This window comes from Bombus terrestris, chromosome 10 (assembly GCF_910591885.1).
Source record: "Bombus terrestris chromosome 10, iyBomTerr1.2, whole genome shotgun sequence".
In the NCBI taxonomy this organism is placed as follows: domain Eukaryota; kingdom Metazoa; phylum Arthropoda; class Insecta; order Hymenoptera; family Apidae; genus Bombus; species Bombus terrestris.
Genome location: NC_063278.1, coordinates 942,094 through 1,086,272, shown reverse-complemented (window position 1 = coordinate 1,086,272; position 144,179 = coordinate 942,094). Strand labels below are relative to the sequence as shown.

The following is a 144,179-nucleotide window of genomic DNA, read 5'->3' as shown; positions in this document are numbered from 1 at the left end:
CGAAAACAAGCGTATTACGTAGCTCCTCTGAAAAGTAACGGGATTGATATCCGTAGAAATCGGTCATTTTGTTCAAAATATATTCCTTCGACATTGATACAACGCTGAAAATTGTTAATCGATAAATAGCGATTGATTTCAGAAAATATACTTTTGCAATTAGCTCGAATAACATCGTCGCGTGTGCTTGTAAAATTGCAATGTCATTGTTAGGGATAGTTTGTGGAATTTTTGAGCGTTGAAAATTTAGAGTAATTACACTCTGTTTTCAACAAACAAAGAGACTTTCGATATTTTAAAATATTTTTAAATATTAAAGGTCTCTTGTGCCGTATACGATGGTTCGTATATCAACAAGTTTCAGAGTTTCTAAGTTTGATTTCCTTCGCAATCACATTTCACATTTCGCCCACGAAAAACTCGCTACTAGCATAAACTTCCTCGACTTTCGAATGCTAATTATTTTAATAGAATTTCACGCAATCCATCATTGGAGTCGATTATCCGGAACGATTTCTCACCGATCCGATAGGTTTCCCGCGGCAAAAGCGTAGAATCGGAGGATCTCGAGAGGTCGCGTCGGAAACGCGATACACCGATAAAACGAAACGTAGCCGATGCTCGTGAGCGAGAAAGGCAGCAGCGCGGACATCGGAATGAAATAAAATAAAATAATCGATCAACCGGACCGTAAAGTTTCGCCGAGACGCAAATGAGTCGTTAAAAGAGTGGCACGCACCCCTGCTGCGACACGGCCTCTCGTCCCGTATGCTGTTGTCCCATTTATGAAAGTTTAACCAAATTAGAATACGTCGTTCCGGGTCGCGTTGCGTTCACGACCGACCTTCGCTCCGATAGAAGTCGTAAATCACGCGAAAACGTAGAAATCTGTCGCGTTCTGCGTCGCGAAATTCCACGACTTTTGAACACATAGTTTTAGATCCTCTGCCCGGCTAGCAACTTTTGAAACATCTGTTTAGGAGTTTGCTTTTCTCTTTTTTGCGTGTCGATTACGAAAAGTGAAATTTGTGAGTGAGAAACGTGGCTCGAAAAGGTGTGACGATTCGAGGAAAAATTGAGCTAGAAAGTATTCGAAAGATTTTATGTAACAGTAGTCGGTTTATTCGTAGCTGGACTCTTGAACGAGCGACATAAATTATTATTAATCGTTTTTCTATATTAAAAATACAAGTTTATTATGCAAAGAAGCTCGACTGCTGCTCTCCTTGGTCTCTGTACCTTTACATTTTGTTCGGTAAATAATAGGACATCGTTAGAAACTTTAAATTACAATTACCGGAAGGAGCAAAATTATTCTTAACAAAAAGATATCGTTTCTTGTACAATCAAATTATTAAAAATACATGAAAAGAAATTTCAAAATATTCAAACTTCCGGTATCGATAGAAGAAACAACGTTAAAGCTCTCTTCGCTGATGGAAGACACATGCGTGAAAATTAATAGGATTCTTTCATTTTATTTTGATATGAAAAGTCCATTCCGTGCACGGTTAGTTTCAAGTTGAACTTAGACACGGTGATGACTATTGAACCGCAGCGCAGGACCAAACGGTTCGACGCGAATCGCGCGCGACCTCTGACCCGGCATCGGCTCAACTCGGCAGTGTCACGCGAAGTCACGTGGCCGACATAAAACGTGACACGCCGTGAAATACCTTCCTAATGGGCGAATGAGATGCGTCCACGCACGCAGCCACTGTCCTGTTCGTCTTGTTCTCGTCTGGTTCGCGTTCGGATTTCATCACCGTTAATAACTTTCCGTGCTATGCATTCTTCGCAGAACTTCTCGTCGATACCACGAAAACATTTGTCGTTCTCTTCTTATGACTGCGACGGTGAATATATTCAAATTCTGTTATAATTATACCGCGAGTATATTTTACGAACGAAACAAATTTTAAGCGATTAAATTTGCGATATAGGAGTACTATTAATTTAAATTTTTTATCTTTCACATTGCGTGTCGCCAATCGGATATATGTATTATCTAGATCCAACAAGTGAATTATCAAACTCTTTGATCTTTAAACTACGTAATCAATTTTTCCAACAATGGAAATTCTAAATAAAAGAAACTTAAAGCTTTTAACTTTTCGACTGCCATTGTAAAGGGAAATAAATTTTTACAATACCTGAACTAAAAGTGAATCTTATTAACAAAGATATAACGTATATAAAAATACAACAAGATTAACGTTGTTACGTTACAAGATGAAATATTTGCAAAACTGTGATCCAGATTGCGATCCAAAGTGTCCAAACAAATACATATCGTTCGAGAGAAAAATTGGAGAAAAAAATTGAATTGTGAAAAGTATTTGGACTTGTTTACACGTTCGCTACTGTAAATGAGCACGCAACGGTGTTTAAGTACAGTAGACAGTCATAGAGTAAATGTTAAGTGAAATTTAAATGACACGCGTTGAAGTCAAGGTATCCGTGAGATCTTCTCGAATAGAACTATTTTTAGCGGACACCAAACCCTTGTTTACCGAATAAGGAAGTGAGAAAATGTTAGGCCGGTGATCATACAGTGTTATGAATTTTTGCAACATTCCAGAGGCCTCGGTTACATGTACGTTGATAATTTAAGCGTTTTTGGTGGTTCGCGTGCACACGAGTCGAACAAACGCACCGCTCTTCTTGCGTCGTTTCACCAACGTGTTTGCCTGGAACGGTACTAATTGCATTTGCACAGTAATGGACGAGGCCGCGTGGCAACCGCGTGCGTTTCTCTTCGACCAAGGGGGAAAAAGTTTCCTAACTGAATGGCAGACATGCGCTTCTTGCATTTCTATTACGCGAACGGTTCACCATGGAACTACCGTTCAGGTGTGTTTACCGTCTCTTATCATCCATGTTTGAAAAGAAAGAAGACAAAAGGAAATATGTACAGCTTAAACGCCCTTACTTCTTTCGCAAAACATCAAATCAATTTACTCAATTTTTCTTCATACATATTCTTCATAGGGGATAATTTAAAAATGAAAATGGTTGAAGTCGTTAAAGACACCTATCTTGTAATTATTCAAACGTCTGATCGATGATTTAAGAACTATACATTCCAAGAATTCAAGTTTCTATATTCTATTTATGAAAATACGTCTTTCGCTTTTCAAGTAGCGTACGAATATATGCGTAGTATATTTACTGCATTATATACTCAGCTGCTAATATGAATAAATAGCTAAAGAAATGAGACTTAAATACGGAAATTTATCTCATCGTTTAAATATGATCGGTACTACACTTTGAAAATTCTTACATGCTTTCTCTACATTCTTACATCCTGAAATTTCTCATAAATGCATAGACATTCATAATCTACACGCTATACTTTATTACTATTAATACGACAGAATCTTACCGGAATAACCATACTCTTACTCCCTTAAACATTAAACTAACCCAACCATCATCTTCCTTTTAACGGCGAACTGAATCATCCCGAAACATCCAGATCCATCGTTCGCCGCTCGAAGAAAGGGTACCGCACTAATTTCACCCGTGACCCGCGTAAACGCACGCAGGTGAAACGTTCATGGAGAGGGGAAGGGTACCCTTCGGAAGATGCCCTCCCGCTAATGGCCGTTGCACGCATGCACGATTCCGCTGCTCGGCAATTACATTATTAATAGAGATATTACTCGCCACGCTAGAGGGCATTACGACACCATGGCGTCGTCGTGAAACGCCAAGAGATTGGGTCCGAACCGAGGGTTACCTCGACGAGAGAAGGGCATTAAGCGTGGAAAAAGACCAGACAAGGAAGAAACAACGCGCTTCCTCGAAGGAGAGAAAAGACATAAAAGAACGGGGGAGGCTGGAGCAGATTGATCGCGCTAATCTGTTTCTGTCTGGCCACACATAACGCGTGGCCGGCCATTTTTACCGCGTTTAATCCGAGCCAGATTATGTCATGATAGGGGATTTATTCGGCGTAGCAGGTGGATGAACATGGACGACCCTCCGTATTTATAGGAAATACCTCTCAATCTGATGTTTTGATCGCTGAAGACCGGTGAATATCGATCCTGAAATTTTCCTGTTTCAACCATGCTCTCGATTTAGCCAACAGGATACATTTTTGGAGAATGTTTTAAGAAAATGTTTGATACAAAATTTTAGCAAGAAATCTTGCATACCAAGAACAATTTTTTCAAACGAACATCACAGAACAAAATGGATCTCTGTTGTAAATTTTGAAACTGCTTCTCTGTAAAATGTAGGAAATGTGACTTGTATTCTCCTCTGTAGTCTTCACACGTTGCGAATATCTTTCAACCCTGAGATATTTTTTGAGATGCAGCAAGGTTAAGTTATCTGCAGTTACTCGTAAAAGATACAAAAAGTCTAGGAAGGCGACGGTGTCCGAACCAAGCGACATTATTTACCGATAGACGGGTAAAGCCTTTCTCCGCTTTGTTTCCGTTATTGCGACGAACGGCGCCCGCCGTAAACATTCGAGACACGACGTGCATTCTCTCCTATGCTTTTGACAGCGCGCGTAGTCGCGAACCATCCTATTAAGACGACTCTCTTCGAACGCTTGCAGCGTATAGTCCACGCATGGAGAATTACAGACAGGAGGTCTCAGCTGCTGTCAAGAATTATTCTGCGTTTAAATCAATCCCTAATTAAGGATTGTATAATCGGATTTTAATAAATCTAATAATAATAATAATCTAAAAGTAATAAACAATATCGGTGATTCACCGAAGAAGCCACGTTCCTTCACCCAGAAGCATCGATGTCTCCGGATGTACCGTTGTCTTCGTGGATCTTCTTTAACTTCCTAGATATAAGTATGTACCACCCCTGCAAAATTAAATCACTCGAAATATCTTCTTTGGTATCTACATATGTTTCACAAAGAATCAAATTTTGCATTTTCCTCTATTTTTCACTCAAAATTCCATCGTTCAATGTTAAGAACCGGAACTGGGAAAAACGACTCGATCGTCAGTACCTTGGTATTGTTTATTTTTCAAGTGTTAAAACACGCGGAAGCTCTTGACAAAATGAATGTAAATTTCATCAAGGTGGAAGCATAGTTGTACCAAAGAGCTACCAAAGAAGTTTCGTCCCGGAAGCATCGATGTCTCCGGATGCACCGTTGTCTCCATGGATCTTTTGTAACTTCCTGAATCTCGATTCTCGACGACACAGGTGGCGATTGTGGGGTGGTCAAGGGTTAGCGGGAGGGACGCATCGCTTGGCGACACACGGTGCGCAGAGATTCTGGAAAGGCAAGGAATGGAAAGGCAAGGAAAGGAATGGAAAGGTAAGGAAAGGTAAGAATAAACTAGGCGCGGTGGGAGTGGGTCGAGGATGGCCTCCATTCTCGTCACTGGCTGCGAAGAGGACGGCGCCGACCAATCGGCAAACGCCGCCTCCGGCCTCACCTCCCCTTGTCCTCCAGCGGTTCCACGGATATCTCTGGAGGAGCGCGTGTGTATACACGGGAACGGGGAGAAACGATCGTTTGAAAAATCGCGGCTCACCTGTGTCCCGCGGGTCGGAGGTCAGCCTCTGGGTGCCCGTTCAAGGCGATACATACCTGACGGTCAGGCCCATACGAGCGCATACTGTTCGCCGGTGTGACCAACGACGGCCAACTACGGCCAAAACGACGATCGAAGACGAGGAAGCCAGCGTATAACTCACCTGCCTTGAGCATCCGCTCGATGGAAACAGGTACACGCCTCGACGAGACCGCGTGTGAATAGTTTGCCTGCTGTCGCCTTGACGAGACACCTTAGGGGAAAAATATACGAGTGACGAGCTTTCGGTCTGTTCCGTCGTGCAGTTTTATGGAGAGGGACGGTTAGCCTGACTGAAAAGCTGCTGGCTTCCTGGACTATACAATAAGATATTTTGCGAGGTTCAAAGAGCAATGATATACATTTTTATTATTATTTTTCCATACTTTTAACGTCGGTTGAATTACCCAACTTTGAAATCTTTTGTCACGTTCGAGGAAGTTCGTTTAAGGACTAAAAACGAAGAATCGTTGTTCTAGCCTAATCATCGAAATATTTTGGGAGGATTTCTTAATACGTTTCTAATTTTTAAATAGCGATATATCTTGAAATGTTAAAGCAAAGACTCAACCAACTCGATCTCAAAGTTAAAACACAGTTGCCTAGGTAAATATACGGTTTATACGTACGTACAGTGATTTACGAAAGTATTCGAATAGTTATCATAACGCACGTGATATGTTCGCAAAAGGATTCTACGAGCGTTCGAATATTTTCGCGAGCAACTAAGTCGAATCGCTACTGGAAACGCGTGATTCGGTTAAATTTGAAGATTTATGGATATAGAGAAATTGAAAGATGAGAAGAATTTGCTTGGTAGATAGAATTATGTATAATGGATATAATGTTTCTTTTAAAATAATTCTATTTCAGTGTAATAATACGTATTTGAAATAATAGTCGTTTTGATATTGAAAGATTGTTTGAATTAAACGTGAAAGCTTAATCGCTGAAACCGGTACGATTATCCAGGGACCAATGAAGTTGGAGACTGGTACCATAAACTGGCAGTACGTGATAGGTTGACAATCATTTAAATGTTATTATAGAAACGTGTAAAAACTTAATATTAACTTGAAAACATATAAAAGACTTAATAAAATATATATTGCGAGTATTTCTACGCTTGGCGATCGTTTAAATGTTACAGAAACTTACGTTTAAATGTTGCAGAAATTATATATTTGAAGCAAAGAATTTTGTAATAGAAGCGTCTAGCTAGAGATTGGACAAAGCTTAAGGAAACTTTCGCCAAGAGATCGATACGGTTGTTAGGCTTAATTTTGTGAAATTCGAGTGGAAGTTTGCATTTCGATTCCCAAGAGATCGGCCGGCAGACGGAGGGCGAACATTCTCGCGGGGTTATGACGAAGCACCCGCAAAATTCCTGGATAAAGCCACGTTTTACTCATTACGTTATCCTGTAACATCATCTATAATATATTTCTACTTGGACTATCATTAGTCGTCCGTCTCGCTCGCACAAATTGCGATGGAACTCTTGAGATGTTGTCGTCGGAGAGAGATGGAAACAGAGGAATCTCTTCGATCGTAATGATATTCCATCGGCAACATTGATGCACCTCGGTGATCTCAGATTAAGGACGCCACGATTATTTCGTAACCTGCCGGATCACGACCGCATAAAACAAGATGCCGGACGTTAACGAGGTTGTCTTTGATCTCTCTCCATTTTAACTTTTCGTTTCTTCGATTGTTCTTTCGTTAGAATCGTAGGAATATTTACTACGCATAGTATTTCTTGAAAAGTGGAAAAATACTCGACTATTTTCTCTTTTCCTGTATTTTGTTGTTTCTTTCGCTTATTTTCAGGATTTCTCCATTTTTTATCTCAATAATAGACAGTCGATTCTTTCGCGTTTTTATTGCTTGAAACTCAGTCAGTAGGATCACTATTACAGAATCTATGTAAACATACACGTGGTCTTGCAGGTATAACAATTGCAACAAGTTGTTGAGTAATTAGTAAGTTAGGAAAGCAACGCGGATTCTAAGAATCTGAAACACGATACCAAGAATCTCTTCCATAGCTCTCCTCTGAACTTCACCTTCGTCCAAATGATACACGTACTTCACACCTCTGGAACACGTTTCCTCGTCGTTCATCGCCTCGATTTCGCGATCGATGCCCGTCGAATACTGTCGATTGCATCCCGACAGGAGGAAAAGCGAAGTTGCCCAGCCGCGAAGCCTGCAATTTGCGAAACGTACGGAAGGGTTGAAGCGCGATAATATCACGTAGTCACGATGATACCTTCGCCGATCTCCGCACACGTATCTTACGTTGACCGCTATACACCTTCGATGCCTCTTTGTCCCTGTTATGCGAAGCTAATTAATTTTCGTTCGATAAATCGAGTCTATCAACGGCCACGAATATTCCAATCGAAGCTAAATTCGCGTTTTAAGAAATTAGGGGAAACTTTCTCCAAAGAAAACGTTTTATCGGGATTATTTTAAGATGTTTCCTCGAACGATCCGAGGAGGAGATCACGATGAAAACGTTGTAACGTAAGAAAAGCGGAAAATGGTAACTTGGAACTGCGCAGCATCGAGTCGATTACAACAGAGTTGGCTACAGTGTCGTGGCTTAAATGTCAGCTCCGCGACGTCTATTACCCCATCCACAATGCGAGCATCGCTAATTTATCTGTCGTTGCCGTGCCGAGTAAGTGTCCCGCAGGTTAGGTGTTGGTTAATCCCTGTGCCACCATTACCCTGTCAGATACGTGACGAAGGAAATGTGATGGCGGCCGCCTCCGATAGATTCTGACTTTCTATCGGGCCGCTAAAAAATCAGCCAGCCGGCTGATGAATCATTTCGCGGTGAATTATTTGCGCGACTTTCGCGAGCTCGCAATTAAGTCCGCCGGTAACAATGAGCCGTGGATAAATAGACAGCTGATCGCTAATTGAATCCTTTCTTTTTCGTCTCATAGAAATTTTCATCGCGGTTCGTTCCTTGGGTTTGAAGCATCGTTGTTCGGTGAGAATCAATTTGTAACGCGTGATGCTTATTAATAACAATAATAATGCCTATTATATGGATGATTTGAAGCTTTAGAAAATTTATTGCATTACGGTTTTCCGTTATTTTTATAACTCAATAGCATTTGTTTCTATAAACGAAAAGATTCTTCTTCCATGCAAATTCATTAAATCGAAACGATAAAATCCCCAGAAGCAAAACCAAAGTGATTGTATTCTTACTTATACTCGTGGCAGTGATCGTTCACTCTAATTACCACTTCATCCTAAGCAATCCTACGGTGCCCATTAAGAGCTCCCCTCGTCTTAGAGAGTCGATAATTAAACGCTAAAACCCAGACCACTCTGACCCACGATTTAACATGGAAGAAGGAGGTTCACGACGTCGCATCGTATCGAAAGGAATGTTAGCAGAGAATCACAGCGAAAATCATGATTATTCAGGCATGATCCCCCTCTGATGCGATCGCTCGGTGACAGAAGCTTCTTGTTTTTCCCTTTTCCTCTTAGAACTGCTGTGATCTCTAGGAAAGGGTCGCGGAAACCCCCGTGGCGATCATTTTCGTTTCTTCTCACTCTTCTCTTTCCTCATCCACGTCCTTTTCTCTGCCCGTCTGTTTCCCTATGCAGATTAATGGAGGGTATAAGACTTTAATTGCCGACATCATCGAGGGAAGCCGGCTGCGAGGAATCATCGTAACGAGCCGGTCGAGTATCGGAATTTCACCCACCATTCGTATCCTCTCGTAACCGTGTACAAGACTGGAGGACAAGGTATAAAACGTTTTTCCCGGCTAATTAATTACCACACACCGGCCATCTTAGAGAAGACTCTTAGAGAAAAGTCGCGTCAAACGTGAACGATCAACGTGACTAAGCGAAACTCTGCTTCTTCAACCAACCATCGAACTATAATACGTTATTGTGTTGCGTCTGATCCAATACTACGTTGAATACTTTTCTCGTGTATGCATATATATATTACGAGTCTGCATTCGCGATACGCGTGAAGTAACATCAAAGAGATTTTATGGTTTAAAACGAGTCGATAATCGAGAACGACAAAATTGCACTGGAGGATTCATCTTTCAGAAAGTCGAGTATAAAAATTTATCGACTGTATGCACGTGTATTTGACCAATCGCGTCCAAATTCTGTTTTTCCTGAAACGATGCTTTCATAAAATTTTTCTTGATAATTTACTTATAATAACTTATAACACGAATAGTCCTCGGTTATTGAAAGTTCTTTCACTAGAATTTCTTTAAACTGAACATTCTAAATAAGTTAACGCGTATTGCCTCTAATACTCTAAATAATATTCAAATATTATCCAATTCTTGTAATAACCGGTAAATAGTTTCAGAACATTTAAGAATGTTCATTCCGTTCTCTTTATCGACCAAGACGCCACGCGTTCTTTTATACCTTCCACAGCACACGTATCAAAGATCGGATCGTAGGATCGCCCTGACACTAGGTCCAAGGTTACACTGGAGATATCCAGACGCGATATCTAAATTGGTCATCGATACAGACCGATCCACCGGGTCACCACAGCTCTTTTCACAGCTCTACCTTTTCATCGCGCTGCTTTTATTAAATTAGCGATGGCTATCGCCTACTCGTCACGGACCAATGAATCGTTCTTTCGACCCGTTATCCCTCCTGAACATCTCGCGTGCGCAACCACGTTTAATTGTTTTTAACGAAAGATCCGAAGCGATCGGTTTAAGATCCTCGAGGTTTCCTCCACCGATCGCCGGCTTCTCTTGTATTTGATCCGCGCGTCGCGTCGTGTCGCGGAATCTGAGAGAGAAGGCTCGATGGCATCTCTGGTATCTCAGACACGCGTGGCATGCCGATAATTACCGATCGTAACCGTGGACACTGTTGTCAACGCGATTGAAGAACCGACACTATATCGTTTTTACAAGAACCGCGTGTTCGCGAAGTTTGTATGATAAAAGGGAAAAATAGTTGTTAGCGAAGAAATATCAGAGATACAAGAACGAACTGAGAACAAAAACTTGGAATCATTTTCTAAGTGGTACTTACATATGTATATAGAAATTCCTAATTCCAATTTCGCGAATTTATGTCATTTATGTCAAGTAACAAGAGTTATCAGCAGGTTCGATACCCTAGGCTAAAGAAACGTATCATGTAGAAAAGATTCTCGGTATTCCTGCGGCTGATACGGGGAATGCGCGCAACTTCCCTTTCTAATTACGACATCATCGTCTCTAAATGCGCTGGTCTTAGAAAAAAAGACCAATTTAACTCGAATCCAAGACTATTATTATACAACGGAATATTAATACAATAGCCAACAGCATGGGATGCATCGATATCTAATTTATTCTGTCCATCCACCCTCGACTAGAACGTTGAGCTTGTTGATTCGAAAAGATCAATCGCGAGTCGAATAAAATTAATAATGATAATAAGTATCAATTATCGTGTAATATAATGAATGTATTCTTAGAAAACAGGTCCATATAACATCGGTATACAATAGAATATTAATACAATAGTCAATAGGAATTTCTTTTCTCATTCGGCATCTACAAATTCAGTGTAAATGGGATAAACTTCGCTGCATCGATTGACGTCCCTGGCAAATTAATAATTAAAATGTAATCAAAATCTCTAAATACGCTACTTTTAGAAAAAAGATCGACATAATTTCGATTCAAAATTATTAATATATAGAATAGCGTACAATAAAATATCCATATAACACAAAATCTCTTTTTTTATTAAATATCCATCGATCGATTTTTCGAACATATCGATCGTGAATGGGACGAACTTCGCAGCCTGCGGGTTAATGCGAAATTACTGCTCTTCGAAAAAGAAAAAAACCGATTTAAGAGTATTTTCGTTCAACTGTATACGATACAATAGCCAACAGCGTGGAATCTTTTGCCTATCCGATAGTCATCCATCGATTTTCAATTTATACTATCCATCCACCCTCGTGGAGAAACGCGCGAGCAAATCGACCGTGAATGGGACAAAATTCACAGCGTCGATTAACGCGTAAATTAATGAATAACCGGTTGCCGTAGACACGAGAATGGCGGGTACGGATATTTCTTTTCAATAGCTGGGAATTCCATGACGTATCTGGCGAAGCACATCCGCCGTCCAAAGGGATAGAAAAAGATGAAGAAGGTGGAGGCTCGATTCTACTTCAAATACGAACCACGCCCATCCACCTCTACCCCTTTTTCTTTCTCTTACACAGGGTACCCGACCTCTGACCTCCAAGGGTAACTCGTGCTGTACGCGCTCACGCGTTCAGGATGCACGCAAGCGGTGGTACCACGCCGTTTCTCGGCGTGCAAAGAAGGAGAAAGAAGAAGATAGAATAAAGGAAGTAGGAAGAGAACGAAGGACAGAGAAGGAGAACGAATGCACAACGAGGAGAACCGTGGAAGAAAAGAGTTATAGGAGAGGAAGAAGAGCGAAGAAGGGATGTAAGAGGAAAACGAAGAGAACGAGAAAGGGACGGAACGATAAAACCGCGGGAACATAGAGTATACAGAAAGGAGAAGAGAGGTAATTGAAGAATAGCGGATTTGAGCGTATATTATAGGCGGACGGGGGAGCCTCGATTTTTTTTGTCATCGTAAATAAGTTACGCGGGAATCCCATAAGCCGTTAATGCGAGTGAACGTCCTCCCGGTGAAACTCATACGCCGTTCCAGGATGAACGTACGATGGCCGTTGTTGATGCGTGCGGAATAGGATGGTGTTGGACGTGGTGTAAATTCATTAGCGTTCATCCTGATCGAATTAATATCCTAGCAACGAGATTTAATATCTTATCGATAGACACAGAATCGCGAAAGCACTTGAATGTTCAAGCGTAGAAACCTTTTATGGGTGTGATACGTCTGTTAGATGAAAGATTTTGAAATTCCACCATTAGCATTAGCATTATGATATCATCATGATCATATTGGTAAAGTTTAAAACAAATTTGATAATGTATATAGAAATTATAAGATATGTAAAAAATTAATATGAATAGCCATCTCAAGTCTGTTAAGCATGGAACATGAATTAACTCGTCGCTCGATTGTCAGTTTGTTGAACACATCAATCATTTCATGTTGCAATTCAAGTCTACGATATCTGTATACGTAAGAATTAAATTCATCCTAACTGAGATTGATTTATCTTACTCAATTTCTAATTTCACGATTAGATAGAAGCTTTCGGACTAGGAAACAGGTCGGTTAACAGGTTAACACAAATGAAATTCTATTATAAATGAAATCTTATCTCCAGACGGGGATAGGACTTTAAGAATCTGATCTTTAAGAGATTTCTCCGCATCCGTACCAAACATAGAAGAGAAGAGATAGACTGAGTGAAAGATCCCGTTTGCTGTATGAGCTGTGACATTATTTAACCTTCTCTGATCGTATTTGACAATAGAAGCTAGCCATGTCAGAGATAATAAGAGACTGAAAAGCATATAAAGCTGCGGGTCGAAGTCCTTTCACATTTCGCAATGATTGAAAACTGGCGTAGGATAGGTCGCGCAAGGCGGCATTATTATGAATTTCCTTCGTGTCCGATAAAGCCAGAAAACCCTATCGATCTTCCTAGCTCGACTGGGACGGCGAGTTTTGTAACGAGATAAATGTCCTGGCTGCCACGATTGGGTGAGGATCGAACGGATCTCCCTACGGGAAATCAGCGTGACCCCACGGGGTCAACCTGTGCGTTCAGAGATGAGACGTCGTAAAAGAAACGTACACGTGCTTACATCGTAACAGGAAATGCGAGAAATTTCGTACCGAAACACTTCTTCCATTTGATAGACATCTTCGATTCCAAGTACTAAAGTTACAGATAGAAATTTCAATAACCCGTCATTGATACTTTCACCCCTCTTATTTTTCGATGAAAAATCTCGATGAGCTCGTTTAAGAACCTTTCGCATTCCTTCAACTGTGCAAAATTAGGAAATCAATGGTTAGATTTAACACGAAGGATTCATTTTCATAGTAGTATCAAAATTGGTACTATTAAACGATACGAAGTTTCATGTACTTGAACCTAATGAATTAGTATGTAAATTCTATAATAAATACAGTGAAGCGCGCAATACGTACCTACGTATCAAAAACGCTTGTACTAGAATAATAATATATCGAAAGTATTAATAACGAAAAAATCCAACAGCGGGACTTTGATCTACGCTAATCAAATCGAGAAAAAGGACCTAAGGGATCACGAAAGAATAAACGCGTCAGTGAAGAGTGACAGAGTTTCGCAGAAAAAGATACGAGGGGAGTAGGAATCTCGGTGTAAGAAGCGTGGCTACGTTTATTACGGGTAAATCGTCGAGACCCTCGGAAGTACAGCCGTTAATCTCGGCACGTCCGACGTGGCCGTCGATGGGGCCGTAGTCCGTGCACCATCTTGTCCCTTTCTTTCTCTCTCTGCCCGTGTCCAACGCCTTCCACTTCGCTGTGGACGCTCTTTCCCTCCTCGCGCGGTTTGCGTGGCGCTCGAGCACGGCGAAAATTAGCTTATTAAAATAACAATTATGGAGTCCCGTCCAACCATTGTAGCTTGTGTCAGGGGTTAAGCGCCAGTCGTTGTAACTTAACGGGGAGGCGCGAGATGCAGATACCGGGACGGATAGGCTGTTCTACTCGATGGTTTCGTTACGAGTGCTCTTCGTGGATATATAGAACGTTTGGTGAATCTCGTTAGATCCTAGGAAATTCGTTCGGCGAGAAAATGACTTTAAAAGATTCGAATTTTAATCAGAAATTTTAGTTTTAAGAAATTTAGTCTTCTTAATCTTGTTTTAGCGTATAATCGTTTAGATTTTTTAATTTAAATATCATACAAATGTTATTCTAGCTATAATAACAATATTGACAGAAACGTATTGGAGGAAACATGGAAATTAATTATTTTCGGAAAGGAAAAGAACAATCTTAGTCTTTGTCGACTAGGAATATCGATTTCATCGGTAGTTAATCATCCGCGAAATGGTACGATCAACAAACGAATCTGTAAAGTATTAATCACTGTTATGTTTATTTGCAATCATCGCAGTAACACGTCGTCGATTAGTTAAATATCTTTGTGAATGTTAAAAGATTTCCTAGGAACAACCACGCATTCTGTGCTTCGAGATAAATAAATGTATTAATAGAACATTAAATATGTACAGATATGTTGAGGAATATTCTGAAGCCGCTAATGAAAATTTTCTGTTGACTATTGTAAGCTAACAGACGCCCACGAGGCATGATGTGTTAACAATTCGTTACAATAGCATTCATTGAACGATATACCGAACGCTAGTGATTACTAATTGAAGAGGATATATCTGAGATAGTTCTTGGCTCGTGAAAGACAGGGTTGAGAAATCGGAGAAGAATTCTATTAGAAGTGGTTAGATGTGAAACGATGAAATATGCAGGCAACACGGTGGTTCTACAAAGGCTCGATCAATCACTGGTTGTCAATCGGAGAAATGAATGTTTGCTCGTACCCTCTGGTAATCATTCGGAGAGACACTGTTTCTCCGGTTATTAATTGTCACATCGAACGAAGAAAGAATCGCTGGGTATTAGGAAAGAGACCTCTTGTAAAGAAGTTATTAAGTTAATCTCCTGGTACAAGCTTTTAGCGATCGCGGTTCATCGAAAGGTCAGAGAACGCTATTTAACTCTGTCAGCGGTAATGTTGAGCCTAGGATATACCCCCTCGAAATGTGTCGACCACGAACCTAACCACGTCGACCACGTTTACTTAATGAGTACAAAAACGTAACTGGGATATCGTTAGACATCGCGTTGCGTTAATGGACTTTCTCGAGAACCGACCTAAGGTATTTAGAACAATAATGTCAAAATCAATTATTAGAATTGATAATTAACCTATTGACCGAGTCTGCTTCGCGTCTACTACGAAAGAAATTTCTCGCGTCTTCGGGAAAATACTGTTTATGATTGGAAAGACGTCTGTGAATGTACATCCCTATTCATAAGTATTAGAGTATCTGTTAGCCCCATGCAAAACGTAAGAGAAGCGATTAATCAGTCGAACTTTGTATTCGTACAAGATTGCGATTTAAAAATTGCCAAAAATTTCATCAACGATGGTGTGAGAAAAATACAATAGATTAGGTAAAATGTAACTGTCTTGCTTCTAATTAATAAGACTCTTAAATATTTGGAATTATTAAATTTTTAAACTTGAAACGAAATAATAATCTCAAGGGTTTTCACACGTCATTAATAATTCTTTAGATTTATCCGATTTTGCATAAATCTTCCAATAGGTACTTAAGTACCTGTGAACGATAATGCAAATGACAAATTTGTAGATGTAATCGTCTCATTCAATAGCAAAAAAAAAACGTACTAGCATTTCTTCCGTGTAGCTGGTTTTCCTTTTAGTTAGGAACAGTAAGGTCTAGGTAAAACCTATAACGCCAACGCAGCGTTCGACATCCCAGAGACATGAATGCCCGCACAGAAACGACACGAACGTTCCCATCTTTAGCACGTCGACCAAGCAAACGTGTTTCCGTGGTTAAAGAGGAATTTTCGCGCGGTGTATTATTCAAAGATGGTTTCGCGAGGAGGCACTCTTTAAAGGAGGTCGAAAGGTGTTAAAGGGCGCTAAGGAGGGCGTGTCACCGTCCATTAAAAAAACTTCGAGAATGCATCGGCTGGTGTTAAGCGGCAACGTAGCCATTCAACGGCGTAACCCTTGCTAATTTTCCAGCATAAAGCTACCGGCGCGAAGGTTTAACATTGGAATAAATAAGTATATCCTGACAGTGGTGACCGTTTACGCGGAGGTGCGAAGTGGGGCTCGAATAACGTACGCCGCGCGACGACGCAAACTAACACGCGACCGACAACGCGCGCATATATAAATGATAATTCATTTTACGCCCGTTAGCGCCTGCATGTATAAGCACCCTGTTCTCATCACGCGAAACCAACCCCTGAATCGCTACCGATCATTCTTCCTGCGTCAGTCAAATAGAAGACGTTGTCGTTAAGAGCGATTCTCGAAGCGATTATATTTTGTCCGTTGATTTAAAAAGGATTTGTTTGAAGAAGTAGTTTTTAGATTGTACACAGAATGAAGTAATTCGTTACTATATATAGCTTCTAATCACCAAACTATATATATATATCAAAAAATGTAGTTTTTAACCCTTAATTATTGAACTGTGAAATATATAGCATCAACCCTTAATTTCTTTAAGAATTGCTTGTCATATAAATTTCGCAGAAAATCTGCATTTTCATTTATATACTTTGAACAAGAACTCTGAAAGAGTTTCTCTCCTCCGTGTTCCTTAAGTCTTATTTTTGACACGAACACACTGTACCTCGGGGTTTGCTGTTCGATTTCATGCACAAGAGCCCGAGAGGGCCCACCGTATAAATTTCATTCATTTTTTCGTACGTCGCGAGCGATTCGGGCTCATTAAGTCGCGCACGCGACCGAGAATAAACGTCCGGGCGGGCGTGAAGCGAATGAATATAAATACGCGAGCGTAATTGGACCATCACATCCGGGCTATTTATCGGTGGACCGGCCTGTAATTTAAAAAGTCCCTTTTTAGCGGCGACTACGCGGTTCACTCGCGTTTGCTCGACTTCCAACCGATCAAAAAACCATCCCTCGAGCAATTTCATTAAACACGACTTTCATCGATACTTAAAAGGGAAAGTAAAACGGAGAATTATGTAAAATATTTTTTATTACATTCGAGAATGGGTATTCGTTATAAAAAAAAAAAAAAAAATGCGAAAATCAAGGATTATCGAAGGTTGCATAACTTTTAACCGATCAAGAATTAAAATAACCATCTCTAAAGAATTTTATTAATTTCTGTGTTCGCTGTTCCGTGATGCTATTATTCTGTGGAAGATTAAACTGGAAAATTATGTATAATAATTTTGCGCTAGGTGAAAATGGTGATAAAGTTAAGGACGCGAATAATAATTGAGGATTTTTTTCCTTAATGCAGTAATTTCTTGTTTTCGTGTTAATCTCGTTAATAAGTGGTATGAAAGAATTTACCTACGTGACATTTTCGAGGCTCTGTAGATCAGGGACGTTTAAACGTCATAAAGAAATTCACAAATAAGAATCGCAAAACGTCGTTGCAGCTCTTACCACGACAGTTTTCTCGTCGATGATGTTCCATAAACAATGTCGCGACGGAGGATGATACACTCTGATTTACTCCGCTGTTGCTTCTGTTATTACGTACATATAAGAGATAACTGTCCGCGAGCACGTGCATATTTCATGCAAAAAATCTATTAAATTGCATCCTGGAGTACCGACTGGTGACATAAAAACTTGCATCGTGAGACATCATTAAGAGAAAGATCAGCTATAAAGATAATAAATATTTCTACCCTTAACGAAATTCATCCGATATTTAACACGTTTTTCACTTTCTTACGATCTTAAATGCATTCTCATTATAATATTACGGGCTACAATATTACGAGAGTAAGAGCTCTCATCGAAAATTATAAATAAACCAAAATATACGCGTAATTTCGAAAATGAAAGCATAAATCGTGTAGTTTCGCGATATAAGCTGTACGACTCTAAAAGATCAAAATTAATTAAGAACGTGCAAAGGATCGAATCTCAATTATCTCTGGATATAAAATAGACGACGGGGAAAACCAAACATTGGACATGTTCTGATATTTTCCCTTTTTTAAAAGATTGAATCTCTGTCTTGGAATTTTCACGAATAACTTGCAACATATAGCAATAAAACGCAACATGTAATCTGAAACACTTCGAGTCGCTCCGAATATGTACTTACATACGTGTGATTGAACAGATACTCAACTTGTACGTTCAAAGACATTCAAAACCTATCAAATCTTTCCGAAGGTCTAAATTTTCAAGATTTATCGTAACTTTAAAAATTGAAAATTCATCGAGAGCGAAGGTTTAAGACCCGCCAAAAATTTTTAAGAATTTTAAGTGTGAAGTCGTGTTCGAAGTATATAATTCGAATTTTTACGATATTGGAAATTTCGAATCACTTTGTAATCGAGTTTCAAATGCCCACGTCTGTGGGACAACATGCATAAACCAACGTACTGCATATTCACCAAGAAAAGCCGTTATTAAACGGATATTAAAATTTCCTGTATCTAAGTCGTTCTTCCCTCGATGTGCGGGTTTAAGCAATGCTCTGGAAAGGAGTGTGAACTCGTGGTACACACGAAGAGAGTCAGAGAGTTGTGTATGGTGGACCGGGCGGCACTCTGCCAGCCACTTCCAGATATGATCGTCGTAAAATAAATTGCCGGCGTGTAAGGGCCGCGTGGGAGTAAATTACGAGAATAAATAAGGCGTAAACGACCACGGAGGGAACTTTGAACCTCTTTAAGCCTAGGAACCCGAGTGTGGGCGCCGAGGACTTTTAGATCCGAACGGACGGGGCATAGGTGTCACGGAGACAGGGCCGTAGCGAACACAACGTCGTTGACAGGTGAACTGGCTTTTCTCTTGCGCCATTGAAAGCTTACACGTGTTCATACATGACGGCGTTCGAAAGAAACTTGATAGATATTGATGAATAGACTAACACCATTTGGAGTATCTTTTGAATAGGCTGTGAATGTTAATTTTATATTTTCACGAGCGTAAGTAAAATTGTTTCAACTTCTGGATAATATAGCGAGTAGTTTATTTTGAATATTCTACAACACATAAACGGCTGCAGACTATTCCTGAATTTCTAGTTATTATTCTCCGTTAATTTTGAAATAGTACAGTAAGATTTACAGATAGGTTAAGGAAAGGTAGTTTTCGGCTATCTTTACTCCCTGATATCGCTCTAGCATTTAAAGACCAAGATTATGCAGTAACATATCTGAACTACTTTAAAAATTGTTTCTTCTTCGATCGTCTAAATGACGTAAAAAAAAATTACATCTTAATTCCGTGCAAAAAGACTGCCAAAAGATCTAGTAACGTACTGATTTCTCCTAGGAAAGGCATAATGAACGCGATGCGCCGTAAAAGTTTATGTAAAATCGTTACAAGTTGCTTATTTAACGGATAATAGTTTTCTCCGTAATTGGGCAAGCTGCTATACCATAGATATAATTAATCGTTCTAGCAACGCGATTCTTGAACTCTTATCATTCGTGTCTAATAACAATATGGAAGAAAAAAAGCACATTGCACTATGTATGTACCACTAAACTCGAACTATGAAAAATAAGAAAAATCGAAAGCAGAAAAGTGTATCTGTGAATAACATAAGAATAAAATTCGTGGAAGGGTCTAAGCCGCTAATCTACGGTCCGCGTCTAATCTACACCCCGTATAAACGATCGAGGCCGCTCCAAAAATTTCCTTTCATTTTGCCGCCACGAGAAAACAACGATCTAAAACTCCAGAGCAATCGTAACCGCTGATATTCTCCCTACTCTCTCGTCGAAACAGTTACTATCCGAACAGGTTTCTAACGATTCCATATTTCCATGTGATACAACAAATCTGGTTCCGAAACGATCTTCCCTCCCCTTTCTTCGATCTGAATCAAAAAAAAAAAGAACTACCGAAATTCCCTCTCTGAGACGAAATTCGATTCGATCGTCAGAAAGCGATCTTTACAATAAGAGAAAAGAGAGAACTGTTTCGAAATGAACGAAAATATCTATCGAACGCGAGTGAATAGGCTGTTGGTCGAGAAAGGGGTTCGTCGGGGTCGAGCAGCCCGGCCCTGTCCCACCGATAAAACCTCGCTGATCCGCCGTTGATACTCGTTGCCCGTAATCTGAAGATCCTTCGCCGGGTACGCGAGAGGGAACGTCTGGAATCGGAATCGTGGCTCCATGAAAGCGGCATGGAGAGTAAGAGAGCGAGAGAGAGAGAGCGAGAGAGAGAAAGAGGGAGCGAGGGAGAGAGAAAGAGGGAAAGAGAAAAGGAGGGCGGCGATAAGAGGACGAAGCGAGAAAGGGAGTAGTAGGGGATCCTCCTTGGAGAGTCGTCCTCCGAGGTGTCGGCAAACAGGGCCGTTCGACGAGTGGTTCGACGCCGGTGGTCCAGCACGGTAATGCCTTAGTTTCCATGCAAACTGGCCGTACGCCTCCATACCTTACGCATAACCGGATATTAACATGGGAAGTGGCCGATGAGACTCTCCCTTGGCTCGTCGTTGTCCTCCTCTCTTGCCAGTCGCCACTTGCTCCTTCTCCCTCTCTCTTCCTCTTGCTTTCTTCGTTTCACCTTCGCGGATCTCTCCACGGATCCTTTCTCTGCTCGTTCTCGAGCGAGTGAGTAGGGTGGAAAGGTGGGAAAAATATATGGGAGATCGTGATCTCGATCGAGCCTATAAAACGTGTCCCCGCCGATCGCAAAACTATCCGCAGGATCGAGCAGCGGCCCTGGCGATCGCAGCAGCCTCAGATCTATTCTAAAGATAACGGCGATTATTCGTTCGATCGCGATTTAATCGATGGTTAGCCCGCGATCACTGCGGCGATCGATTAAGGCAATCGACTGACGCGCGAACGATCCTGCAAAACGGTTCAAAGACGTTCCTAGTTGCGTGAACAGGGCGTTTTTCTCGTAGCGTTCACGAAGTTCATGGCGTTCTCACGTGCCACAAATTCGAGTTACACTCGCGTTCCCTCGACGCGATAATCCGACGAAGGGGAATCTGGATTGCCACGTTGGTAGCCTCGAGTGGTGAACTCTGATATAAAAGCACCTACATCGCGGTGTGTGTAACGAGCGCGTGACTCGCCACGGATGCATCCTCGTTGCCTCGATTTCTTTCGCAAATTGCAGGCATATTGGATCGATACGTCGATCGAATCATCATTGAACTCAATTTGTTGGCAAGTTACGGCCTGCCCATCGGCTCGATCTCGATCCAGATACACGTTAGTGTTGCATCTCCTCGTCTTTACTTTGTTGTTGCATGCATTTCGACGCGTACGTGCAGGGAACACGGCTCGTTCTCAGTCGAGTATCAGGGACAAACGACGATCACGTAACAGCATCGCGTCATGGTTTTCGAGGGAACGCGGTAGTTAGCGTTGATTACACCTCCGAACGATCCTGCCGCCCCGATGATGCACGAGCCCGATGCTCGTCGCGGATGAACGCGAAGGGCGAGAAACTTTGTCGATATACTAAAACGATCCTGCGGTAACGGATAAGTGTATTAGCTTTTTACGCCAGTGAGACTGATTTACGTTGTTGCTCGTGGTAACTGTCTATTCCATTTTTAAAGTAGCAGATGATAGATATATATTTATCATAACATTAATACACGATTTTTAAATTGTTAAAACGTAGGAGATCACAAATGAAGCTTACACGAAAAATAATTATGATATATAGTCCTTAATTTCTTTAAAATAACTATAATATACAACCCTGAAATTGTTTGCAACGCAGAATATCGAGAATCGACATTAATTGGAAAAAAGCAAGATCAAAATACTGCCCAATCCAATATTATCAAAATCCAATTTATATCAGCTTTTCGTTAGATCAGTTTTCTTTTATCTGTAATTTCAGAAAGTATAAATTGATTAGATTCTTGTATCGCATCGTTTGCTATTTCGAAAAAATGACCATCCTCTTACAAACACGTCGAACAATGTAAAGAATATTGTCAGAAATCTTAGAATCATCCTGGAAGAGTAACGACCACGTCTGGATTAACATTCTACTAATAACTTGCTCGCAACCAAGAAATCAGGATAAGCAAAAAATGTCGACTGTAAAACACTTGTTAGTAGAAGGGCATTTCCAACGAGCCATACGAGGGTTAAAGAAGCGAGTAACGATGATTGTCGAAGCTGTGTAGGTTTGCTTAGAGTATCTCGCGGTATTTTGCCCGCGAAATCCCGCGGCGATCGCGTGCATCGCGATGGAGTACATAACGCCGTGCAATAAAAACTTCAAGCGCTCCGGGTAATTAAACGTGCACACAAACCTTTCGGTCACGCCAGTTCTTGCGCTCGGACCTTTATCCACCGATAATTCATCGATAAGTTCACCACTAAACAAAATGTTGTTTACGAGCATGCAAGTGGATCTATTGCGCATCCCATCCCTGCTCGCACCGGTCGTTCCTCGAACGATTTCTAATCCGTAGGTGGAAGGATGCCTAATGAAAACGTTGCCGGAGAAGCTTGTTTTCTAACGATCCGCTCAAACCGGTAGCGATACGCCACTCACGGAATTACCAGGGAGACGACATTTTACACGGCGATAGTCCTACTCTTCTAGAGATCAACCCACGTCATGGAAGGACAGATTCTCATGGACTAGGGCTATTCGCCTTTCTAGAATCAACCATCCGGGATTCCATGATCTGTAACTAATGGCCACAGAAAACAGCTCTAGTTGCTTTACATAAACCCTTATGAAAGTTGTGTTGCTTACTAATTAAACACACGTAATTGAAAGATGAAAAGGGTATTAGTATCTCGAGCGTCGTTTATGCATCTAAATATGTACACTACGGACCAAAAATTTAGACTCACTTTCGTGATTATATCATTTAGTGGAAATTAATATTATAACTGTCAATAGCGATTTCGTTTTTTGCCTAAAAAGTTTTATACAGTACCAGAATTCTAATTCTTTTGTTAATCGAGTATCGGAACTACAAATATCAACATTTCGGCTGTTTCTATAGATGCTTGCCTATCGAGAATAAGTTCGCCAAGATACCAAGATTCTAATTCTATTAATTTAAGAATCGGTGTTACAAATGTGATCAACGACACTTTTTATTCCGACAAATTTTTATCGAGACAAATTTCTTAAGATTTCAAAATTGTAACCTGGCCTTTGCCCAACGCATTGACTACGGATTCCAAACTTTTGGCCGATAGTGTATACACCTCAAGAATTATAAAATCATCTACGTCACGAACAAGTTTTTCCCATTGCAAAAATAAAAATCTGCCGGTCGAATAAATTCTTCGAACCGGAAATAACCGCGAACGAAATTCAAGTTGCAGCGTAATCTCGTGAAAGATTCCCACGTTACCAATTCCGTGACAGCGTCACACGATTATCGTAATGACCGGCTGATCGTCAGGGCGCGCGAGAAACCGATCCATCGATCGATCGACTTGAAGAGCGAGCGAGAGCACAACAAGGCAGACGCATTCCCGATGAACTTCTAAACGGAAAATGCGATTGGTTCGTCCTGGTAATCTCTGATCTATAGACGTATCTATGGCCGTGAGACGGGAGCAGGAGCCGTGCCATAAACATAACCTATACACGGAGAAACGATTGTGACTCGAACACGAGGACACGGCGGTCTCGTGGCTCTTCTCCTGGGTACCGGGAGTTCAACAGGTTCCCTATCACTTTTCCCTATTGCTCGCACGGTGTGCGACAGTTATTAGTCAAGATTAGCCGCGGTGTACGTGGGAGCATCGGCCCTAACGGCGTGCCTGTATTTTGACAGGGCTCATCTCGAAATTAATCGGCACTCGTTCCGTGCCTGCGGGATTACGATTTGTCTGTATTATCCTCGTATAACCAACGGGCGTTGCGAGTATCCCTCTTGTATGAATCCTCGCCGAGGTCCCCTTCTCAACGTCGTTGCGCCTTTCTATCGGCTGCGACCGGGTCGTTTTACTCTTCCGAGAATTAAGATTTCTGCCAGAGAGCCGCCGCGCGTGAAATCCTTCTCCAACGTTTTCACCGTTAGAGCGCACGGTGTATTGAGTGTACACTGCTCGAGCCACATGAAACCACGAGTACACGCATCGGGAACGACCGTCTGCGACTTGGCTTGTATGATTAGGCGCGTTCGTGCTCGAACGCTCGATGGAACGTTCTCCATTATTCCAGCGTCAGAGGACGTTCCTCGTGGAAATTGACGAACGTGCGCCGAGAAGGCTCGGTACTAAGTAAGAGTTCGAGCTGGATGGGTCAAGCTTCGTTCGATGGAACTTGGACAGCTGGTTCGATCGTAGCATGCCCGTTTTTCGTGTTCCGCGCGAGTGAAGACGGTGAAGAGGCTGGTTCTATGTGTCGCGCTTCTTCGAACGCTAATTGCATTCGAAACGCCAGTTTCAGCTATCAACGGGATTTCATTGAAGTCACCTAGTCGAATGGAAGGGTAGTGAAAGGTTTCGGTTAGTCGTTGACGCGACCTGTCAGCGTGAGATCGGGCGTGATTGGAAACAAACGTTTCTCTGCTATCACGAAGGATCTCATACACCGTTATCTTTGTCGTCGTCGAACGATGAGTTTCAAATTGAGACAATATAATTCGTTCTATTCAAACGCTGGTTATACATGATTTTATTAAGTTGTGCCTGTGAGAATGTGGTTTCATGGTCTCGTATAAATGACTGTCAAATGACGCGCACGGGTGAATAGGAAATAGCAGATAGTTACAAAGTATAGCATTGCGTATGCCTTTTATTTTAGTTCCACAGCTGCAGTGTTATCCATATGCTGCATCCTGCCCGAGATGATTGCTTGTTCCAATTGAACACCTGGTATCTGCGTTTTAAGTGGCGCGCGTGCATGACCTCGCGTGTAAACCTTATCCTAAATCTAACGAGTTTACTAAACCTACTCGATAAAATTTATATTACGTATTTCGAATAATTGTCATTTAAACGATGCTATAATTCGTGGTATCTTTCATAATTTTTCTTCGAAATTCCTCTTAAATTATTGGTACTAGAATCTTGGTAATACGTATCGTCCTAGAGTGATTTTACGCACGGCGGATTTTAGCAACCATCATTGTCAAATACTCTTTCATCGAAACACTTTCAATCAAATTTATCATCAATTTTCAAGGAGGATTGCTATATTTATTTCCATTCGCTGCAATAATTACACAGCGGTAACGAAACTTTAATCATAAATATCTTTAAAAATCATTATTTAGTATCTAACCCTATAATGAATTATTTTTACAAAACAAAATGACCAAACACGACCAACGTGTATCGGATCGTTTCTTTCACTTGCAAATATTCATCTCAGATCGATTTACTCTCGCTAGTCCAAGTATGCGGCAAACATTCCTCGACGACTCCAGGAAACCGTTTAGTTGGACGTTCGTCGAAATTCGATAACGACGTGGCGCTGGCTGACAACCGCAGTCGGGTAGCCACGCGTAGAACCTAACAGCCTAGCGCATGCCTTTATCCGTGTATTGATGTATAACGAAAGAGGAGGCGAATAACGCCGCCGGCATCGTGTACAACGTAGGAACCTGATTAACAGCTGGTTTTTCATCGCCACGAGTGTAGACCACCCCCGTGGACGTCGCATACGCGTATCGACGCGCTTATACATCCGGTACGTATCGTCACGTTCGCGCAAGGATTCATAACGTGAGGTAGATTATGGTCGTGTCGCGGCATAGTACTCGCATCGTATCTCATTCGTGTGTCATCGTTGTCGACGTCGCAGTAGCCGGTTGACGGAAAGCCCGCGCGAAAATTAGAGGCCATTTCTGGCGTTGATGTCTAATTTTTACATAAACTTCTCTGTTGTTAAATCGACCAAGATCACGTTTCCTAAATTTGCTAATTTTATTACTCGGCTGTGTAATTTTTGTTCAACTTCTCATGAATGAATAATTTATGCGAAGAAAATAGCATAAATAATTATGAAATTTGAGGTAAATTTAAACTTCAACTTAATCAAGAAGGTTAATTAATGGATTCTTTTAATAAAACCTTCGGTTAGAAAATTGAAGAGTCGTACGAGGAAGGAAGAATATTGATAGAGCGTTACCAGGGAGATTGATTAATGGAACCGTGATTATCGAGCTTCCTTGAGAAAAGTCATGGAAATATATATATGCAATTAATAGATTAAGATAGTAGAAACATAGACCGGCAATTTAGAAATCAGTCGATGTTTCTGTTTAATCCATCAAACTCTACGATCTATCTTCGACTTAACCCGATATGTACATACAATCTTCTCGTGCTCGTTTAAAGTCATCAAACGCATTAATTATCTGTCGTACAACGAAAATAAATTGCTCGTAGGCTCTATCGAGAGCACGCTGTGTCCCTAACATTCGCAAACAATTCCATAATCGTAGATTTTTCCATTTCGCAAGTGTAAATTTCAAAAAACGATCTCTTATTGAATTTCTTTAGCGAAAAATATAACTTACATCGAGCCGCTGTACGATGAAAATAAATAACAACGAATAGTTAACACAATTGAAAAAATGAAACCTGAACAGAGATTTGTTTCATCTGTCAAAGTACCGACATCTTGTACGTTTTATATTATGTGTATTTTATAGACTTTTGCATCATTCAATTTCCCATATACGCATAAAAATTCATAGTCTGACAATCAACTACAACTTCGACATTACAAGAGAATAACGTTGCGAATAAAATATTTATTTGCTCAAGGAAATGATTATTTCTTCTGAAATCTTGACACGCTCAAAACTATCGATCGGTAGTGTACATCGACGATCATTTGTACGCATGATCCAAATGTATTGTAACGTCGAGGCTTTCCTATGAATAATGATAGCCCTCGCGGATCGATCCGTCATCGAGCGTAACGGGAAAATATTAAAACGTCCAAGTGAAAATGACAGATTCAGATCTGACAGCGCTAATTGCGTTCGAAGGGGTCTGTCGGGGTTCTGCGGCGGAACGCGAGCGGAAAGTGAGAGCTCAAACGAGCGAGGCGAGCAGCGATTTGCACGCACGACACGCCTATCGCAAATACGGATTAATGAACTGCATACGCCACGGCGGAGCATTGCGAGTGATCTAAGCCCGATAAAGGCGAGACTATATCTTCTGGGTAACGGCAATCCATAATGCACCAGGTGAGTAACCGCCGTGCCTGAACCTTAATTTATATCGTTCGCTTAGAGTATCCGACGTGCTTTCATCCGCCGATACTTCAGATCCTGCGAGTCGCCGCGTAAATTATTCTCTCGTCTTTGTTGCCACGCAACAATTCCTGCATATCCGAGATAAGGAAAATGAAATGTCGATCGACAATTTTAAAATGCAGTTTCATTGGATGTAGGCTGTTTATACGAGACGCGTGGAGAAATTATTACGGTGGTTGAAGTTCAAAGATAGTTATATGTACATTGTAGTTAAGTAGTGATTGATTTATTTGATTGGAGGTAATCTTGAAATTAATCTTTAGCGAAGGGTGATCAATTTTCTGAATTTAGTGATTGCTGGTTTTAGCAATTGTTAGTTGATACGGAAAATTCGAGACTTTATTTCGATCATATTTATTGCCATGATACGACACATTTAATTTAATCGAATAAAAAATTTCAATTAGACGAATAGAGAGTCTCTGACGAATATTAGAATTGTCTGATCCTATATATAAGAGTGTAACTTACCACCCTTGTATCTCATTTGTTTCCCGGTCTTTTACGCCCCCATCTGAAGCCGCTTCGCTGCCTGAGTCATGTACCGGGTGAAAATTTGTAGCAAGCCTCTTTCTAAAACTATAATCGATCATTTCGAAACGATATTATTTACCATCAGTCTTAGAAAGAACATGTGAGTAATACCGATACACGATACTCTTACCGATTCTACTTAAACGAGGAGATGCATTACGCGTTTTATAATAGACGCTAGGATCTCTAATAGCACTTCGTATTCGTAATGCATTCCTAGATGCAATTTCTTCCTCTGGAACTATAAATTTTCTATTTTGCTTATTTTGCCTTCGAAATTAGGGTTCTTTGAACTCGGTATAATCATTCGATAAATGTTTCTGGTGTATCGCGAATAAATAATTATTTGTGCATAAAAATATTTATAATTTCGATCAGGAAATACGCATTTACTAATCTTGTGAAAATTTATAATAGATAATAATAGCAACGATAATAATTATATACGTTTATATTCTCTTCAGTCAATTTGCTACTTAAAAATTTTCAAAGATTACACTCGCACGGCAGCACCATAAACAATAAAAAATTAAAATTTCCATAGAAATCTACCAAAAAGTTCGTTACAGAAACTCTATCGAATATAGCGAGAAAAGGAATCAATTGGCAGAGATTTATTCACCATTATATGGAGCACCATCGACTAAATCCGTGACGGGTAGTTGGCGGTAAGGAACGATGCCGTAAAACGCGTGACACCAAGAAGCGTGAAGGTATTACACACGGTGACCGGATCGATCTGCGTTCCACCATCTTGCTATCGAAGACCTTGGCGAATTAACGGAGTAACCAGTGGGACACCGGGTAGCGTTCGGACAGAGTAGGGTTACTACAACACGTACCCGTGGCCCGAGACCACCCACAGGTTGAATCGATCAGCAACTGATACCCTTGAAGAGCGAGCAAGAGGCCAGGGAAGAGATAAAGAAGAGGAGTTACAGGTGTACCAGGGCTGCTTATACGGCCGCGGAACGCGCTCAATTCACGATAACAGCCGTTCGCGCCCGCGCTTCTTCGCCTTTCAGGACGAAACAGGGCGCGGAGGCATCTCGACGTCGATTTTATCGCGTCAGGATTGAACTACGGTCTTTGAACGCGAAATCTCGGTGAATTTCGCGTGAACTGTCGGTGAATGTTTCTCATTAGATGATACCGTTGATGTAGATTAAGGGAACAGAGTATAGGGGAGATTATGGGACAGAGAAAGTAGAAATTAAAGGAATTATTTAATCATTTTATTATCATAGGGAAGCATCCAAATGCTGAATGCGTTTCAAATAGGATGTTTGTTGAGTAGAAATTATGTAAAATACAGGTAATAATTGTGATAACATCTACGTGTGTGTTACTTTATAAGGATATAGCAATTTTAGTAAAGAGTTAAGGGATAATTACTTTGATATGGTAACTCTCGAAGAAATTCAAGTTTCATCTGCTTGTCACGAGTCTACTTTACTCTAAAAGTCATTAACTGCGACCAATTATACTTAACAATATCCTAATCTCTGCACTTGCAAAAGATACGAAAAGACCATTCAAAAGACCAAATTGAAGAACCAGTTCCAAGTACGAGGTAAGGAACTTATCGATAAAAATAACCAATCGGCACGCACGTAGAAGCTTACCAAAAAGCGAATCGGCGAAGCAGTATGCGAATGTCCGCGAAAGCCGAACGATATCGTAAATTCCGGCAATTATGCTTAATTAATAAGTATCCAGTTTAGTCGAGCGGTGGTGGACATATACGAAGGGGCAGACGCGCGCCCCAGCACGAATTTAATGCCGACTGTGGGAAATTTAGATGAGAAGCCCGAGTCCCTGAGTCCACGGACCGTAAAGCAAGCGGTTTATTGGTGAAGCGGCGAAACGCGCTATTCGACTGACACTTTCATTACCGTCTTTCTAATTGCCCGCCATTTAGGTAAACGTATACAAGCACCGTAATCCGGGATTCGTCGTTTACACGGCCGCGTCACCGGATTTGGATCCTTCGAATGTCTGGCCTCGAGCAGCCGCGACAACTTGAAGGCAAACGAAACGAGCTTATCCTTACTTCTACCGATCTTTAATCTTCCGTGTGAACACATGGTTTTTACGTTTGATGATAAGAAAATGATACGGGAATAGTCGGGTAGGTTGAGAGTTTGGTAATCTAAAAAGAGAAGATGAAGAGAGAATAAGTGGTTGCGGAAATATTTGGAAGATTAAGACGGTGTTGACGAATTGTCTTTATTTTCTTCGGTTTAGTAGTTGAATTATTTTTTGTCAGAAACCAGATTAATCGATTTTATTGAAGTTAATTGTTTGATTCGCCGGAAGTAATACATTAATCGTGCGTTTTGGTGCTGAAAGTAGGAAAAGGGACTTTTGGAAAAGGGAATTGGTTAGCTTTGTCTTTGAATGGCTCAACTGCCTCGACTCAATTGCTCAATTAGTTCGTAAATCATTACGTTATTTGCCATTTCTTCCTCCTCGGTCGATCTTAAAATTAAAATTCCTAAAATAACCTATTTATAGTAGCTATCTTAACATCGACGCACAGAGAAGAACTGACCTGGAAAGCTTCCAAAAAATTTACCGGAGAGGCCTGCTGAACTCGAGAAGTGAATCAGAGAAAAAACTAGAATTTGGTCACCGAAAAAGGAGGAAAAGAAATAATAAAAGGGACGCAGCTGCGGCGGTCGATCCGTTTAGCACGATTAACACCGTCGTTCCAGGATAGCACCGCCCCACCTGTCCGATCTGCTGGCCGAACGACAAATATCCGTTTCCACGGAATCGGGTTCTGTGTTACCAGCAGTTTTCGTTTCATCTAAAATTCACGAGAGACAGACGCGACTAATGGCCGCTGCCCGTGCCCGTATCCGTGGACGCTTCAGCTCGGTCGTTTCGAAAGTGGAGAACTCCCGGTGAAGACCGTGCGGCTCATTGAAATTCAAATGTCAATCTCGAGTGTACGAGCATATATACTAACGAGACTGGCGAGGAGAAGAGACGGGACGAGGGGAGGAACGTGAATGCGGAGTGCTTTTCGTGTCGTGATGTCGAAAACGGTCGCCGGATCGCGCCCATGTTTGCTCTCGAATTCTGCCGGCCGAAGGATCTCAAGTTCCAAGGCTGCCTTCGGTCTTGTCAATGTTGTTTTATAACCACGCTCTCGGAAACCCGGTATGGTGCTCCTCTTTAAAATTCGAACAGGTTCACTTCCTTGAAATCCTTTACCGCTGACGTCGAACTAGAACGGTGCTTTCAAGCGTTTTAACATTTTGTGAAAATTTATTTCCGCTGACAATATATTTAGAATCATTTTAGTTATTATCGGTGACGAATTTGGTTATCACTAATTATTTCTTGTATTAATCTACTCTTAAATTATATCTCAGTAGAATTTCTTCTATATGATTAATTAAACTATCGTTGATTAAAGCCACTTAATTGCTTGTTACTCGTTAGATTCATATAAATCGAGTACTTTTAATTTATCAATTTGCTTTATGAGAACATGATTATAGTTCTAATCCACGAATAAAGAAATTACAAATAGAATATGGACTTAAAAATGTTCTATGGAAATTACAACATATTCAACGTAAACATTAAATTCACCCCGAAAAGTTAGAAAATTCTCATTCAAGATATACCTGGTTCAAACCGTCGACTTTGATTTGACCATGTTTAAAGAAGCCTCAACCAGCTCGAAGTCACGTAAACGTTGCCGTAGCGTTCGGTATTTCACACAGGCAGGTTGTCCAACGAATACAGATTTATGATACCGCGTTCATTGAAAAAAGGTGGCGTCTTCCTGCTCCTGGAAAGTATCGCGATCGAAGCTGTACTTAAGGGAGAGGATTCACCATGTGAACACATAATGATCGGCAAGCGGCGGAACGGAACGGTGCGGTGTGAGGCGGGCAGAGTCGCGCATAAACGAATAATAAAGCGGCCGGCGTAATATTTCAAGATGGCGCGCTACGTGCTCGGTAGATGGCACAGCTCGATATTATTTAGCGTCCTGGGGTCGCACCCACTTAACCCTATCCGGCGCGCGGAGCGAGCGCGCAAAAAGGGCGCCCACAAAGACAGAGAATAAGTTACCTTAGTCCGCGCGAAAGGACGTGCCATGGCATTCCCGCCGCGAGGACTACGGATCCTTAACGGCTTGGTACTGCGGCACGCGGGAGGGTCCTTATCGTGGATAACCCAACCGCTTTTATTAATGGTCGCGTTCCCTGGACGACACATTTCCATCCGCATTTACCGTTCGATTAATATTTGATCGGGTTCGAGTAGTCTCAAATAGTCTCGGAGGATTTTACATGGAACGATCCATTAGCTTCAATTTGAAGTAGATTGATCGAGACATGGATGTATAATTGCAAGGTTTATGACGCGTAAACCATGGACGAAGCGTTGGAACTTTGGAAGCCGAAGATACCTTCTTCCAACTGTCATATTAATCCGACCCGAATCTTGATCCATTTAATCGGCATAAAATTTCTCTTCACTCGAGATCACCGTCGAGAAAAACCATTTAAAACAGCTGTCCCGCTGCTGTCCGCAGAATAAAATTTTGATGTACGGCGCGCAATTTCTCTCTTTTCGAGCATCGATTAAATTGACAGCTTAAATCGAAGCATCCTGCGATGCCTAATTCAATATACCAACGAATTAATCACAGGGCACTCACTCCCTCTTCTACGTATCCTTTTTCTTCTTTTTATATCCATTCGATTACCAGAAAGTCGACGTCGAAATAGAAAAGCAACGCGATCGAAAAGATGACTCAAGCGGCGTAATTGGATAACGAATTTTCTTCTTCACTCTGCGAACGTTCTTCCCACGGAATTGGATTCCGCTTCGATCCTCCGTTCCTCTTCAGCCACGCCGCGCATAATGAAGCGTCGAGGCACCGAAAAATACGCATTCTCGCCGCGCATCGTTTACCGCAGAATTCCCTTATCGTGGTTAGCCTCTCCTCCATTATAAATGACCACGATTCAGGCTACAAGAATCCACAGATAGCGTAGAGAATCTATTCGAACAATTCCTTCGAGTCTCGCCTGGATTCGAATACGTTCGAACAGGATCGATAAGGGGCGAATCTTTTAATTAATCGACGAGGCCACGACCGAATTGACGACCGTACGATTTCTTCACGGTAATTGACCGTGATACCCTCGAGGAGGAAAAAAAAACGATGATATTTGTCAAGTGTCACGACAACGGCTATCCTAGCGATGATGCGGCTTTTATTAATGATCGTACGTGCGATTTCTCGAAAGCGGGCTCGCGCCTACGCAGCAACTTTCGATCAGGAAAGTTTCGATGACACAGCTCGAACGGATCATCGAAACCTGGGATAATTATCACATTCCGTGATACTCGTTCGTGGTTTAATCTATGATTTTCAGAAAAATTCGAGTCGATCACTGCGTATTACATTTTAGTGAATTATCTATATATAGATAATGTTATGTAATTTTGTGAATACTTTACTCACTTTTGGCTATTTATGACTATGACTATAAGAAACTCTATCTTATTATACTAGATTTGCTGTGTAATAAATATCTCTATTCGAAGAATCCTTGTGTCAGTGATTTTAAAAATCATAAAGTATGCAATAATTCTATAGTTCAGATGACTTCAAGCCATTATTCTCTTCGCTGATTAATAATATTCTCAAAGCAAGTAGTTATTTCTCTCAAAAATCTATCGATACACGTGACTTTTTCCTCTGTTAAAAGTTGTCGTTACAAAATGAATTACGCTCGTTGACACCTGTTTTAAAAACGATATTTATTATGTAACAGTCAAATAATATGTATGCGCCATCTCGAATGCAATTGTAAGACGAAAACTAACAGCGGAATTATTAATAGTTTATTTATACGATAGGTTCTCGTATAAATTGGTGCCGCGTTTGTCTGGATGAAAAGCAACATTTGTTTAGACTAGATTATTTTGACAAAAGACATCCTGAATATTTTATTATTCCGCTGCGCACGAATAAAACCGATAAAACAAGAAGAATCGTGTGACCATCGATTATATGGCCGCCGTTAGTTCCACTGATTTTCATAGCGTGTAAACATGAATAATGGGTTTACAAGGTATTTCGGTGAAACCAGTTCTTTTCATTAATTCTCGCGTATTATCGCGTTTTGACGTATTATTACTACCCGATTCGCTCGTTTTTCGAAACCGAAGGCGAAACGGCTGAATTCTTCTTCCAAAACAAAGCAACGGAGTGAATGTCAAATAAATAAAAGAAAAATGTAAGAACATCGTAAAAAGAGTGTATTAATCTATAATGAATCATAATCAACGATCCCTCAGTTCTAGAGTTCCGTTCGAAGCTAATGGTATGCGTACATAGTTTCATTCTGAATAAATGGAGTACTTGCACAACAGACTACGGATCATTGTTACAAACTCCCGTACTCCGAGGACACGCTTTATCAAAGATATTGACAAGGCTAATGACTGGAAAGCCAGTTAGTACTTAGCCTCTATTCGTTATCCTGTCAAAACTAAATAACATTCTATCCGTTCTTCCTATCCAGTACGTATCAAACTACGTTAACAATTTCAACGATACTTTAAGCCCCAATTAAAATTCATAAATAGTAGAGTGAGAAAGCTTTACGCATAAAGCTTTGCATATTCTGCTCGTCTTCTACTAAACGACGTCGCTGTTCATTTGATCATAAAAATTTATAGTTTTTCGCTACTTACTTCGAACCAAAAACCAGTTGCTTATTTTGAGATAAAACTGTACATGAAATCTTACCAAGTTACAATAAAACGTGTATCGATCTCAATAACTCCACACTCGAACATCTCCAAAACCACAAGTACACGATTACATATATTATCGATATTGCTATCAATGACTAGTCAGAGTAGAGTATCCGTGACAAGCTTACCACCATCTTATTTGGCGCACACCCTTTTGTTATGTCGCGTCGGCGATATTGGGTTCACGTCCACTCGAGTATCCTCTTACGACGATGCGTGTGCAACGCAGCCAATTAGCGAGACCGCAAGAGAGCGACTTCTCCCTTTCTCCGTGTCTTCCGCCTCCCCTACTCTCAGCCATACACTTAGGGTCAAACGCTCGTAAACGTCCAGGCGAACCGCTTCAAGCCTCGACCGAACGGAGTTCGAAAGGAGCCTCCGTTCGTGTCTGTGTCCGTCGCGTCTGTGAAAAACATATTATGAATTTCCCGACGACCAATCGCACGACCAGCGTGCCATGACCCCGGATTGTCAACCTTATGTTCCCCTGCCTTCTTCAGATACCCGCTGTCCTTCTCCGTTCCAAAGCTTTCCACGCGAGATTTTCTATATCGCCCTCTTCGTCGCGCACGCTAACGACCTCACTGGCCAAGCCCACAGGCCACAGGTGTAGTAAACCTCTTTACCTCACGCATTCGCGTGTAATGGCCCCTCTTACACCCGTGCCGCGCATCTGCCGACCTCGCTGCGTGTGCTACCTCGCCAGCCGTGATCCGCTTCTTCCTCATCGCCGTCGTTTGCATCCAGAGTTCGTCCAGATCTTTGGAAACTGTTGTAATTTATCCATGCGAGAGTCTGTGTCTTTGCAAAGCACGTAAGATGGAAATTTTATAATTTGGCAACCGAATGCTACTCGTAAATGCGATTCTTCGACGCATTTTGAAAAACTTTTATTATGATTTACGATGATATTGTACATGATAGAAGAGGTGGAAGGAAATAGCGAAAGTAGCAAATTCTCTGCAATTTTAAAAAGAACGTGAAATGGATAACGTCGAATAAATACATGTATGAAGTACTTCGCAAGAATCTTATAATGTTTTATCATTATCTTAAAGCAAGTCAAAGTACTTACGTGGTATTTACCAAGTAATATGCAAAGTTTAAATGACGAGTATTAAAGGAAGTATCGTCTTGACTGAACAGACAACGTTGCCTGTATCCTATGATACGGTATAAGCGATCTGAAAGGATCTCGAATAAAGAACAATAAGTAAGGGTTGCAGGCATACAGCTGCGAGTTCCTCGACACAATTACAGCTCGCCCATATGCCGCTCAAACTTCACGCATCTTGTCATGTATCGCTGCGGGTCCAATAAGAAAAAACGCAGTCAAGCCGTGAATCGGAATCGAGAATCATATATCTCGAGTGTTTCGACATAAAGCGATAAAAATTGTTCACGACGATTTATCAGAGCTGCTTTGTGTTATTTCCAAGAACACGCTGCCACTGTGACGCAACGTTCTCTTTGATATTCCAACACGGATCATGAAAAATTGCATTTTATTTCTTTAACAGAAGCGCGATAATGACCAGTCGAAGGTGAGGAAGTTGTGAATAATTAGACGACACGTGAAATTGATAATACGCAGCTAAATACAAATTGAAATTGAATGGATAATTTGAATTTTCGATTCTTATGGTATACTTTCGTCTTTTCTACATTCAAACAAGAACTTTGTTATTTATGACGATTCTGTTTGTCGAAATTTACACAACACGTCGAAAAATACGTGTCAATATGAGAGTGAATGAGTGAGAATATATGTCTGAACATTTTGATCGATTTGTAGGATCATTCCGAGAATTTTGTCGAAGCAAACGAACGCTATTTACAATTTCCTATAAATTAAGCCAGTGTCTAAATATTTTAGAGTGGTAGGATACGTAACGCAAGATTTTATCATGACTATAAATGTGAAAGAGAGAAAGGGACAAAATGGTTGATAAACGATCGATATGGTACGAGTGTGTAGAGCAAGAGAGATTTCTGTTTTCGAGAATAATTTTATCGAGATCTACCCAGCGCGATTTTTTCTTTTTTCTAATTTCGACTCTAATAACAAACGAATACTCGTCCGAGGATTTCGAGACACGGGAGTATACGCGCGACTCGAGATGCGTCGTAAATCTTCCCGGGATAATTTACGTGGGCGCGATGTACGGCGTCACAGGTGTCGTATGGCCTCGTAGGATCTGCATCCAGCGCGCAAATTAACGTAATATAGAAGGAATATCGTGAACGAGACGCGTTTGAGCCGGGTATAACAAATGAAAAACAGATTTCATAAAGGAGAGAGTAGAATTTCTATTCCCTGTAAATTATTTCACGATGGAAATCAAAATAGGCTTAATCTATCGTCAGCGTCAATTACCTCTTGCATCTTTTTTAAATTACATCAGTAAAATCGAATAAAGATTGCGACTATTTTTAACTATACTAACAAAGAGAGCGCTGCATTTCGAGTATTTAGTTGAAGTTTTTTACAAATTTTATTCGAAATGAAAATAAATTTATTTAAATATTACTTTATTATTTTTACCTTCTAAATAACATAGGAAGAATAACTTCATTTTAAGATTAAATCAGATAATTTTTTATCGTGGTTAACTCTGTCAAATAAAATAAAAAATGATTTCATTTAATGGATAAATAGTGAAATAATTCATTGATAAAAATCATTTACTTATTCAAGTAAATTAATTTATAGTTATTTGAAATTAACATCTAATCGAATGATTTCGCGGACTGTTGTTGCATTTAAAAAATTAATCTATTATGATGTTAGATAATAAATATCTTACGAAATTTTTCCAACAAAACTTTCACTGCGTAAAACTACAATATAAAGAACTAAGAAATTCAACAAGTGCCACCATGCCGCAAAGGTGGTGTAAAACCATAAAATCTTACCAAACAGCAATACCATCTCTTCGACGATTACACAATCCGTTCCGTCTAAAAGCATCTTGCAAAAAAAGAAGAGAAAAAGAAAGAAAGAGGGAACCTCCGCTTGACAAATTTACGTAATCCAAGAATAGTCGAAGCGTTCTCGCGCGTACCCACACGTCATCGTGCGTTGGTAGCGCTTTTTTCGCCGCACACGTGGGGGCCAGAAGCTCCGGGAACCTGAATCGTCGGGCCAGAAACCACTAGAGCTGGTTCGACAGACATCGAGTGGCCTCACCTCTCTCCGTCCCACCTAAGTCAACAACAGAAGATCCCAAGGCATTCGAATGTCCGGGGTTACGCGTACGAGTGCTCGTGAATACACGCAGGTGCACGCAGGTGAACACCGTCGTGGCCTGTCGATTATGTCGGCCCCCGTGAATTCTCGCCGTCGAACAAACCGAGAAAAGCTGTCACATACGGAAACCGTCTCGCTTATGCGCCTGTCGAAGTCTCCCGATCCACTCGTTCAAATCTCCAGCTATTCGTCGAATTGGATGACTTAGTCGAAAGGAAAGTTTACTGGTTCGTGTAACATCGTTTTTCTCTTCGCTAGGATTAATTATTACTGACGTTCGAGTTCAGGGTAAGAAGAAAAGAGATACGTATTAAGTTATTGGGAAGGTTCGTAGGGTTTCTGACAGCTTTATAGTATTAAGTTTTGTGCAAGTCCATTATTCCGTGGATATTTATGCAAATTTACATTTAGTGTATGCAACTAACAAAATAGAACCTAAACAAAGATTTGTTTAATTTATTAAATATTAAAAAAAGTAACAAAGCGTTCAAAATTGTCAAACTTTTGCTGGAACGTTCTACTTCATTGCATTCAGTAAATAGTATTTTAACGCCACAAAATTAAACAGGAACTTGCAGATACTTGGAAGAACTCGTAACTGAATAAAACGAAGGTTTCCTAAATAACAATCATGGAACTAAATATGTAAATGATAAAGCAATGGATGATAAAAATTCGCCGAAAAGTTGTCTTCGAATTTTTTCGACCAACCCAATAATAGTAACGATAACTCTGTCGTCGATAGATCGTGTTTATATACGAGTCTTTAATCGACCAATTAAAGAAGTGCCTACGAGAAAAAAGAGATAAAAATTTATGTTAAACAGAATCACCGAGGCATCCCATTAGAAACATGATACGAGATTTACGCGAATGGAAATCATAGCTGTTCCAGTTCCCCATTGCTTCATAAATTATCGTAGTTTATGATATGTTATACCGTGAAATTTCTTCGATTCCAGACCAACGTAATTAGCGATAAACGATCCGTGCAATGACATCATCTTAAGTCACCTATTCGTCACAGGATTCGCGAAACCGTGTCGAAGAAATCTTCTTAAATCCGTTTTATCTTTCCTTCACTTTTATTTTTTCTCTAGATGTTTTCGTGTCACGGTTAAGTCAAACGTTAGATCGCACAGTCCGCCTTACGATCGATATATACCAAGTGTGTTTATTACCAAGCGTTTTTAATGTGCGTTTATCATCTTCCATCCGCGCGACGTCCTCAAACGAGAGGAATCGCTAGAGAAGCTGTCCTCGCGAGGCGTTTCGCGCGTTAGAACGGAATTATCCGAGAAAACATGTTTCTCGTAGTACATCAGCGCGCGTACAAATTTATTACTAAATAAATAACTCGGTGCGATAAAGTGCGCAGCGACTGGGCGCGCGTACGCTCCAAGCAAATCCGTCCGTGCGCGTTTTCGTGGCGACGCGACGGTACGGAATGCAGGAGACGCGCGAGACGAAAGTAATCGAATACCATCTCGAGTTCGAGGTGTATATAAGTATGCGATTACGAACGGTCGCATAAGGGAAACGAGGAGATATTTAATGAACGACGATCAAGGCGCTACGTATTGGTTATACAATATTCTTTATTTTATTTTGTATTTTTTCGTCGAACACTACCGAGTGTTTGTACGCCTATCGTCTAATCCTCATCACCCATTCTTTTCTTTAACTTCGTGACTTTTTATTTTTCATCGACATCTGCAATTCACATTGTAGTCTCCATAACGAGTTACGATCTTCTAACGTGAAAATTAAAACACAGACCGTTGCGGAATGTCAGAACATTCCAGGAGAAAAGATGTGCACACCGACTTATTCGTGAGACTGACAGACTAACAAGTAATTAAAATCGCGTTAAATAAGGCTCGACATAAATAAAAGAAATCTCGATGCGACTTAACGAAACACTGGCCATTCCCGAGCGTCGAGAGATAGAAACGGAGCTTTCGTGTGTCTCTCGAACACTCTCGCTTACTTCGCGGTTTTGCAAACGCGTTTACACGAAAGAACAAAAATATCGAACGCATCACACGCACAGACATAATATATAATACATACATGTGTCCGTACCTGCGTACGAACTCGTTACACGCGTACGTTAGCGCGGTTATTATTTAACGTTAAACTATCACGTGGTTTTTACTGGCACTCTCTCTCTCACACTCACACACACACACACACACACACACACACACACACACACACACACACACACACACACACATATTCTCCCTCTCGTGCACTCGAACATGTATGAGAGCTAAAAGGCACCGGTTAAGGCACAATCGTCTGTCTCGTTGTAAGGATGTATCGAGCCGATCTTCGGCTACTTCGTCAACGAACACCTGGCGAAGCTGTAGCCGACCAGAGGGACCGTGTATGTCTGTCGGCTAATACCGAGGGCTTGAGCAATTTTACGTCGACCCGATCGCTGATCGTAAAGTCATTCGTGCAATGTAAGGCTGGTGACGTCCGCTCTTCCGTACTTTTCCTACTGTCGATGTCCATCCGTTATTTCACCCTTTCCATCTTATAGTTTCTCATACCAGATATCTTTCCTTTACATCCACGCCGCTATTTTCCCATTATTTCACTCGATTCTCTGATCTTTTACCACTCCTTCAACGCCTTCTCCATCTTCGTTTCGTCTCGTCCCTATTCGACGAAAAGCGTTTTCCTTCCACGTTCTTCGCAAGATCTTTACTCTCCCCAAGATCTCCAACAAACGTCGTAAGTCATCTCCTCATCCCCGCGAAAGGGCAACAATATGAGTCTCTGTGCGCGAAAGAGGCTGGCAGCTCTCCGAGCAACGCCTTCGAGCGACGATTCAACACCAACCAGTCCAGTTCCTATCGAAAGCTGTCCGCGAGCTGGCCGAGCAGGGTCACGTCTTTCTAGTGAGATCGAGGGGCGGCCCCGTGTCCTGTAGCAGCTCGTTGTCCTCGCTGTCCGTCGACCTTTCCTCTTCCGTGCTACCAGTCGCATCCACCTCTTGCCCGTCCATCTTGCCAGCCTTCATACTCAAGTCGATCGGTTCTTCCTGCTCTGGACCCAAAGAACGCAGAAACGCTAGACTCTTATCGTATGCTTCTATTTGACTCCTTTGACAACCTCCGTCCACTTCTCTGCACTCGTCACGGGCACTTCGATTGTCATCGTCCCTTTTAGGCGACGGTGTCGACCTAGGACTCACGCTATCGCTCGAAGAACTCGTTAGGCTAGCTACCATTTGTGGTGTGCCAACCTGGTTCACATAGGGGACTATGAATCGTTGTTGAAACGGGAAAAATGGCGTGTTTAATAGCTGCATGTGTGTAAGAGCTGGATGAAAGAATGGCGGTCCTCTCCACATAGGAAACCTGGACACTTCCGGCCTGAGTAATTCGTGAGGTGCCCTGACCAAGTCCATCGGCCTCAATAGAGGATCCTGGCTGGCTCTTGTTGGAATATCTGGTGCCCTTAATTGAGCAGGAATATCCTGTGGCCTCAGGTCGTCTCTTTTTGGAAACCTGTCCTGATGGTGCTGATGATGGTGGTGATGGTAACTATTCGCGGTGGTGGTCGTCGTCGTAACGATACCCACGACACTAGTGGCACTCGTTGTACCAGGATTCTCGTTATTATTGTTATTGTTCGCCACGTCCAACGAGCCGAACGCCTTCTCGTACGCGGACTTTGGGTCTTTGATGAGCCGCGTTTGAGCCTGGTGCGACTGTTCCTGGAGGAGGCAGTGGATTTTGAACCAGTTGGAGCGGCGTCCGTAGCGGGAGCCCGACTTCGACATACCCACCATCAGACACTTCCTCAACCGGCAAGCTTTACACGCAGTGCGATTCTTCTTGTTGATCACGCACACGCCACCGTTCTTGCATTCGGAGATGCTGCCCAGGTTGTTGTAGGTGCGCCCGAAGAACGACTGTGGAGAAGAGAAACGTTCGACGCGGGCTTGTTAAATGAATGGAGTTAATAATTTCAATTAAAGTCGATGGAAGCCCTTGCAAAAATTGAAGGGAAGGAAAATTATCGATTATATTAAGACACGATACAGACGAGCGTGATCGCGTGCGTTTCAGCAATCTGCTGGTTTATACGAGGAAATAGACGAACTTGCGGTCCAGTGTATTTGTATAAAACCTCTGCTCGAAAATTTTTAAACAGTTATTGTACTAGCTACAAAATTGAAAAAATTAAATACATAATGAAGACGCTAAGAATTTGATGGTTATCTCTACTAACGGAAGTACAGGCTACTACTATATCAATGACTTTGTTAAGGCACGCGCGCAATTTAAAGTTCATAATCAATAGCAAATAGTAAAATTTTAGGTTAAGTTGAAAGTAGAAGATGTCTAAGATTTTCGAACCACTGTACGTATGTGCATACATGATTGTAACACGTCTGACGATTTTATACGTTGTTTGCTGTTCAATAATAACGCACGAGAAAAAATTGCTCGTTTACATCGTGCCTAAGAGTAATTTTCTATCTAAATAAACGTAATAAAATAAAACAATGCTGTTCGTAACTGAAAATATAACTAACGAGATTCGCAGATAGAATTATTTTGATCGATAGGAGAAAAACGCGTGCCCTATTTTTAAGTCGATAAAAGATGGCTCTATTACAACCCAAACAGATCTGCATTCTTTCCAGCAACGACCAATACGTGTAAAGAAATCACCGCAAAGAAATTACACGTTTTATACACAATCGATCAATTTGGTTACGAAAACACGAATTCGAACTTTCCACGAGAAACATGAAACCGGAGACCCGTGGGTCAACACGGTCGGTACAGTGCCCGGTAATTGTAACGTGAGGATGATGCACGCGTCTGCACGCTTAAGGCTACAATTTTATTTGCATTCGAATGTGTGTTCGAAATATGTACATATATATATATATACATATACATATATGTGTATATATATACACACACATTCACACACACACACACACATATACCTTGAGGAAGAAAAGAGATAAAGAAAAAATGGGTAGGAGAAAGACGAAGAGTAGGAGCGAAAGATGCGAGAATATAAACGGCCATTGAAATTTTTCCGTCGGTCTGATGATCTAAAGAGAGCAAAGGGGTTCGTGGATACTGACCTTGCAACCTTCGCACGTGAAGGCCCCGAAGTGAAAACCCGCGGCCGGCTCTCCGCAGACCCTGCAGAGCTGATTCATCTGCAACAAAAAGATGCGACATGTGGTTACGCTTCGGCTAAGAAACCGAAGACGCTTAGAATGCAGCGGTGATCATGCTGCAAGCACGCGCAATATGTGCCAATCATGGAAGCGTTTCTTGCTCGTCTCACGACGATCTCCGCCACGATGTAGACGAAGAAGAGAAAGACGAAGAGAAAGAAACGAACGATGAAGACAAGAAAAAAAGCAAAGAAAAATCAACGATAAAAGAATAGTGATTTCTTGGATGCAGGCAAACGATACCAGATAAGAAAGCATCGACGATATCCATCGACGGTGCTCCTGCTGCTAACGCTATTTATTTCAGTGACGATCGCGGGACACCGTTTAGCGACGTTGGGATTTATCATTTCGATGTTCGACCAGCTCCTAGTCGATAGGACATTCGAGTATCCCGTGACGTTTCCACGTCCAACTGTTTCATCTAAACCTTTGACTACACCGTACACCGATTTAAGATCGAAACGCGTGTACCGAATGCCGTGTATCTTTGAGAAAAGTCTTGGATGATTCGCGCGTGATTTATCGCACGACCGAGAAAAGGATACGTGAATGATGGGATCGATTCGCGGCATGGCGATTCCGTTCGAATCGATCGTAACGTTATTTGATTGGCCGCCAATCACCGAGCAACTTGTTCATAAGAGTTGAGAATCGTTGAAATATGTACAGAGATGGAGAAAGAGATGTGTGCGTGTGTGTATGTGTGTGTGCATGTTCGAAAAGAGACGTAGTCACGATAAAAAGGGGACCTTTTCTTGCCTTCTCCCCGGAGGTTGCAAGAAGAACCGGGGATTCGGTTGCGAGACCATGTTCCTATTAAAACCTAGTTAGCCAGTCATTACGGACTGCATCGTGTAGAACGCAGAGGTTCGGTCGCGACGATCCAACGAGAAAGGATGACCGACACGGGAAAGGTAAAATCGTACGTGGACGGGAGAACGTGCATACGATTCGTAAATAACCATGTTGTTTCGTACAATGCTTCAATGGGAGGGTGTGTCGAATTTGATTTTCATCTTTGTGATTGCGAGTCGAGATGTTCATTGGTGATCGAATTTTTATTGAAAATATTTGAAATATCTGCGTATAGAATTTACTCCCACTTTATAAATCTTTATACGAGATACATCGATCAATTTCATCGAAGGTTTTTTGTTTTAAGTCGATATTACAATGTCGGTGTACGTAATGGATATGTGAAAAGTGCCTTTAATAAAGTCACGAAGAAGATAATATCCGAAGATCGTCTAATGTAAAGAAGCGGTAACAAAAATAAAATCGTACGCGAAAGAGAACGCGCGAAAGAATCGTGCTAGGCTCGATTCCCGTATCGCAACGAAGGGTGTATCGATACCAGTTTGCGATTTCGTAACGAAAATGCAAGCGTCCGTGTAAAGGGAGCGTACGTCGAAATAACATTACATCAACTCGCATGCGTACTTTCAAGAGAATCGAGAATCTCTCGGAACGGCGGGGATCAAAGGTTCACCATAGATGTTTCGAAATATTTTTAGAATTCGATTTTTCTTCGCGTTTTAATCGATACGCTGGTATACGTATCCGTTACACGGTGGTATCTCGCGTGAGATCGAAGCGATTCGGAGGAGAAGCCTCGTTTGACGTTCTACTCGAAAGAATTTGATCCATCTTTTGCTTAGACATTGCGTGTCCGTGATAGTTCGAGCGTGGAATGTAATGTGGTAATCGGTTACGCGTGAAAAGGTGTCTTGACGAGCTGGACGAGATGATCGACAGCGAACAAGGATTAAAAAAAGTAATTAGAGGATTCGATGATGAGAGAAACTGACGTGTTGTTTATGATCCTCGCGTTTTCTTCGTGAAAGAGCAAACCAGGAGTCGGAGAGCTTTAAAGGCTAAGATAATAGCGTCGATCGTCTTTGCATGGAAAATCACAAATGGTTGTCGAAGTGTCATGTGGTAGGTTTGATGGGAAGATACTTGGACTGTAAAAACGATCAGTGTTTGGTTAATGAAGGGAAACACAAATGGCACGATAATGTTATGCCATCTTTTAAGAATTGTTGGATCTGTTTTTCCACCATCTTTCAGCAAACAATTTTTAATGATGTCTTATTAATTTAACGATCTTTGACCAAGCATATAAGGTCACTATCATCATTGATCGTAAGTATCAGACTTACTCTAGCAGTAATACTTTATATCTTTTTTTTATTTATCAACTTAAAATTCTCATTAAATAGAGATCATCTTCGTCATACTTAAGACAATTATATAACAATGCTAATATCATCCATTCAATTATGTTATACATCCATAAAACGATACGATATAATCGTTCTGTTACTCATAATTATATCCTGATACGGGGAATACAACTAGTACAATACTGATATATATCATGCACCCTATGCCATCTTATATACAGCCAATTATAAACCCAAAGAAAGAAACCTCGACGCCATCGATTCCCACCGAATCAACGAAATTCTCCTCTGACGATCTTCCGTCGCGCCAAAGGATGATCGTTCGTACCGTGGCGCGTATCAAAAATGATTTCCCGTTTTACCGAGTCCGCGTATCTGGGTGAGTCGGCGGCTGATGGCTTCTTGTGGGAACGGCCGGCTAAAGCGCATAGCCCGAGCCCAGGTAAAAAAGGTTAAACATCCAACAGATGACGCGGCTGTGTCACCTTGCTTCTAATCCCTGCACTCGCGCGGTACACTCCAACGGAACTAAATAATGTTCTTCGTGTCTCCTCGATGGACTCTGGCGCTGCCACTAGTCCCCCCATCTTCACCATCCTTTCCGTTGTTCATGCCACGGCGCTTAACTATTCAAGTTACTATACGTAGTTTTTTCAAGTACAATTACCCTGTTATGAGACGTCTTGCAGAGCCCCATGGTCCACAGATATGGTATATTCTAGTAACTGGAATATTTAAACCAGGGGATGTTAATGTACAGTATGCTCGCTCTTCTCGTTGTTCTCGATGTTTTCGAACTTTAAAATATAATTACAACTAAGTTACAGAAAGTGTCACTTGAGTTTTACAAGAACCAAAAAACTGGATCCGAATTGCAAGAGAGAGAATTGTAACTCTGAAACTAGGGTTATTTAGACCCATGTTTATTGAAATTTTCTTTGTTCGTCCTAATCAGTATCACGCGTTGCTCGAGTTTGGCACCAACTCCTTAGCATACCCTATATGTGTCTTCCTAAAAAAGTCGTTCATTCTTCATACGTTATACACGATACTTTTTCAATCCTTTTGTTATTATATCAAGAATTAGCGATCAATAGACCAACAACAAATTTGTTTATTCTGTGCAAAATTCAAGATTAAATTACGGTGCTGAATCTTAGGTGATTCAACACGCACTGCTGTTCGTCGAAACACACATCCATGGTTGTAACCATAGGCTAACGCATTCTACCAGATGTCTCTCGACCGCCATGATATTTCGACCTCTCTTGGTTCGACCGCTTAATCGCACACCCGCATCCTGCACGGGGACGTCTCATTAAGTAACGGCGCGAAGGTAATGCCGATGACGAATGACACTCGAGGAAGAAATGAAAGTAGCGTGCTAACCGGGGATATTTTTCCCCGCGTTACACGGCTGATGATTCGCCTTTACGCCGTGGCGCGCACGCACGCTTCACGCCACTTTTTTTCAAAAGGCCCACAGCAGCAAAAGGCGCTGCTGGGAAATGTAGGCCTGTCGGAACAACGGTGCCTTTATTCTCCTCAGCCTTTTTATCCTGGAGTCAAGTACTGCGATTGGGAGGCCATGAAGCGTAATTGCCCGGGATTTTTATTGGGTAATTGTTACTGGAAGGGTTGAAGATGACGTGGATGACGAAGATGACGTAGATGATCTTTGAGACCAGAGAATTGTACGAAAATTAAGATCATTTTACGTTGGAGAATTTTATTGCGAAGTAGGAATGTCGGTGGAATGAGAAAATTGCGAGGGTGTTATTTTAATCGTTGCAACCAAGCTGCATTACTTTCTTATGCAGGCGATTCAAAAAGCGAATACAAATGCGATACAAGATATAAATTTTATCACTTGGACAAAGTTAATTAGATATACCCAGGAAAGTAAACTTCATTTTTCTTTAGTTGTAAGAATGAAAATTATAATCGTCGTCGAATATTTACAACTTTCTGGAGAAATGTAATCCCTCGAGATTTATAAAATACTATCACAAATATTTATATGAGAGACGATTTATGTCCTCTATGCAGGAAAATTGTAAAATAAGAGTATAGCGGAATGAGAAAGTTCTAAGGAAATCGAGATTATTTTATGTAGCAGAATCGTAGAAAAGTTGCAAGGAGAATAAAGACACCGTTGTAAGAAAGTATGGAAGCACCGAGGTTTTGAAATGTTGGATAGGTTTTCCCTTTATAATTGAATGACGTTATGTGACTGTAAATCAAACTATTAGAGATAAAATGGGCATGTCGAACTGTGGAAAGACAGTAATTGTAAAAAAGTGTAAGATGAGTTCCTTTGTGTCTTTAAATAGTTGCGAACATTTTACATCTTCATTCATTGCGAAAAGCTAGTAAAATATAATACTCTACTAAAGGAGTCAGTAATATACTTACTGCCTTTAGCAAAACGTAGTAAACGTAAGAAACTGAAATTGATCGTTTAATAGATATTGCTTGTCTTCATAGTTGAGCTCCGATCATCTTTTGTAACTCCATGTTTGTATCTTATTGAAGATTCGCTATCTCCAATCATTTTCACTCACGCACCACGATCGAGGAATTCGAAATATCTCCTATATTAAATCATTCGTGCAATTACGTAAGCTGGACAATTTTATAAATCGTTCCGATAATAGAAAATAACAATTTTAATTGATACAAATGAACTGCAATCTCCGATACGTTGTCTGTTCCGATCATCGCTTCTATTATAACTGATTCTCATATCGGCTCTACAGAATCATTGTCCTGTTTGCTTCACATCGGCAGAACGAAACAGAAGCAGAGTCAATTCCCCTACCAATTTACAATAAAGGTAGTTTATCATGTATCTTTTGTCATTTAATTTTAATGTCCGATTCCTTCTTGATAATAAATTACGATATATTTAATCTTTAGACTTGGAAGTTACATTTTGTAAAAAATTATATACCTAGTAAATTACGGAAGCATTTAGAAGCAAAACTGTTCTATACCAATACTCTTATCCATTGTATCGTACCCATTTCGTATCATATCCTTTTTGCCGACTAATTTACATACGGAAAACGAGAAGACGCGAGTCGAAGAAAGAAAGATTTGGAAAGGAAAAAGTGAAAAAGATAAAACTCACCACGTCGGTGTTGGCCGCTGCCGTGGCGATCGTCGACGTAGGCGTCCACCACCCCGCGGTGGCGGATGTCGTACTTGTAATGACACCAACACCCGTTGCTACAGGGATGGATCCGCTCCCAGCCAATCCTGCCGAGCTCGACAAATCGCCCACGTCCATTCGATGTTCTTTAATCTCTCGATGCAAACCGTTCACGCCGGTCCCTCGAGCCGTCTGTTCCGTGTTCGATGTCGCGACCCAACATTTTCGTGCGTGTCTTACAAGTGCCGACGCCGTTGAAAATTTCCTGGGCCACCGCGGATTCTCACGATCTCTCCCGGCAAACCCGGGACCACCGGGACCTCTGCCACCTTCCCTCCACTTTCCCGTTTATTATCGTTTGAGAGATTCTTTCAAATTCTTTCTTTCGTTCGAGGTTAATTTTGTAGTGTGATTTGGTGTTTGCGGCTGGTACGTGGAAAGAAACGTGATTTCTTGGGTCGATTCGATAGCCTCTACTGTAATTATAAATATGGAACGTGATATTTCGTGATTTAACTGAACACTTGGCCTACACGCTGCTTAATTATATGTGTTGAATGGATTATGAATACTTTAGATATATGTATCTTCTATTTTTGTAAAACGATAGGTAATATTTGTCGATTCTGATGGTTTTAACTGACACGTTACACCGCTCTGTTTCCTTTCCGTATTTCCTATTAAGTATGAAGCCTGTATCGAGAAGATCGCCAGAAACTGAAACTTTCTGGCAGAAATAATTGGAAGAGCAAAGAGCTTGGCGTAGAAAATGTACAATCGGAAACACGATAATTAACTTCACAACGGTTACTTAATACTCTTGATTCGAAGACTGACGTGCGTAAATTTTTACTGTTATCCAATTAACCAACGATATCATTCCATTTTTTTTTTTCGGATTTAAGCTTCAAAATTATCGAAGAAGAAGAAGAAATATTTCAACTCGCGCCAAAAAGTAGAAACTATATGTATATATGAAAAATAAAACGAAATAAATAAAGGAACAGCGAAGTGAGAATCTCAATAATACTCTGCCTATTCTTAATTCTCACAGTAATCATACAAAGTAAAAGGCAAAGAGAAACTCAATGATACAGAGAATGTTCATTAAATTCCCCAAAAGGCTGAGTAAAGCACTCTTCGTTCCTTTGAAAATGAAAACAGATAAAATTGCACGAAGGAGGCGTGCTTCCGGCGAAGCCGAAACCATTCGCGGTCGCCATTTCTTGCGCGAATCTCGTCGAGATAACATGTCGTGTTTACAGCGGTGTAACGCCATTACCATGTTAACGGAGCCCGCCTCGCAAGAGACGCATAAATACAAGCGCTAATTACGGCGCCGACCACGTATTAATTTCATCCATGCGCGGGAACCGAACCCGTGTACGCCTGGTGAACCGCGGCGCGTGTAAGCGCGCCCGTGCTTCCGATTAACGAGATTTCTTTTTTAATCCGTCCGAACAAAAACCAACGCAGTCTTTGCAAACGTATTTTTGTCAAGAAAATATTCTACAGACAATGGTGATACTTTTTTAACGTCGACAACAAATATTTTTATATTTCATTATAAAACACCGGCAAGGCTATTATTATGACTATTCGTCAAAATCCTATTATCAGATACATAAACTTAAGTAGAAATCAACACGACGTGTGCAAGAATTTACACATGTATGTAATTTCGCGTTTTCGCGCCGAAAGATCGTGATTAGCTAAATGAGCCACACGTGTCTTTTAGGTGTTTGAAATTAATGTGTTATTATCGTCTTTGAATGTCTATGTTTCAATCTTGCTCTCGCATTAACAAACAATAAGATTTTTAATATTTGAATTGAAATATTCCATTGTACCAAAATCCATAGCCGGAAACGGCATGGATTCGACGATTCAACTATAAATAAGATCTTTATTTCCTTGTAGACAACTTGTTCCTATATGTACCAAAAATACATTACATCGCCGAAACATCGTATGATCTAAATTAAATATTCAAGAAACCACTTGAAGATTGATTTCTAGCTATCGACGATTGGATGGACCGGGAAGAAACGTTCCGTTTTCATTTTCTCTCTTTCTCTCTCTCTCTCACACACACACTCACACACACGCACACACACACACACACACACGTCTTTCTATGCACTTTCTAGCCGATTCGGAAAATAGTCTCTGCACGATATCGAACCGATCGAACGAAGTAACGGGTAGACACGACGGGGACCGCGACGCGGCGATGCCGGTACATTTTATCGCGAGACGTCTTCCTTAAATAATGACAAATTAATTAAGGTGGCTGTATCGCGGCGCGGAAGACCGGTTTACATCGAGCGTATCGTCGCCTCTGCTCGACTCCTATAAATCCAACGTTTCTACGGGCCTTAACCGTTCTCGTTTACTGCTGGGAAATATAACGCGATGAAATGAATTTCCACGATCGTGAAACGCGCTTCGCGGAAAGGAAATTGTAATATTATTTCAATTTAACGACGAGACTCCATCGTGCAACGTTCAACGGCTTTGGCAAATGGCTTGTAATCAGCCGATCCCTTCCGCACGATAATTGATCCGATCGTTAAATTGTTGCGTGAAATTGACGATCCTTCACGGACAAAGTTCATTACCAATGGTGCATTCGCTTGTTCGGTCTTTAAAGATCGTTCGAACGCTGGTTTTTCAACGTTGTGTCGATCGATATTAAAACTCGAAGCGTAATTAAAGTTTTGACAACGCGATATCGACTAAAGTGAGAAACTCGTACCAAAAGAAACTGAAATGAAGAACGATAAGTAAGGTAGATATGCGAAAAAGAAAGGAAAGTTTCCTCCATACACTTTGCCAAGTACCGTTCAGTTTGCCAAAATCGATCTATAAAAATGAGATGGAGCAGAAGATAACAGAATGCGAAATTAACTTTAAAGCATTTAATTTCATTTGTACTTGTCACTGTGTCGTCTCAACAGTATTTAGAAACTTTTTGCATCGAACGCGATCTTTTAAAAATATAATATAAAGAATATAAACTATGAAAGACTATAACGGCTTTTCTATAACGAACGAACTGAATTCCTTGGTTAATTAATGTCCGTGTGACTTTAATATGTCGCTGAACAAACGTGAAAATTCGCGTGTAATCCGAGCAAGCGTGTAATTCAAATTAACGAAAGAGGCATCCACTGAGAACTCGTTGTCGCAGAATTGTACGTAGGCATTGAATCATAAAAGGATGGGACAAGAAGCAAGTGAGAAAATAGCGAACACAAGCCACGTTGCACGATTTGCCAACGAATATTTTTCAGAGAACGATTCCCCGCGGGATCGGGCAAGAACAGAGAGGCTCTTGCAACGTTACCACGAGCGCAACAAGTTTGCAGTCCTTGAAATAATCGCTCTTTTACCCGCACAAGCGTTACCACGTGTATGCAAACGTAATACATCGCGTCACTCTTTAGAAGACCGCCTGGCAAGCTGGATTAGCAGCATCGCACAATCCGTGTCCGAGAGGGACTAAAAACGACCAGGTCTCCGTCGACAGCGAAGCTATTCCGATTACTCAAGCTCACCGACACTGAACGTTTGTCGTAAAGAACACGGATTTCAAGTTCTTTTGCAGAAATATAAAGTTGAGATTATTTTGATACCTTCTTAGCGACTATGACGAATGTTAAAGTTTGAATTTTTACATAGTATATCACATATATTCGACTTAAAGAGAAATTAAGGCTCGAAACGTTCCTAAAACATATTCGCGAAATAATATTCCTACTTTTCTAATGATAGATTCTCAAGTTTGGTATATTTTTATGTTTTAAAGAAGCTGGTAGAATTTATAGTAGGATTTATTCGTGATTTTTACAACGACCAGACCCAGTAAAAGTTTTAACAGATCTGTATACTTGAAACAAATTATTAAAATCGTATTACGTATTCTAGTTTAAGTTACGGACATTCAACGTTGATCCTGATGAATATGAATCAATTTTCTCTAAAAAATTATTCGCGATTTTGACGATAATCGATTCGCATCGGATCGTTATCGTTTATTAAAGTCTCGGTATCTCAACGACTACCAAGGAGATATTCTACGAACTTAATTCGAAAGATTTAAGAACCAAAAGTCGATCCCACAAACGAAACGTATCTACATCTTACGAACGAAAAAAGAATGATCTTATCCAAAAACAGCTAAACGATCGACAGACGGATATACCTATATATATAAGTATAATACGCGAAGACCACCTAACCAAGATTGAAAAAGCGTTCACCAAACGTAGAATACGCTTCCAACGCGAGTAGAATACTTTTCGTCTGACACAAACGGCGTGCGTTCGCTACAGATGAACGGCTCGCACAGTTTTTTTCGACTTTCCCAGGCTGTCACGCATCATTAATATCCTAATTGTGCGTCAATTTTTTTCACCCTGGCTGACCATCCTTCGAGACATCGGTGTTCGTAATAATAATGATTGAAAGGTGAAACACTCGCGTCAAAAGTATCGCCCATACACATCTCTGTCTCTTTTTTCTCTCCTCGTCCTTCTCTTTGCTACTCCTCCATCACGTTTCTTATCTTTTTCTATCGCTTCATTTTTTCGTTTCGTCTTCTTCGTTCGTCTTCGTTTTTTCCTTCCTTTTTTTTTCTATCGCAAGCATCACGATCACTGCCAGCCCGTGGCAGCCAATGAGTGACGAGCGGCTGCAACTTTAATGAACCGGTTGTGAGCGGCACGTCACACGGATATCATGGTACCGACTGCAGACAGTTGAAATTGTTATGCCCGGACGTCGTGACAAATTAATCGTCGACGCCGCCAAATCGACCGAGCAAGAGAAACAGAAAAAAAGAGAGAGAGGACCGAATTGATTTTTCGTACTAGCCAGAGGCTAGCTGGCTCGTTAAACTCGCGCGCCACGATTCCTGACCCACAGATCGATATTCGAGTCGATGCAGTAAGGTAGGGTCGTTTAAATCACCGTTAGTCTTTGATATTATAACGAGAGAATGAGAAAATATCGAACACTTTAGGTTCAGCAAGAGGGAATATCAAAGACGAGAAAACGATTCGAACAACTCTATGGTAAAGTTGTTCGAGTCGGCATAAAGAACTGCTACAAAAGTCATCGCAATAATAAAAATCAATATTCGTGGTAAAGCCTGTACCTTTCTTCTCTTCTAATGAATACGATTTAACTATCGAAGTTGCCTTCTTGTCGTTGCAAGCCCTTCGGTTTGATACGATAGAATTATCTTATTGATAAAAGGATACGCAACAAGATTTTATCTAAAATAGACGAAAACGAAGAATCGTGGAATCGCGGATTCTTAAGGAAACAAACCTCGTTGGACGCGTAGAAAACCCGATAGTCCTGAAATTTAACCGATCTCCTCTGTGTTCGGATTCTTCGAATTTGCAAACCGAATTTCCAATACCATGGAACTTGCTCTTGTTCGTAGAATCACTAGGAACAAGAATATACCGAGAACCGCTGCTAAAGGTATGTGAAAAAGAAGAATTTCAAAATTGATCTTTCGAAGAAACAAACTCTGTGGAGCAACGCTTTGTCATCGTACCAACAATTTGATGTAAAGCAATTGTCCGACCGTGGACGCGTATGAACGGTATAAAGAAACACTATGAAATAGATGAAAATGAGGAATTTTAGAATTAATTTCGAAGAAACAAACCGTGCTGAACGTACAAAAGACATCACTACTCTTACAATTCACTGATTCATACAGCTCGGGAGAAACTCTGATGTGTTTTTAAATTTACGCACGTCAAGATTCTATTCGCGCGTCAAGTAGAATCTTCCCTTCGTGGTCAGACGTTTCTGCCGGCGCACAGCGTGTCATAAAGCAATCACAATCACTACGGATCAGCCGATATCGATCTGCTATGTATACTCGACGACGTATTTTTTTCGTTCTAATCGCTGACAAATGCGTCGACAAGCTCTCGTTCACGTTACACGTACCATCGGCTAACGGGACAACGAATGGACGAAGTTTCACTGGTGTAGTATTCTGCTGTCACGAGGCTTTGTTCTTGATCGGTTAACCATCCCTATGGTTGCCACGAAACTTGGTATCCCGGATCGAATACACACTCGCGATCACTAAATAAAATTCTCGTGGGCTTAATAAATCCTCCAAACGATAAATTCTCCGATCTGCCGAGCGAAGTAACGAAGACTAATGGACGAACGAAATTGTAACTCTCGAAGATGGTGGACGAGGCGCTCGTAGCTCGAGCGTTCCCGCGATTAGCCGGTGCCGCGAGGCGCACCTCGAGCGGCGTCTACTCGGAATTCGAAGCGAGACACTCGGAAGCGACGGAGGCAGCCGCCACAACGGAAACGTGGAAAAAGGTCGATCGAAAGGAGGCGATTGAAAAAAAGATAGGAAAAAGATATAGGGGAATAAGATGGAAACGACGGAGAAGAATGAGAAACACACGGAGCTGATGTCGAGAGGTGCACGAAAAGAAGAATGGAAGGAGGGAAGAAGGAGGAAGCGTGGGACAAAACGGGACGAAGAAGAAGAGGACGGACGTCGTGGCTGGACCACCGGCCGGCTCGGGGCGTGCGCTCGTGTAGCACGTGGCCGCGAGACTGAATATCCCCTACCTTGGCCACCTTCGTCAGTCCGTTTGTCCGCCTCGTCCTTATCTTACCTAGTCGACCGAGAAAGACTACCGCGGCCTTCTCTCGTTCTCTCTCCTCCCACCTTACGGCTGCACCTTCTCCTTCTCGATCCTTTTGCTTCTCTTCTTCTTCTTCTTCCTCTTCCTTTGCCTGCTTCCATATATCTTCGCAGTCTCTTCCTCCTCCTCTTTCTCTCCCTTTTTATCCTTCCTTGTGTTCTTTACCCTTTTTCATTTTTTCTTCTACCGCTTATTCAGATTCTGTGCAGTTGTTCCCTTCTCATCTTATAGTCTTTTTCTGCTCTTTGTCGTGTTTTGCGCTGCTCTCCTAATTCTTCCTCTCCTCGTTTTTCCTTCCACGCTTCTTCGCTAATCTTCGCAGTCCGTTTTCATCGTTTGCCGTTAACGTTGCTGCTTCTCCTCCCGGTTCCGATCTCGCGAACTCGTCGATTTCTTCCAACGCAAAATCCATCTCCAACGCGCTACAGAGGAGGCTCGCGTTACATGCGTGCGCGCAGTTTCGCCGATTGGTTTAGTAGTTTTTCGCGCCGATCTGACGGGAGTACGAGGTTTAATTGAAATGTTATTATACAGAGGAAAGGAAATGGAGATTATACGGAGATTTGGAAATTTTCGTGTTTTTGGTTTTAGAGATGTTTAGGTTTTGCCTTAGAGATGAGAAGAAATTAGGGAAATTACGGATCGATCGACAAACTTTTAACCGAAATATTAGAATAAATAGTATTACTAATTGGACACGTTTTAATTGATTCTTAATCTTATACAGAAAACTAGGTGCAAAGGTAAGTGTTCATATATTCCTTCCGAATCACTCATCGTTCACACGAATTCTCTCTTATAGCATTCGTGTAATTATTAATCGAAGCTCGTAAAACAAGAAAAGGAAGTATATAGTATGAAACGTAACTGAAGCTAAAAATTATAAACTTTACAGGCGGTGAGAACGTTTGCTAATCTCGTTTGTATAGGAAAGTCGACGGTCTATAAACCAACCGGACTACCTTTTCCCGGGGCTTCTCTAAGTATCGAGAGATAACCATCTATATTTAATGAGCCGTTCGTTCGACGACGTGATTTCCCCGTGCTTTGAGCACGGAGCACGTGCGGAAAAGCGTGCTCGCCATAAAACGCGCGCCGTTCTGCGTAACTATAACAGCCATTCCCCTCGTAAACGTAATCGAAGAAAGTACCGTCGCGCCACCTTCTACGCGATATTTCGTTGATTGCAATGATTTTTCTGATTCTACGTGTAAATCATAACTTACAAATACGATCACGATTAAATTTTCTCGAAGGAAGGTTAATTTATATAGCATTCTGATCAAGTAGTTTTTTATTTTTAAATTTAGTCTAGTAAAAAGAAATAAAAATCTATTTTCTATTCTTTCTTATTCTTTCGTATACGAGGAAAACATCTTTCTTCCTTTGCTTGTTCCTTTTCCTTTCTAATAAGAATCTACTGTTTGGCTAAAATAATATCGCGTAATAAATACATATCCAACGAGTAATATTCTATATAACGCGGAAACAATTAGCCATATCGTTCGAGGATTGCTTGCATGAAAGTTAGAAAAGGTTCTATGTAACTTTGAATGTGCACAACCCGAAATGGAGAAGGGAGACTTGGACGCTCGTACAAGAAAGATGCGTGGTGATTTTAATGCCAGGTTGGTAATGTTGCGCAACGATACAATAGAATGAAAAAGAATAATACTACGCAATAGGAAAATAACAATCTCAGTCGTGTCTCTAACGTAACAAAAATTTCGATATTAGAAATCAATGCTAATAAGGAATTCCGTATACTTAGGCTGATCTTCCTATGCATTAAATTCTTACATTCTATGAGACGTACAACAATCTCAAACTTTCGATATAACGTTGCAGGTATTCATGGAAATTAATCTTCCTTATAACGTTATACGATTGTAATCTCGATCCAATCCATTCGATACCTCTGTCATGCAATCATTCTACAAACGATAGCGGTCGTTAAGATTTGTTTATCTCGTTTCTTCAGCACGAATAATTGCATCCGTGGAAAAACAGATTGTCTCGCGATCGAATAATAGTAATTAAAGTTCGAGCGATTCGTCGAGTAATCGGCACGTCGCGCGGCGGCGAAGTAAAAATCGTATTGATCTTTCTCTCCTTACGTAATCGCGATAATTATCGTCGTCGAACGCGAACAATCACGTGTAATGCGCAGTTACGTCGAGTCTTCTTTAAAAACGGTGATCCGCCCGATAAAAATCTCGCGTCGTTGGAGAGCTACGCCTTCGTCGAGAATCGATCGAGGAAGATCTGCGAATACGTATATTTCAATTACACGCATCCTTGATATTTCCCTGCCAGCTCATTTGAAACGAGACAAGTGGTATATTATGGTATTACAGTTGAATGGAATAAACGAGGAGAAGGAAACGTCGTTCGAAGTGGGAGGCGCCCGATCAGCAACCAATAGAAAGAGCCGCCACCCACGAAGCTATAAAAATTAATTTATCACATGGATCGCCGCCTACGCCATTGCTCCGTTCGTGGACGCCTAGTTTCGCAGCATCCCCCTAGATAGCGCTACCTGTCGGGACTTCCCCGGTTAGGAACTCCTTTGAATTGTTTTCCCCCGTTCCAGCCGTATTTGTATATATATTGAAAAAATTATCCGAATTCTTGTTCCTTCACTTGTGACAACGTTAATGTATACAAAATAGGTGAAAAAAGTTTATGACGACGATAAAAAAATGAATATTTATGGGGATATGTAGATTTGTAATTGTTTTTTGTCTTAAAAATTGCATCGTAAATGCATATTTGTGACTTTTTTTTTTTTATAGCTTTCTGTCTTTTGGTTCACCGACGATATCGGCTTTTATGCCATAACAATACATATTTGGCTTTCAAATTTGACTGCAATGTTTAAGTAATCGAAACTTCCTTACAGAGGGCACCACGATACGGAGATACTAAACAGCTAATTACCGTATGAGATATCAGGATAGAGGACTAACTTACCAACCGTAGTAACAACATCGAACAAGAATTTCCATATCGTTGCACAGATTACTCGATGCACAGATGAGGTACGAGAATAAACGTAACATTCAACGCTTTTTTGAGCCGCACGTATCGGAGGTCAATTGACCTCCCCCATTTACCATTTCGTCCGACGCCCGACGTTATCGATTTAGTATTAGCGCGGACGACATACAAAATAGATCCATCACCCAATGTACTTTTTTCATCCACGGTTAGAGGGTCTCTAGAACTCCTTTATCATTTTAGTGTCATTTCCAACGTTACCGATTCAGCGTACGATAAGATTACGGCGTTCGTAGTGATTGAAATTAAAACTAAATTTTAACACGAAATTACAAGTAGACTAGACGGCAGATCATAATTGTAAACGAAATATACACACAGTGGCGGTCAAGAGTAACAAACTATAAAAAATTCAGTATTATCGCATTCTGAAAAACTTGTTAAATATATAATTAACGTGGATTTAATTATTTAAACTACAGTATCAGGTAGGCATATTAAAATATAAATTATAAGCAAATTTTAAAATCTTGCGAAAGGAGGTTCGGTAATCTACTTACGCACTTTTAAACTTTTACTTAATAACGAAAGTTGTTTTATTTCGTAACGAAAAAATAGAGACGCCCAGTGATACAGGTCCTTTTATACTCTGGTCTTCGCTATAGGGGAGATGCTAGCTTACGTGGTGACCCCTACTGATATCAGAGGTGACAACAGAAAGACTCACATTCGCATATTTTGGATGTCAAATACGGAGCAGCGATAGATACAAAAGTTCCGAGTAATTATATCGGTAAAACAGCAAGACGTCGGTAGACGAACGTCACAAATGTCACGTTCCTCGTACCTCGTCGATGATATAATCGCTGACGAGTCGTCTGTAATAATTCCTATATTCGCCGCAGGAAATCATAGAGGGCGTAAGAAGCGCTCTGACTTTTTGGCAAGTCGGTATTTCATAACCTAAGACACAAAGCTCCGTTTAATGTCCATTTAACATTTAATCTCGATCTTAGTCAATGATCACACTGGAAATTCATTACCGGTTGCAGTTATCATACTTCGATAACATTGCCAAGTATCTTCGCTGTTAAAACAGTGATTTTGTTGTCCTAAAGTTTAGCAACAATCATCGGTAATTCTAGAGATGTCGCACGGAATTCAAGATCGTAATTTGACCGTGGAAATCAGTCGTTCTCCTTCACCTACTTACCATTAATGTGGAATTAAATTTATTGAATGTGACATGTAAGCGAAATGGATGCTTCTTGGTCTCTGCTAGTATTTGTGATTTTAAGAAAACTTTTTCGGAGAACTTTGATTTCATTGAAGTATACATATATTTTAACTTTTGTGAGTCTTCTATATTTCAAAAGTCTATTACAGTTGTTAAAATTACAATTACAATAATAAAATTACAATTATATAAATATGTATAGATATACACAGTTCTGAATCAAACAATTATTTTACATGTTTGTTTACCCCATTATTGGAGTAAAAATGGCGCAACAATTGACTAAAAAAACAATTAAAAGATAAATAAAGTCGTTGAAATCAAACCTAATTGTATATTTTTGTTCATGTTTGTTCATCATCGTCGTGTGTCCTAGAACTAGGTTGCCACTTGTGTATGTGAATTTTTGGTTGATTATTGTCCCACTTTGTCTCGTGCGTGGAAACGTGTAACTTAATCGTACCGCGATTATTTTCACGATGTGGTTTTACTTCGATGTCTAATTTCGGCATACGCGGAGGATTGTTACCTAAAAAAATAGATCACAATTAAGTTAGTTCTTCGCTAATTTCTTTCTTATTACTAACGAAATATGGCATTTAATAATTAATTAATAACGCAACGATCGAAGCATCGAGTATGTACTCACAAGCTTCGTACGTGTTTGAAATAAAATCTTCGTGCGAGACTATTAATTACATTTCATTGCTACATAATTCGTATGATATTATACTTTTAAATGTAATCATTACGCTGAGAGATGAATATTATCGTAGTTGTACATCGCTAATAGTATTCATGCGATCTGCGGCACGATGGTCAATTAACATCGCTAATATGTAATGTTTTTATATGAGATAACAGGTATTAGAAACGATATTGTTCGTACCATTGTTTTTATTATTGTTAGGGCGAATGTTACTCCACATTGGTCGATTTTGGTTTTGTCCTGGAAAGCGAATGATCGTTCCTTGAGAGGGACGAACAGCGCCTATGCTCGACGTGGCGGAAGAATGCACGAAACCAACAGAAGATGCGGCAGAAGAAGTTGCATGCCCGTTTTGGGTACTGCCCGACGAAGTAGCAGCTGCACTGTCGAAACCAAACACTTGACTGTTGACATTCCCTACATTACCATATATAGGATAATATTGACTGGCAGCTCCAGATACAGCACCAGCGATTCCCGTTAATCCTGCGGAGAACGACACCGACTGACTTTGTAAAACGCTCCTGGTAACAAATATATACATTGTTACAGTAAAATTGTATTATGGATTGTGTTGTGAAATGGATTCCTAGATAATTCGTATTTAACAATGACAATTTTTCTCTATCTATATTCTGTACAATTTAGCTATATTGCATAAGATTTGAAGAAATTATTTATTTTTTTTATTATAAAATTACTTTATTTAGGGTTTCCAATAATGTGCAACGTTGGATTTGTGGATAGTTAATCGATTCATCGTTATGTGTTACAGAACAGTTTGATAGTTATTTAATATTTTAACACGAATCAATTGAAGCGCTGTTTAATGCGAAAGACTATCCCTGATATGCGACTGATCACGAGAACGTACCCACTCGCCTCCGACAATGGATGATCGAAGCTGTTGCTTTCAGAGTAGCTAACGCCTTCAGGGACTAGTTGAAAACCCAAAGAATGTGCATTGTTTCCCGCGTTTACGTTGATATTCGTCGTGATTGGAATAGACAACGATCGTCCGCTTTTTACATCGGATGTCTTGATGAGTTGCTCCGGTATGAGCTCCGGTGGTGTGTTCCATCGTCGTTCGTTTTCCTCTGTGAGAAGGGCACGATCATCTATGGAATGAGACACGTCCCTCCATGACACGTTTAAAGGAAGAAAATCTTCCACAGCTACGTTTTTATCGCAGTTGGCTCCCGTCTTATAAGAAACGTCGCAAGCGGTAAATTGCAACCGAGAACCACGTAATAATTTGAAGCGTTAAGAGCAAAAGCAAGTACATAATTTCAACTGTCTCAAGCTAATGCGAACACAAAACATTTAATGCAACAATTGATTTCATTCCGTTGAAAAAAAAGAAGAATCCTCTCACCTTTAAGCGATTGATATAACTCATTGAAATAATTTAATAAAGGTTGATAAAATAAAAAATTAACACTAAGAATTAAAATTCAGAAAAATATGGCTTAGCTTCTTTTACTCTCGATATTTCATTTTCTAATCAATTTTCAATACAAAAGAAATATATTAGATGTGGTAGTTTTATATTCTATAAGAATACTTTAAATTCAGTACATATTACCAGCCTTCAGTTTCTTTGCAACATTAATCAAACTAATAATCTAAGTTTTTAAATAATCTCGGGATAATAATTATCTGCATAAAACCAGTGAATCGCGCATACACGAATGAAATGTAAATGAAAATGTTTAAAGATAAGAACGCACCACGCGATACATATTTTTAGGCTGAGAAAGTATTTTACCTGCCCACGCTACTAACGACACAAAACACAACGGCACAACGTAAAAGATGCTCCTGGCCATCTCTGAAAACGTTCTGACTTGCGTGCGATTGTTCTCCGCCCTTTTTCAATAAGTATGAGCGACCTTAAAATCCTTGTTGGTATTCATCGTGTGTCCACCCACGTAATACTCTTCGACGAATAGAATAACGCAATGACTCGTACGCGCGTAAAGAAACGGGATTATCGAGAAATAATCGTTAATTTGGAACAATGTAATTTTCGAAATACTACGACTCACGAAATACATACATATTCGCGCGCTTGCTATGAAAATTCTATTTGCTTCTGAGTGTAGAAATTATTATCCTCCGACCAAATATATCTACAATGTTTTGTCGTATATTTGCAACGTTTTAAAAAACCGCGATCTAAAAAGGTAAAACATTATCGAAGAAGTCTATGTACTCGTTGTCTACATAAATATTGTACATATTTTTACTATTAAAATAATCTTACCGAGACTTCAAACGCTTAATAGAAAAAGAAAGTAGAATCCTTTTAACGTGTTCTTTTGCATTTATTCAAATTTGTTTAGAATATAATCGATGTAAAAATTAATCGTAAAAAATTCTTCCGCGTCTTAATTGCAAATTACCGTTTTCGTCGTTTTACATTCGGAATGTTCCATTATTATTGCTTGAAAATTTCATTTACGGATGACGCTCAGATAACTCAGAATTATCATGGATCTTAATATCACTTTTTCTCGTTAGCTTGCTCAATCGTTTGCGCTATGTTTTCATCGGTGACGTTTTCGGATTTCCCGAGCTTCTGATTCTCCTCCACCGGTTGATCGATTTGGGGTTTACCGAATTCGTTCGCTACTGCGTTCGAATTTTCCAGTATTTCGGGTTTTTCGGGTTTTTCAGCCGGTCCTACGATTTTATCGTTCTCGTTCGTGGTTTTTACAATTCCTTTTCATCGTCGATTTTCGACGACGTTAACGTTTCCTTTTCATTCACCTTCGTCTCATCGTACGGTCTCTTCATGGATGTTCGTCGAGGACGTAACCGTGCTCGGACTGTCGTCTTTTATTATCGTCGACTCGCTTTCCGTCTGTTCTTTTGGTATTTTCTACAATGTCTCTTGCTTTCTCGTCCACGATATCACTGTCTATCGGCTTCGCTTTTCGCTGCTCCGCATTTTCGGGACCATTCTGGGTTTGGTCCTTGTTTGGAAGTTGCGTCGAGTAAAATGGAGACGTGTTTATTGTGTTTGGAAAATTAATTATATTACAATGCGATTCAAATATCATTTTCCCATAGGGAGAAACACGATAAATCCATGTTTCTTGACATTTAGTTTTTTATTATTTGATAGCTAAAATTCTGTAGATATGACTTAGCAAATATAGCTTAATTCTTAAAAATAAGTGATAAGTCTAAGATAAAGTTATAAAATAACTATTGCTATAAATAACTACAATGTGATGTATCTAAAGTGTTCAAAAATAGACAGTAAGCAGGAGAATATTGATATGAATACTTAAATCAAATAAAAAACGGTTTTGAGAGTATGAGAGTAATGTGAGATACACACACACGTACAGTCCGTTGAATGTTAAAATTGCTTTCTTATGAAAAGCGTAAGGTATAACTTGTCCCGTTCTTTTCCTATAATTTTTACTTTCGTTCGTGTTCTTTGCCGGAAAATATTTGTTGCGTACTTGCTCGTGGTTAATTGGTTCAGTGATCGAAGGAACTCGTTCTGAAATTTTTCCAGTACGTCGATTCTCTTCTTTGAAACAGTAACACTGTCATCGTCATCTTTAAACCAACGATTTATCGAAATCGAAGGAAACGATGGTAGGTACCACGAGTAATGGAAACGTGGCTATTCGTTTGAATCGTGCTGAAATGCCTCGTGATTGTTCGTAGTAAGAAAGTAAATTCGCTGAAATGCAAATAGAACAATTTGATATTTAAGAAAAATCTAAAATCTCTAATTTCTTAATTGTTTAAGTATTTGAGACATACGAGATACTGAATAGTTCGCCATATTTTGTCACAAACTGGTTTATGATATTACGATAAAATAATTTTTGTGATTGGCCTCTCACATACGTATACCTCATTAAAACTCTCCTCAATTTCAGCCAACACTAACACTAATAGTGCCAATAATGCCTAACTCCAATATCTCTGTAATTATAATTACGTCGAAAGTTTGGTTTGTTGGTCAAACAAGAATCTTTTAAATCAAATTTAAAATACGGTAAATAATATTCCTATGTTTTTATCCTATCTCTCTTTACCTAACTCTAAGATCTTTCAATAATGATGCGCTGATTATTATTCGAATAACGTGTACGTCATGGTATATTCACGAACCATTGAATGGTCGAACATATCATAGAAATCGTAGGAATATACGGTAAATCATAAGATAATCGATAACACGTCTAATAATTAAACGATGAAAACGTATTTCTCGGTTTTAGTCGAGTGTACGAATGATTCACATTGTTCGTTCCGTAGGTGCACATGTTGTTCGTCGTTATCTGTGATTGCGCCGTATGCATTCTTAGAATATTAACAACGTCACAATATTAAATTATTAAATAGCATTTCAGCACTTCTAATAGTATATCGTGCATCGCGATTATTCAAGTCTAATAGAAGGTTCTAAAGTCGTTTAAACCAATATACGACTAATGTGAACTAAAACGTATCGACAATTTTATGTTTGAAGTGCATTTTTAATTTAAAATACACGTATTTTTTTCATGGAATTCCCTGGAAATTGACGCTTTACAATAGAGTCGTATAGTTAACAAGAAAAACAATCAACAACAAGCTGTACATTGTAACAATATCTATTTTAAATCGCTTATTAAATATTGATAAATTTTACCTTTGGCATTTTCATATTGCAACATCATTACCGTCAGCACTAAAGTAACTAATTTTAACGTGATTGTTCGTCGATATGGTAACTGCACTCACAGAAACCAAACTCTTACTGAAGATTTTTGCTTGTCTGTACTTATGCAGTTTTGAACTACTTTAAGCTGAATAACGTAAAATCATTAACCATCTGAGCCAACGAGGATTTCCAGCAGATCTTATCGACAACACAGTAGGCCATTTTCCAGCAGTAAATTATATTAACTTAAGCCACCGTGGCGTCGTGAAAGTTTTCAGATAGTATAACGATAAGCCTCGACGGAAAGAATGCGGTCCCATTTTCCGCTTTTATCTTGCTTCATCCAATTAACATATTTATAAAGACTATATGTATTTCAAAATACGGTAGAGTATGATACAACGAACGATTCAGCGAATATCCTTACGAATAAAATCAGAATGATACAATAGGCAAAGATGTTACAGCGAACAGTAAAATCACGAGTCAAGCATAGCGAAAAAATTAATTAATTCAGGCAAGAATGCAACGTATAAAAACAAAACAAAGTATTTTATATGCCTCATTTTTCACTCAAGTTTTCGTGCTTAAATCAAGTTTCATGCTTACTTCAGTCCTTGGAACAAATTATCCAATTATCACCAAATGCATTTAGCTACATATTTCGATACGTTAGAGAGAACTAATGCTAATAATCAATATGGATCTAAAACGAATATATCACTTAATCTAATCTGGAGTCCCTATTGTAATTAAAAATTATAAGCATATTTATGATACTGTTGAACTGTGTAACGTCGTGGTCGCCGTGGTGCAAAATGCAAAAAATTATACCTTACAAGATCTAAAATTAAAAAGTCAATTATACATTACGAAGGAGATATATTTTACCGAACATTTTAAATCTCTTTTATTATAAAAAAGGAATTGAAAATAAGAATAAGTATATAATATTTGTGCACATTCTGGTATAAAACATCACAGCTTGGATTCATAGATGTACTTAGATATCAATGACTAAAATAATATTTGTATGGGTCATGGTCATGGGCATTGCCAATTCGATGTGAAAGTAATATTTCGCTAGGAAGAAGTTCCATCTTAAACGGAGAGTCTGCAAACGCAAATAAAACATACTAAATGTGTCAACAGCGATACAACGAAAATTCCCAATGACTTTTAGCGATTTTATAAAGATCATAAAATTACGGAGTATTTGAGATTGTAACAGTGGAACGATACGAATGATCAGATTCAAGGCGATACATTCAATCAGAGACAAAAGAACCACCGCGAATGCGTTATCGGTCGCAACGGATCGTAATCATTGTTGTATAAGCGGCGTGAAACAATAAGCAAATACACGGACGTTACGCGTGATTCATCAAGCAGGGACCAGAAGCAGGTTATACGTGTCTCGACTGTCTTGACATTGAACTCCAGAGGCAGATGAGTACCTTGCCGTCGAGCACAATAGACGCCTCTGTAAAAGGGAACGAGCCTGCTGTCCAAAGCGCCTCTAGATTAATGCGCAGAAGGTAATCAACTTTCGCGATTGGGTATTCCCCGGCGGCGTCACTCTGTACTATCGTACAGAGCCAAGAAATTTATCTAGCAATAAAATGTTAAAGAATTTACGTAAACAGCCTATATCCCATTTGATATCACTGTGTAATAAACAATGTGAATTTTATGGAAAATTTAATAAATGTAAGTCTAATGAATGTGAAACGCTCAATTACATAGATGGCGATACCTCGTACATACGTAAGTACGTAATAACGAGTACCTTATCTATTACTGTATCGGTGTATTGCTTGATTGATATATGTATTAATATGTTAATTAATCGTTATATTATTTATTACTGTATTAAATATTATTTATGCCTACAACCACGTGTCTTACTATACATATAAATAATGATTATGCATTTCATTACAGATTCTGTCTAGGACATAACCTTGTGTAGCATTCGAATGTAATTGGAATATTTGATATGTAGATCCATTAGCATAGTCCTACATTAATCTTATTTTGAATGATACATCTTATACATATATACGTACAAGTTTTTAAATAAATATAAGGAAGATATTACTTATTTCTTATTAAAGAATTAAATATGTATAAGTAATCAATGAATAAAACGTAATTATACAGCTATATGTAAATTTATATACATAAACGTGCGATTTAAAATTAGTCGATCTTAAATAAATACTTTCTTTTCTTTCTTATATGTTTTTTTATAAAAATACATCTACTTTCGTTTATTTTACGAAACCTCTTTCTTTCTTATTTGTACGCAGAAATTTACGAAATGTTCGCAAGTTATTATACAGAAATGATATATTTATAATTATCAGGTATTTATTTGTAAAATCCTTTACTTTTGCGCGGCATTTAATTTTCAAGTTATTGTTAAAATTCTTTTATAAAGAAAGAAACTAGGAATTTAAATGCCCGTAGTATGTATATTATATGAAACTTCTACGTTGATATGAAAAATATTTTAAAATTGATATGCAAATATCTTTAATTTGTGAAATCAAGATTCTTTTCGAAAATTTCAATCCATAAAAATATATATTGTAAAATACGAGTTATATACAATTAAAGTTTCAACCGTCATTATATCTTCGTACTGTGAAAAATTATATATAACAAACATTATACATGTATGACACAATTAAATAATGATAAAAAAATTGTAATACTAAATCAAGTTGTTTCCTTTCTTAATTCATAAAATTTTTCATATAAAAAGAGCGAAGATGTTCTTTATCAATACCACGTGTATCACAAACAGATTAATCTCGATTGTCACACTTGCAATTGCATCTGAATAAATACTTATTCATTTTTATTATTGATCGAATGTTGTATGAAATATTTTCTCGAAGTATTTTCACTCTTTCTCGAACAGTTTTAAGATGAGGTCATACTTCCTTCGGAATGTTTTTATCGATTATCAGGTCCAATCGAATATACTATTTTTTACAGTGACTAAGATAATAATTCCTTTTGAATCATAAAATCCTAGTAGCGATTCGTGACACAATCTTCCATAATATTTTTCTTCTTGCAAATGGACCGCATCTCGCTAACAATTGTTTCTACGAAAGTTGTACCGAAGGTATCAATTTGTTACATGCTATCTAATAATCGATAAACCACAAGATTATCGGTTGCATTTAATTGGTATATTTGTTTATTCAGTTTTATGAGCAATGTTCTTCCCTTACGAAAAAATGGTAGATGTAATCTCGGTTATCTTCGATCGATTGTTAGATCGCGTAGAACAGGATGTAAGAGCGATTACGATTCGATGTATCGATTATTATTTATGCACATTGTAAGTCGTAGTTTTTCATTGTTGAAAACGAATCGAAGACTAATTCGTAACTTAAATCACGTTAAATCTTTTAATGTTTTATGTAATTTAAAGCCTTACGAATAAAGATGTGAAAAGTGTAAAAGAACATACAATTTATTGAACAAAGAACAGGAATGAAATACCAAACTAGAGGAAAGCGTTTAATTTAGTTCGGTTTAGATTTTCTCGTATAAAATACGAGAAACTTATATTTTAGGATATCATTTTTTATTTCCTAAGAATCATTTTATCGTTAAATCGTTACGACCATTATTTGTGAATAAAGCAAATGTAGCGTTCACGTCTCGTAATTAATTAATCTTGTTTAAACGTAATTCCAAATGTTCTTAATATAATAAGAAAGTAGCGTAAGTACAAAGGTTATTAATTTTAAATACCGTTGACCAATTCTAACGTACATAAATTTTAATATTAAACAATAGTTGATCAATTGCCACGAAAACTAATTCCAATTGCAAAAGATAGGTTTAACATTATTAGCGAAATAATTTGCTTAAATTAACGTTATATAAATGTATCTTAGAAAAAAATTATTTAAATGTTTCATCAACTATGAAAACAAACCGAATGTCTTAATAAAGTTTCTAATATCTTCGGCATATATAATAGCCTTTTTATTTGTTATTTTCTCCTTCTCATTCAGTTCGTCATTCAGTTTCTATACTTTACTTTAATGAAACGAATTGTCTTCGGTATGAATGAATTATCAATATCCGATTTAATTTGAAAAGATAAAAAATGAACATAGTATGAATGAAACATTATCTCTAGCAAGAAGAAACAAGCTGTCAATTATTCGTAGCAGAATAACATTTGGATAATAACATTTGGATTATACGGTTGAATAATAATATTCGGTTCAAAATTTTCCTCCATTTTACGTGAATACATCGTGGGAATGAAACAACGCATCGACTTCCGTGTGTTATTAATTTTCCACAATTTCAGTCAGTCGTATAATTTTTCGCACGCCGCGCCGCACGGACATGAAACGAGCTCGAAACGAGCCAAGGTAAGGAAGAGATCCGAGCGAATCCTATATAAGATGGCCGAGACGCCGGTTGACTCAGTCATTCCCTCATAAGCTGCGACAACGTCTGGATCGATTAAATTTTCGCGTTCGGTAGTGTTAAAAACATATAAATTTGTTTGTCCAACGTTGTTTTCTTACTTCCGGGTAAAATGGATACGAGGATCTTGACATTGCTATTGTTTGTCAGCGTTGCGGGATCATTCGCGGAGTTACGATCCCCTCTCTTCAGAGTGCGTAGAAGTGAGTAGTCATTGAATAAACATATACACGCACGTATTGTATATATATACAGAGAAATAAATTGTCCTTTACTAACACACGAATGCACAAGACTAGTTGCTATTTAGTGAATGTTGCACTTTGTTTGACGTAAGCCGCTAAGCACACTCGCACACCTAACAATTTTGATAATTAAGAAGCAACTCTGACGAAGCAGACGAAGCGATTTAAATATAATTGTGACACGCTCCAACACTACTTTGTTCTCGCTATTGTTCGTAATTATACTGTTTGATTCGTTTGTCGTACTTTATGGATAAAAAGCATTTATTAGAGACACTGCTAGACCGTATCGAAGTCATCATTTTAGTTGAGCAACGATATTTCTAAGGAAATTGTTCTCTCACGTTAAACATTTTTTCCAGCTGTAGGTTACATAACATTTCACGTGTATTTAAATTGACATCGCAATAAAATACCGGGATTTCAGGAAAATTGCGAAATTCACGGAATATGACGTAATAACGTAAAATATTAACAAACTTTCGGCCACGTCGATTACGGACAAATTTTTCTACACGAATATATACGTGAATATATAGAACCATTCGCGGAGATATCGACGTTATCCGATATCTAGAAACAGGTTTGGGCCGTTATTTACAAGGAGAACGGTCTTCCGTGAAAATACTCCGAATTCTCACACTTGAAACTGTACTTGAAAGAAACTGATGCGTCAGTTTGGTTTTGAATAAAGTATTTCATACGCTATTTCGTTCATTAATAATAGCGAGTATTTTGCTTCAATTATATAATTATTCCTCTATCATATTCTTATCGATCCTTTTACGCCTCTGATATACCTTTTTGAAGAAACTATTTTTCCAAGAAAAGATTAACAAAATTTGAGAATAAAATTATATAAGCGATCTTATTTCTTACATTAAATACGATTTTTTAATCCGAATATCACGACACCAGTATACGCATGTATCAATAAGTTCCTTATGTTACCATATTCCTCGTTAAATTTAGTTAATAGTCGAAGAACCCACCTTCGTAAGAAAGCGATGAATTCATGTGTAGTAACGAAACTCAGAAATATGTCAGCAGAAAAAGAAGCTTTTTTAAAGTAAGTATATTGTCAAAAGCTAAATATCATATAACTTATAAAAAGTAGTGTTGTCACATTGTGAAACTGTAATCTATATTTTGAAAACTCGCGTTATGATATTAAGTATATTTTGAATGGTCGATTACCGCTTAATCTGCAAAAAAATACAAAGAAAGGAGCATTAGTTTATCTATACTGCTTAACCAGCGCGAAATACCGGCGAATGCTCGGACGTACGTGTACCGAGAAATACTGTAAGCGGAAGATTTTCCAACCGCGATAATGTCGATAATCAATATTCTTATGTGTGTACCCGCGTAACGTTAACTATCATTAACACGATGCATTCTCCTTTGCATGTAAACAGCATCATGTGTCATCGCGTTCAGATAATTGGCCGTGACACCCGCGAACCATGACCTGATTTTGTTTCCCACCTTGACCCTTATTGAGATACTTTCGTTTCATTTCCTTTGCTTTTATTTCCTGCTACAGCGACCTTACGATCGACTTACGCGATACGAAATTACGTTGAACTTGCTTGTAATCTTTCGAACGAATACTATTAGGATTGGAAAGTTCCTTCGAGATACGGCTTTGAGAGCCGCGTCATTCAGTTTCTATTTATCTAAAGTCGCTTTCAAAATTATGATGCGTCATAAATATTTTACTAAAAGTAAAATTTCGATAACGTCACTTTGTCGGCGTTTCAAAATCTCAGCTTCTGACTCTCTAACACAGGATTGTTTCCACCGCGAAAAAAGATTGTCATCGATAAAACTGGCTCTGAGTTATTGTAAAGATCGCAAATGCGACGTAATGTTTATGAAGAAACTGGAATTTTAAAAGTTCGTACATTTACTCGAACGAGTATCTCTCCGACTGATTTACGAAAACAGTTGAGATCGTAGGAAAATTCAAGTATAATTCGTACAGGAATTATTTTACAAGTAATTCGTATCGATCGATAGCATTTTTTCATACTCGTCATTTATTTTAGATCTTTTTCATTTCCATTCTACAATTGTCCGTATCCATTGCACGTATGGATTCCTACTTACGCGAAGAAACAGGCATGTGCACGAATGTATTTTACCAAAACACTATCCGTCACATAATCTTTCTGCATGTTTTATGTTCTATGTGATAGTAACGAGGATTATGCGATTTGAACGATTAAGGTCTTTCGAGAGAAAGAAAAAGAACAAAAGATGTGAAAGTTAACACACGTATTTAACGTTTTATGCAATGGAATCTTTCCTTTACATGCATGCAGAAGGTGAAGGAATTTCCTGCGATTAAAAGCGTCTGAAATTTATCGCAAAAGCATGCTGGTGGTAACAGTGAAATGTATGAAATATTGATCGCAAAGACACAGTGACCCGTTTGTGTAAAAACAATTAAAAAAACGAAAAAAATGGTATTTTCTTTCTTTTCATCGACGAAGATGGATTGCACGAAGATAGACCACGCGAGATGGATTTCAACGGACTATCGAGGATGAGACGAGAATCCAGCAGTACTACCAAAAGTACAACTATACCTACGTCTACTTTGAATCCTACCAGTACGACTCTGCCCAACATAAATTCTCAAAGTACTTCCACAAAAAAGCCAGATCCTACAATGCCTAGCCTAGATTTTACAACGTCTGATTCAGATCCTACGACACCTAGTCCAGATTCTACAACGTCTAATTCAGATCCTACATCTTCTAGCGCAGATTCTACAACGCCCGATTCAGATCCTACAACGCCCGATTCAGATCCTACAACGCCCAATTTAGATCCTACAACGCCCAATTCAGATCCTACAACGCCCAATTCAGATCCTACAACGCCCAATTCAGATCCTACAAATTCGACGCCTGATTCAAGTTCAAATACGAGTAAGACTCGCAAACCAAGTCCAACGTCTGCTAAACCGACCACTCGACCGAATCGAAGATCAACGCGCGAACCACAAACCACAACTCCCAGTCCAACTGCCAAATCTACTACGCCTAAGACTAATTCAGAAACTACAACCTCTAGTCCAACTACCAAACCTACGATACCTAACTCAGAAGCTCCAACTTCTAGTCCAAATCCCGAATCCGCGCCTACATCTGAACCGATGACTTCTTCTCCGACTCCTAAAACCACCACACCTATATCGGAGACTCCAACTTCTAGTCCAAATCCCGAATCCACGCCTAAACCTGAAGCAGTGACTTCTTCTCCGACTCCCAAGACTACCACGCCTGAATCAGAGACTCCAACTTCTAGTCCAAATAGCGAATCCACGCCTAAACCTGAAGAAATGACTTCTTCTCAGACTCCCAAGCCTACCACACCTAAATCAGAGACTCCAACTTCTAGTCCAAATAGCGAATCCACGGATCCTAAGCCGAAGCCCATGTCGTCTAGTCCAGCTGGCAAATCTATGACGCTGAAACCAAAACCTGAGACCACAACCGCGCCTACGACGAAACAACCATCCGATTCTGGAAAAGTAACTAATCCAACATCGACAACCGCCACCCCTGTGATAGGTTCACGTTTTAATCCAGATGATGAAATTCAAGTGCCTAATAAAAAGCCTGAATCAAACCAAGCGACAAATCCAGTTCCAAACGAAGGATCAAATACAGGAACTTTCATGTATCCTGGATTCCCAACTTTCCAGTTCCCTCCGTTCTTCGTGCCTTCGTTCACTCCCGACTTTTCGGTACCTTACAATCCTTACAACCCCTACTTTATACCCGAGACTGGTAATAATAATGCATGGACTGCACCTAATGGCGGAACTGGACCTGCGACATCTTTCGCTTCTGCTAGTGCATCGGCTGGAGCTTCTGCTGATAGCACAAATTTAAACGCATCGCCGTTAGGTTATCAAGGAGGATACCCTGACAACCTGAACACGGTCAACACACCTTTGATCGTCGAACCGAACACTGGCAACGTACCGAACATGCTTAACGCAGGGGGATATGGTAGCTATGGAGGAGGTAATAATTAATAAAATGGGCAAAGTCGAACTCAAGATTACCAGCTTGAAGATTATCGGGTGGATGCATGCACTGTGCTAATTTGCGTTTAGAAAAATCTTTAATAACCATGATAAATTCGTAATGTCGAGTGTAGCGAATGATAAAGCTGGATATTTCGAAGGCAATACGTCTAATCGTTGAAACAGGATAATTATAGGATTATAATTTTGCTGTAGTATTATAAAATACTTTCAACGGTTGCTGAAGGTATTTGCATCGCAAAACATTTTGCAATTCTGTGCAATTATACATAGACGATTACAAAGAAACATAGAACGGGATAGTAGCTACGTGTGAGGAAGGCAGTTTAATACGATACATTATTATATTCTTTACAAATTTTTCTATACACTCGATATATTATAACGTATAACGTGTTAACGTACCGCTGCATGAATATTAAAGAGCAATAAATTTGTTTTTTCTGTCTAACTATCTTTCATATATCGTTAATATGTACTTATTACTTTATCGTTTACAGGCGAATCATTCATCGACACTGGATTAGTGTTTCCTGATTTTCAGGAACAAATGGAGGAAAATTTCAGACAATTGCAAGCTCAAATCCAAAGACAACAACAATCGTAAGTTTAATACGGTTGGTGAGGTTTTAATTGAAGATTACGATCACTATTGTTAAAAAATCGTTTCGTGGAAAATTTTTTTGGAATTTCTGAACTTAACGAGCTGTTATCATAATGCCACTGCGTTACTTCCCAATTAAACAAAAATATATAAATATTCAGGACTTTCATTCTACATTTTCAACTTATTTTCACGCGTAGAATAATTTGTAAGCAATGCAATTTTATTATTCTCGATTTTCGTCTTATTTTGAACCATAGAAACTATTTAACCTTACCTGTACAAGGTATTAAAGCTTATGGTGGATAATATCTTATGCTATGACACATAAACTCAAACATACACATGTTTGATCATTACATATCTTTTTAATAAAAGTTTATGTAGTATATATAATTACAATTCATATAATAGCAGTTCACTTATTTTCCTAGTACTTATGATTCTTTATTTGCATAATAGGAATCCACATTCGTATAAGTGTTTTCAATCGACAAAAACTCCGTTAATCTGACGCTAACTAAAATTTTGTCCCAATAAATGAAGTTCGTATTAATGGAAATAACGTTATAGAAGCAACTAATATATAACTTTTGTACATGCTTATAGAATCTTTGAAGCAACTAATCGCATAGCCACTGACGGAGCTAATGGCATCCCTGGAACACATACCGCTGTTTCCGGCATTCATTTGGGACCAGATGGCGGTTATCAAGCTGGTGCAATTAATCCAGTAAGTTTCACGAGTTTACACGTATATTACCTTCTCAATTTACTAGCACTTCTTAAAACGCGTTTAGATCAAACGAGCAAGTATGTAGAGCAGGAATCAGAGCATTCGTTCGAGCTTGCTTAAACTCACTTACGCCAAAAGAGCTTCTTTGCGATGAATACGGGTGAAGAAACACCAAATGAAGGAACAAACGCTATTTTCACTTTAATTTTACTGAAACGAGGGAAGAACGGGCATTCGTTCGCTTGGTCTAAACGTAAATAGGTTTATAGAACCTAGGTTCGCAAATAATAGGATACTTACAGGAAATAAGAGCAGGGAGAGAAAATACAGTACAAAAAAATAAATTAATAAATTAGTACTTTAGTATTTATGAATCTATGAAGTATGAATAACTCTGTGAATTAAACTTTACCTTTTATACTCGTATATGAGATGAAAAAGAACTCGATCGGTATTCTTGCTGTCGAGCCTAATTGGAGCAATCGATTAACTTATCGTTCATTATTACTAGACTGTGGATATTTATGCAGATTCATATTTTATGAACACAACTAAAATGATAGAACTCCAGTAGAGATTTGCCACACTAATAAATATTGCAACGAATAGATACCATTGGGTATTTTATATATTTTTGCATATATGTCTATTGGACAGTCTAATTGTTGTTGTTGCAAAGATTATCATTATTTGGAGGGATTGTTTACTGATGAAAATTTATTGTTAATCTTTCAGGTTGCACCGGGAATAGAATCTAGATTCGCCGATGAACTCCCTCCACCGTCTAGCAATAATTACGGAGTGTTTTCAAGTTCTAGCTCTCACACCTTGGTTGGTCCGGATGGAAAAACAATCTCTCGCAAATCTTCGACAACAGGTGTAAATGATAATGGAAAAATTACCTATCGAACAGTCCAAGAGTAAAATGTACGTCCTTGGATTTACGTTATCATTGGTCTTCAATGGAACGCGTTAATACCGCGATAAAACACAATTGTTTCCTTTTACCCTTTTAAATCAAACATTCTCTGTAACTCAGGATTATAGATAATATTTTTAATCGTTTATTTACCAAATATACATAAATGGTTGGCGTAAAAATACTCATTGTACTCAAGTAAACACCCAGAGTATAAGGCGCATAAAACTATTTGACGTGCAATTGTCCACGAATAGTTAAGTAATTAAATCTGTGGTTAAGTTCATAGATTATCTAGTACGCTCAGATATTCCATTCTAAAGTTCTCAAAAGCTTAATTTCCCTGCTAGACCCCCGACTAGAATATTCTATTATAGATGTATAGAATAGAATAGCGTTCTTTTCACTCGTTTAACGTGGTATAACTTTACTCTCTATGTATAAATTCTATCGTTTACAAGTATTAGGAGTTCTTAATCTCATAGAAAACGTGACAATTGACCAAGATCATTAAGGATCCGATTAACGAGTCAGAATTATATGTGAAAATTTACGGAAGTTATTTACGAGAGTTGTAAGAAAATAATGAATTGATAATTCCATATGTTGACGTAGACCAACTTTTGATTCAAATCTCGCTGGGAAAATTTTAAATCAATTCAATTGAATCAAAGGACATTAAAAGAGTCTGCTGAAAATTTCAATCCGATGGAATTATTCGTAAAAACAAAATTTATAATAATACTAATAAATAAGATTCATAAACGCATGAAACAGAAAAACATAAAATGTAACGGAATATCTAATAGTATAAATGCCAAGATCGATCAATGGTGGAAGGAGAGGAAAATATAGATAACGGAAAAGCTTCGATCTATTGCTTATAACCGAGTAGACCATGGATTTTTATGCAAAATATATAATATTTTTATGAATGCAAGTAATGCGTAAATGCATAAAAATCCATAGTTTACTGATGAAGTTCTAAACGAAGTAATAACCCTAGATTTTCAGCAAGTTCCTAATGATTTGTTTTGCTTATCTTGGTTTCTATAGGTGTTTTAATAGCTACGAATGGGGCAATATCTATATCTAAATGCCTGTAGAAACAGTTGTGAATATTTCTTGTCTCGTTTGAAATCTTTTTGTAAAGCAATCAAGTAAATATAAAGTCGTTATTTATATTTTATTAAACACGATGATATTGTTCACAAGAGGAACATCGTACATTAATAATTTCTTGATTTTTATTCCTTGTTCCATTGAGTTTTGCTAAGAGGCGATTCTATTTTGTCGTCAACAACAGGTTTAAATCGAGGTCTTTGAAAACTCCTTCGGCCTTGGTACCAAGGTTCACCGCCTTGGTAACGACTTTGGATCTAAAACATTTTATTATTTATATATCTCTATATCGATACTTAGAAAATATTATCGTCTGTATCTCGAAATCTTGCAAAATAAAAATTTAACGAAAATGTTTCATCGCGTGAAACTTTGACGATTTGACGTAAAGATTTTATATTAACTCATTAACATCGGGAGACGTGAATCGACGTCTTATGTTTTTCAAAAGTTGCCGACGGCAGACACGAGGCGATGTTTTTTTATTTTTGTCAGCGTTGACGCACTTTCCATTTATATATTTACCTTGCAAAATTGCGCAGGAGATGAGACTACAAACAAAGTGTTAAAAGGCACTCTGACATTATAATATATACATTCGTAGATAGATATTGTTCGTACGTGAATTTTTTATCGATATCACTGAGTCGTGAGTGTTCCGTAACTTAAAGTAAAAGGTTCTGAGAAATACAAGAGCATTTATAAAATCCTTTCCTTAATACATTACATATGCTATGAAAGATTTTATATAAAGTCCATTAAAGTTCCAAGATGCTTATTGCAAACCTACACTTTTTAAAGATTACAAAATTATTTGGACAGTCGACTCTTCGTCGTATTATTAATAGCAAGCCTCGTGTATTTATGAGGATCAGTTCTAGCGCTATATTCAAGGCAAGTATACCCACGATGCATATCAATCTTTCATAACGAGTTTGTTTGCAATAAATTATTGTCGTATTTGTGAAGAGTGTTCAAATACTTTCGCAACTCAATGCACATCTATTTAGACATAAATTACCGTAGTACGCAGTAAATAATACTACAAATGTTACTTATGATTAGTTTCGTTAACTGTTTAAAAATATAAATTATTTTATAAATCTCTATTAAGTTTCACGTGGGAATTAATAACAGATTAGAGCTTTGAATAGCGATATTTAAAAGGCAGACTGGAATTAAAGGTTACTTATTAATTAATATAATTAACGTTACCTGTGGAGTATTGTATAAATATGTCGATGGACGTGAACGATTTAGATGACGAAGACCAAGATCATACGTATTTGCTACACCACGAACTCCATCCACAATTGGAATATCATTCGTCTTTAAATCAGCCTCTAATTTTGTTATTACGGTAAGATGAACGTCAGTTACAATGTTACCTTCGTTATTGAGTCTTGACGAGACTGAGATGTTACAAATCCCATTTTTGCATACGTCTATGCCGGACTTTGTTCCATTTTCATTCACGATAATTTGAATATTATTAATAACAGTTGGCTGCTTCGTTGAATCATCCTGAAAATATTTCATTTCGATCTCCATCTTTTTGTTTAACACATTACAAACAGTTCTTCGAATATAAAAATGTAAAATTACTTACTTGTATAAAATGACTCCTTTTTTTATTCGACATTCTAAATGCATTCTCACTGTTTATCGCGAAGATGAAAGATTTAGGAATCTGTCGAGTCGTTGCTAATTGATCGTTAACTTGGTTTAAATTAAGAGAATCTTTCGAGTAGAAATCGTTCGAATCTCGTTCATTTTCTTGAGAATCAAATACAATCTGTGAAGAAATCTCTATACACGATATATAATTTTCCCATGCAAACGCCGTCAAAAAGACGAAAAGAACGATCTCTCTTATTCGTTTCTCCATTGTTTCTTCGATTGGTACTATTTTTTCGAGCAGAGTTTTCGATGTTGTACGAAGGAATAGCTCCGAGGAAGGGATAAGTATTCAAACAGGATGTATACATACATATAGTAATGACAGTGATTGCTGTACGTGTGCAAGAAAATTACAATGACCTCCGTGGATCCAAGTGGCATAAAAAAAGGGAAGACTTAACCGAAAGCGAAAAGTGTGCTGTCTGAGAAATCGGAGATCTTAATTGCCTCTTAAAACGTTAGGTAACACGAAATCGAAATGAATATTAAGCATTTGGGTTTACGACTAATTAATGCCAACATGATTGTATGCAAATTAAAAGAAGGAACAACGCAATATGTTATTTTTTTAATTAATTGCTTCCTCCACATGTTAGTCTTACTAACACTTCTTTACGTTATATCATCGCTTACGTGTCAATGAGATTCTTTTAATATACAGGATATCCCAGATTTTTCCAGCCGAATTTTGTTAGTATACTTTGATATATATGGAATTTGGAATATATTTGGAATTTGTTGTTATTTCTTAAAGAACCTATATTTAATAATACATTATTGCTAATTTGCGGAAAAAAATTAATGCTATTTCAAATCATTGATATTAATTCCTCCTCTCAAAACTTTTGTTAAATAATTTTGCATAAAAAAATGCATAATAGACATGTACAAACGTAATAAAGATAATTGAATGCAAATTGAAGTTTAAAAATTCTAATTCTAAATTACGATGTAAAATTGAGCATACTACTCAGCATACTTTTCAGCATACTTACTATACCAGTATACTAAGAAAATATATTTCTTTCAAATAGATACTTAGTACAAGGATATCAATAACGATATAAATATTTATTGTCGCAAGTATCGTGAAAATATACACGATCATTGTTTGATTTTCGCAACTTCTTCAAAGAAGATTTTAAAACGAGAGTACGTGTAAAGTCGTATGTTTGAATAGAACCCTCGCGGCGAAACTAAAAAGACACGCGGCGTGCGCGAATGACGTTGTGTTGCTCTTTCGACATGAAGAATAAAGGATGACTACTCTGAAATGCACCCCGTTACAGTACAGTCAGAGTCAGTACACAGGGATTGAAACAATCTCAAATCCCGTCGTTTACATCTAACGTTTGACTAAGCCCGTACGCAAACGAAGGGTCGCTCAAGCTCATTGAAATTCATTAAAACCCTCGTTGCGTCGATCCACTCTTTCAACTTTCTTATAGCTCGAGCAGAATTTAATAATAGCGGACATTACACGATGTTTATTATCGTTCTTGATCCCATAGTTCTACCACTGTTCGTAAATATCCGGACACTTCAATAACAGTATCGAATGTAATAATATTCGTGCAATAACAGTAATTGAATTTGAGCAAACTATAAATTAAATAAAATAATGTAAATTAATGACGAAATCTGCTTATTATAAATTCGAATCATCTGTTAAAAAAAGGTAGAAATAATACATGTATGACGTGTTTGAAAATGATATCCTGTTAGATGCAAGGAGAATAGCATTTATTGTCGCACGTAGATACCCTGATGTTCCTTTCTTCGTTTCTTCGTTGCTATTTAATCAACTCCGGACTCGCTTAAGAGCGAACTATACCGAAAATGACGAGGATATCTAAGAGTCGATTTTTAACTGAATTTACATATCCGGATGGATTACATTTACCTAATTAAACGAAAGAATTGCGAAAGAATGAAAAAAATATGGGAAACCGTCAGAAGACGATAATTAATTACAGCCGCGTGATTTATAAATCCTCGAAAATGTTATTTTTTATCGTGGAAAAGATACCCGATTGTACGCGAAACAGAGCCAGCGAGAGACACCAGAAAATTAGGCACAAGCTCATCTGTCATTTTAAACAAGACGTCACGGTAGGAAGGTACCCCATTAATTTTGTCAACCGACGTTCCCGGCGCTGGGTGCACGAATTACAGGAGTCGTTTAACCAGACGATATCTCACGATTTGATGAACGATTTCCGAGAAAACAAAAACTCTTTCGGCGTCGAGAATTCTCCCTCGGTTCTGTTGCTTCAGCCACGATGAAGAAACGCCAAAAATAACTAGTCGAAGGAATCGGGCGACTTTCATCGAGAAAGGGAGGAGAGCTTTACGGTGTTATCGGTTCTCGCTGAAGAAATAGCGAATAACAGGCGTGTGTATTATATCGCTTTATTATGACTGCAACATCTGCGATTTGTACATAACGTCTTTCGCGCAATCTCTTTTCGCTTACTATGTACACAGTTTTCGCCAAGATAGAACCGTGTTACGGTTCTTTATTTATAGCTAACGCTTACACATATACATATATGTAAATATATACAAAAATACAAAATGGGTATTGGCACACTCGAAACACTCATCATGTGGCAAGCGAAGCGTATCACATCGTTTAAAAATGTCCAACACGTTTTTGCTCGATTACGCGTCTTCCTGAGTAAGGAATTGGCAGTTTACGCTGATGCAAGATTTGGCAGTTCTTTGATACGTTTGATTTGCGTGATGGTACTTCGCCGAATAAGCGATATACTGCCAGGTAAATATTCGATTCAGTCTTAACATGGAAATAAATTATACGTTACATACATCAAATTTCTACGGTGACTTGTTACTGAATGCTATTATAAAGATTACGTGCCTGCGTCTATTTAATACTCTTTTCACAATACATTACACAATAGACTCTACGAAAACGAGTTTTACGATCCAAGTGTTTATAACTTTTGAAACACTCGATTCGATTCCCTTTCTTACAAAATACATATGAACTACGTGCCTATAGCCACGAATATTTGTTTGACTTTTTGAAAATCTTAAAATTATCGTTTAAGTACTACTATTATATACATGTTCTATCAACGATCTTCTTTTTTCAGTCACGTTTGTAAGTTTCAGGAATCTTTCGGACACAAGATCTATATATTTTGCACGAACTGCATTTCGATTTCGATCGTACGACGATTAGACGTATCTGGTCAATTGAGTGTGGAAATCTTGAAGACAGACTATCAGTTGGCTAAACGTCGGTCTTTCGTCCGCGGACATTGCCCAACAATAAGCCATAACTGCGAACAGCTCATCGGGACAATTTATTGGTTGTGCTAATCTATACCCATCTCTGAGGTAAGAAGCCATTTCAAACGCGTCGACTTCCACGTACGGCTGCTGTGCTAACGTCGTAAGTTCCCATAATAAGACTCCGAATGCCCACTGGAACATTAATAAATATATATTAATATTTTATTTTCGTAATGACAAATTTATGTTAAATTTGTAACAAAATTTATATAATTTCTGGCGATAATAGGAAGTTATAGAACAATCGTAGTTATTCAACAACATTTGGGAACCTCATAATCGTAAAAGTTTGAATAATACCCATAAATTGAAACGAAGAACGCGTTAAAACTGCATGCTTTTTGAAACCATCTTAATATCCTCTATAGTAGGGTAATATAAAGTGACTTCGGTTTCGTTGTGGGAACAAAATATTTTCGAAATTTTCGAAATACTCACAACGTCAGAAGCTGTGCTGAACGCTTTATTAAGCAAACTTTCAATGGCAAGCCACTTTATCGGGCGATTCTCGTTGTCGCCGAGGCAATGATAATCCTGCGGGAACAGGTCTCTGGCTAAAGCGTTGTCCGTGATTTGAACCCTCAGATCATCGTCAACCCTAATAAAATACAGCATTGATCGTTAAACATCTTCGAGGTGTACTAACTGCTGATACAAATGCTAAGGTGCAGGACAAAAGGAGCAAATTGAGCTAAACGTGGCTTGGTTTAAATTTGTCGACTGGTTCACGTGGTAATGCAAAAAGGCGCGCAAAAAGGATCTACCAAGAGGAGCATTAAGGCCATCTCCGCGAGGCGAAACAGTAACAGTCGGTAATTAAAGCAGTCTCGAGCCACTGTATTTATTGCTAATTAATGCCGCACGGCCAATTAATATCGCAACGAAACGTAACAACCTTAGCTTTATAACGCTTCAACCGATGCTTCGCTAAAATATTCAGTGCGGTATATAAGTTATAAAAGATCGCTTTTACGCTCGAGCAGAGATTTAAAAAATCCGGTGCAATTAGAATTTCCATGTTACTGAGACATCCGTTAAAAATTGTCAAGTACGCGTGAAATCCAGTTGACCGTCTATTTATGGATGTATGAATAACTATAAATAAAAAGTAAAATGTTTCTGCTAGAAGCAAGGCTTTAAATAATTCTGCATTTTACTTACACACAATTCCTTGCGGCCAAGTCTCTGTGCACCAGTCTCTTTCTATGAAGATACTGGACCCCTTTGGCAGCTTGAAGGGCCATTTCCACGACTTCTTGCGTGGTGAGTGCTCTCGGTGGCCCTTCGCTGCTCAACTTGCACCTCAGCAAGAACCTCTTCATGTTCTTGTAACCAGTGTGCGGATACAAGAGAAAAGGCGCGCTTCTGTCTTCGATGGAGACACCCAAAACAGGGAGCAGCGCTGGATGACTCAAACCGTATAACGCTAAACCCTCCCGTAATAGAAGAGCAACCTTCGAAGCAAAGACAATGAACTCGATCAAAACTCGTATATAAGTATATAAGTATATAAGTATATAAAGTCGTATAATAACGTGATAATAATATGGCGATACTACTCGGAATTAATCGCGAGTGAGTTAAGAGGAAACTCGGTATGCTATAATTTCATTAATAATGTTGGAAGAAGACAAGTTAATTGGCAGACGAAGGAAAAAATACTTACTTGTGATTGTGATGCATGTTCAGCAGCAGTTTTCACTAGGACATCCCTCGGGGAGGACGCACCCTCTTCGTGATAACTGCCTCTATACACGCGACCGAATGTGCCTTCCATTTCGATGCTGAGGAGGCGTACCCTGCATCTGTAACAAGTGCGAAACATGATTACTTCAGGATTCGTGACTGCACCATCAACGAAACCAATAATTATTTCGTACAGAGTCTGGAGTCCTTCTTTACAAAATTATTGGGAGGTTGAAACGATCGGCCGAGTATCGAAACGGAAGCAGCCTGAATAATCGAAACAGGTTAACGTAAGTGCTTCAAATCTTTTTTTACATTCGTGTATGCTTTCGGTCTTCCCATCTATACCTGCCAAAAACTGGATAAATTTGCTCCTGGGATACTTCACTCCCGTAATTTAATTTTTCCCATATACGTATGTATTTATTATTAAACTACGGATATTTATGCAAATTTACGACATTTTCATGGAAATAATGGCACGAGCAGAACTACGATAAAGATTTGTTTTATTTATTTAATGTTATAGACGATATATAGTGGATATATAGTATTTTGGATATTTTATATATTTTTTCGTACATACCCTATGTATTTTTATGTTTTTAAGTTTTTCATAAACGCATAAAAATGAGCAATCCATTCGATATTGATATTTATAACGTTAGAGACTAAGATTTATTAAGATTAATTATCGTATTTGTTAAGTATCGAGCGTGAAAGCGTTGTTCCACTCGTAATACTTTAGCCAAAGAAATATTATCTACCTTTGAACTGTAATTTCTTGAATCCTTTCGTGCAATTCTCGACTAGGTCGATCGTCTAATCTTCTGTAAGTAGAAGTAGATGTTGCAGAAGCAGGTGGAGGTGTCTCAGGTGATAAAAAGGTCTGTGCAGGTCCGACTCCAGTGCCTCTTTCCACACTACACGCAGAACTGAGACCCCTTGATTCTCTTAAATAGCAAACATAATCTCATATGAAATTAAATACGTTTAAAAATTTTGCAATGAGAGAATTTATAAATTTAATCGGTATATATCCCTTTATTATCTTTTTCTTCTTTTTAACCAATATGTCAATTTAACATCAAAAAGCAAATTAAATTGGGAAAATCTCTTTCTTATATGTATACGAGATATGTAAATAGAAAAGCAACAATTAGTAGTTTCTAAAAAATAATAAAAATACTAGTTTGTAAAATATTAAGAATAATTAATGACTAAGTGATTTAAAATCGCTTACTGAAGAGGATCTCGATGCCTCCTAGTCTTCTTGTCACGCACATAATAAGCGATAACGAGAACAAAAATCGCTGCGATGAATGCGCAAGCACAACCGATAGCAGCATAAAACACCTGTCCGCCAGAAGAGGATCCGGAAGCTGCGACAAGAACTTCTTCCGCTCCTATGTTACTTTTATCCTTCAGACAGATTTTCTTTCGTTTAAAGTCCAAACTGGTCGTGTTTCTTCTCGACAGGGAAACATTTATCCGAAGACTCAAGTCGACCTCCGCGTCATAGGGACCACAATGCAATGCCAAAGCCCAAGTCTGCAGTCCACCGACTGGAATTTCACCAGCCTGTGATATATTCAGGGAACTACTCAAGGCTGATGGATTGCTGATGTCTACCGACATTGTATACGGCAACTGAAAAGTTCGAGATTATTAGATATTTATAAATCATATAATAAAATAGTTGTGTATCATTAATATACTTTACACGCTTGTATCGAATACTTTGAAAGTTCATATGATTTTTCATTGGCGACTTTTCATAATGATCAATAATATCCAAAATATACGACAGTATAATAAGTTTCAAATAGTATAATCAGGAAATTTTTCAAACTTTTTCGCGTTGAATAATCTGGAACGAGAAAAGATATATTTTGTCTGGCGAATCGGTAGAATAAACAAAAAAATTGTTCATCCGTGCGACCCAAATTGCAATTTCACGTATCCCAGCGCGACTCGCTAAATGAACACAAATGAACTCGCATTTCCGTGCCAAGTCACGCGTTTACGCGCACCTGTTTCGAGCGAAATGTGCAATTTCCCGGCGGATCCACGAAAAAAAGGAAGGTACTGTAAATGCAAATCACTGGAAATTTCTGATCTACATAGACTGTTTCCGCGTGTAAGGGGAAGAACAAAGAACGAATTGGTAGAGAAGAAATAAAGAAAGAAGTGGAGAAACAGAAAGAAAGTAAAGTGGAAGCAATGTAAAAGGTATTGTTTTTTAAGAATCGATGAAGGCCGGATAGGACAATAAACAAATGGAAGAAAGTCGGAGGACGGAAGGGGTGAGAGTTGCTACTACTTGCTCGTAATCACGCGAACGTTGAACCTTCCTATAATCTGAAACGTACCATTCTCGGAAGACAATTTGCGCCCAGTGGAGGGCAAAGTGAATCTAGAAGACCGCGGGCAAGAGAAGCCCGGGGGATAAGAGAAAGGAAAGAACGAAAGAGAGAGAGGGTGAGAAGGAGGGGGACGAGGAAGAAACGAAGAGGGGAAAAGAGACGCTAGATGAAAGAAAGAGGAGCTCGGTTGAAGCCGAAGAGCTCGTAGCTGATTACCAGCTCGCAATGATGATCGGTTCCCAACTAGCCGCGGAGAAGGCACCTCGTCAACTTGCCTGCTTGTCGCTACCATGCTACACTCCGTACACTACACGCTATACGCTGCACGCTTTGCGCTGTATACGTTATAGGCTACTTCAACTTGCGGTCTTTTATGACCACGAGCGACCAACTACGTGCTGACAGTGAATGCCTCTGTAAACCGGCTAACCATTCGACTTAAACTGTCAGGAATTTTTTATGATTTTTTTCTCTCCATTTTCTGAACGCCTCAAAACAACCCGAGACTTTGCAAGAAACTCGCCAAACAACGCGGCAGCGTGAAATTTTACGAACGTGCCGTGTTTCTAAGGATTCTTTTCCTAGAATTGCCTCGGCAAATATTTTACTTAAAATATGCCACTCGCAGATTATCGACCGCGAACACGGGAATACTAAATTCTCCGAATTGAAAAACAAAATTTACATTTTTGGATACTTCTATAAGCATTTAAAGACAAAATATGTAATGATAAATAAATAGGTATGCAAATGAAAATAACGAGAGCAGAAATTGATCTCATATGGTATTTTTATATTTATTTAGAATTTTCATTAGAATGATCTAATTTTGACCATAATATAGCCTCTCTACCTTATTTATGTAAATTGGCAAGTTTCTTAGATTTATATTATATTTGTATTTATACTATTTCTTATATTATATATATATTTTTTTATAATAAAATTCTACCACTGTTGTACATATTATATTCTTTGCTTAATTGAAATGTTAAGTTGTTTTAATAAAAGAATACATGCTTTAATCTACAAGAAAAGCGGACACTTTTTCTCCGTAATAAAGACTTTTCTTTATTAAGCTTGGATTCATTAACACGAGATTTACTTTTGCCTTTGGAAATAATTCTTAAAATTAAAAGAATTCAAGAGAAAACTCGCAAAATGTACTGAAATAATATTATCTTAGTTTAGTTAGTTATAACGTTATTCATATCTTTGAATATCTTAATGCTATAATATAATAAACGAATAACGTAACCACGATGTTGTACTGTACTGAGAAAATGTTAATTATACCGCATGATGCTTCAAATCATATAGAATAGACTTCCTAACTAACGTTAACCTTTTCAAAATATACCGCAATCTCATCCATATTCAATCTTTGGCACTATTTAATTTGAAATTGATGAGATACTAATCGAATTAGTAGTGTATATTAATTTTTATAAAATCGTGTGCTAGCTATTATCGTATAAAATGATGTATCGTGTTAAATAGTCGAGAAAGATCGTAGCGTTTCTTACATTGTGTTCTGTTATATTCTACATACTCTATATCTGGTGAAATGTGACGAGAATTATTTATTATGAAATCTTACAAAATTCTATTTAACTTCGAATGTATCACCTAAAGAACGAAGTTTGGTATAACGTCTGGCAGATAGTCGTCTTTTAACAAAACCGAAAGGCCTTATATTTCGATGAAAAGTAAATTAAAATTGTTGGATCCTACCTCGAATTTTTAACGTTTACCAAGAATTTTTCCCATCATATGATTATCATTTTTTCTGGCTTTTACAAAACAACTTGTATAGTAAGAAACTGATTTTTCGAAATTATGATCTCACAGCAACAAATAGCAAATATTTATATTTAAAAAAAAGGATAAATTATATTCAGTAGAAACAGGAATAATGGTGGAAAGTTAATTTATTCTCGTCTCAGAACTACAGAGCAAATATAGCACTAAAATTAAACTCACAAACAATAAAATGAAATTGTAACGATCATTTAGTATAATAGTACGCAGATCGCTCCTCTAATTTCAATAAATTTACCTGTTAGATTTTGCATACTACTACATAATCAGATCTGGTCGCGTTATGTCTTGTGCCTCGTATCTGTATAAGGATTAGAAAATTTACATTGTTTTTATAGTTATGAGTGTTTTATTTAAATAACTCGAACGTTAATTATAAATTATAATCGTAATAGTCTTTGGTTATTTTAGTACACAGCAGAAAATATAGGTACGCAATTTTATGCGATTAACTTTTTGTTCGTTTACTAAGTCATGAAGATAATATGATATTGAGAAGTATTACTTGTGTACGAGTTCGTAGAAAACGATCGAAAGTACAGTGACGAATGAATTATTAGTGTGTTGGGGAAAATGCTTTTTGCTAACGCGCTCTCGTTGAGGACGATGGTACTTTGACAAAGTGGCGGCGAAAAGTGGACAGAATGCAGCACAGTGTCGGATTGACTCGTCGACGATGTGCGGAAAAAAAAGAACAGATCCGAGAGTAGGACAAAGTGGTCCAGCCACTTCTTCGAGATGTCTCGATGGAAGGAAGAGGAAGAAGGAGAGGAAGAAGCCCGGAGACTGATGGCCAGCGTCGAGACATCCGTCACCTTCGCGACAAAACCGAGTGCCCCGAATGCTACTTAAGCGCACCAGCTACCTGCCAATCAAATTGACCACTTTTGAGTCACATCGAACCTTTCCTTCGACAAATTCATTCCATACCCTCAAACGAAAATTTACGAAGTATCAAAGAATATCGTTGTTCGAAAAGATGTATCCGTATCGAATTAGTATTATATTTATACTATATCGGTTTAATTAAAATCTTCTGTCTTTGATCACGTACATTCGACAATTTGAAAAATCGAATCAATCACGTACCGAAAAATTAAAAATAGCTTTTAAAGGAAATGTATCTTTAATTTGAAAATTGTGTTCCAAATATTGTTTAAAAAATTTCACAATAATCGGGTACACAGATTAAAATTTGGATCAGATAAATGGGGTTCTACTGCACTTTCCTTGGAAACATTCATAGGTACAAATAAAAACGAATCCTATTCATTTCTGCTCGATAAAGCATTCTTCCGTTACTGATTTCTTGCTTCCCAGCACGATATTAATCCCTGCGGCACACTATTGATAATACTCTCGAACGCAGCCCGGATTGGCGAGATTTGCAACGACTTAACGAAAGCGTTCTTCATCGACTATATAGGTCTCCTTATAAATTCATTTCGACGAAGAATACCATGGTGAGTGCTGCGCCACTGTGGCATGAATCTGAGAAACGGGAAGGACCGACATGCCTCGATAATCTGGATAAGTACGTCTCGTAAGGGCGAGGAACGGAACGGAGAACAAGGAAAGAGCGAAGGCTTCGAACAGTTGCTCAGTGATCGTTCAAGCTTGAAGAGTTTTCATCAAGGATTCATCCGACAAGATTCTCTCGTCTGTGAGATCTCGCCATCACGCGGTTTCCTTCGTTAACCGGCGAATTTATCGTGCCTCGCTCTTGGTGACTTTGATCCACCGTGGCGACCAGTCAAAGAAACGTAAATAGGGAATAAAGCAAACGGAAGATACGGAAGCTACATTTTAAGAGCCGCTAACGCTTCTTTTCATTACCGGGTTCGCGTTTCCCTTGCGTTTTAAAGTCGCAAGCTTTTTAACCTCCTTTCCCTCCTCCAGATTTGCGTCGTTTGAGAAGAATTATTTCAAAGAAATTACATCAAAGGTCTGTGCCTTTGTAAAACTTACCGGCCTACCGGCGAGATTTTCCCAAGTGAAATGCAGCTTGTGAACTTGCGCTGGCACTGGCACGACGAATTTAATGGCATACTCGTTTATAACGCCTTCTCTTACGTAAAACAATTCTGCCTGAAGACCTGCAACAACACGACAAATATTTTATCGATTAAAAAGCTTTCCAACTGTTATTAGCAGATCGTAAAATAAAAACGTCAGGACTCTTATTTTTTTCTTTTTGCGATATTATTATTAAATACAAATTTCTGAAATAAGTTGCGAAATATCGAGAATTTTATTATCAAGTTAATGATAAGTATTTGCAATGATTTAATGTCTTGTAATCTTTAACTTTTAGTATGTAATATATCATTGGCAATTCTTAGAATTTTCATACTTCGTTCTTAATAATTTTCGGATAGTATATATAACAACATTTCTCAAGTCTTAATAAATTCAAGTCAAATTTCAATATGTATTCGTATACACATTACGTGTCTATTTTATCGACAGATATAATTAATATTTATCGTATGACGTAAAGGATGCAAGTTAAATTCAGTAAATTGTTTAAAATTATGTTGCTTTATACAAGCTATTATGTTAATAAATCACTTGAGACTCGATGGAAATAACTTATATATCTTTAAAATACTGAAATTACTATGTTCATTCTCCGATCTTATCTATAATCTTAAATAATTAAATTGGTTATTGATATCACTGTTACGAAACTATTTACATATTCATCGATATCTTCTCTGATTCGAGCTACTCAGATTGCAATATAAATTCGCTTTCTTTGAATGTAAACTATATCGACTAGGAAGGTACGATTTCATGCTCACGAAACACAGAAGCAATGACGTCATGATGAAAATGGGGTGAGACTATTGGTGGTCGATTTCGTGAGTAAAAGACTTAAGTATATTTACGTCCAAAAGTGATTCATAGCGACGTGTTCGTTTTACGATTAATTAACCTAGCGTGTGTAATTCTCACAAATCTTTAAAAGTCACGTACAGCGACGTGTAGTAATAATTCTATCCAGTTCCACTGTCTATATTATTGGATTTCATTAGCGCTTCTCCGTATCTCCAAAAGTTTCGACGCAATTTTATTCTTTACACAATTACGATGCTAAAGCAATTTTTTCACTGTTTGCGGCAAAAGATTTACAAATCAGGCGAATCGAATATAATAAACATATTAAATTTCATACTAAATCAGTGGCGCTTTTAAATAGCACTTTTAATCAAGGCAAAGGAGGCCGATAGATTGCAATTGCACAACCGACATAGAAAATAGAGAGGAAAAATTAACTTTAATCGTTAGGGAATAAAACACAAAGAAAGTGCATATTTCAGGTAGATTAAGTATCCAGTTATCTTCAAGGAGACAGTCGATACAACGTCCACGAACCTCAGCACGAGTAATAGACTACTCAAACGCGAATACAAATCGTGTGAACCGAAGCGAAACAGAAGAGATCCTGCTTCTCCTTGCAATTTACCAAGTGAGAAAGAATAAGTAATGGTAGTACGAGCACATTGTCTCGAAAAGAAGGTGGTTTCGCTCTGTCGATTTAATGGGCTTGTTATTTTCTTACATATATTTTTACAACGCTTCTGTGAAGTTTAAAGGCACATTGAAACGCTAGTTTCACTACCTCCGTGCCACTTAAAAGTGAATTACGATTACAAGAATTTATATCGGTGCTTTGGAAAACTCTTCTTCAGTTTCTTCTACTTTTTTGTATTGCAAGAAGCTTTTGTTTCCTTTGTCATTAAAAATGATTCGCTTTCTGTTCCATTAAAAATCATTCGCAAATGGAGAGTTTAACAAAAACGAAACACGCTTCAATAAGAGTAAAATAAGAATAAAACGTATTTTGTGATCAACGAAACATTTGATACGAATATTTCTCCGAATATTCAATCTCGAATGAATAAATTTTATTTGACAGTTTTGATTAGTCTCTACATTAAAAATCTCTTTTCTGCTTTTACACACCTTTACATCCTGTATACAAGTACTATATTACGATTACAAATTACAATAATACAAGATACGAATTAAAAGTTACTGACAGTAACGATAATAGATATTAAGAAGATAAGAACATTATGATTGCTTGGTATATATATCGATAAACTATTCCAAGAGAAATTACAATGGATAGTGGTGAAACTACACTTTTGTTTAATTTATGTAATCGAGACATTAAAAAAAATGATACCATGGCTAATAATTACCTACGCATTGAGCATGTTGTTAAAATTATTTCAAGTACGATTAAAACTAAGTTATCGCTAAGGTTATTTTAAGTAGCATTCCTATGAGAAAGTTAGTAAATATTCGTTAAATGGTTCGATGTCCAGAAACGCTGTGGCATCTGGTTGTTACGCTACCGAGTAATCCGCATTCAGAAGCTACAAGGTTACGTGGGCGAGTCGACGAAGGTGGAAGATTGGATAAAAAAAATGAAACGAAGGGGGAAAGATCGCACGAGAGGAAGAAGGAAGCAAACACACGTCGTGTACTCCCTTCGAGGGTCTATGCTTGTATCAGATACGAGGGTTAACGAGGCACGAGTTGGATTTTTAAGTCACCCGAAGACAATGTGCCGTAGCCCCCACAATCGTGTCTTTGCTTTTGGTCCTTCTTCTTCGTTTACCGTCCCTTGCCTCTCGGTTCCATCGGCCTTCGGCCTTTACCGGTTTTCTGCATCAGATATCGTATGCCCACGACCTCAACACTGGCTATTCCTCCAGCCAAAGGTTGGCCGCCTTCCCTCCTGGGGACCAAGCGCAGTGTCCATCGTAAAAAAGACGCAATATACCCTGTAGGATCCTCTCAGAAAATAATTACCTTTAGATTCTCGAAACCCCGCTGAGTTATCGCCGCTAAAAATCGAATCTTCGTCCCCTACGAGTAGGACACTTTTATAGGTGTTCCGAGTATCGATGATCCTTACTACGTCGAGAATTACTGAGTCATCTGGGCGAGAGACTCTTTGTTCGGACGTTCGAAGAATAACAAGATTCTTCTCTCGATAAACTTCGCTTCCTAGAGAAGTCAACCGCAACGTTTTAACTCTACATTACCGTTTTCCTGTTTTAGCCGCAGTTCGATCGTTGTTGCTGCTTTTATCGAAAATACTTCTGAATACAGATGTAAATAACGAGCGATGAGAAAACATCATAGAAAATCATACGATCTGTGAATAAAAACATTTTAACGTATTATGTTATTTTACGAAACCTGCATCACTTACTTAGAATCGGATACCAATCTCGGTATTTAAGTCAACGGCAGGTAGTTTTTAACACTCGAAGGACGAGTATATACAACACAAGCATCGAGGCAGTTGGTCTATACTTTGCGGCAGCCTAGCCATGACCTCGTTACCGGTTTAGGTATTCTTGAAACCCTTATCTAGTCGGGGGTTCTTTTACGCATTTATGCGGGAACTTTGCACGCGGGTAACCAAGGGGTGGCGTATACCAAGCATCCTTTGATGTCTGGTACGCTTGCAGCGGGCCAAAGTGCAAGCAAGAATAGTAAAGAGAAAAGAAAAAGATGAAGGAGATGCGGTAAGAGAAAGAAAGAGAGATAGAGGGCCCTTTCAACGAAGGCGTCGACCCTCGACAACGAGTGCCAGACACAATTGTCACGAAGGGTTCCACGGCACTTCGAACCTTTCCTCCTGGTACATGTACGATCTCTAACTACACCGACCAACGCGCCTACTGGCAGAACTCTCAAACTGTTACGGAACCCCCTTACAGCCTGCTGACACCCGGAAAACGTGCGGGATCAAAGATAAGGAACTAAGGAAACTTTCAGACGGCTAGTCGGTTCGGTGAACCTGCGCGCAAACAGATATCGATCAACAATATCTAGAAAGCGAAACAAAGGTAGTAAAGAACCCTGCAAGACTTCTGGCGTTATTTTTGCTCTTTGCTTTCGAGCTCTTTGATATGCTTATTCTGTGCTGTACAAAGGAGTGAGCTATGCTGCGAGAATAGAACACAAAAAGCTAGGCCTTGTGCGTTGCCTTAAAAATTGTTTTAATGCATCTGTCAGCGTTATGAATTAAACATCGGCTAGAATAATATATAAATTCGATATTAATTTGTAATATATTATTTAACAAACGCAAAGTGTATAACGTCGCATACAAGTTTGTAACTTTGAAGAAAAAAATACACCGATACTATCGAGTTTTCGGGGATTCTATAAAGCATTTAAGAATACAATGGTCGAACGAAATGGTCGGTGGAGAATATAGGAAGTAAAAGGAATGGAAAGATACGGAGCTTCTCTCCCAGAGGACGATCTTCTGAATACTTTATGCCTTTCAAAGTGGTTCACTATTATGGCATAGCACGCAGCACCTTTCACTTTTATATGCTGTTCGGAAACATTAAACATGTATGAAAGCAAATATTTTCAAGGTTTTACAAAGAAGCCAAATGACGCGTAAAGAGTATAAAAGAATGTATGGAAAGGAAATTCTAAAGAGAAATTAAGAAAATTTCACACTGTCAAAATAGAATGTCGAGCCAGCTTATAAAACGAGAGCTAACGATGAAAATATAACGCTGTCGCATCGAGAAAGAAGTCCAAAAGACTTTCAGACTGTCAAGAAATAAATTTCAATTATATAGAGAGAGAGACGAGATACGATATAGAGAGATACGTAGAGTTATTTGAGTAGGATATTTGGTTCAAGCTAAACAATTTGCTTTATAACTCATTAATCTCGATTATAAAACGCTTTTCTAGCGATCCACATTTGAAAACATATTATTTGACTGGATGTTAGTGGAGTACAAAACAGTGCGATAAACGATACATTAACAGCTCGAAGGCCATAATTTCTTACTAAAAAAGTAAAAATTTTGTTGAATTAATATTAATACTCTCAGTCGTAATTATCATAATCTAGTAACGTGTGTATATTATTGTATTTACTTAAAGTGTTGCTTACTTTATTAATCATAATACCTCCGTGCTGATTCAACTAAATTTGCCATATAGTTTTTCGAGTTATTTTCCCATTTTCAAGTTATTTTCCCTTTGCCTTTTTACGTAAAGTATTTTGTTATTCTTTCGACATTATATTAAGGACTAATAGTATCTTATGATATTCAGCAAGTTTGATTATTCATTATAAACTTCAAAGTCGAATTATAAGATTACAACTGAATCGAAAAATTAAAAATGTTAATATTTTATACAAAATCACACAAAAATTAAGACGAAGGATCTGTTTCATCCGTTTGAACGTTCGAGCACACATAACCGATCAATTTTAACAAAGTCCAAAACAAAAACTATCTTCTCTAACTGTCACGCCGAATTCTTAAGGTGCTTAATCGTACGAGAAACAAAAGGGGCGGGAAGAAAGCGTTGGTACAAAGAACCGAGATAGAGAAGAAAAGAGCGTAAGAGTGTTCGTTTCGCGAGGCGCGAAACAGCCGGCAAAATTTCGCAGGGCTTCGTGTCCCCCGCTGTCAAAATACGGTATAGAAGCAAGTTGACGAGCGAAGCTCCAAGAGTCGTGGTATAAAGGAGAACTGAAAAAAGGGCTTGGTGAATTGCGGGTTAGCTGCGGGGCCTCCGATTCTCTCTGCCCCTCGCCTTCTCTGGAGGCCCACGGCTTTGGGTCAGAAACCTAACACCTTTGCAGTGCAAAACCCACGGTACGCTTATAACGAGATCTTCCCGTAGTGAACCTTTTAAAATAAGATGACGGCGGGTGGCAGTACTACGAGGGAAGAACATAACATATAAAGAGGGAAAGGCAGAATGCTGAAATGCAGGTCGAAGGAACAGGAAATATTAGATTTACACGTCGTAACGCCTGCTTACAATGCACCCGCTCCGATTTTTGTTCGATCCCACTGCGATTCTGCGCATCAAGCTCCTTCCATGCACTACCAACCACAATGAACATTCTTTGTCCTCGAACAAACGGAGTTAGATCTGCTCCTTTACAGCAAATGAAATTCGAAAGGAGTACGCGAATACACCAAATCGGAAGCTGCTGTGTGGAGACAGAAGCTTCTCAATTTACAAAATGAAATCGTGAGACAATTTTTGTTGATATTTATCACGAAAGACGAGAAAAATATATGTGTAAAAAAAATGGAAAATATTACAATGTAGGAGTTGGTACAGACGACCTTGCGATTTCGTGTCAGCAAAGCTGTGCGATTCGACAGTATCATATTTTTAATGATGCCATGTGCGGAAGCGTGTGATTAGAAATGTAAAGCTGTCAAATTGTACAACATCACCTGGTGCCTGGTACAAAATTCTCAACAATTCTCGTTACTCGTAGCCCCACACCCCACACCATTAGCGAATTTATTTCACAGGAAATAACGCAATGACAAGTGAACGATGCGAAAATTATTTTATTACCAACGTAAATTAATCGTAGATTTCTAAAACGCATCGTAGGACACCAACTTTCACGCGATATAGCAAAACCTGAAGAGGAAATCAAATCTTTGAAACGAATTTCATTTCGCAGCAATATAGACGTAGTTCAAGTTTTAGTCGCAAGAGCTAACGCGGTCGAGCGCAATCGATGATTTACGAGAAATTTATCAAAAACCTACCGTGAGGATTCCTATGAAAACTCGAACACGTCAGGCCGATCCAAAAATGATCCGCGAGGCGAGGTTAACGACCAGATCAGGCAGCTGGTACTCGCCGATACCTCAACACGCAGCCTCGAGAGATCTAATAACGTATCCATGTATGCTTGTACAAACGAGCCCGCATTTATATGTGCATGTGCATGTATGTATACAAGCGCGTGCTGCCGCTGCATGGGATATTTTTCACTTTCGCCAGCGCGGGCAAACGACGCGACGCGACGTGGGCGTGCGTATATACCCTGTGCACGCACACACGTTGTTATATATCGCCAGCTTCTCACCCACGTGTGATCTCGATGTAGTACGCATATAGCTATAGGGTGTACCCTTATTGCAATCTTTTGAGAATACCGAAACTTTAACAAAAAAAAGTCTTATCACCATGCAGACAACATGTATATTCAGCTTTGGAATTCAATGGGTTCAGACGTTTTGATGTCTTGAATCGTTAGTAGACTGCGCATTTTTATGGATTTATGGGACGTTTGAAGGTGTAAAAATGCAGAAAATGCACATAGGCGCGTACAAATATGTGAAATATTCCATGTGTAATATTCAATATCCTATTTAAATCCGTAAAAGAAATTTCCGTCTAAATTGCATTTTTTATATCACATTCGTAAAAATATAAATTTACATAAATATCCGATCGTTAGAATTCAGAACCTGAATCGATACTTTTTCACAAATTTGTACTATAGTTTACGATTAATTGGAAGAAACTGTAATACTATTCTGGTTGGGGTGCAATAAGTAATGCTTTAACGAAGTTGCTTTCGAATAAACTCTTGAACGCGTTGACAGCTCAATCCTGGTAAGAAAATTCATTCGAAGATAGGACAAATTTGTTCGAACACCTTCTACGATCGTTTGGCCATATTACTTGGATGATAAGTATCGTTATAAGAAGCAAGTGTGATACGTTAGACCCACCCTCTATATAATACAGGAGGCTGACTGTTTAGCATATATCGAACGTGTACGTGGGTTCTTCCTTCGCCAACGGGGGTCTCCTCTGAATAACCCATAAGTCCTAGGCAAGTCCTGGACGTCGTCTGTACACCCTCCCTGTTCCTTCTTAGTTTATCCTCTTTCATTACTGCAAGGCTGATTCTCTCTCCGTTTCTCTTCGCAGGCCATAGGTCACATCCAGGAAGGCGTAACTTCACGCGACACCAGTTATAATTCACTCTAGAGGATCGTAAGCAAGCAAGAAAAAAGAGGGAATGAAGGAAAAGGAAAAAGACGAAGCGCTTGTCGTTGGGTTATTTCACCGTTTCGGTGATACTTTTTCAGTCTTTCCGAAACTCAACCGTCTCTTTATAGTTTTATAGTTTTAGCCAGCGGAAGGATTAAAAGAACCTTTTCACTGGAGTATTTTGTTACACTAAAATCCCTGACATTCTTCACTGTCTATCGCGAAGAATTCCCAACGCTATAAAGCTTGCGTTTTAAACGAAATTTTTGCTCATTTTCCGACAATTTCCGCCGTAATGCTCTTCACTGCGACCACATTATACCTGTCTGTCACACATTATACCTTCCATCTCCCTTAATTTCTCCAATTAAGTTTCTTTTTCATACTAAGATATATCATCAACATGATTCATCGATATCGTATTTTTCAAATCTTTAAACAGAAGGAATTAAAAGGAATCTTATAAATTTAAAAGAGAAACGAACCAAACATGTAAATTCTCTAGAAAAATATTTTATAGGAATCCGCCATCTAGTCTTGTATAACAGTAATTTCATACGTCGCAATCGTCCAAAGGTTCTTCCAACAACAACACGGTGATTTATTTTCATATGTCCGGATAAAATATGTTTCTTTCGTCTCGCGGTTAAATCTGGTTCATTGTCCTATGACGAAGAGCAGGGACAGTAGATGGACTCTCCGTACTGTAGGTAACCCTGGCCCCGTTTATTTATCGGAGGGGTGTAGTATGGTAGCGAAACGGGAACCAAAGCAAACCTGCGACGGGTTGGGACGTGATTCTGGCATCGGGAGCTAAAATAATATTGTTCCTGGCGTGCACCCTCGAAATACGATTGCCAGCTTCGGCTAGGTCGTTACATCGTGCGGTAACGATAGTAAAGGCCTACCGAACGTTAACTGACAGATGGGTGGGCTGATTGAGACGTTGTCGCCACTGCGGAGAGGACATATGGCACCGTACTAGCAATCAGGGCTCGGACACGAAGAAGATTACGTGGCAGCTGAATTTATCGTGACGTTGAATCGCATGTCCTTCCCTTGTACCTCGTTCGTGCTCTTCGATCGACGTTGCTCGTTAAGAAGGATTCGCCAGGAAGTCGACTCCGAAGAACCGGCTATCCTGATCCTTTCAAATCCCTCGCTGTCGATCTTCCTCGCTCTTAGCTTTAATCCTTCGAGTTGTGAACTTTGCCACGTCACCCAACCAGTCCTTTTATTTCCAAATTATGTAAGGGAAAAGTTCTTTTCAGTCGCTCAGGAATCGTTTCTTAAGGAATCAATCTGCTCAACTAAATACATTAAAATGTTACCATGGACCCAGAAAAATCTTTTCAGTCCTCTCACGTTTTAGTTTATGTACACGTACTGATTTATATGTTAATTAATTCATTCTAAAGAGCCAGCTATGTGCAATTATCGTAAATACAAGTTCAAAAGCATTTATTCATTTACATATAGACTTCTTTTAACCGTGCTGTAGTCTTAGAATTTGTATACTTAAATTTTATATCCAAACGAGAAGACGTTTGATATTTTAAGGAAGTTCAACATATCTAGTTAAAGAAAGAAAACTTAGAAAAAAGTTATCAACTATATATATGAAGCGATTTATTTAAATACGACTCATGTTATTATAAAGCAACAGGAATTGCGTACAGGAATATACGCAGAAATCTGAAACTTTCGCACATGCTAAAACAAGTTAACGAGGTACTAAATCCATCGAACTTTTCATCATAAACCAGGGAATGGAAGCAAGCTTCGCACAGTGAGAGTGGATCGTCAAGTAACAACTACAAAATACACCGTCCGGCCCGCGGAATAACAAAACCGCTTACTCTTCTTCCGTGGCGTTCGACTCATGACTGACGTATGAATACATCCCGAATTCCAGGAAAAGAACTGACCTACGAGTACACGTGTTCCGTGACAACGCAGCTCTTTACCCCCGTCTGTCCGCTGGAAAGATCAATCTTCCGTCAGGAGTCTCGCTGGCAGATTTATCACTAGAGGTTACCAAGGGATGAGTCGTGCAAGGGCGATTTCCGACGAGAAGATAGAAGGACATCGAACGTAAAAAGGCAGAGCATCCCCTGCTGTGGGGCTCCTGAAGACCCTAGCTGAGATGGCATCTACGCGCTCTAAAGCCTTCGGATGTTTAAGTGGATGGACCTTACCATGTGTTCCTTTTCACGGCACCGATGCTTTGATAATTTCAGAGACACATTCGAAATTCCGTCTGCTGTCAGAGGAATGACATACAACAAGACAGGACACTTCAGACGTAAAAGCGTATAAAAGTACTCGTGTTTGTACGTGTAGGTACAACTTGTCTTCGTCCATTTATGTTTAATCGGTTCTCAAGGTCGTTGTGTGAAATCGCGTTGTAGACCAGTTTTTTTATCCCGAGGGCAGTAACGTTGGCTTAATTAAAAATGAAAGATAGGAAACGAGATGGTACGAATAAGATGTTTAGTTAACATTGACAACAAAATTCAGAATATTAATTTTTGATTCGATACGCAAATGAAAACGCGCTTGTTTATAACGATTGAAAATTCGAATCTTTCAACTGGTCTAAACGTATGTTGTATTATTTTAATATACATAGGTTTTAAATTATACAAACAAATTTCGGTTGCGTGCTCCTACGCATTAAACCGATTACTGCGAGTATCCTGAGAAATAGAACCAAATCACTTCCTTTGTCAAAAATTGTGGCCGATATGCCAACCACAAAATCTACACACAGTCAGCTTGTAACACGCGGTCACGAAACGCTAAATTATCCGCATAAACTTCCAGAACGGCGGTATTTTAGAGTTCTCTTTTCTACGGTAGTTCGTTCTAGGTAGCAACATAAAAGGTTAAGGACGGGTACCACTTAAGGAACCATTTGTCAGGAACTGTTTGTGGTCCTTGGAAAGAGTTCGGCCGTTTAGTTGCCGAGTCACCTTGTATAAGGGCCGATGCATCGAGGTCTATACGTCAGAAAAATGTTTTCTCCCATCACGAGTACAAGCTCGTGTATACCGGAGCGAACAGCGTTCCTGGATAAAAAGGTTTTATTCTGGCGGTGAGTCTGAATCACGATCTTATATTGAATCGAGGGAAGGCAGCATATTTCCTAAGTACTTCAACTACGCGAGATATTTTTCACAAGAGATCCTGTAGGAACGGCAGACTCATCTTCGAGAAACAGATGCTCGTTAAGATCCTGTCACTCACAACTCGCTGCGTGGAAGCGAAAAAAGACTCAGGAATAAAAACTAAAAGATTCTTCGCAAGGATAATGTTGAAAAATCGATAAACGCTCTCGTTGATAGGTAAGAAAAGATGCAAAAGAAGGATAAAATAAAAGCTATGGAAAAGATACGATCGATTTACGAGATTCAATACGGTTCAAATTAAACTGAAAACAGAAATCTCAGAGGATCTAACGATAAATCAATTCAGAAACGCCGCAATATAAATCAAAAATATAAGAATAGTTATATTAACAGATACTTATAAATACTTCACCTATTCTCTTTTGTTATTCAAATTGCATAGACTGCGAAGAATGCTTGCTAAGCATAACACTGCGACGTACAGGGGAGTCATCGCTCATCCGTCAATACGCGCAGCAAATCTTAAACTATTAATATTCTTGTATCTTACAAATCCAATTCATAAACTAGCTTTAAACGTTGTAACATATATTTTCATCAGATATTTATCGTATATGTATATGGATATTTAACAATATCTGTATTTCAATATTAATAAAATATCATATTTGAAAAATCTCTTGTAGAAGCAAATCCTCTTGGGTTACATCTCACGATAGCCCTCGGCATAAAGAAAAAATCTTCCAAGTGCCATTGGAAAACAAGCGTATAACCATTTTCTCCCTCGTACTATCGTATCTCTGAATTCTCCAGGGATTAAAGGAGCTCATGCCCACATAAAAGACAATCACGTTACAGTTTCGTTTGATACACAATTCTCTTTCAATTTTATTACACTGCTATTACAATTGCTTTTTAGATTAATATAAAGTTGGATATAACAAATTTACTCGTAACAATATACGATAAAGCAAATATCATTTATCCGCGCATAAAGTACTTTTATTCGTGCATTACCGAATATATAGAAGTAGTGCTGCAGAAAATCAGCAAGTACATATACCGTTTAGAAAGTGGTAAAGGTATATGTATCGCGTATACCATACGCGAAGAGATTTCAATTTCGTTGTTGGGAAAAGTAACACGTGTCGTGCATCGAAACTTATCAGAGGTACTTTAGTAGGATTTTCTTCTTTCACTGGGCAGAAAAAGACACGAGGTAAAACGCGCCGTCCGCTCTCGGAAGAAAATCCACGGGGGTCCTGTATCTCTCCGGACGGCTCCTCATGTAAATGTCTGACCAACACATCCCGTAGAGTGTCCCTGGCACGTAGGTTGAACGAAACGAGCTGACGCACACAAGCGAAAACTTAAGGCGCGGATCTTAACGAGGAGTCGAAGATTGATGCGGACAACGGTGCAGCATTCGCCCGCTGGTCCATCTTGAAACCATATACGAGCGTTTCTTCGCAGCCATTCCCTCGTAACGTATTCTTCTCTGTCGCTCGAGCATCGACAGATACGATCTACCAATTTTTTCTTTACCTTCACCCATTTCTGTCCCTATAGTTTTTTAACATTTGCCCATATTTATCTACATACGTGACTAATTCGTCTGTTTCGTCTCGAACTCGGTGGTATGCTCAAAACACTAAAAGAATTTAATGTATCACGTCACAGTGAGATATAAGACAATTTACTGCGTTCGTTTGGATAACGACGTTACAGGTATGCTGTTAGCAAACGCGAGGTTATATACGTTGAATAAGCAGAAAGTAAGCATAACATTTTATCATTTCACGGAGCCGCCGTTTGCTACGCCACTGTGCGTGCATAAACGTTTTCACGGAGCCCAGGCGGGACCTTTGAGGCTACCCCACTCCTGAAGTAACATCAAGATGGGCCTGTCAGGCCCTAACTAGCTAAGGTCGGACCCAAGCCGGACTCACACGAGTGAAACACCGCCTCCGGCGCAAGATTGTCGGAGTGCACACCACTATCGTGTTTTGACACGGACTTCTGACGGATGATGCTCGTGCGCATCATTGTGGTTTGACGTTTTCCTGATTGAACACCGCAATAATTTTACAACAAGCGCTTTCTCTTCGTATGCAAATTCGTTAAATAGAAAGTTATCGGACCAAGGAATTTTAATCCGGCTGTTAAAAGTTATTATCGCATTTGCGATACAATCTTTTACGTGCACAGGTTTAATGCAGACTTAATTCAAAATTTATAAAGTAGTTCGAAATATTAAGTATAAGCAGGCAACTTATCATACATTAAATGGATTGCGAAAAAAAAGTATAAAGCACAAACACTACGCGTAAGAGGATACACAGCTGTTGCATTATGAAGATAATAAATTTATTAACTAGCATATGAAGGCACATTGTACTTTATGCCGGCACAGTTTAACCCAAGTAATACTATCGGGTTTTGTCATTAGGTGGTAATGACAAAATTCGCAATCATTTAGTTTGTCAACCCAATACTTTAAAAACTATAGATAACAGTTAATGAAGAGGAATACATTATCGAACGACGAATGATAAATTAAGAACGCTGAAAACAACATTCCTACTTATTAATACAATGTATCTCATAATGTTTATTATTTTCATATGACTAATGTAGTAGGCAACATCGTGGTCGATAGACGAGCGTAATTTACTTGTCGGTTTGAAGAGTGAGGAAACGAAAATCGAAATGTAGCGTGACACCAGTGGAATTCAGTTATCTTATCCAAAGCGGATGCTACACGATACGAAAGTGGTAGCAAGCTCGTAAGGCCGTAACACCTTAAGATAACTCTAAAATTTTAGGGTCGTGAGGTGTCTTGGGACCTCGATTCGACGAAGAAAGAAAGTCGCTTCGAGAAACGCCAAGAATATTGGAAAAAGAATCATTGGGGATACACGATAAACGTGTACAAATAACGTTTCCTTATCTTCACCTTGCAACAGTATAAAAGTGTATATAATCTACTCGAGCAACGTGGCCTGCCTTCACAATTTTTCAAAACGTAAAGAGTTAACGTAATTCTTGTAAGTGGCTCTTATAAGCGCGTACGATGTTCGACTCGTGATAAATCCAACTTTGGACTCTCACTCTCTCACCTTCGTGTATATGTATGTGTATTTTTTTGCGCCATAAGACTTAATGAACGAAAACTACTTTGAGAACGTATAAGCCGATAACCATAATTAATCACCGGTCAATATCTTCATCGGCACTCCTTTCCATTATGATTGCGGCCGAACGAGGCAACAGAGTGGAACACGGCCGATCGAGATCAATTTCTTGCGATGCTTGTTCGTGAAGGAACGTAAACGAATACGGGAAACCCTATAGTAAATACCGAAATTGGAAACCTCCTTCTTCCAGGAAGCGTGAATGCAGCTCGAAAAACCCGTGGTCCATATGGAGAGCGACCCAAGGGGCCCTCCAAAATCGGTATTCAGGGCTCTATCTGAACAGGCCCAATCGGCAGCATGGCCATCCAACTAAAATGAGAAACCAACGGGAAAAAAAAAGCAATAGAACCGGACGACTCGCACGAAAACAAGACTAAAAGAAGCGACTGTCGATTATTCGATGTCTAAACAAACTAGGGTCGGTCCAGCCACCCCATGCTATGTTCGTTTAACAAGGACCTCGTTATAATATTTTATTGCGTCCCGTGTATATACTATACCACCTTATAATACCAATCTCGTTTCCTCGTTTTACCTCGAATATTTTTTTGCCTACAAAATGATATCGCGAAACGGCGACAAAACAGTCGTATAAATAAAAACCAAGGTATAGGACACAAAATGTACAGGGAAGAACCAAGTTAAAATGTAGATCGTAACTTTTATTTGATGGAAAGAGAATTTGGTGATTCGAAACAGGAGTGGATGATCGAGCTTTTATGGACTTTGAATTACTATATTGGATTACAACAAAAATTTTGGATTATAATTATCAATTTATATTTAATTATTCGGTTCTTGTATATCTTATATATCTAATACGGAGATAAAGCCACGTTACAGTATATTGAAATAACGTAGAAATAAAGTCAGAAGATCTTATAACGTGTGAAATTTCAGGCAATTGCTCAAGATGTACGAATGAAATAGAAATATAATAAAATATTACTGCTTAGGAAAATAAAAGATGATGAACCATCAACCGTAACAGTAATATATTTTTTCTTATGTTCTCTTTCATAAATCATAAATATTGGAAGTGATTTTAAACTTTTAAACGATAGTGTATAATTTCAACCAATAAAGTCCTGTAATAAAAGTTTTATTATTTATTCGTTATTAACAACAAATAGCTAAGTATTTCCTCTAACAGCGAAATGTGTTCACACCACTTTACCAACAAAATATATTTATTGCAAAAGCGGTATTCTTATTACCTATCCTTCAATGACACAAAAACAAGTTCTGCTTTTATATTAAACAGGATAAACCACTATATACGTACATATTTAAGCCAAGAAACGCTATCCCATCCAGTTGGAGATGAATATCTACTTCGACGAGGTTAATACACGCCTCTGGGAGTTGTACAAGATTTTAAAATTCTCGCATATAAATATCGAATTTCATTCGCCATGTTCTTCTAGGTAATACAAGTACCTAAAATTTGTATGTTTATGAAAATAACATTAATTGCAAACGAGTAATATTTTAATATCTAAATCTTAATATGTAAGTTTAGAAAAATAATTTAAATTAGTTCCTCGAGAACGTACCGATTTAATCCCTTTCGTTTGAACGAACATTGCGCTGCCAATACACTCCAAATTTATAAGCGCGATTAATGACGCCGTCTCTAAATAGCAAATCGTACGATCCGATTCCTTTCATTCGTTGGAACGACGCGCGTTGGCGCTAAACACAATTCGATTTCAGGCAAGGCTTTTGACGCGAACACGTTTGAGTTAACCAAAGAGGCCAGAGTAGATATGCATATGAAATGCGTGTCGTCGACCGTGGAACGAAGCGCGAAGTGCGTGGCTGAAAACGCGCAATGCTACACGCGAGCGCGTTTCTCTCAGCGGAGAATCGGGGCGAATCAACGAATCGGCAATTCGCTCGACTTCAGGTGTCGTCGAAATACATCTCTTCTCTTTCTGCACGGTGTGGCGCGGTGAGCCGATGCTAGCCAACCGGCTCGACGCTTTTCGCGGATCAACGAGCCGAGAGCGAATTATTCGCCGCCGTGGAAGTTATCGTGGAAATATTGGAAAGTTCGTGGCGTTGAGTGGCTTTTACCTGTTTCCGGTGCAACGATTCTCCTCTGTACTGGCTACCGAGCTCAGCGACGATTTTTGACTAACGGCAAGTACAAATGAAAAAAAAGAAAAAGAAAAAACAAAATGTTCCAAACGAGTATACGTGTGATAGGGAAGAATGAAGATCGGGAGCGTGAGAATGGAACAAACGATCGAGTATCGTCGGACGGATTTGTCGAGCTCCCTGAAATCAACCACATCGTCCGTGAGATTTTAATGGATCGTTGAACCGTGCTGCTTCTGAGCATTCATATATTGGTTCAATCGTACTTTTATTAGAATATCGTGGTACATAAGTATTTGTAAATTGAAAGAACGCTCCGTGCTTCAAACATCGGTACTTAGACAAGTATGGGACAATTAGTGGGTACGGAGGAATATCGTAAAACTTCATTGAGAGATTAAGTTTTACTACTTTAATCCATTATTAAAAAAGACAGAGTTCCATGAAATTAATTGCATTGTTCATAATATGAAACTTTTAAGTCTAATTATACATCAGAGAAAATAATCGTTTATATTTATTTAACATTTTTTTAAACTGTTGAACACTACAGCATTTCGAACAAAGTGATAAATGCTCACTCCTATTATTATTAAAATAAGGAGTCTGCAACTTTGTACTCATAATATGGACTCAACAGGGATTTAGTATTCCGGGAACCTTTCACACAATTGAATTAACGCTACAAGCAAAACTTTATAAATCGTCAGTACTAACAGTTTTCTTCCATAAATATAACAAATTTAGTAATAAAATAAATAAAATTCTATAATTACAAATCAATTGATTGTTTCATTCGCTAGAAAATCGTAGAATTATAGAACACTAGAAGTTTATAATCTACAATTTGTCACGCGATGGTTCAAAATAACCCCACTCTTTCTAACGTATCTCGTTTTCACGGATTTCGATCGATGAAAATTTACATTTTATAAGGACTCTCTTACGCTAAAATGATATTATTAGTTATTAAATCATTATTAATGATTAATAATGTATAATTATTATAGAAAAGGACCTTAACATAGTAAGAATTTGCACTAATAGAAAATAATGAAAGCAGAGGGAGTGAGTACATTTTTGCTTCATTCAAGTGGAGAATGAACGCTATGTTTTCAACCATCACAAAAGATGTTTAACGTGGACCCACTGTGGACATTTTTGCTTTATAATTAAACTGAGGATTTTTATGCAAATTTAGATTCTTACAAATGCAAAGAAAGAAACGAATCTTCAAATAGAGATTCATTTTACCTACCAAATGATTAGTATCCTACTTTAGATTCTTTTGTACTTTGTATTTTAAATGCATTGTACATATTTTGCGTGACTAAATTTGGCGTAAATGCATACAAATCTGCAATCTATTTATAAACCTTTGTGAGTCAATAATTCCATACTTTCAGTTGAAATGCCGTAAAATCGCTAAAAATGAGAGTTCTCTGCTGTTTTCCTTACCTTTCAATTCCAACAACATCATTTTTGCGCTTGTTACTTTAACGAAATATTCTTAGAATACCCCTTCTTTTCTAATAACTTCTAAAAAAAGGCCACGTACATATTGTTGAAGAAAAGATGTGTAGCGAAGCGAGTTCTACGAACTAATTTTACACGCAGCGTACTCACATACATGAGCCTTTATATCACAACAGATACCGATAAATTACCATTAACTCAAGTACAAGGATTTATGACACTTTTGCTATGCTGTAAATTATCTCTACTTGACCTATAGCATTTCAATGCTCAATTAAGCATATCGACAGTCTACTATTATATATTAAATTCCGTAGAATTTTGAACTGTTGACGAAGGCAATAGGTTTGCCGTATGAATGTAAGACGGTGATAATTATTCATTAGCCGAGTGAAATCTCGGTACTAGGAGCCTTTAACGTCATCGATTCCTCACTGTCCGCTGCTCAATTATGATGCTATGCGCTAATCGCTATCTTAATGGGATTTTGATCGGTGGATAAATTTTTTCTCGTCGGTACGTACTTTAATGGATTGTTAAGTTACTCGGACTAAAAAATTCTTTTAAATTGCATATAAGATGTACACTTCAAAAAAATCATACATATATAAGTTATTGCATAATATAAATTATTGCAAACAATGATGTCTTTTTGAATATAGTTTAAAAATGTTTTGATCTACTGTATGTCATAAGGAAATAGAAAAATAAATCATCGCATAATTTTTACAACAACACAGATAAACGTCAAATTAAGACACTCTGTTTTTAAGAACTTTTAGATACCTTAATATCTTACGAAGAATAAAATATTAATTTCAGCCATCGCAATAGATTGGTAACATAGACCGCATTGATATTGTAAATACAACCATGTAAAGATATGTAAGTAAAGATACGTTGTTCTATCTATGAAAATAAGTATTTTATTCGTGTTTACATTAAGTGTACGTATGAAAATAAATCATATAGCGCTACATATCAAAAGTAATCTTATTATGTAAATAGAGATTTCGGAACTTTTTGAGAGATCAAGATGACATCTCTATAAACAATTTTGTTGATGTTAAAACGAGATGAATGAAATATTTCTTCTAGATGTACAAAAAGTTCTTATCGAATATTAATCGAATATTATATATATAGTGAATAAGGTTTACCAAGGACATATAAGTAAAAAATATGTTGAGGAACGACGCAGCGACTTAGTAGAAGCGTGAATGCAAGCGTAAACGAATTGTACACCTTTGCTTACCCATTAGTTTCCGCACTTCTGCCTGGCTGAGAAAAAGGTTGAAGTAACTTGCACCTGGCCGCACGAGAACGAACAGCAACACTGCCAATTTTAGGAGCATCGTGTCCACCACGTGCTTAACCGGTTGTACGTACTGAGTAGCCGTAAACACGAGATACGTTATGCTGTAAACAACGTTAAAGTCTTCTAACACGACTCATGGTCCATGGTTCATCGTAAATCGGTGCCGATTTCACGGATACAAACGCACGTGACAGCACCTCTTTCCGCCACGGTATTCACGACCGGATGAGAATAGGCACAGAGCGTCGATGATATCGTACGACTTCTCTCAACAAACCAGATTTTTTGACAGTTCGTCGCGTGAAACTCGTTGAATCGTGTAAACCGCACTTGGGATATTACAGGCATGAAACGTTGACGAACTACTTCGACAGTGTCCGTTTATTCACGAGACAACGCGTACGAGAGGCGAGCTAAAGATTAAACGGAAAATAAGAGACGAAACGAGAATGCACACGCGAGGAGGAAGAGCGCGCGACGTAGGTAGTTGCCTCGTGAAAGCCACAACCAGTTGTGTGCTCCGACCGCCATGGGTCGAGCGGGGTCGACGCAGGCTCACCGAGCCGAAACTGGCCGAGTCCGGCCGAACACAGCCGAAGTCCACCCACGAGAAACGCACGTTCTAGCCGTTCTACGGATCGGATGGCCTCGGTCTTTCGATGCAGCAGCAACCAACGAGAGAATTAAAATTGAGATTCGCAAGAAAGCCGTTAAGATTTACGAGGGAGGATAATCGGGCTACATTTTTCGAGATACCAACCATTCGTTCTTGTAATCGGTACGACGTGCACGGAAGGTGTTGAGTTAACTTTTTATGAAAATCAGTCAACCGAAACGAGGCTCGTGAATCAGTTGCAGCGCGCGCTTTTGTTTCGTTCACTCGGATGTTACTTGTTGCATTTTCGTGACATGCTTACGCGCTGTATGTATGTATATACATATTATGATTTTGAAGCTTGAAAACTGCAGGTTACGAAATTTTATTGAATAAATTCTTTTAAATGCTTACAATGTAACTAATTCCAAATAATATCTAGAATACCTTTAAAATAACAAATAATTATAAGAAACTAGCAATTCATAATTTTTTCAATAAAAAAAAAGTCCTATATATATTAATATTTAATATGCAAAATCCAATTGTAAGGTATAAACTGTAGTGTATACTTTTTGACGACCTTACTGACCTTATGGAATTCATTAGAAAATTGTATGGAGACAAGTCAAAAGCGTTTGTAAGATTTGTATCAGTTTTGCTTAAAATTTATTGTTTAATTAATTAATTGTTTAATATTGTTTAAAATATATTGTTGAAATTGTAAATCAGATAATGTGGAAATCCTATTATATTATACATATTTAACACTGCAAAGGAATAGTAGAATCTCGATATCTGCAGTTTCGATTTCACGAAACCTAGATTGCTGTATCCAGCAGCGTTAAATTTGATCAGGGTAGAGTCGTCTGTAATTTCTACGTTCGTTATTTACATAATTTGTATCGAGAACGCCCACGTAGACGTTTACAAATCACGACCCTCTTTAGTTCTTTTTCCTCTTCGTTCTAGTCTATCAGGATGCGCCTGATTACCGAACGTCATCATTACGGACCAAGAGATGAACTGAGACAAAAAATTCTGCTATGAAAGCAAAACAGACAAAACTAACGACTGAAAGTACAAGAAAGGGAAGTGAACAAGGAAGCAGAAAAAGGTAACAAGTAGAATTCTATTGAATATTTGTAGCTAACCGAGAAGTTTATGGGAATAGAAAAGAGGAATTGTCTACAAAAGGCAAAATAAAATAGTACTAGTTTCTCTATTATATAACCAGCATTTCTCAGATGTATTCATCTTCAAGCTTGATCTTTCAGTGTTACTGTGTGCCACCTGTCTATATAACACACAAATTCGCTCAATTTTTCTTCTTATGTTATTTAAAGCTATTAAACTTAAAACTAATTAAAGCCATTGTCATATAATTAATAAGAAACGCAAATAACAACAAAGAACATAGATAAAAGTACGTATCTAAATTGTTTGTTCAACTGATAAATTTACTTCGTTATAATTTATATGCAGTTTAAGAACCAGCCATGTATGTCTGCGAGGAATCGTAAGAATTTTTACAACGATTATTTTCATGGTTGCTCTGGTTGTGAATACAATGTACAATATAAAGCACTGTAGTAGGGCCTAGTATATATCTCTGATTGTGAGAGGGCTATGCCATGAAGCTCCATTTAATCTAGAGCAAATACGGGGCGCTTCGCTTAAATCAAGACAGAGTTAAGGAGAGAGAACAGTATCCTTTGTCGGCTCTAATCTGAACAAACAGCCATATACCACGATTGTGTCGTCTAGAAATTCTTGTTTTATCCAAAATTACCCCAGTGGTGGCTACTGTAGAGAAAAAGCGGAGATATCTTCCTTCAAAACTTTAGTAGTGTATCTTTCATCGCAAAAGTACTTTCAACTGTTTCTGTTGCGTTTGTATGAAAGTAATAAGTATAATAATTTTTGCACGAACAATTACATATATGCATATGCAAACGAACGTTCGATGTTTATATGAACATTTACAACTTAAAAATAAAGTAAGCGTTCTGAAACAGAAGTTACTTCATACAATTTTTCACATAAATTCTTAATATTAATTTAATTAAAAAATGCAAAAAAAAAATTTCAAATAATGATTCTATCAAAGATCAAGACAGTGACATGATATGTAAAAGTAAATGCAATATTATTGAAAAATGTAAATAAATTAATTTACATATCAAAGGTACAAGAATAATAAATACTTTACAGAATCACTAGACAAATTGAAAGACCACAAAGTGGCCTATGATTTTTAAAAAAGTAATTTATCATAGTGTTACAAATATATCAATTTCTTCAACTTTTATAGAATTACACACACACACACACACACACAGAGTACCACTGTACCAATGTAGTATTAGTCAATGTTTTGTCTTGTAGTTTTGCAGTCGAAAACATGCATTTCTAGTTGACATTTCTCTCGTTGATCTCCCACGTAGATGACTATGTCTGAAGACTTTCCCTCAAGTTTCCTGTATATATGATGTGCGCGTAATAACGCGCGGACATATAGATATAACAAAATTGTACGAGTTTTGAAAAGAACATCGTGACGGTTCCCAGGCAGCTTTGACGCGACATCGGTAAAGTCAGGTTGACGTACAGGCAGTACGGTGCACAAGAAGGAAGAAACGGCATTTTCTACTTATCCTGAAAAAAAGCTGCTGGCACTATCGCACGAAGGGACCCCGCTTTGAAAGGTTTTCTTTGCCCGATCGCAGTGGCGCAGTCTCCAATTAACGCTTTCCGCGGTGTCAAAAGGCCCGACGACGACGGTGCGTTGAAAAGTGGATTAAAACGTGCTCCGTTTGCTATCGCCTTTTACAACGTTTACAGACGCGACCGTATGTAAGTACGTACATACTGCATGCTCCTTGTATTCACGACCGATGCCGACACTCTGCCTGCCTATATTCTTATTCCTTGTACGCGTTCCTAGCTGCCTTCAATCTACTAAAACACAAAACCGTTCAGAACAGCCTTACACAGTATAGTTCAAGGAAACGCGGATCGCTCGGTTTAATTTTAATTAACGAGACGAAAACGTTTGTACACGCGTTTTAATTACTCTTTGAGTACCTCTGTTTTCCTCACGCGCATTTACGGTCCGATTGACTCTTTAATGCTTTTGTAACGCCACGTAACTTGAAACTTACGCACATACACGCCCATTTGTATTTTTTAAATTTCATTTTATCTCTGTATCATTGTACCAACAATATACTGCTCGTGTATAACAAAACTTTTTTGTTTTCGATGTTTCGATCGAAGCGATACATTGCAATCAACTACAAGTTGTTTTACTATAAAAAGTGAAGATAATAAAGCTGGTAGGTTTTAATTTTCAGATCAACGTGGTAAACACACCTCATGTTTAAAATACATAAAATTTACACTAAAACTTCTGGAGTATTTATTCAAAGATAAACTTTGATATATTCCTCTGGCAAAATTCGATCAATCTGACTCCACCTGACCTCACAGCGATGCAAAGGGGTGAAAGTGGAAATTGTAGTAAGCAAAGGGTGTAGCATGGTGAGCCTGAAAATAAGAAGATATAGATAAAAGGAGATGGTTCCACGTTGGACTAACAAGACTCAGGACCAGGGGCTATTATCATAATTGTGGGCTGCAGGCAGCGGCTGTGCCCACAAACCAGAATGGCTCTTGTCTCATCTACCTTCGTCTTCGCTTTCTTCTTTCTTATATTCTTCGTCCTCTCCTCCTTCTTCCTCTTCTTCATCTCCTTCTTCTTTTTCGCGTCTTTTTACTCAAACTCTTGTACTCTCGCATTTTGCGCGTCTCTTCGCCGGTCTTTTGCACGTGCTAGAGACAAATGGATCGGCCCTTAAGGCATTTAGCTTTCACGCTACGTATTTCCATTTAGATTAAGAAGCCTGTGCGATATTTTAGAAATACGTTCTTATCCAATGAAATATGGTGCATCGGTATAATTCGATTCGCGAGTTATAAGACCTATCTGTAGTTGCGCGTAATCGTTGAAATTTATATACATATTGATACGATGTACCTGTGTCTTAAAATAAAGAAAGAGACGTTCAAACGTATTCAAGAATATTGAGAAAACCGTAAGTGCATATACACAATAGCAGTGCTTATTCGGAAACAATACTAAACTCGAAGATGCGATGTCTGCCGACAAGCGTTCTATTCTCTCTCGTTCTTTACTTTCCTTGATTACATGGCAGGCCTAAGATCTTTCCAAGCTCTATATGTACGTTTTGGCTTTCATTTTAAGAAATGGTGAAGTAATACGAGAAGAATTGACAGGAAATGTCGGAAGTACACTCCTTTTAATCCACCTTTGTGAAGAATAACGGTACCTTTTTTCTATTTTTCAAAACTATTTTATTCAATCTATAGAGTAATAGGACTAATCGTTGTTTTTAATTTTGCTGTAACAGTAACTGCATTAAATTTCTCTTACATAACTCAATATTGTAAGTGAATTTCTCAGCATGACCTGATTTCTTCGTTCACCGCACGTACCGATAGGAATCAATTACCATAGACTTAAGCAATGAACTCGTTACGTAATTATAATTTAGTTATAATTGCTAACTGAACGAATTCACCGAATCGATTATCGAAGTCAATATACGTCTTCTTCCTTTTCGATTAAATCGTGGATGTTAAGGAAAGAGTGGCGAAGCAAACATTTGTTATTCACGATTGCAATTAGCAATTATGCCATACCGTTTTACGTTAACGGTTTATGGACCATATTTTACGCTCAAATATTACACGTTTAACATATTTCTCTTTATTTCTGACAAGTATATCGTGTTGTATCAGGTATTCAAGTAAGTATCTCTTGAGATTACAGCACTGTAATTTTAATAAACATAAGAATCTAGATTCTTATTGGTTCTTTACTCCTGCTGTTTTTTTTTCTTATCTGATGGATTAAAATTTACGAACGACGTATACTTCAGCGAAACGAGGCATGTACTTGATTTTCTGTTGAATCTTTCAGTACCTATCATACTTCACCTTGCATCCTTTAAGTGGCGTGGCTAAATTGTTTCTGCTTCTTTTGTTTTGTTTTACATTTCTTCTCGTGTGTTCTTTCAACGAGAGATGCCAGGGGCGTGTATGTTTGTTTAGCCTCGGTGTACCCTGTTATTAGGGGCCGGTGCTGCTCGGAAACCAAAGGGCCCACGCGGATATTTGGGCCCTCGAGAGAAAGACGATCGTGCTATCCTCCGTCCTCTCTTCTCTCGCTCTTTCCGCAGAATTCGCCGTCTTCTTGTTCCCCGTTCGCCGTTTGTCTTTCGCTTTATTTCGCGTGTAAGAGCAGTTAGAGACGAAAAGGATAGCCAGATAAATTCGAAAGGAGACCTGTTTGTTCTCGGACAGAGTTTTTGCCTACCTATCTAGATATTCTGATTTAGATTCTACCGCATTTTAATTTATCGCTCGTGATCCTACCGATTACAGAAACATCTATTCCTAGGAGAGAAAACGATTCTTGTTGTCGCCTCTAAACGACTAACTACTGGATACCAATGGGAAGATGGAAGTAAGTATGTACAAACTCGTTCTACAAAGTGACACGAAGTTTCTCACCATGATAGTTTCAGATTGAAGACGATAAATATCGTGCTTCGTTATTTAACAAGTAGCTATATTTTAGGAGGCTACAAGACGTATTTAATTAATCATAGTTAAATGTTGGGTTGCGTTGGGTTTACTTGTTATATACACATACGTATGTGCCCCGTTTTCCACGCAATTCTGTTTTTTCAATCTGGGGTTGATTCGTGGGGTCGTTTGATTCATCTTTTCGATACACAATGCATCGCTGACGACATCCTGCAGATTCTGCAATTGAATGGTGTCTGTTTGTACGGACGCCACGTGACGAAGCGTTAGGGATAGATCTAACACGCGGCCAAATATTCCATGCTTTATTTGTTTAATTTAACAGTATTGTGACGCGGTGTTTTCATTAGTTGACGCTCGATTTATTTCTTTCGGATCTATTTGCTGCATTTTTAACGTGGGAGAAAGCAGCGATTTGTGCACACGTGTACTTTCTGTATATACATATTATATGTATTAGTACCGTGTGAAAAATCACTATAGATATACTTTCATGATTTTATTCTTTATATCATTTTTACTATTTTTATATGTGTCTACAGTTGTTAGTCGCTAGTGCAGAAGAAAACTAAATAACAAATTGCAATCTAATAGCACCGTTATAAAAGTTTCTTTATACATATTTATCATAAATATGGTTTTATTATGCTATGCTTCGAATTCATTCGTTCAAATTGATATTTATTATTTCTACTTATTGTTGTATCAAGATATCGGCTAAAAACATTTTCTCGTAATATTACCGACTTCGAGTTATCTTTTTCGAACTATTGTTGATTTCTGAGTATCGGTGTGCACCGCGACATCTAATGGTGCACGCGTAGAACTTCCGCAGATTTCAGAAGAAAATAATAAAATGTATATTATAAAATATAAAAAGATTTCAAGGACCGTCATAGAAAGAAAAGTACATTGTAATATATAATGGTTTTCAATACCAATTTTACGTGTCTACGTGTTCGATTAAAGAATATATATATATATAATATATGTATGAAAGTCGTGTGCATTATTTATTGTTTGTTTAAAAACATAATTTGGGATATTTATTCAGATATATTTTATAGTTCTAATGTTATTCTGTATGTCAGTGCTTTGAGTAATTGTATAATATTTACGGTTATAAAACAAGTTCTATTATATGTGAAAGTGCTTTATTATCATACACTTTAGTACATTTCTTAGTTTATCATATTTTATGCCATTACGTTTAATATAACATAAATAGATAAATAAATACAATAAATATAACAATGCATTATTCTAAAATACAACAATATTAAATAAATAATGTTCTTTAATTTTTAATATGAATAGAAATTTTAGCATGTTTTAATTATCTAAACGGATAGTTACGAATTTAAAACAGTCCGACAGTTTCGGTATCGTGAATTTTACAGCAAAATTAAACCATAGTAATAAGAGATCAAAAGTAATAAATCTATTCGACTGTAGAAAGAATAATATATTAAAATTAAAAGTATTCAATTACCAATTTTCCTTATCGACGTTCGATAATGTGAGTCATATACGTATGTCATATCGCGCTACTCGATACAAACGCAACAGCTAAAGATCAATAACTAAATAATCACGGATCAAATTGAGCATATAGTCATAGTTTATAATTGGTACTCTTCAAAACCTATTGATTTCAAAGGAACGTCACAATTTATTCTACAATGAAATAAAACTATGTTATTTAAACAAATGTGTTTTGATATTTAGTACAATATTATTTAGTTTCCTATAGGACAGTTTTTCTGATCAGTCCGAATAAAATATGCTCTACTAATATTATTTTTATCCAATATTTGATAAGCTTTCTCTAAAACAGAAACCAATGGCTTCGGTTCTCTTGCCATAATCCAAACATTCCTTGTACTGAAATACATACAGTAATAAATTTACTATAGTAGTGTACGACTCTCTATTCTCTACTAAAATAATATTACTAAAATAATGTACAAACAATTTCCTCGAAAATAAGTAACGATAGGATATGAATATCGCGGGGGAAAAATATGACAAGCCCATTTTTATTGATTTTCTGACTTATTCATTTGGTGGCTTAAAATAAATATTTTATTATGCAATAGTTGAAAAAAGGAATATTCTGATAGATTCGAAAATCTACAAGCTTTTTAATATAGGCGATAGATCTATAATATTTCATAAAAAGCCAACAATTTTACTACGGTTGTTATTTCAATTTAACTTCATTAATACTAGTCCATATATTTCACATTAATGTTGTTTAAATGTTAAGAAAAGTAACGAAACTGCATATTTAGTACACCGATCAAGCGAAAAGATAATGTTCACGTGGAATTGTTTGATAACATATCGATTTTTAAAATTGTCTTTTTGTAAAATATAGGTAATGCGGCTTTTCATATTTTTCACCAGTAATTCTCTATCTTTACATATTACGTATATTGTTATTATTATGTATTATGCATGTTAAAATAATTACTACTTTGAAATATTGAGGTATATTTGTTATGTAATTTTACTTTCTTGAACATTTACCTGAACACGCCGAAATTTGAACAACTCCATACAACGGAGTAAGTTGTATAATCGGTATCGAGAATCCAATAAGGTGCATCTAATGGAAGAGGCATACTCGGGAACGAAACAGTTAATTTTGCGTCTTCCACTTTAAGAACAGGTTTTCCAACTCCTTCGATACTTGAAGAAACTCCAGTCCTGAATAAATAATAATATATGCAATTCTATCAAACTATTTCACTAAACGTTATTGTTATTAATTTTAATTTTGTTATTTAACATAATATTGTTATCAAGGTAAATTATGCGATTAACGAGTAAACGTATGAAGAGTTCTTTTTTATTTCTTGTAAAATGTCGAATATTCGAAAATGCAAGGAAGTATTATATTTTACATACATTCGTCATGAATGAACAATCGTAAGTTTGAAGAAAGTTTATAATTCAATACAACGCAAAGTGTAATATAACAGTATGACTGTAAAAGTATCTATTATCAAATATCTCTAAATTCCTCTACCAAAATTGTATAGTAAATGATGTTTCATTCTTTAAATTTCTATTAAATATATTTTGACATGTTTTGCACATTTTTCGAGCACATATATTATGTGCCATTTTTTAAGAAAGCTAGAAATTAACCTTAACTAAAAATCTAACAATTAAGATGTGTTATAAAAAATAAATCGACTATACTCACAAAGCGGATATCTGCTTATTCAAAATGTTGATCGAGTTGCTATCGTCTGTTATATTGTAAGTAGCAGTTACGCATTTTCCACCAAACTCGAAGAATGCAAAGTACTTCTCGATCTCGTACCATTTGCCCAAGTACTGGAAAACAGCGGAACACGCGTATTTATTTAAAAAGGATAAGCCTTAAAGAAAGTCCGAACGAATCATCTTTGACCTTCTATACTTTACATATCTATCTCTCGTTACATCCTATGTGTATCAATGTCCTATTGAGGACAACTTTCTAAATGCAGGTTGCATTACCTCATAAGTAAGTCAATAACGCAGGTATGTACAAGAAATCTATTCTAGTTTCTAGTCGACATAATAGACTTTGAAATACGCGATTATCATACATACCCTTTCTATATCGAAATTCTGTATGGTTTCCACAGTAGGACACGAGCCCAAAAATGGTACTTGTGCTATCGCAGCACTTGCAGTAATTAAAAGTAAATATATTCGCAGCATCATCTCTTCTGTAATCAGAATTATCAAATTAGTTTAATTTCTAATATTGGAGGCGAGAAGACGTTTGCGAGAATTAAAATTAACACAACTTGATTTGCCTTCGTTAATTGTGAATTTCGTAATTATAGAAGTTTTTGATTAAGGAATCCAGTTAACAGATTACACGAGTTTGCGTACAATCTTCCTACGGCTAACAATAAGACGAAACTAACGGACACACAGTACAAGGATAAAAGATACTCAACATTCATCAAGAATTTGTTCCATTTTTTTTACTATTTGGTTTCAAATATTTGTATAAAATATTTTTACGTGAACAAGAAAGATGATTTTTTCGCTAAAGCGATCATGAAACTACTCACTGAATAGCAAAAAATTATCAACAAACGGTACACATAACGTTCAATTACATTTCTAAGTCTATAAAGATAAAATACCTTTAAATCAAATAAAGCAACCCACATTTCTTTGGATCTATTAAGGAAGCTGTATATTCTTTACCCTTATGAATTGGCATCTTCCCTTCGCACATCTTTTACATACAATTGTATATCATATATCAGTATGCGATGTGCGTATTTTGCATATACAACAGTTGCAAATACTTCCTGCAGACAAGATATCATGTATACCAGAATCGCGTTTCGAAAGAACAGTTAACTTTTAATGTTCGAACTGTGGTAATGGCATTAACGTTAGCATTGCAAATACGTACAAATATCTTTCATCATCTATATATCTCTCTAGAGAGAATAAAAAGCAATTAATTTCGAATTCTATACAACATTATATTTGCAGCACTAAAAATGAATTTGTTTCATTTAGAAGGAGGTTATGAATTTGCGTTATTTCTAAATAAAAATCGTAGCTTGTTTTAATTGTAACGATCGTATTTTCTTTTGCGACGAACCATTTAATAAGAAAAGTACATAATAGTTAAAATCGTATTAACACGAAAAATTCGTATTTAAAATTCGCATTTTTATTTCAGAAGAAGGATACAACAATGTTGCATTCTTCCATATCTTTACCATTGTAATCAGTGACCATCGACATTTATGCGCCGATTGTAATCCTATAATCTCTTTGTATGCAATGCGTACAAGAGGAAGAACACTGCGATCTTTGACCGTAATGTAAAAAAATTATGAGAGTCACGAATTGAACTGATTCGAATGGGACACGTACCGGATTGACAACCGTTGTACACGCTGAAACTTGACAACTGGTGGAACTGATCGGGGTTGGCAGTGACACTTCTCACGCGACGAACTGTCCGCCAGTGACTGGTCTTCCCGTTCTTTGTACCTTCCGCTTACGCAGACGAAGCCGTGAAGGCTGACTGGATGCGTTCGGAAGATTTCTGTCAGTTAGTGGGTCACTAACGGTACGCCGCAGGTTCAAGAAACCCCAGGCCTATGGTTCGAATTTACCAGCGACTAATCGGCTGTTAACCGATTTTTTTCAGATCTAATTTCGATCAGACGAATGTCCCGCAACCAGTTTTAGAAATTTTTAATCAAATGTAATTCACGCGTGAAGTGGACAATGTACAGTTAGGGCCTTTCATATCGAACGTCTTACATTTTGAAAGTATTAAAAAGAACGGTGGATTATTGTAATAGCCACCTCTATTATATTTTCTTTGTCGTTATGTCTCTATCATTTCACACATTTCCTCGTTGTTTGCGTTTGTTGAACCAACGTTGAAACGTCTTGACTCATCGAGCAGATCCATCGACTAAATAGTAACTCTGTTATTCTGTCTACTGTTATGGTATTTGGTTTATTACAATATCCATTCACCATACTCAGAGAATGGAATTAAATATAATTAGACATTGTCGTAAGTATTTTTAAAATTTAGAGTATGACTAGTTACGTTTATTTACGCAAAGTTATTTTTAAGCCGTTACTGTACTTTCTTATAAATGTGAAATTAAAATATTTGCAAAAGGCTGAAAAAGAGAACATCAATCAAAATTGAAATTCCTTATTAATGGTCCCGTTATCCATCGTTTTATACATCCTTGTTGATCCTATTTTTAACGTCAAAGACTACATATTAAATAGTTTATTATTTTTCAAATTGTATGAACACATATCTAGTTTGTATTCATGTAATTACCATTATCTAAATAAGATATTTAATGATAGATCGTTCTTTTATACTCTTTCTTTCGTGTCTTCTTTCACTTAATCTACGATTTACTGGTAATCGAAAAACGAAATGGGAAGAAAAATATAAGTACATCGGAATTTCATAGCAACGTTTTATGTAACAATTTATTTAACTTTTATTGTTCTTTTTTTTTACATTTGTACACAAGTTAAAACAAATACCCTCCTATCCCTCCACGAACCATGAAAGTGATAATCCTTGGAAATGGATGAATAATGAAGATGAAACTCAGGCGAGACTGGTTTCAACAGAACGAAACCGCTACAAGCCCGAAACTCAACTAATCGATAATAATCTACGCGAAATGTCTCGAACGAGACGAGTATAAATTTCATTTTCAAGTGTTATTTTCACGCAATCTTTTCCACTTGCTTCATATTTTCGTCGACTCCGTCTTTCATAGGCTCGCCGTTTTTCTCCTCCTTTATCTTCGCATTCTTCGTCGGTGTATCTTCTTTCACGGCGTCAGCCACTTCCATGATTCGAACGGGAACCGCGTTAACCGCCTTCTTCTTCATGTTTTCAGCAGTTTGAGGCTTTTTCGTCAACTTTTCGTCCTCCTTCGTGTTCATTTCGACGATCACTTCCGGCGCATCTGGCACTACAACGGATCTAACATTTTCGGTATCTTTCTGCGGAACTTCTACGGGAGGTTGATCGCCTTGTACCTCTGATGTCGCCACTGGTTTTGGCGCATCTAAGTAAGCACAGTCTTGCTGATCCGTCTTTACGAAAAACGTTTTGGAAATCTTGTAGCTGTCAAGGACGGCGTAAGCCTATTTGGAAAGTAATTTATATTATATTTCTACTGTATAATAAAATCCCTCATCATATATATATATATAAAAATATCAAATGTTAATTTTTTAAATTGAGTGTTTATCAGATCAAACGGGATTCAATTTGTAGAAATGTATAAAAAGTACATATATAAACTTGTGTTTCGATGTATAGACAGAGAATGCAAACGTAGATACTAGTGTAGAATATTTAATGAATTTAAATAAAATTTTGTTTCTGAAAAGAAGGAGGAATTTAAAGTACGAATTTACGCTTTAAATAAAAATGAAAAAATAAATAAAATATAAGTGAAATTTACCTTCTGTAAGACTGTTCCCGGTGCCAATCTTTCTCTTGTCATAACCCAGGCGTTTTGCGTATGGAATGGACCAATACCGGAACAACTCCACAGAACCGCGTAAGAATCGTAATCCGTTTCAAGTACAGAATATTTGGTTTCAGGAGTCAATGGTATCGTGTATTTTACGATTAGCTTCCCTTCTTCGGCTTTCGAGGCAGCTTTCTTGATTTCACCCTCTAACACTCTCTTGATCCCCGTGCTAGATGTTTCAATAATTATAGATACATATTTAAAGTGTACTCTTCAAAGTCTCGCTGGTATCGTGACCAGCTTTATCGAGGGTTGAAACATCGGTATACTATCAGAAACTATACATTTTTTCGCAGATGCTATACAACGTACTCGATGAGTGATGTAAAATAAAAACGAAGCGAAAGGTAACGATAAAAAGAAAGTTCTTTCAACTTCTTCAAATATACTTACAATCTATTTGTAACTTCGTTGCTGACTCGGTACTTGCCGTCAGGACTCAACGTGTAATTTGCCATTACGCATCGTGATACTACTTCTGTCAGTTGAAAGTATCTCTCAGCTTCGTACCAGATACCCAAAAACTAGAAAACAGTGAAAATAATTCGTTCGTTATAACGATATTCTTTTATTCTCTTGAAACCTAAGAAATTTTCGAGATCGAAGAGGAGGATCCAAATAAGGACGGGATAAGGTTAAATCATTTTAAAAACTATAACGTAGGTACATAAAATATCAAAGAATATTCCATTTCGATGGAAGCAACGCTTGTAAAGTAACTTTTGAATTGTTAACTTTGCTATAGACTTAGCTATGGTTAACTGTACTCACCTTACTCATGTCAAAGTTCGCCATAGGTACGTAATCTGGACAGAAACCCAGACTGGGTATCTGGGCTCGAGCCAGAGCCAAAGCCGAAAGTATCAGAACTATCTTGCCGATCATGTCTACCGTTGATCTGCCGTGAACATGGTGCAAACCGCTTCTCTTATATACATTAACCAAGGAGCGCAAGAGCGTTGACCGGACACTACCCCCCCTGTTTTACCTACACGTGAATATTCTTACGGTACTCTTCGTGGCCTCAGAATCTGGTCACCAGACGATGGTCATTGGTCAATGTTGTTAGACGACTTCTTGGCAAGAAGTTTAACCAAGGTGGTACCCGACGACCCGCTGAGAACAAACCGATGCAGGCTCTATTATGCAATTTCTTCAAACAACGGTACTTTTGGTCGATGTAGAAAGAATCTTTCTTTTGTTCGATGGATCGGTGTCAGTCAATTTGACGGGATGCCAACATTTCTTAAATACGCATAGCAATCGTAACGGGCCACGAAGAAGGTGAATCCTCTGGACATTGGTGATAGTTGACGTTACCAATGGAAAATTCTTAGTAAATTAATACAAAGTGCAATATTTTATTACACGTTACAAATGACTTATAAATGTATTAATCCCTGGTCAAATAATACGTCAAACGGTAATAATATTGTTCGAGTACGAATAAAGAGAATATTGGGCCTGCATGATGCAGTACTTCAGACTTCAGTTACTTCAGATACTTCAAAATGATACCAGTACTCATTTAGCAGCGGAAGAAGGAAATTTCATTGAGTCGGATATTGTTGAATTTTTGAACACGTTACCGATATAATCGAGTTTCACAGGCCAACTTCCTTGTACATTCTATACGAGCAAACCAAGCGAGTGGTAGGAACAAAACTAATGCGAATTACTTACACCTTTTGTTTTCTAAGCACTGTTACTTGTATTTATGTTTTGAAAAAAATTTTTCAAATAGAAGAAACTCTGAAACACGTTACCATCGCCTATTGAGTCACTTGCAACGTATAAAAATATCGAATATCTTCTATTCCACAAATTTGTCTCATATTTTGATAATTACCAACATTTGTCGAGGTAAATTTCGTGTAATATGCGAAATATTTGAATACGGAGTAAACGAAATCACTTTTGGGCTTAAAGGCTTAAGGAAGCCAATTTTAGGATATAGCGATTACCTAGTAACCTTAAGATGAAAAATCAGATATACGATTGCTCAGGAAATATTTCTACGAATACTAGGAAATGGGAATGTAAAAAGATACTCGAGTGAGTCATATCTAAAACTTTCGTTTTCATTTGACGAATGCATAAATTTGTTATGTTCGATTTACATGAATCTCATTCGCAGTTACCTTGACCCACATTTTTGTTTGTTTGGTGTTTTCATGATCAGTTACTCGTCCGCGACGAGACCAAGATTAGAGTAGATCGCAGTAGGCATCCTGGAATGCGCGATTGTGAGATTTACACCTTTAATAGCGTTATTCCTCTTCCTGTAGTCATTCATAAAGCCGGTTTCGACAATCTCGATCCTTAGCGAGTCTGTACTTATGTTCACAAATGAAGTAGATAGATGGCAAACGTGTCCGACTTTTCTTTCTCGCAACAAAACAGGAACTAGCTGTTCCTTATCGCGTTACAATTATGCAATCGACATTGTCAACAGATAACGCTTGGCAAAGGTATACCGCCATTCTGAACCGTGGCCCGCCAGTAACGGGTTTTTCAACGAGGTTCCTTTTTGTATGAAATCCTTGGCCATCGAACCGTTAGTTTGGAGTAGATGTCCCTCTAACTACACGCCGATAGGTCTATAAACGAGGAACCGCTACGAAACAATTTCGATAAATTTCATTCAGACGTTGATTTTGTGCATGTGTGTATCCATGTGAACTATACGAATCGGTTTGTTCCTCTTCGAAGTACATTTAGTTTTCATCGATAAAAATCGTTCTCCTTTCTGTGTTTATCGTTGTTGAAAAATAAAAAAAAAACTTCCACGTATACGATAAAGAAAGATACTTATCGAAACGTTTAATTCGACGAAGAACGCACGTCGTTTGCATTATATACAAAATCCTGCTTTTCCATTTGAAATTTCTCAGTAACGAATGATTGTTTAAAGACTAATTTTGGCAAATAATAGAAACCGATAAGAACGAATTCGCTTGAAATCTAACGTTTCTTAGGTCGAAAGGAAAGGGAAAGGATATTGATATGAGCCAAGTTGTTTTCGCTCGCTCGTTTATCTTCTTTTACAGATTTCTCATCTGAATTAATTTATTTCTTGTAAATCTATGAACACTAAGAAAGCACGCGGAAAACGTTCTCCGCTCGGAAGATGCTTAAATTCTAGAAAACTCTGACCAGATGTCCGAAGAACAATGATTTCAAATCAAGCGAATATTTAAGGAAAGGAAAGTGATATACAATATGGTAACGTAAAGCAAGTATTATTTCATCTTGGAAAGGAATCACGACATTTCTTATTTTTTTCATTCGTAATCAAGATTTTATATAAATTTTAATTGCAGAAATAACACGCATCGTCGATTTTATCTCTAGGAAACAACGAACGATCGATCTTTCTAACTCTGCATACGCATTTTACCATCACGATTGCAATTTACTTCCTTGATTAAAGTCTTCTTCACTTAAGTAATCGACATAGTCAAAAGCAAAGTTCAACATCGATGAAAAAATGATTTATGTCTACAACATTTCGCTACGTCGAGGATGAAAAGAAATGCCCTCTTGGGACATCTGGCCGCGAGTGTGTGTGTCTGCGTCTGTGTATATATACACAATAAACGTAACTAATTAACAGTAACATAATCTGCATACGTAATCCTAGTGCGCTTACGTCTCGAGAAGAGGGAACGAGGAGGTTGGAGAGGGTTTTAGGTAGAAGAGGATTGGAGACAGAGAAACGACGAAAAGTTAGTTACTAAAAATTATTTAGGCGGCTCGCAGAAAAAAAAGGATCGTCTGTTAGCTTCTTCCTCTCGCGATCGAAAGATTTTTCCTTTTTATTTGAAAGAGCCACGAGTCGCGCTCGTACGATGCGCCGAAGCGTTGCACGCTAAACAATAATTACTTTATCTTTATTATCATTTAGTATCACATTGCGTTCACTGTTTTGTGCTGGCCATTTTTGCCTGGCTTGATGAGAGCGCACACCACCCCTCTAACCTCTTCTTACGTTCCTATGTTCTGCTTTCGTGCTCGTTTATACCCCGGCGGTAAAAATACCATGGCGAAGGCAAATAGAACGAACGATCTTAGTTCAAATACACTTCCAATATGGTTTTTTAAAAATTGCGAATCCCAATAAACAGCAACAGCTAGCTGATTTTTTTCATCGCATCGTCCCCTTGCAAAAGTGAAACGGTTCAAATTTAGCGATACGTTTGATCGTCAGTGGGGATATTAAGATGGAAATTTTCGAAATCGCATCTGGTCACGTTAAATGTAAAAATATAATTTGCGTAAAATAAGTTAGAGGAATCGTTTCGTGAAAGTATTCGCGTATGTGTATGGAATGTGCGCGTGAGTTTCAAACGAATATAATATCGTCGCTAATGATATTTATCGGGATTCGAATTTATTTGATTTTCCACGTTTATCAAGACCGTCCGTTCCGTATTTGAGATTTTCATACAGCCAAGGAGCTAAAGAGAGGTTGAGGCCCTTCTTCAAGGCACCTTAGGTAGTAAATACCTATCTAGAAAAGAAATTCATGACGTCCTGCGCCAACAAAAAAGAAATTAGAGAAACAAAAGCTACTACTTAAAACAATCTATCTAGATCCTAACGAAACTTGGATTAATTCGAGTGATATTAAAAACTTCTACGTGAATTAATTAACGCTTTCTTTCAATTCCTAAGCGAGCTCGTATCGTCATCTTACACGTGTACGTATCTTAAGCCTATGAACACATGAAATCACTGCCCAATCGACCAATTTGGACCCATTTGACAAGGCACTCGAGTCGCTGAGATACCAAAGACGTTTCAAGGAAAAACGACGCAAGATGGGACAAGGGAGGAAGGGAGAAGGACAGTTACGATGAAGCGGAAGACGAGGATTGTAATACGCGGAAGAACATTAGCAACGTTTATTCTAACAGTTGGCGAACAGGTTGAACCGTTTTGAAAAAATTATTGTCGCTTCTTCCAGGATCGCGTCTCGCCGATAATGTTCCTCTTCGTAGGATAAGGAGAACGCCAATATCTTCTTGTTCTACATCCACGACCTTCTAATCGAATCCTTCCATACGCTAATTCCGAAATCGTACACAGCTCTCTGCGAGCAAATTTGTTCGAGGTGATTAACGGGCAGGATACCTAAAATCTACCTAAGACAGAAATCGGTGGAAAATCAGTTGGTCCCTTTGCAAAGTGTAAAATAAATAAATTGTTATATCCGTTCGCTTGTTTCTACGACTAAAACATTAACCTTATTTACACATGAGATTGTTTGCGCGCGATCTGAGGTAAACGAGAGGTTTCGCTGGATGTCACGTGACGCGAACGGAAGCGTTTAAAAGCTTTTTCAATAAGTAAGACGCAACGAGAAGACGCGTGCCGGATTCACCTTAGTGAATTGGTCGAAATTCGGCGCGTGACAACGATAATTGACTCTCGCCTCTTCGTTTATATTATATTTTCTATCTTTTGCTTTATTCTTTCTTTCTTTCCTTTTATCATATATTCTCGTTTCGACTTTCTTAACGTTACCCGATAGAGACCGTCAACATATCCGACACACTTCCGACCAACGTCGACTGTCGGAAATACGTTATTTGGTCACAGTTACTGGTCATCGCTTATAATAATAAACAGGTAGTCGATTGTTGCGTCGTCTTCGAATATCTTCAATTTAGAGAGGCTCACGAAAACGACGTAACGCCTTAGTGGAAGGCTCATCCGGTGCTGTAAGATATTTACTTTCGAACAGAAAAGAAAAAGAGATTCACGAAGATCTTGTAATTCCACGCGGAACCGTAAAACTTGCTGCAAAACTTTATAAAATAACAAGTTCCCACTTTCGTTCGTCCGTTTACAAAGGTAACAATTATTCGACGTTTCTCATCTTCGCGAGGAAAGAAAATTTAATCGCACGAGAGTGCGATGCCGCTACGTAGCTATGCTATGCTATTTTACATTAAAATATCTTTCGAAGAAAATATTCGTCCAGAAAAGAGTTAGAAAAACTACTTTTTTACTCCGTGCACGATGGTCTTATCATCTCGAGATCGATATTCAAACCAAAAAGTTTTCGTCAGCAATCGGAAGCAATGGAAAAGGGAAAAACTAAAGGATAAAAAAGAAAAAAGAGAAAAGAAAAATGCTGAATCTATAGTTTCGAATACTGAGAAAATTTAAAGGCACTCGTACTTTCTCATCTGAACACGATCCAAGCATGCTCGAATCGATTTGCGAGAAATGCAATATTTGATCGAGATGCGTTCGAGATGACGATTCAGCACCGGTTCGCCTTATCCATGTCGCTAGTCGTGTAGATTTTTGCTGAGTAGCAAATTATTATGCGGCCCTGACAGATGCCTGATTAACTCTTGTAGACTATCGAAACTTAACGAACAGAAGCAACAAGTAAAGGTATTGTCAGGGGCGGCTATGACGCCTCTGTGAACGGAGCAAAGATGCTTCAACAGGTGAGCTTTCTGCTTAAACATAGCAACGCAAAGTCTACACGCGAAAGGTTTTTCACCCGTATGCACTCTCAAATGCGTTTTCAAGTTCCAAGACATTCCAAACTGTTTGCCACAATAACTGCACCGATATTCGCGAACGGGAGTAGACTTTGGCGGGTCATCCGTCGGCGGAGGTGGAGGCGCTCTTGCTGCTGGCAAAGCCCAAGAACCCCAAGGTGGTTCCAAGCCTGCCGCCGATGCTGGATCAGCGCTTGGTGGTCTATGCGACGCTCCTGGTGGTGTCACTGATCTGTCCTGCTATAAAATACGATACATGCATGTTATCCTATTCGCAACTAAATTACAAATTTTATAAAATATTCCATAAAAGCAAGGATTTTATATTCGATTATTACGCTAATTTGATGTTATTCGTTTGAAATTGGCAATACTATATCTATACTGTCGTCTTTAGTTAAAACGTCCTATCGAAATCGAAGGAAACTCAAGTTTTATTTATTTTTTTCTCTCCGTTCAGTTTAAAATATTCGATTGTTATTTACGTAACAACTTGCATAATATTACCGTTCGTAAGAAGGCACAGAAAACTTCAATATCGCATTCTGTCATATTTATAGCGTTATTCTTTACTATTCCTTACTATTTTTTACTATCCTTTACTGTTATCCAAATACCTAATTTTAACGAAATTCGATTAATTTAATTGATAAATTAACCTAGTATCTCGTAGATTCGAAGTTGGTATTATTGAAATTTATTATTATTATTACCATCGATGCAACTTCCTTTCGCAGAAAATTTGTTCTACGTAAGAAGAACTATACAAATTGCATAAACATATACATAGTTCCAAAGCTATAGATCGAACGAATAAGATGACATATAACAACGAGAATAACATCTTCGTTTAATAAACAAATACCTGATGTCGCTTTATTTTTAGCGATTAAGTTTTAAAAATACGGGTTTGATTGTCGGGCATCGATCGACGAACAACCTTTCGATAATATTTTCGGCAAGGAACTGTATATCGCGTAACGCAAAGACTACTTGCGCTGTTTCGTATTTAAATGTTAATAGCGTTTGGTAACAACAACTATAATACTTTTATAAATATCATCTTGAAGATTATTAAAAATTTTCATTTTGCAGTAAAGTGACAGTAATTAAAAAACTCTGGGAAAATTTTATTTGTATTTTACAATTAACGATGGAAAAATTCCAAATGCAGGCTGTAATATTTTCAAATTCACATCAAGTTGTACGTGTGCAATATGTTGCTCTCAAAAGTTTACTAAAACTTCGTATTTAAAAGAGTCGATGTATGGCAGGTTGCTCGTCCATAGGCGCTGGAAATCTATAATTTTAAAACCTTATTTCTAAGAAATAAAGCAAGAACAGTATTACGTATTTGTTAAATTAAAATAATCCGTTATCTTCGTTATCTTCTACCAAGTTCTACTTGACTTTCTCGCACGTTTCGACTTGAAAAATTTTATTACCAATGTTACAAGTCATCGTATTTGAAATTTACACGTCTGCAATTATACACCATTCTATCTCAAAATAGAAATTATTTTCGTTGACGATTCTCTTACGAGAGAATATCTAAATAAATTCAATTTATTTATAACATGTTAACATTTTAACAAATCATCGAAATTCTAGTTGCTATGTGAAATTCCAATTAAACCAACTTTTAGGTAGAAATACGGACATAAGAGTTCGATCCTTTAGTTTCGTTACTCGATGAACGTGATTCGTTTACATATAATTAACAAATTACGAATTTATTTACGAGATATAGATGGAAGATAGAAAGAGGTGATACAAATAATATCGTAGACCGCGGATATTTATGCAAAATTATATTTTTACATGCTCAACTTTCAATGAATTTATACGAAGATTGCAAGAGAAAAATATACGATTTGATCAATTTTGTACATGATAAATCCATAAAAGTTTGCGAAGAAACTAACCAATATCGATACTTGAGAATCAACTACGATGACCAATAATCGAAATCGATATTTTTAATATTTTTGCACTAGAAGCTCACAATTGAATTTGATGAAAAGATAGTTTTGTGTTTTCCCATTTGTAAATTTCTTATAAAAATGCATAAAAAGTGCATAAAAGTCCGCAGTCTGATGGTAACATTTGCATCATTGTAAGAGAGAAAATGAAAATACTCATTTACCAGGTACGGGGGTGCCGAGACGCTGAGGGGATGTGGCGCTTGCAACCGCCTCGGCGTCTCGAATCCAGGATTGAACGGTACAAAGGCTGGATTCTGAGCGGGTGCATTGTGAAAACCTGGCCTTCGTTTTCGATGAGGCGTGACGATATACGCCTCCGCAGGTGGGATAGGTATTTCTTCGGGTTTTCGCTTTCCCGGTTCTAAGCCTAACGCGAGTCGAGCCGCTAATTGCCTCCTTCTCTCTTCCGCCTCCTCTAGAGATTCTCGCCTCTCCAGTAACTGCTTCTCTGGCCTGAATAAACGTACGGCGATAAAACTCGTAGAACAAGTTACCACTAACTAGCTATGGAACGAACAATTTAATAACGTTTGTTCGTATTTTCAAACTTACCTAGGTACAATATCGTGCGAACTTTCGCTAGTAGTGGAAGTTCCAGAATTTAAGCTTAGGTTTACAGGATCCGAACTATCCCTCCGCCGAGGCGGTTCTATACTGCTTTCTCTATTCTCCGCGAGGAGAGTTTCACCTTCGACGCCTTCCACGTCTACTTCTGGTTCCTCCTCGCATCCCTCGGTTTTTATGAGTACCGAGCAACAGTCGGCCGGATTGTTCGACTGCCTGTAACGTTAGCGGACAATGCGATGATACTTGTTTCTTTGCGTCGGATGGGATAGAATTTTCCAATTATCTAAGTATATCGCGCGTATTCATCCGGAAACTTGAGAACAAACGTCGAAAGTGGAAGATAAAGGCGCGAACGCACCAGCCTCGCTCTCTTTATCGAAACAAAGATCGGACAAAAGCAGAAATTAATCTTAATATAGTTCTCTATCTTAGAAATGACGATATCTGTATTGACGAATTGATTTCACGAATCCTCGACACTGGTCGATCTCTACCAACCTGCCGTCGTACTGCGATTCGTAGCTGGAACTCTCTTGGCCCTCGGAGGGCTGAGGGGTGGGTATCCTTTCGGGGTCGGAGTTACTAGAGGTTTGAGGTTGATTCGGCTCGAACAGCTCCGACTTAATTTGAAGAAGCTCGAACAATTCCCTTAGCGGCGTGAGTTCCGTCGACTGCAAAATATTATCGTTCTTGCATGTTTTTTCATCGGCGAACGACGCATCGTCGAAGAAAAATGTTACACAACGAGATAATAGGCTTACTGGAATGAGAGCTTCTCCGTTATAAAGAAATTCCAACAAATGAGTCAGCTGGGTTTTTCGGACCCCGGACAAGTGAACCACATGGTCCAATGCAGGGTTACGAAGGAGACTAGCCAAAAGGGGACTAGCTGCAGCCAAAACTACTCGATGGGCCTTGACGACGGATCCATCGTCGCAAGCTAACGTCACGTCCACGTGACGGTCCCCGGTGTACCAGGCTCCAACCTCCGCGGCCAAGGTCGCTGGATGCTTCCCATAATGGAGCGTCAGGAGACCGTCAGTATACATCGTCTGTAAAAAGTTCGTCAATTGTTATTTACGTTATTCGTTGTTTTATTGCATTATCGTATTCGCACATATAATTGCGTGACGCGTTCGATTATCTCCGAGCAAGTTTTAAAGAATTTTATAAAAAAGAGAAAAACGCTTCGAAGAAACCGTAGCTCGTGTAAAGAAAATTCGCGCAGTTTATATTTAGCGAAAATATCGTCCGTTGCCGAGCCTGATCGGTTCTATTTATTACAAAATAAATAACGAGACTTTCAATGGAACAACAAATTTAACGATATGCTTGCTTTATAAGGAAAATTAATAGAAATTAAGATACTTTAAGAGCGTGCGTCATTTTTAAATTGTGTGGTCTTGTTGCATAAAGATTTATGTTGCATAAAGAAATAAAGATTTATTTACCGTTAGACGATATTAACGCGAATTGACAAGTTACAAGTTGTAAGATATATGCACCTAGTTCATACGTTAATTTTATCTTTACAAGAGGATACAAGACGATGATTTGTAATTTGCAGAATTTCATTTATTTTGCTAGGAAACTTGTAACTTCAATTCGTAATTTATAAATTAATTTGAAACTTTGGCATAAATCCTTCGTTCAAATCATATAAAATTCTACCATATACGAGACAAGTTGTAATATTAAAGAGATTATACCACTGCTTATCGTTTACTTATATTTGATTAATTCTAATTGACGGTCGTTTAAAAGTAGCGAAATTAGAAACTGTTTAAGAAATTTTCGATTTTACGTTTATAGGATCAGTTACGTATCGTTGGAACATTCTGCATCATGTGATGCACATAATGATTTACGCAAAATCTAAGCATATGACGCTTGTTATCGCCGCACCGCGACGATAATGGCGAGGAAAATTCTTTCGTAACAACGAAATAAGCGAAATATGTGTGACGTCCTTAACCTAATAATGCGCTGTCGTCGCTTCGCGTCATGCAAAGACAGCTTCGTTACACTAATTTCATCTTTCCGTGCCCCGCCTCTGTTAGAAACGGCGGAAGGCGGTGACGTGTCCCAAGATTATGTTTCTCACGTTTCTCTGACATTCGCTCAGCTTTCTGCTAAGGACTTGAATTGCGTCTAATGATAGCTCATCTATATAATTAAGTTGCAAAGCTATTTATTCGACGAATTCAGTTTCACGTGGATATTTCGAAGAAAACGACTTTGAGCTGTCTATCATTAGCACAATACGAAACAGTGGTTTGTGTGCTCAATTAAATCTAACGGGCTCAAGGTAATTGCTGAATTACTTTGAATTCATTTATTGCTCGGAAAAATGAAACGATAAAATTTTATCTTTCTGGGAAGAGAAGAGAACCGTGTGCGCGTAATCCCACTGACGTAATTGTTCGCGAGTAACAGTGCATCGATAAACATAATAGAATTGCATCTTGGATGCAATAGCGTAATTAGGCAGTTGCGGTCCCGCTGATTAATGATCTGCCGCTTCGAGAGGGGAAATTCTGTAGATCTCCGCGTTCTTCGAGAAACTTCCTATTAAAAGAGTACTGGCGAATACCGGCGATGTAGCTCGCAACGAAATGTTACCGTGACTCATGTAACTGCACTGCAATTTAATTCGCGATTAGAAAATAACGCAGCAGAATATGGTTACCCGGAAAATAAATTGTACGTTTATTCGGAACGTCGTAACGAATTGCGCGTACCATCCGATATTATTTATTTATAACGAATCGACGTATGTCATTTTCTAATAGCGTACAAATATGACGCAACGAATTGAACGAACGGTCTATCGCTCTTTTCATTTCGAACGTTTGAATAAATTCGTCGCGCAGGAATCGAATAATAGTTCGTTCATTCGTTCGTTCGTTCGTTCATTCGTTCGTTTCTCAAGGGGAGCCGCGGGAGAGAAAGTTTGATTTCACGTTATATGCTCTCAGCGAGCAGAAGTATAATTAACATTATGAAACCAATGCCGTAAACATCGACGCGTTCCGCAATGTCAAACGTGTCTCAGGCACAATGAGTTTCACGCTTAACATTCGCGAACGTTAACGAAACTCGTTCTTTCTCTTCTAGAGAGGGTGTTTGATCGAGAAAACCACGCATACTATTTTCTGTTATCGATCTAAGCAGATCGATCTCGAGTATCTCAGAGCTTCGTAGCAAGACAGGATAAATTTTCTCACGTTGGTACTCTGTTTCCGAATAAAAAAATGTCAGACTTTTAATGGAACAATTGGATTAAGATCAAATTAGTTGCATAAAAAGCGATCAGAAATGAAGATCACGAAGCCGTTTTCCTGTTATGCTGACACGATACAGGAGCTTGTCAAGTGGATACTCATTGACGTGACCTTCGATGAGTGATCCGATCAAATTGGAAAGGGAAGGCCTTGGGCAAGAGTCACGAAGAGGGCGTGAATTCCATCGAGGCAAGAGATCGCGAATCACATACGCTGCTTTCTTCGTTTCTTTCTTTCCCTATATCTCCAGGGTGTGCCGTGCCTCGTATCTTGTTCCAATACTTCGCCAACTACGAGCATCCTAAATTCGTTACTTTCACGTAACTAAGTACAACGAGGTTGTAAAATCGATAATTAGACAAATTAATCGCATAACCTACCGAAACCTCGGTTAAAACCGTGCAAAGAAATTTTTAATACAAAGTCGATGTTGTATACACGTGCGTCGTACAGCACATCGAAATAAAACTTATACAATTTCGCTTTCTGATTTTCCAATTTTTCGAAACAATAACGATCGATTACTGTTTCTCTGCTTAGAAGCGAAATATTGTTAGCCGTTGTCTATTTATTCTGCGGAATTCTAAAATGGAACGCAGCGTACAGTTGTGATCGTAGATACGTATCTATAGCGGAAAAGAATAAAAGGGATATAAGGAGATCGTAAAATCGATCGATAATTTCAGAGGTCGGAAGAAGCCTTTATTCGGATCATTCGTACGATGTCAACTTATTCTTCGCGATATATACGATATGTAGATTTGTCTGCGTACCAAGGCGAACGGTTATATCGTTTTTAAGTTATATTCCGAAAGCTCCAATTTCGTGACTCATCGTCGAACTGCCAACGCCGATAGAAGCTGATCTTAAAACGTTAATTTTATCGACTGTCTGTTTTATCGGCGAAATATTTCCACTAGACGATCATCGATCGATGATATTCCTCGCGATATCGTTTCTATCCATTGTTACCGCTATCCGATGATTTAACTTACGGCTTTGTTATATCATGGTATATAAATCTGCTCCAAAAATCGAATAACAGAGGATAAAAAAAGGATAAAAAAGAAAAAAAAAAGGAGAACGATCCTTGAACGAGAAACGGCACGCCGCGCTGGTTCGCGCGTGTATGACTCGATCGCACACGTAATGTCTCGTGAAGCGGTTACTAAGAAAATCGCTGAATAAGGAAATGGTTGCTGATGCGTCTGCGTTGTTGTTGCTGCTGTTAGCAAGCACGACTTGAAGTTCAGGGTCAATCGCTGGCCGACCGGCTGCATTACGTCCACGCTTACGCTTACGTTCGTCTTTCTTCCTCTATTTGGGCCTTGAAGAGTTGCCGGGCGGGGTCTCGTGCCATTCGTGCTAAGTGGGGGCAAGGCCCCGTGCCACTAGATGCAGAAACTCTGGCCCAGTTGTCGGTTGGTGGGGGTTGCGCGATCCAACTGTTTGCCAGTTTTACTAGTCAGGATGCCTGCCGCTCTTTGTAGGTGCTGCTCTCTTTCCCCAGCAGTCCGTGGCCAACTGGTAATCCGCTGCGTTTCGATACATCTCGTCGCGTCGGTAAACCACCATCGGCTCCTACTTTGTCGCGCGCTGATAAATAGAGGAACCTCGGTGCTACGCTTTTGGCGGTGGATCCGAATGTTCGTGATTGCGAAATTAGAGCACGTTTCTGATAACCGATTCGTTCCATGAATCAGCTTTTTCTTTTCAGATATATTATTCACCAAACTTTGCTTACAAGTTTCCCAGTCCATAGATGCTACGCTCTTATTGAGAAAGTACGAAGTTCGCGAAGTTCGCGAGGTTGACAAGAAAAGTGTACTTTATTTATGGCAATATCGGTGCTGTACGGTTTTACACCTTTTTACGTATCACGTGATCTCGTGAGAAATTAATCCGCGCATCGTAAAAACGACCGTGTCATCCATTAACCTTTTAATTATTGAATACACCGCGCACGAACGTTTCCCATAGGCGATGCGCGATTTTCTACGATCGTCATTACGTAGCCATGTATGTTCGAGCTATATTCTGATTTTATCATGTTCGATATTTCACTATGTAAAATGGTGGAATAGATGAATAATTTTTACTCGAGGTATATGAATGATATATATATATAAGGTATACACGACGCGAATGAAATAACAGTTTTATACCAAATACCAATGAATGTCCCGATATAGCTGACCGGTTGTGCATAGTACGTTTATGCATCCCTAGTCCATGCCGATGACATTCGCTGCACGTGATACGTTAAAGGGTAATTGAGGGGTAAAAGCGAACACGCGAAAGTTTCAGCGTCTCGCCGCGTATTATTTCTGTAAAGTTGAAATATTCTGCCTCGCAGACGGAACTTGCGAAATAGTATCGATACGTCACGTCGTCCAACTTTTGTAGTTACTAGCAAAAACACGCGTCGTCTCGTGTGCAACATCGAGACGGTCCGAAAGACGTTGGCATTTGTGGAAGAAAAAGAGGGGACGATGCAGTGGGAACTGGTGCAACGAGTTCGTGAGGTTGAGCTAAAGATAAGAATGAGAGGAGAAAGTTGCTGGAATTCGTAAATTTCGTTGCGCGAACTCTCCGTGGACGTCGGTTGCTTATCGCCTCGCATACTAATGCGGTCGCGCGGCAGCCGTGCGCGCGTGTGCACTTACACTTTCGGTTCGTGACTACACCACCGCACGTATACACGTACATATTCACACTCGCACTGCGTCGATGTAACGATGCGCAGTGCCACACACACGCGAGCATTATAATCTTCTATCCGGATGGCGGACGTTACGATCTACCATTGAATCGAACAATGGCGAAACTGGGTTACGCAAATGTCGAGGCTGGAAATTAAAGCGCGAGACAGCGGGGCCAAGAGAGGGAAGCTCGCACCAGCATCGGCCGGTGAAAAAGATTCAGCTCTCGTATGAAAAACCGAGGCCTTGATCGGAGAAAACGCTGGTCGATGCTGAGAATGTTATTTCTCGCGGTTCGATGTGCTTAAAACTTGGTTCGGATTTATGTTGGTCTAGGTCTCGTACAGACAATTATCGTTCTACGCGATTGACCGATGCAATTGACTGTTGGAACGTAACTGTTTACACGTAGCACACGAACTTGGTTAGGATATTTATTGTTTCCGACGATAATCGTCGATTCTCCGTCTCGATAAATGTGACGATGTATCGTTTAATACAAACACCATTGAAATTGTTAGAACACGTGTAGAACTAACTAGATCCTTTTTCGTCAAACGAGCAAAAGTCTGAAATTAATTCTTTAAACGGGACGATATTGTTCGCGAGATTTTCTGTATTCGGCAACGACTTCTTTTATCGTTTGCATTTCTCATTACCTTTGTCCGGTAGAGATGCTGTGCAAGGTAAAGATTTTAGATATAAATGTGAAAAAGCTATCAAACGACGTCCATGTATGAAATATTGTTTATACATACGACGCTGTCAAATATAAACCGATAGTAAAAAAACGGCAAATATTATCGTTTAGTTTACGAGGGGCGGTTGCTGCATCGATGCTGACTTATTTTTGACAACGGTAAGGAATTGCGCGACAACGACGTCCCGATAACGATGTACGTCGATCGAAATGACCTGCCGTTATCGGTTCACGTTTCGCTTTCGTATCAACGATTAAATGACAAAAAAAGAAAAAGCGATGCGTCCATGTTAGTGAAAAACATTTCCCGTAAACGCGAAACGTCACGTTGTTGGCAGACCGAATCACCGAAATAAGTTGTCCAATTTTCACGCTTTAACGGCGTAAATCGCGGAATCCGTTGAACGGAATTACTCGTCGTTACAGTGCGGTACGAATCTGAAAAATAATGGAACTGTTTGTTATTTATCGCAAAGAGAACAGATCGTGACGATTCGGATTAAGGCGAGGCTGCTGAAACCGCGCGAACCAGCCAGCGCGGATTGAGCAACGCGCGGAGAACTCGTTACGAGACCTGTAATGGGGTCCAGGCGTTTCCGCTCCATTTTTTGTGGGCCCAATTACGTTTCGCCAGCCTCGATAGGCCGTGTTTCGCGGTCTCATCGGGCCTCTCTCACGTACATGCATCTTATACGTACGCACACAAGCATCGAAAAGCATTGGTTTGGAACACCATAGAAGTTTGCGGGGAGGCTATACGACCCAGCGTTACCACAAAATATCACGAACAAGAGAAGAAATTGCATCGAACACGTCACGGCCGTTGATGGCTTTTCTGACAAGAACACGATATCCGTTTAATGGTGGTTTTATAATCTTCGTCCGATGGACAAAAGGAAACATAAGGAATTAGAAGGATAAATTTTTTCTATAGATTCGGTTGACACTGCGGTCGAAATTCAGTGGCTGTCTCGGTTGAAATTCGCTGCTGCTGAAAATATCTATAGAGGTCGTAGCGTCGTGGCTCGTTAGTTCTTCATCGAGCAGACAACGTGTTTCACCGTGTTTTAGAAACGAAAATGCGTAATTCTAACCGAGGGCAGGGTTATGACACCCCGTGAAACCTATGACTCACACCTTTCCCCGATTTCGAATCACTATTTTCCGACTGGTCTCTCACGCTCTCCCTCTTGCGCATCGCTCCGTCGACTGTGACGTACTCTCTCCGTTATTTCTTCTCTCTTCTTCCTTTTCGTTTTGTCCGTCTCCGTTGCTCGCTCGCTATTCAACCGGTCTGACGAAAATCGCCCGACTACGTTTGGATATTGCAAGAAAAGCTAATAACGCGAGAAACGAACGAGAAACGAAGAAAGATCGCCGCTCCGAAGAGAAAATCTAAGGATCGAATTGAGAAAGAAAAAGGAAAATCTGCACGATCGAACGGAGAGCGCGATACGTAGAAATTCTTCGGATAGATTATTCCGCTTGAAACGTTGGTAGTCGGCCGTCCGGTCTGCGTACGTATGTTTCGAAATACTTTCACGCTCGGGGAAAACAATGATGCGGAGACACGTTTCTGGATCGCAAGTTCGATAAGTGCGTTGCGCCACGAAACTGGTTATTATCCTATCCACTTGTCCGTGGAGGCTATTAAAAGGTAGAATCGGCCCGACATTGGTAAACGCAATGACGGATCACTGGCGGATACGGAGCAGGCGCGTGTCAAAAATAACAACGATCAGGATAGCGACGGAGGATTCGTTCCGACGCGACGCGACCCGACCCGACGCGACACGACCCGACGCCACGTGACCCGACGCCACGCGACCCGACGCGACTCGACCCGACCCGACGTAGGGGAACGACAGAATTCCCTCGGCCGATCGGCGGTCGTCGAGTCACCGGATACATTTCGTTCAAGGCCAGAAAGTAAAAAGCCTTTTCAGCTGCACTTACGTACCAACCTAGCCGACTCTAACTGGTACGTGGTCGCACACACTCTTCCCAGGTATACGCTTGTACGTGACACACGTTCCATGGCCTTGTATGTGTACGCGGCAAGCTGTCTCTCTCTCTCTCTCGTCTCTCGTCTCTTCTCTCTCTCCTCTCTCGCCGCTCTCTCCTCGTCTCTCTTTCTGTCTCTCGTTCCACGAAGCGAGTCCGCGAAGCGGCTAGTTACATGATCCATTCATTATATAAGAACAATCGCCTCCTCTAATAGACGCTCCATCATTGTAGATCTGAAGGGCATGTTTGTTACGCGCACGCGTCGTGCACTTCTTCGCTCTATGGGGCAATCGAGTGCACCCGCGATTTCTACGGCCAGCCTCGCTAAAATTGAGAATATTCGTACCGCGATCGCGGACGAAGGTCGACAGGTTTTAAACCGCGTCTCAGGATTTTACGTCTAAGCGACGTGTTTCCTCGTCGATAGAAACGCATATACATCGCGATAACAACACTAACAGCGTTGATGTAGCAAATGGAAAATGATTGTTTCGTTGGAAAAAAGTAATTAGCATTTAAAGAACATCGGGCAAGAATGTGTCGAGTAATAGAAACTGCAGCTGGAATAGAACATACGGTTTTTTTCCGCGAAACAAATTAATTCGCCTACCGTTTTTGTATAAGAGTCAAGGTGCATGGCAGAAATCATAGAAACTTCGGACTTTCGATCGTTTTTCTCGAACAGCAGCCGATATGTCTTTTACGGAATTCGCGCGATAAACATGATGTCAGTTATAATATTGAGCGTCGGTCACTTTTTAGCACTTGCATAACCAGAAGGACGTCCGAGCGCGGAGCATCGTTGCCGCAGGATCACGTGGAAACGCGGAAACACATCGAAGAAGCAAGAGATTTCTGAAAAAATCTACAAGAAGGAAAAAAAAGGTTGCTGTGTAGACTTTGGCAACGTTGCTCTCTCGATCCTCGACGCTCGTCCTTTCTCCCCTTACATCGACGAGAGACCACGCGCGTACATACATGCATGCGTGCACGCCACGTACGTATCTCGCTGCAGTCGCTGCAAACGAGTAAACAGAATCGTGTGTATCTGCCTTTATGCCCCGCAATACGCACGTCTCCGCGTTGCGTTCCCTTACGTAATAAACGATCGTTTCTCTCAAACGCACCGCGTCTCGTCTTCTCTTCTGGTACACGAGCCAAAAGGCATTTCTGCCCTCGGCGAAATCGCTACCGTCCACGTCCGTCTAATCTTTCGAGAACAAGGGCCGTCAACGGCTTTAAAATCGTTCCCTGCCGTTTGTACAAACGCACGCAGTTACGCTTCCTAGGAAACCATTTTCAAATTCAAACGTCATCGAACCGATGCAGATTCGTAAATAGGGACCGTAGCAACGAATCGAATCTCTCGAGTTAATCGATCCTCGTTATTTCGTAGCTTGTTACGCTAAATGGAAATATAGTTGCATCGTAATATGATATAAGACGGCGAGTGCGCGGCAACAGGAAACGAGTTTTTCAGAAATTTTCCTACGAGTTCCGCTATATATAAACACGGAAAGCTGGGAAACGGAAGCAACGTCGGCGCAACGTCACGTATACGAGAAGAGCACTCGGCGAAGAAGTCGAGGAAAAGAGTGTGCCGATCGCGGCGTCGAGATTTCGATCCGTTCAATGTCAAAGCCTGGCATCATCATCCAGTGCACCTTTTACTGCGCATCGGCAGATGCAGCAGCGTGTAGCGTAGTGGTTCGTCAAAGCCTCTGCTCGCGAGTTAGTCATCGACTGGCGGAGATCCGATCGTGCATACAGCCGCGATTGAGGACTATTAAACGGATGACCTTTCACTACCTAGAAGATCTACATACACCTACGTACGGGAGCATACGCGGCCGCGAGGTACCCGCGTGCATTCATGTTACGCAATCACGATCGTTCTTCTCTCCCTCTTCCTCTCTTTTCCGCTGATTCTCTACGCCTCTCCCTCACCCTCTCCATCACCAGTTAGACACGCACGCTGCTCCAGCGTTTCGGATCCGAAGGGCAAGTCTACCGACGATTCGCCGTTTTAATCCATTTACGCTTCTTTCGGGCAGAATTAGACATGCCGAAGACGCGAGCGTATTTCCGTTATTCCACGCTGTTCCGAGTTTTAATTCGTCGTATAATCTCCGTTTCACCCTACCACGGCCATCGAATGTGAAAATATTTCACAAACTATCGTAAGAGTATCTGTAACGAACGAGCTCTTCGACACTTTGCCGATGTTACGAGCAAATAACGCCACACTCGCTTCTTTTACAAGGATAGATAAAAATTAAGCAAAGATTTCGGTAAAATAAATTTTTCTGAGATTTAGCAAGCGTCGTATAAAGTTACGTAGGAATATATCGGAGGAAGATTTGTAAATTTATCAAATTTACGAAATAACGAATGTCGTTCTATCAAGGAACGCGATGTCATGGAATTTACAGGTTCCGTTGTTTGTAAAGGTAGAACGAACTACGAACGAAAGTAGACGAGTTTGAGCGTAGAGTGTTCGAATTAACTCTAGACGGTATTTTGAGTAATAATACCGTATCAATTGGCAATATACAAAATGGGTAGTAACGATCGATGGTAACGTCGCAATTACGCCTCATTGTTACACTGTACACCGACGGTATTGGCTGGAATGGAATTTTACAAGAACGCATCGGAATGCACCGATATGCGCGTTATTTTTCTGCAGGCAGCCATTCGCTAGGAACCGCTTTTATTTGGTTGCACTTACACTCGCTACCTTGTAATCGCCTTGCAGGCATATTTTAATAAAGCCAAGATCGCTGCTTTTGGCTCGGCCTTGCTGCCGCGTATAAATGAGTCAGGCGGAAACGAGAAACGTCAAGCGATGACCAACGTTTTGCGAGAAGTGGACCCCTGTGCTCTCTATGCAATTTCATATTTGTTTCAAGATGAGCGAGCTTCCTCGGAATAAATCGGTCAATCGCAACGATCTAAATACCGTCGATCCGTTATATCGAAACGCTACTTCCGCAATTTTTATGCGTTTGATTTAAATTCGTTTCGTATTATTCTGAGAGGCGAAAGTGCAACTACATTTTAATACTCGATATTCTCATAAAAATAGCTCGATTCGCGTGATTCTCATTACGTAATTCTATTTTCATAAATTTACATCAATCCTGTTTACTATGGTTCAAGTTTACCGCGTCTGCGATAGATTCGATATGTTTTCGCCGTTTGAAGGAATTTTTATAAAAGTACGATACATCAATAAAGTGATTCCATGCGTAAAACTTTCCGAAGCTCTTTAAACTCGCCGAGACTTTCATCGGTATAGTTAGCTCTGGCCGATACAGTTGCAACATAGCGCGTAGCCTTGAATAATTATTCTCGACGCCTTGTTACGATTGTGAATCGGAAATCGACGCACCAAGCCCCATCGTTGTTATCGTTCAACGAGAAAAATTGCTAGAGAGGTCGACGATTAACGCGATCGAGAGAAGCGAACGAAATTCAAAGCGGATAGGTGATCCAAAGCATCGGTCGATTATTCGTTTGTTTATTCACGCTTGGTCAGTCGTGACGGCACTGTAGCCGCAGTTAACGACGACTTCCGACACGTTACGTCGACTTTTCAAAATGTTACGCAATCGCGCGCGTTGCGGCTGATCGTCGTGCTACCTGCGAATCCTATTATAGGCGCCACTGTTGCATCCATTTGCCTTCGTGCTGTTTGAAAATTCTATGCAAATTTCATTCTCCGTCAACCTCTATCCGCATACATTCGTTTAAAGGAAAACATTCGCTTCCGTGAACCAGCCTTATTTTCCTCCTTATCGAAATTTCGTTGTTCGTCCTTTTACTATCTACGTCGAACTTTGATGTCACTCGGTCGTATCGAATCGCGCGCTATCTCTCCTACGCAACTAGCAGTTACCGTTAATCTATTTCGTTCTAACTACGTCATTCGGGAATTTCGGCTTAAAAAGTGAGACGTATCGCCGGCATATTGGACAAACGGTGCGTCGATCGCTTCGGTTCGGTTTCCACCGA

The 144,179-nt window shown here is 38.8% G+C and overlaps 8 protein-coding genes and 2 long non-coding RNA genes across 16 annotated transcripts; 3 read left to right on the top strand and 7 right to left on the bottom strand.

Annotated features, from left to right (window-relative positions):
* Window positions 1-39,685: 39,685 nt before the first annotated feature.
* Window positions 39,686-54,789, bottom strand: LOC100649097 (nuclear receptor subfamily 1 group D member 2). The gene is made up of 4 exons (XM_012313013.3): window positions 54,651-54,789; window positions 48,654-49,150; window positions 43,233-43,310; window positions 39,686-42,038 (listed from the first exon to the last, which is right to left on the bottom strand). Exons 2-4 carry the CDS (start codon window positions 48,810-48,812, stop codon window positions 41,007-41,009), a joined length of 1,269 nt encoding a protein of 422 aa, XP_012168403.1. The 5' UTR covers window positions 48,813-49,150; window positions 54,651-54,789; the 3' UTR covers window positions 39,686-41,006.
* Window positions 53,407-60,881, top strand: LOC110119607. Of its 4 annotated transcripts, none has more exons than XR_007225574.1 (5): window positions 53,407-53,629; window positions 53,701-57,006; window positions 57,736-57,934; window positions 58,281-58,419; window positions 60,526-60,881. It is a non-coding gene; the product is annotated as an uncharacterized LOC110119607 (long non-coding RNA). The 4 variants fall into 4 exon arrangements; XR_007225573.1 differs by lacking the exon at window positions 53,407-53,629 and having other exon boundaries at window positions 55,487-56,121; window positions 56,274-57,006; XR_007225572.1 differs by lacking the exon at window positions 53,407-53,629 and having other exon boundaries at window positions 55,497-56,121.
* Window positions 59,700-62,363, bottom strand: LOC100649218. Of its 3 annotated transcripts, XM_020864899.2 has the most exons (5): window positions 62,093-62,363; window positions 61,199-61,442; window positions 60,793-60,848; window positions 60,505-60,702; window positions 59,700-60,144 (listed from the first exon to the last, which is right to left on the bottom strand). In XM_020864899.2, the coding sequence occupies exons 1-5, from the start codon at window positions 62,151-62,153 to the stop codon at window positions 59,960-59,962; spliced, it is 744 nt and encodes a 247-aa protein (XP_020720558.2). In that variant the 5' UTR covers window positions 62,154-62,363; the 3' UTR covers window positions 59,700-59,959. The 3 variants fall into 3 exon arrangements, with proteins under 3 accessions (XP_020720558.2, XP_012168400.2, XP_003398055.2); XM_012313010.3 differs by having other exon boundaries at window positions 60,505-60,848; window positions 61,199-61,421; window positions 62,093-62,358; XM_003398007.4 differs by having other exon boundaries at window positions 60,505-60,848; window positions 62,093-62,340.
* Window positions 62,364-64,070: 1,707 nt separating this feature from the next.
* LOC125385868 lies at window positions 64,071-67,165 on the top strand. The gene is made up of 2 exons (XR_007225576.1): window positions 64,071-66,770; window positions 66,944-67,165. It is a non-coding gene; the product is annotated as an uncharacterized LOC125385868 (long non-coding RNA).
* A 2,277-nt stretch (window positions 67,166-69,442) lies between these two features.
* LOC100649338 (proteoglycan 4) lies at window positions 69,443-76,221 on the top strand. The gene is made up of 5 exons (XM_003398008.4): window positions 69,443-69,672; window positions 72,213-73,757; window positions 74,281-74,383; window positions 74,994-75,117; window positions 75,856-76,221. The coding sequence occupies exons 1-5, from the start codon at window positions 69,582-69,584 to the stop codon at window positions 76,042-76,044; spliced, it is 2,052 nt and encodes a 683-aa protein (XP_003398056.2). The 5' UTR covers window positions 69,443-69,581; the 3' UTR covers window positions 76,045-76,221.
* Window positions 76,222-77,206: 985 nt separating this feature from the next.
* Window positions 77,207-79,321, bottom strand: LOC100651531. Its single transcript, XM_003398106.4, has 3 exons — window positions 78,771-79,321; window positions 78,377-78,685; window positions 77,207-77,418 (listed from the first exon to the last, which is right to left on the bottom strand). Exons 1-3 carry the CDS (start codon window positions 79,047-79,049, stop codon window positions 77,287-77,289), a joined length of 720 nt encoding a protein of 239 aa, XP_003398154.2. The 5' UTR covers window positions 79,050-79,321; the 3' UTR covers window positions 77,207-77,286.
* A 1,916-nt stretch (window positions 79,322-81,237) lies between these two features.
* LOC100649457 (tyrosine-protein kinase Drl) lies at window positions 81,238-109,598 on the bottom strand. 2 transcript variants are annotated; one of them, XM_003398009.4, is made up of 8 exons: window positions 109,029-109,598; window positions 90,004-90,131; window positions 85,092-85,498; window positions 84,616-84,801; window positions 83,829-83,967; window positions 83,324-83,616; window positions 82,601-82,760; window positions 81,238-82,294 (listed from the first exon to the last, which is right to left on the bottom strand). In XM_003398009.4, the coding sequence occupies exons 1-8, from the start codon at window positions 109,126-109,128 to the stop codon at window positions 82,046-82,048; spliced, it is 1,662 nt and encodes a 553-aa protein (XP_003398057.1). In that variant the 5' UTR covers window positions 109,129-109,598; the 3' UTR covers window positions 81,238-82,045. The 2 variants fall into 2 exon arrangements, with proteins under 2 accessions (XP_003398057.1, XP_020720627.1); XM_020864968.2 differs by lacking the exon at window positions 109,029-109,598 and adding an exon at window positions 88,274-88,336 and having other exon boundaries at window positions 90,004-90,132.
* Window positions 109,599-116,485: 6,887 nt separating this feature from the next.
* On the bottom strand, window positions 116,486-120,631 carry LOC100651649 (apolipoprotein D-like). The gene is made up of 5 exons (XM_020864890.2): window positions 120,229-120,631; window positions 118,930-119,048; window positions 118,535-118,668; window positions 117,853-118,032; window positions 116,486-117,204 (listed from the first exon to the last, which is right to left on the bottom strand). The coding sequence occupies exons 2-5, from the start codon at window positions 119,041-119,043 to the stop codon at window positions 117,060-117,062; spliced, it is 573 nt and encodes a 190-aa protein (XP_020720549.1). The 5' UTR covers window positions 119,044-119,048; window positions 120,229-120,631; the 3' UTR covers window positions 116,486-117,059.
* Window positions 120,632-120,684: 53 nt separating this feature from the next.
* Window positions 120,685-125,265, bottom strand: LOC100649583 (apolipoprotein D). Its single transcript, XM_048409746.1, has 4 exons — window positions 123,165-125,265; window positions 122,787-122,917; window positions 122,322-122,562; window positions 120,685-121,998 (listed from the first exon to the last, which is right to left on the bottom strand). The coding sequence occupies exons 1-4, from the start codon at window positions 123,276-123,278 to the stop codon at window positions 121,573-121,575; spliced, it is 912 nt and encodes a 303-aa protein (XP_048265703.1). The 5' UTR covers window positions 123,279-125,265; the 3' UTR covers window positions 120,685-121,572.
* A 144-nt stretch (window positions 125,266-125,409) lies between these two features.
* On the bottom strand, window positions 125,410-140,303 carry LOC100649697 (transcription factor Ken 2). The gene is made up of 6 exons (XM_048409745.1): window positions 140,116-140,303; window positions 132,231-132,521; window positions 131,968-132,140; window positions 131,455-131,682; window positions 131,064-131,355; window positions 125,410-129,157 (listed from the first exon to the last, which is right to left on the bottom strand). Exons 1-6 carry the CDS (start codon window positions 140,191-140,193, stop codon window positions 128,696-128,698), a joined length of 1,524 nt encoding a protein of 507 aa, XP_048265702.1. The 5' UTR covers window positions 140,194-140,303; the 3' UTR covers window positions 125,410-128,695.
* Between the last annotated feature and the right edge of the window lie 3,876 nt (window positions 140,304-144,179).

Bases quoted from the DNA above. Each gene is read 5' to 3' on its own strand.
- LOC100649338 (XM_003398008.4), top strand. From the start codon at position 69,582: ATGGATACGAGGATCTTGACATTGCTATTGTTTGTCAGCGTTGCGGGA. The intron at 74,384-74,993 runs GTAAGTTTAATA...ACATGCTTATAG, and splicing joins ATCCAAAGACAACAACAATC to AATCTTTGAAGCAACTAATC. The intron at 75,118-75,855 runs GTAAGTTTCACG...TTAATCTTTCAG, and splicing joins AAGCTGGTGCAATTAATCCA to GTTGCACCGGGAATAGAATC.
- LOC100651649 (XM_020864890.2), bottom strand. From the start codon at position 119,043: ATGATGCTGCGAATATATTTACTTTTAATTACTGCAAGTGCTGCGATA. The intron at 118,669-118,929 runs GTATGTATGATA...GCTGTTTTCCAG, and splicing joins AGAATTTCGATATAGAAAGG to TACTTGGGCAAATGGTACGA. The intron at 118,033-118,534 runs GTGAGTATAGTC...TTATTTATTCAG, and splicing joins AATAAGCAGATATCCGCTTT to GACTGGAGTTTCTTCAAGTA.
- LOC100649457 (XM_003398009.4), bottom strand. From the start codon at position 109,128: ATGCTCCTAAAATTGGCAGTGTTGCTGTTCGTTCTCGTGCGGCCAGGT. The intron at 83,617-83,828 runs GTAAGTATTTTT...TTTGCTTCGAAG, and splicing joins AACATGCATCACAATCACAA to GTTGCTCTTCTATTACGGGA. The intron at 82,295-82,600 runs GTGAGTATTTCG...TTAATGTTCCAG, and splicing joins TCAGCACAGCTTCTGACGTT to TGGGCATTCGGAGTCTTATT.
- LOC100649097 (XM_012313013.3), bottom strand. From the start codon at position 48,812: ATGGACGTGGGCGATTTGTCGAGCTCGGCAGGATTGGCTGGGAGCGGA. The intron at 43,311-48,653 runs GTGAGTTTTATC...TTTTTGTTGCAG, and splicing joins CAGCGGCCAACACCGACGTG to ATGAATCAGCTCTGCAGGGT. The intron at 42,039-43,232 runs GTCAGTATCCAC...TCTTCTCCACAG, and splicing joins TCACGTGCGAAGGTTGCAAG to TCGTTCTTCGGGCGCACCTA.
- LOC100649218 (XM_003398007.4), bottom strand. From the start codon at position 62,153: ATGGCCAGGAGCATCTTTTACGTTGTGCCGTTGTGTTTTGTGTCGTTA. The intron at 61,443-62,092 runs GTAAAATACTTT...CTCATTCCATAG, and splicing joins GTCGTTAGTAGCGTGGGCAG to ATGATCGTGCCCTTCTCACA. The intron at 60,849-61,198 runs GTACGTTCTCGT...ATTTGTTACCAG, and splicing joins CCATTGTCGGAGGCGAGTGG to GAGCGTTTTACAAAGTCAGT.
- LOC100649583 (XM_048409746.1), bottom strand. From the start codon at position 123,278: ATGATCGGCAAGATAGTTCTGATACTTTCGGCTTTGGCTCTGGCTCGA. The intron at 122,563-122,786 runs GTAAGTATATTT...TGAAACATCTAG, and splicing joins AACGAAGTTACAAATAGATT to CACGGGGATCAAGAGAGTGT. The intron at 121,999-122,321 runs GTAAATTTCACT...CTTTCCAAATAG, and splicing joins CGGGAACAGTCTTACAGAAG to GCTTACGCCGTCCTTGACAG.
- LOC100649697 (XM_048409745.1), bottom strand. From the start codon at position 140,193: ATGGAACGTGTGTCACGTACAAGCGTATACCTGGGAAGAGTGTGTGCG. The intron at 132,522-140,115 runs GTACGTAAGTGC...AACTTTTTACAG, and splicing joins AGTTAGAGTCGGCTAGGTTG to ACGATGTATACTGACGGTCT. The intron at 131,356-131,454 runs GTAAGTTTGAAA...ACGTTTATTCAG, and splicing joins TCGCACGATATTGTACCTAG to GCCAGAGAAGCAGTTACTGG.
- LOC100651531 (XM_003398106.4), bottom strand. From the start codon at position 79,049: ATGGAGAAACGAATAAGAGAGATCGTTCTTTTCGTCTTTTTGACGGCG. The intron at 78,686-78,770 runs GTAAGTAATTTT...AAATATTTTCAG, and splicing joins AAAGGAGTCATTTTATACAA to GATGATTCAACGAAGCAGCC. The intron at 77,419-78,376 runs GTAACGTTAATT...AAAATGTTTTAG, and splicing joins ATTTATACAATACTCCACAG to ATCCAAAGTCGTTACCAAGG.